The sequence below is a fragment of the Schistocerca piceifrons genome, chromosome 6, assembly GCF_021461385.2.
Source record: "Schistocerca piceifrons isolate TAMUIC-IGC-003096 chromosome 6, iqSchPice1.1, whole genome shotgun sequence".
Lineage (NCBI taxonomy): Eukaryota > Metazoa > Arthropoda > Insecta > Orthoptera > Acrididae > Schistocerca > Schistocerca piceifrons.
The window spans coordinates 402,253,049-402,397,227 of NC_060143.1; the positions used below are offsets into that span (position 1 = coordinate 402,253,049).

At 42.4% G+C, this 144,179-nt stretch overlaps 1 protein-coding gene across 1 annotated transcript; it reads right to left on the minus strand.

Moving 5' to 3' along the window:
- Positions 1-26,559: 26,559 nt before the first annotated feature.
- On the minus strand, positions 26,560-94,613 carry LOC124803349 (neural cell adhesion molecule 1-B-like). The gene is made up of 8 exons (XM_047264534.1): positions 94,459-94,613; positions 91,759-92,004; positions 70,951-71,087; positions 63,948-64,079; positions 60,568-60,714; positions 53,770-53,951; positions 36,401-36,674; positions 26,560-30,129 (listed from the first exon to the last, which is right to left on the minus strand). Exons 1-8 carry the CDS (start codon positions 94,611-94,613, stop codon positions 29,882-29,884), a joined length of 1,521 nt encoding a protein of 506 aa, XP_047120490.1. The 3' UTR covers positions 26,560-29,881.
- Positions 94,614-144,179: the final 49,566 nt, after the last annotated feature.

Below are 144,179 nucleotides of genomic sequence, written 5' to 3' on the forward strand. Positions count from 1 at the left end.
GCTATTTCCGTAAGGGCCTCCATCACCCGCCCAACATTGGAGCAACCAATCACTAATAAACCCCTCCCCTTGTGTGCCTGCTTGGACGTTGCTGAAGGAGCGACCACATGTCCATTCACAGCCACATGGCCAGCCTCCACATTGACCCTCCGCTTCATGCTACGTGAACGCCGTTGAACCTGGCACTCCCCTTGAGGAGTGGGTGGCTCAACCACACCCATACCTGTGAAGATGTCTTGGCAGCAGGGACCATGGGTGAAGCATGTAACACCTGTGGTGTGCCATGCAATGCACCAGACTCCAAGGCAGCAGCCTGAAGACGGCTGACTGTGGCCATCAGCATGTTTAGTTGTTCGCGAACAGTGGCCAGCTCCTCCTGCGCCAGTACACAGCAGTCACACATCCTATCTATCCTAAGAAATCAACAATTTACTGTAGAGAGTTAAGTAATCAACTTTTAACTAGACTGCCAGTTCACTAAATGTGGCTGATAGCTGACTAAACTGTGGTTACTAGACACTTCTTGTTGGAAACAATGAAAATAAGGATGAACACAAAATCTATGGAACACTATTACTAGTAGTAGAAAATTAAAGCTTCCTCAAAGCAAAATCACACAGAAAAAGAAGTGACAAGTAAGAAAAACACAGTTAATACTTAAATTTACGTAGCTTGCTGCACAGGAGATGTGAAGCAGATGGCAGTTAGGAGATTCGCCAAAAGTCAGTGTGTTTTGTGCGATATCCTGATCATCTGTTTATGGCCCATTCTTCTTTGATGGAAACATGGTCAACAGTTACAAAACTGGTTGTTTCGGAGGCTGCGTGAAGACAACTTCAATTTTCAGCAAGACAGGGCACACCCTGCTTGGGGTCACCAAGTGCATCAGTATCTTAATGAAACTCTACTGAACCGTTGGATTGGTCATCAAGGAGCTGGCGACTTAGCGTGTCTCAGCTGGGCTCCATGGTCACCGGATTTGACACCCTCTGACTTCTTCCTGTGGGGGTTTCGCTAAAGACAATGTTTATGTACCACCACTCCCACAGAACCTGGAAGAGTTGAAGAACCAGACCTGTACTGCCATAACATCAGTGACAAAGGACATGCTCGCCCAAGTATGGGAAGAATTTAAGTATTGATGTGATATTGTTCATGTCGCTGATGGAGGACATATTGAACATTAGTAATCTGCACTTGAGAGGTTCCTAAATATGTGTGTAAAGTTTCATATTCATATGTCTTAAAGTTGAATAAATATATGCATTTGAAATATGTATATTCTTTTTGAAACACCTTGTATGTTTTCAACTTTATGACATACGAATATGAAACTTTACACACATATTTACAAACCTCTCAAGTTCAGATTACAGATATTCAATACGTCCTCCATCAGTGACATGAACAATATCAAATTGATACTCAAATTCATCCCACACTCAGGCAAGCATGTCCTTTGTCACTGATGTTACAGCAGTATGGATCCAGTTCTTCAACTTTTCCAGGTTCTGTGGGAGTGGTGGTACATAAACATTGTCTTTAATGAAACCCAACAGGAAGAAGTCAGAGAGTATCAAATTCAGCGACCACAGAGACCAGCTGTGACATGCTAAGTCACCAGCTCCTTGATGATCAATCCAGCGGTTTGGTAGAGCTTCATTCAGATGTTCACAAACTTGGCAACTCCATTGAGGGGGTGCTCCATCTTGTTGTTGTAGGCAATCGTAACTCCCGACTGGCAGGATGAGTTGATTTTGAAGGACTATGTTGGAAAGCAGTTTGAATTCATACAACATATTCTTCATGAACATGAGGGTGGCCAGGATTTTCCTTTACACACACATACTGTATCTAGAGACTGTCGATACCATCTGCGAGTGTTCCACCCATTCGGAGGATCAGTTTGCTACCTCAACCTGACACGTCTTTGCACTGTAATCACAGATTGCACTTCGCACTGCGGAGTAGCCATTTTAAATATAAGATGGTTACCAAGCAAAACAGAAGACAACTGACATCTAGCGGATATTAATACAAACTAGACCATGTATTTGTTTCTCCAATAGCTGAGCCAAGGTGCAGCAATCAATAGTTTGGACAAAATAATACTTTGTAATTTCTATATTCTTTTTGAAACACCCTGTATAACATGGCTGCTTTCATATGTGGTCATTATTGTTATTGGATCGGAAACACCTGTGACTGGGCTGTGGTAGGAGATGGTAGGTGGGTATATGGGACAGGACTTGCACTTGGGTCAACCACAAGAGAATGATCCATGGGGTGCAAGACTGGTAGTAGTATTTGAATAGGGATGGACAAGGATGTTCTGTAGATCAAGTGGGAGATGGAACACTATTTTGATGGATGTGGATAGGAATTTCATCCATTCCCCTCCTGGTTGCTTCACTTTATTTGTCAAGTAGTGTACGTCAGTCATTGTGGGAGACCCCAGGATGACTGATGATTCTGTGGTCTCTCACATAGATTATCATATAACCACTGGAAAAGGCCTTGGGGGCTAAGACTGTTGTTAAAAATAAAATATAAAAATGAAACTGGCACTGTTGTTTTATTCCAAATCAGTATTACAGTTGCTGAACATGCATCACTGGACAAGAAACTTTGACCTATGTTAAATACTTAGCTAGCATACATTCTTTCAATCCCTTAACCTATGGAGCTAGCTGACCCAGAAACTTTTACTACTGTGGTGGGAATTGTCTTCATGTGTATTTTGTCAATGGTAATGCATTCACTGAGCTGTTTGTTCTAACCTAAGAAACTGTAACTTATTGCTCGAACAGTACATACACCTAAAAGGCAGAGTACAATACACTTAACAATATACAAGTGGCCAGCAGAGCCTTGCGTTCCGCCCTGTGTCATAATTAGTGCCAACAGGGGCTACAGCTGGCAGTCCATGCAACTGCCGTCATATTAACAGGCCAGGCAGTCTCTAATGGCTGAATCAAGCACAAACTTCATGTATGAACTACAAAAAGGCGCACACACAAAATTGGCAACTACATCACTCATCTTCCTTTGCGAAGAGATGAGCACTTGCTCTTGTCCATTTCTTCTGTGGTCGACATAGGGTGTCACTCCAGGCCCCTGTAAGAGGCCATTTTCATGTCCAACTCCAACCCCAGGGAAGGAGGTTGCAGCGAAGGTGGCAAAACAGCCAGTGCCAGTTGCAATGGAGCCGGTGATGGAAGCGTTGACTGTGGCAGTGTAGGAGCCAGGGTCCTGCCATGGCACCCAACAGCTGAAGAGGGCATACAGCAGAGGAGACAGTTGTGAAGATATCAGCAGTGGCGGCGGAGAAGCTGAGCGCACCGGCCACAACTTCGCAGATGGCTGGGTAGATGGAGAATGTGGGGGCAGCAAAGGTGCATCTGGTGCATAGCCACCAGCACAAGGTTGTCAACATGTTGTGACGCCCTCCCCTCAGCTGTGTGGATGATGCAGAGATGTCGGCCACGGGTACTCTAGATTACTGCCGGCACCCACTTTGGCTGGTGGCCAAATCAATGACCCAAACAGCTGTGCCAGGCCTTGTGGCACGGGTGCCAGCAGATGGCCTAGTGTCATCTGAAGCACATACAGCAGAGTCCGGATCTGAAGATGGTGCAGTGACTCTGCTGGACTCGTATCACCATCAGGGGTGAACCTATAGGAACTGGGGAACTGGTCAAGACCTACTTCCAGCAATACATCCAGAATGGATTTTTTCAACTGAGTTGTTTGTACTACTTGTTCTGCTCTGCTGTTTAGTTGAGGGTGGAAAGGAGTAGCCATGAAGGTGAACACCACATTGCACAAAAATCTTCAGATTCCTGAGTTATGGACTGGGGACCGTTACTTGCAAATAATGTATGTGGGAGAACTTCCATTGCAGAAATTTTTGAAAAAGCTGTAATTGTTGCCACCACAGAAATAGATAGACAATGCAACACCTACAGAAATTCAGAACAAGCATCAGTTACAGCAAGCCAGGAGAAATTCATAAAAGGTCCTTTAAAATCTACATGATTTCATTCCCAAGACTGCTGAGGATTCTGCCACAGTGACCAAGAAACAGAGGGAGCCTCCTGATGGGTGGCACACAATGGTCAAGCTGCAACAACTCACACTATTTCCCCATCAGTGCCTGGCCAAAGATAATCTCGTAATGCAAAAAAATTACTCAAAGGATCAAAAGCATGGCCTGGAGCTTTGTCCGGCCATCCATTTTGCACAAAAGAAACAACTTTACTTAAAATGTCATCTGCAGCTACAATTTTAGTGTTGGCAATAGGGGAACCATTGACAGTATGTTGAGCTTCCATGTCTAAATGAAAACAAAGAAATTCCTCTTTATCAAACTCTGGATCTGGACCAATTGGCAAATGTGACAAGGCATCAGCATTTGCATGTTGTGCCGTAGGTTGAAAATGTATCTGATAATTGTGACAGGAAAAGAGTCCATCACTGTAAGCAATGTTTGGCTTTGTATGACAGGGGATGCCGGGACACCAGTGGTTTGTGGTCTGTGTTAAGGTGAAACTTAGACCATATAGAAAAACATAGAAATTTTTTTAGAACATACATAGTCACCAAAGCCTCTTTCTGTATCTGTGAATAATGATGTTGTGCTGGATTTAAGAATTTAGAGTTATAAGCAACAGGGCATTCAGACACACACCTATGAGGGAGGATGTCGCCCTGACCAAATGGTGCTGGCCCAACTGAAGAGTGACCAAACAGGGGACCAACTGCAGCATAGATCCTAACAACTTGAATACCTGGTCACAACCTGGGGATAAGTGGAAAGGAACACCTTTACGTAATATGTATGGAGTGGTTGTGCCACAGTAGCAGTGTCTGGTATGAATTTGTGGTTTGTCAAGTTCCATAGGACCAAATTGAGGAGCAAATCTCCAAGGTCATGGAACATGTCAGTACATGAAATTACAACATAAAAAGTAATAACAGATAAAAATAAATGTTCATGAACCTGAAAAAAGTCAGTCCATAAGTTTAACTAAACACTACCAGCAATACAATAACAATCAGCTTAATTTTTCAAGGAACTCCTTGACAGAATAGAAGGAGTGACCCTTGAGGAAACTCTTCAGTTTTGATTTGAAAGCGCGTGGATTACTGCTAAGATTTTTAAATTCGAGCGGCAGCTTATTGAAAATTGATGCAGCAGTATAAGGAAGTCCAATCCAAATACAGGTTTGATTTCTGCTGAGTATTAACTGAGTGAAAGGTGCTTATTCCTGGGAATAAACTAATATTGGTGACAAGAAACGACAAGAAGGAATATACATATTTAGATGTCAGTGTCAAAATACCCAGACTCGTGAACAGAGGTCGACAAGAGGTTCGTGAACTCACACCACTTATTGCCCGAACTGCCCATTTCTGAGCCAAAAACATCCTTGTAGAATGGGAAGAGTTATCCCAAAATCTAATACCATACAACATAAGCAAATGAAAATAAGCAAAGTAGACTAATTTTCATGTCGAAGTATCACCCTCTTCTGATAGCATTCGAATGGTAAAAATGGCAGTATTAAGTCTTTGAACAAGATCCTGAACGTGAGCTTTCCACAACAGCTTACTATCTATCTGAACACCTAGAAATCTGAACTGTTGAGTTTCACTAATCATATGCCCATTCTGTGAAATTAATATGTCAGATTTTGTTGAAATGTGTGTTAGAAACCGTAAAAAACTGAGTCTTACTGTGATTTAACATTAGTTTATTTTTTACAAGCCATGAACTGTGGTCATGTACTGCACTATTTGAAACTGAGCCAATGTTGCACACAACATCTTTTACTACCAAGCTAGTGTCATCAGCAAACAGAAATATTTTAGAGTTACCTGTAATACTAGAGGGCATATCATTTTTATAAACAAGGAACAGGAGTGGCCCCAACACTGATCCCTGGGGCACCCCCCCCCCCCCCCCCCCCCACTTGACAGTACCCCACTCAGATCCCACATCACAGCCATTATCAACATTGTGAATAATGACCTTTTGCTGCCTGTTCTTAAAGTAAGAGGTGAACCAATTGAGAGCTACTCCCCGTATTCTGTAATGGTCCAACTTCTGGAGCAATGTTTTGTGATCAACACAATCAAATGCCTTAGTTAAATAAAAAAATACGCCAAGCGTTCAAAACGTTTTGTTTAGCCCATCCAGTACCTCACAGAGAAAAGAGAATATAGCATTTTCAGTTGTTAAATACCGAACTGTTCATTTGATAGGAAATCGTATGATATAAAATGATCAATTATCATTACATACACAACCTTTCCAATAACTTTTGCAAACACTGATGGCATAGAAACAGGTCTAAAATTATCTACATTATCCCTTTCTCCTCTTTTATGAAGCGGCTTTCCTACTGAGTACTTTTATCGCTCAGGAAACTGACCGTTCCTAATGTAAAAATTACAAATATGGCTAAACACAGGGCTAACATGTGCAACACAGTACTTTAGTATTCTGCTAGACACTCCATCATAACCATGAGAGTCCGTAGTCTTCAGTGATTTAATTATTGTCTCAATATCCCTCTTGTCTGTATCACAGAGGAGTATTTCAGACATCAGTCCCGGAAAGGCATTTGCCAAGAAAGTTACTTGATTTCTTGTAGGAAATAAATTTTTATTTAATTCAGCCGCAATGCTCAGAAAATGATTGTTAAATACTGCACATATATCTGATTTATCAGTAACAGAAATATTTTTACTGCAATCTGACTTTACATCGTCGACCTTGTGCTGCTGACCAGACACTTCCTTCTCAACTGACCATATGGTTTTAATTTTATCCCGTGAATTAGCTATTCTGTTTGCATGCCACATACTCTTTGCCTTCCTAATAACATTTTTAAGCACCTTACAATAGTGTTTGTAATGGGCTACTGTAGCTTGATTGTGACTACTTCTAACATTTTGATATAATTCCCGCTTTGTTCTACATGATATCCTTATCCCACTAGTCAGCCACCCGGGCTGCCCATTACTGCTAGTACCCTGTTTAGAATGTTCTAATGGAAAGCAACTCTCAAAGAGCATGAGAAATGTGTTAAGGAAAGCATTGTATTTATCATCTATGTTATTGGCACTATAACCATCCTGCCATTCTTGTTCCTTGACAAGTTTTAAAAAAACTCTCTATTGCTCTTCGATTAACTTCCCTACATAGTTTGTAATTAAATGTGACATTGATTTGAGTACAAAAGGCTTTTAGTTTTAAAATTTGTGCATCATGGTCTGAAAGGCCATTTACACTTTTACTAACAGAATGTCCATCTAGTAATGAAGAACGAATAAAAATATTGTCTATGGCTGTGCTACTGTTCCCCTGCACCCTAGTTGGAAAAAAACACAGTTTGCATCAGTTCATAGGAATGTAGGAGATCTACCAACATCCTTTTTCTTGCACTATCATGTACAAAATTAATATTGAAGTCATCACATATTACTAGTTTCTGGTACTTCCTGCAAAGTGAATCAAGAACCCTCTCTAGCTTGAGCAGAAATGCTCTGAAATCAGAGTTAGGGGACCTATAAACAACAACAATTAGAAGTTTAGTTTCACTAAATTCAACTAACGTTGCACAACATTCAAATATCTGTTCAGTGCAGTGTCGTGATACGTCTGTGGACTCAAATTGAATACTGTTTTTTACATACAGAGCCACTCCCCCACCCTCCAAGGACCTCCTTGAGAAACAGCCTGCTAATCTGTAGCCTGGTAAAGGAAGCCTCTGAATTGTCAAATTATTTAAGTGGTGCTCTGATATGCCAATAATTTCATAGTCAACATCTATTAGCAGTTCACTAACTTTATCTCTAACACCTCTCATATTTTGATGAAATACGCTAATTCCTTCTCTACTTGGAAACATTACATCCTCTGAAGGTGAGCCCTTAGTTAGAGGGACTTCCTTTAAGCAGGTATACTTATCAGCTGACTTCAATCTAAAAAAGGTGCAGCTTAACACCAACTACTACAGGAATTTTTCCATTAGTGACATCACCACCACCATCCACTACACTGTCACCTACAAGCTTAGCCAGCCTCCCCTTCCCACACTTATTGATGTGCAGGCCATACCTAGTGAAACCCGATCTATTGATAGACCCAACTGGCACCACTGAGATGTGCCCCATGCCCTCTGCCATCAGTGCCCTCCCCAGCCCCACGTTAACACGCCTAACAGCCACATTAAGGTGAGGCCGATCATGACACTGAAAAAGTTGCATGAAATGTGTGGTGTCAACGCCAGACACCACACTTGCTAGGTGGTAGCTTTAAATCGGCTGCGGTCCATTAGTACATGTTGGACCCGTGTGTCGCCACTTTCAGTGATAGCAGACCGAGCGCCACCACACGGCAGGTCTAGAGAGACGTACTAGCACTCGCCCCAGTTGTACGGACGACGTAGCTAGCGATGCACACTGACGAAGCCTCGCTCATTTGCAGAGCAGATAGTTAGAATAGCCTTCAGCTAAGTCAGTGGCTACGACCTAGCAAGGCGCCATTAGCAGTATATTGTCTGAAACTATAGAGTGTCATGTACCAAGGATGGATTAAAGTTAAGTATTCCAGAAGCTACATACTTTTCTTTATAGCATTCATTACGTATCCTGTTACAGACCTATCTCTTGCCTGCGTGAACTAAATGCGTGCCTTTCGGCTACTTCTGTGGCGTGGCTGTCTTGCTACGCCACAACAAAAAGCACATTAGTGCCACCAGTTTGAGTACCTATCTTAACCAAGGCACCACCTACATCATATTCCCCGCCCATATCGAGACTGTTCCCTGCTCCACCCACTATCACTACCTGATCCTCCTTTGTGAAGTTCTTACATAACTCCCCTATGCTTTCAGTCATCTGAGCCAACCCTGCCGTAGGCTTCACAGTGCTGGTGACCTGGTACTCACTCCCCAACACTTCCTGCAACTGCTGACCCACACCTCTACTGTGGGAACTACCTAGCAGCAGAACCTTATTTCTGCTAGACTTTGCAACTAACCTAGGCCTCCTAATTGCTGAGGACTTTTGCAAGTTCCCTACATCTACAGCTACACGAGGCTCCTCTCCACTCAACTCTGACAGTTGCTCATATCTATTGCACGTATGCAAAGTAAAACTGAATACCTCCTCTTCCTAGCTGCCTTCTTACCAACTGCCAGTTCCCATTACCCACCACCCTTCACCCTGCTCAACCTATCTAGTTCCTCTTTTGTGCATTGTAACTGCACCTGAAGAGCACAGATCTTACACTCCTGCTCCTCTATCAACTTATTTCTACTACAGATTCTGCATTCCCAGGAGAGGATCCCACTAAAATGACCACTGGCTTCCCCACTGCATCGCCCCCCCCCCACCCCCCTATGAAAACACTTTGAACAAATCCCACACCGTAACCCACTACTCACAAACCTATGACAGAGCCCACAGTTCTCACTCATGGTAAAATTTTACAGTTCCTGAAAAAAACTATACGTCTACATTACCAAAGTTCAGTTACACCAGTAGAATTATTTAAGAACTAACAATACTGATCTCGAAATTCTCTGCCTACTAAGAAAGCAACTACCTGTATTAATACTACTATACCACAGCTAATACCAATACCAACAAAACTTCACAAAATTGTTAGCTAAAACCAAAAAATTCAAACAGACACTGTAACACTAAGCGAAGTTAAAACACTGAATGAAAATTTTACTGAAGTATTTCACTAGAAGCAATAATAAACGTCAGTTGAAAACTAAAGCATGAAATTTACTAAATGACTTCAACGCACAGAAAATTCTAAAAAAAACAGCAAGCGAACAATTTCAAAAGTTTATTAAGTTGTTATTTCACCACAAATGGCACACAACAGTGCTGAAATCTATTAAATTTAATAATTGTTTACAGAGCACAAATAAGTTTGTCAGTACTTAGCTTTATAAGTGCACAGCTGCAGTGCACACCGCAAAATGTAAACACACTATTTTGCCTAAAAATGGCTGTAAGTCCCTGATGGACAAGGAGTGTGGCAATATGACTAGCATCAGTATGCTGCCAAAATGGTTTAATGCCAGCACATGACACTTCAAAACCCAAAAATATGAACAATGGTTGAAAAAACTGTGTCTTGTCCAAATTGCACTGGAGAAAACAGAGAGGAAAATTTGGCACAGAGAGCATCTATTTGTTGATAAGAAACTTGATCAGAAACCAAATGCACTTCATCTTTGATGGAGAATCCAAACAATTTAAAAACATCAGAACCACACAGATTTTCAGTATAAACATTGTCCACAACTAAGATCGTTAATGAATGAACCACAGCCTTTTAAAGTCACAGGTGCAGAAAACTGTCCAACAGTGGAGTTTGGTGTTTTTTCTATAATTCACCAGCCTGCATGACACTGGAGTCAGAGAAGGAGGGTGCAAATCCATCTAAGTCTGAGAATTCACTGATGTTGCTGCTGCACCTCTGTCCACCTGCATTCTCAATGGTTTGTTAAACACATACACTTCATTGTATAAATTGCTTTGAGGCATTGTCATTGCTGACACGCTGTTCACAATCATGTTTGTTTCATCCTCAATCAGGTTTGGAAAGGAATTATATACAGATGCAAGGTGTGCTTTCTTATGGCACCTATTATACATTGCCCAACACTTGGTACGCATGGTCTATTTATTTTGAATGAAGTAGTATGGGTGTGGAGGCAGCAGAGCAGGAAGCTGGTGTTGTTGTGATGCAGACTGTTGTTGTCGTGAAGGACAATTACGTATACAATGCTGAGACGTCTGCTGGACTGCTGCATAGTGCCTATGTTCCCTTGTGACCTGACTGAAGGTGAGGAGGGATGAGAGGAACTGAATTCTGAAACTTCAGATCAGGCTTCTATCTGACTACCTACAGCCTGTGAAATTTCAAAAGTCTGAATTAGGTTCAGTGCTTCCATAAGCATAGGATTTTCACATTGTAGCCCTAACTCTCAAACTTCCTTACTATGAGCAAAATGTATGATTGTGTCAGAAACTATTTGATATGTATGGGGTTCCTTATGAACATTTGTCACAAAATTACAGAGACTGCTAAGTCAATTAATTCTGCTGCCTATTCCTTGTGTGCCGCTTTTATCAGAGGTAAAGCTCCACATGATCAAGTATTCTAACTCTTGAACACTGTAATGTATTTCTTTAACAATACACACCCACATGGAAGGCAAGGTAGAATGAAATTAACAGTACACAACTGGCCATCAGAGCCCTGCACTCCAGCCTATATAGTTGTTAGTTAGCCCCAACAAGGAGGCACAGCCAGTAGACCCACACAGACTTCGGTCGTGAACTATGAAGTGGCACACACACCCAAAATTGGTCTTTACAGCACTGTTAATAGAAGATTACCTGAATTCCCATTTTCAAATGATGGAAAATCCAGGATGAAATGCAACAATATTATGAAAAGGAAAGCTGCTACTCACCATAAAGCAGATATGGTGAGTCGCAGACAGTCACAACAAAAAGACTGCCACAAATAAGCTCTCAGCCAACAAGGCGTTCGTCAAAAATAGATGACAGACACACAAACACACTCATGCAAAGGCAATTCACACCCACATGGCTGCAGTTCCCGGCAACTGAAGCCACATTTTTACAAAATGATGTATTTGACGCAAGGTAAAATGTGGTCATGTACCATGAGCTACAGTTGAAAATAAATTGACAATTAATTTATTATGAACAGAATTTATTCAACATAAATACACGGGTACTAAACGCAACATCCAAATAAACACATAAAATAGCACTATATCTGTTGTAAACAATTAGGCCTCAAAGTGCATGTTGACTAACAGTAAAAAAACAGAAGTTAATTTACTGTTTGAAGCCTCTGTAGCACTTCAGTTTTGCTAATCTCTGTTGATATATTATTAATGTCTGTTAGAAAGTTGAATCCATTTCTGATTAATTTATGTTGTAGCCATGAAAGTGAAGAGGGAATCTCAGTTCCCCATGCCTTCCTGATGCTGGTCCTGAAAGTAATCTGACAACATGTTCTTGCAAAATTTCACCATCATCTACACTACTAAAAACCATGAAAAAGTTCCATTTACTGTTCCCTTTCATAGAAATTTCACAGTTGGGTCTCCACATTTTACAGAAACAGTCCTTCCCACAAAAGGTGTTTTTTTTTTTTTTTTTTTTTTTTTTTTTTTTTTTTTTTTTTTTTTTTTTTTTTTTTTTTTTTTTTTACCAAAGCCCATTCTCCAGAATGTAGTGCTTCTTTGTATGTCTGGGCCTACATCAAATGAAATATCATCTTCTTGATTTTCATTGTACTGCCTTTGCAAAGAGAAGTCATTCAGACTCTTATCACTGTTACTATTCTCACATAAATCACTTGTACTAGAGTCACTGTCTAATAAACAGTCATCTATAATTTTCTTCTTAATTTTCATTCCTTCTGCATTTGACTTAAATAGTTTCCTTTAGTTAGATGATGACCCCATCTTTTTTTCTTCGTATGTGGAACTCTGTGTTTCTATTGCCTGCTTTTCAGGTGTGTCAGACAACACTCTTGATGCACCATAGTGTCATTTCCCTTCTGAATGCCCTCTGTTTCATGGAAGAACTTTTGGTACAGCCTTAGTAACTCTATAGGGGATGACTGTAGTTTTGTTAGTTGTTGACTATAAATACCACTTCGTTCTGCTGCCAGTTTATGGTTTCCAGATGCAGCCTCTGTATTCAAAGTAGGCTGCAGTCTGTCAGTCACATACGGTGTGAGGAATTCATCATCTTGGAATGTGTTCCCATTTATGGACCATATCTCAGTTGCTTAAAATCTAGATTTACCATGCTCAAGATACAATACAACCAACTGGCACAAGGTAAATTTTCCTCCCACTAAAATAAATGGTTTACATAACCTACAATAGCAATATTGCAGGAATATCACAGCATGGTTATTACAATATATATCTATCATAAATACTAACAATTTAACTTTCCATTTATTGTTACATACATAGCTATATTAATATTGAATTAAGAACAACAAAAAAAACTTACTTTTAGGTGACAAAATCATGATATTTGTAGGATTAACAGGGGATATTGAATGTAAACAGAGAAGGGCAGCACAAATGGTCACAGGTTTGTTTAATCCATGGGAGAGGTCACAGAGATACTGAAGGAACTGAACTAGAAGACTCTTGAAGACAGATGTACACTATCCCGAGAAAGTCTATTAACAAAATTTCAAGAACACTTTTTAAATGATAACGCTAGGAATACACAACAACCTTCTGCGCATTGCTCACATATGGATTGTGAGGATGTGCTTAGAATAATTACTGCAGGCATTCAAACAATCATTCTTCCCACACTCCATGGAACAAGAAGAAACACTACCATGGGATGATCCCTCTACCATGCATCTCATAGTGGTAGGCAGAGTATTGATGTAGATGTAGAACGAGAAATTGAAACTGTTGCTCCTTGTTCCTGTAACAGCTGCTGTCTACACTCATATTTGTCTAGGAAACCTTTGTGTGAGAAAGAATAATGTTGGAGAGTAAAGACCAGAGATATAAGATTGGCTCAATGTGCATGCCTGCTCAAGGTATAAGCCTCCCCCGTAAGTGCAAAATCTTCACAAAGGGCTCAGCCAACTCTAGTGGCAAAAGCTATTAGAGAGGCATTGTGCATCACTGTGTAGTTTACAGTTAAAATTCCAAAAAATATATCCCTAGAAGAATCAACCAATCTATCTGTAGAGTGCTCCTATGTATATTTCACAAAAAAACAGTGAAGGTAAAATTAGAGAGGTTTGAGGTCACAAGAAGACCTATCAACAGATGTTCTACCCCCTCACCATTCGTGACTGGAACAGGAAAGTGGGAGGTCCACAATGTTACAAAAAAAGTACCCTATACGATAAATGATATGGTGATGAGTGGAGCATAGACCCAGTCAAAAGTGGAGTTTTACTAAAATACTATAGGAATATGCAACATAAACATTAACTTCTGAATGTAGAAGAGCATGAATTAATTACATAGAAAAATGGATTGTCGTTTTAAAAACAGTAGTAGTAATGCAAAACATGCCTGAGAGTCAAAAGGAGAGGAACCAAATTGTATATAAAAGAAACATTGGTATGCTGAAGGAATGGTTGAGGTAGGTGACATCTGCAGCTGTTGTTGTGTAAGGTACATAGAGTAGGTAGCCTCAGAAAAGGCAGGGATGCAGACAATCCAACTGCTTAAGTTAATATCAGTTGGCTGTGTGGATTATTGCTGGCAAGCAACTCATACAAAGAAGATGCAGACTTATGACAGGATTCCAGACTGTAATTAAGTACCACCACAATGTGCTCTGTTATCACAAGTCTTTAAAAATGTTGAAGTAGTCAGGTATTCTTGTTATTATTTTTTGGAGTAGCATAGATTTCAATTTCTTTCAGTACATAAAGTAAGAATAATTTTTGTTCATTATGTAAAATTCTTTAAATCAAATCTACCATTCATTATGGTATGACCAATGGTAATGATGTGTTCACCATTTGCAGTCTTAGTACTATGTTTATACAAATTTTGCTTGCATTGTACAATAAAATTTCTGTCTGTTTGGCCAGTGTACACTATTGTACGACTAGCACATTTTAGTTTATACACTCCAGAATTTGAAAATTTATCATTTGCATCACATGATATATTATGCTTCAACTTGTTAAGAACCTACTTTTATCTTGCGTTTGCAAAACTGTTTGGCTATTCAGCCCACTGATATGAACATAAGCCAGTAGCTCCTAGAACAGTTAAAATTGATGGACTATGTGCACTACTGTTCATTCTCCAAATACTCTGTATACCTTGTACATTGACAGCATAGTCACCTTCTCAATATAACTGTCATTCCTTTGGACATGAGGCATGATCAAAAAATTCTGGAACTTTGTCCACAAAATTTTTCTGCACTTACCTTTTACTTATTGTGCATGGCCTCCCTTGAAATACTCTTCTCCACAATTGATACATTGCTTCCAATGCTGTTTCCACCTCTGGAAGCAATCTTGGTATGCCTTTTACTGGATTACACAAAGCACCATCTGCGAATTTTCCTTTATCTCATCTACTGTTGCAGATCTTTGTCCTTTCAACATCTCAACGTCATAGCCGTACACCCACTTCTCATCACCAGTTATGATTCTGTTAAGGAACATCTCATTCTCACTTGTGTAATCCAGAAGGTCTTCACATATTGTGAGGCGAAGGTCTTTCTGGTCTTGACTCATGAACCATGGGACCAACTTGGCAGCAACATGATTCATTCCAAGATGCTCTGTCAGGATTTCATAACATGACCCAATTGAAATGTTACATTCTTCTGCAGTATCTTGGACAGTTAGTCTGCAATTGACATGCACAATTTCATTGGCATTCCTGACACGAGCGATATTGGTAGACATCAAATGGCGTCTTGAATGAGGGTAATCCTTAACCTTTGCCTGGCCATTTTTAAACCATGTAAACCATTTGTAACACCAAGTATGGCCTAAGCAATCGCCACCATAGGCTTCCTGCATCATTTGGTGTGTCTCTGTAAAGTTTTTTTGAGTTTCATGCAAAATTTAATGCAGACACATTGGTCCTCTAACTCTGCCATCTTGAAACTTGCAAACTGTGTGACACAATGTTCTGCTCAATACAGCACTGAGCAGTTACTAACAGACATACAACAATTAAACTTTGGGCAGTTACACATTAAACCAATGGATGTGTAGGGATGCCAATTGTATTTTGATCCATCATACCATTTGCACGAAATTACGAATGTTCTGGAATTTTTGGAACAGACCTTATATAGCTTCATTCTTATTCTTTGTGTTCTTAGACTATTTAACATTACTATTATTACTGGGAAATATCTCTTGGTTTTTATCCATGGCTAACTCATATTTTTTATGACCAGAAGCTAAGATTTATCTCACATAATTTTACTAACATGATTGTTATACACAATTTTCAAATGTATAAGTATCGCTTTTGACTATACTTTCAAGCATTTAATTATGTTCAGCAGTTCTTTGCTTACTAAATGCCTGTCACTGCCCCTTCCACCAGTACCAATAATGTCAATGTATATAATGTTAACCATTATACACATTCTATTGTTATCAATTCAATTAATGACTATGCATTTTTTGTGTCATTCACTGACAGTGCAGCATGTTTCAAAAAGAATGACCTGGTTTCAAAACTTTGTATTCATTGATAAAAAGATACTATAAACATGGGATGAATTGCAAAATACTCACAAAATCTTTATGTTTTACCTATGCTAATGCTTTACGTGTCCACCAGCAGAGCATGAACAACATCTAGATGATACCTAAATTCATCATAAACTTTATGCAATGTATCTGCTTTTACAGAACTTATGGCAGCTGTTACTCTATTCTTCACTTCTTCTATGTAACAAGATAAAGGGGAGAAGAATACACTTTTCTTCACATTTCCCCACAAGAAAAAATCGCATGGGGTCATGTCTGGCGATCTTGGAAGCCAGGAATGCAGGGCAGTGTCTCAGGGTCCTATGCTCCCTATCCTGCATTGAAGCAGAGTGTCATTGAGAAACTGATGTATGTTGTTGTGCTGGTCTGATGGATCTCCACCCTGTTGGAAAACGAAATCATCAGAGTCCTCCTGAAGTTACGGAAAAAGCACTTCTCCAGCTTTTGAAGATAGTTCTATGCCGGATAGGGTGCATGGGACCCCAGACACTGTCCTGCATTGTGAAAGAAAGTGTGTTCATCTGGCCTTTACCTCATGACACAGAAGAAGTGAAGAACTGAATAACTTCTGTAAAAGCAGACACACTGTGTAAAGTTTATGTTGAATTTAGCTATCATCTGGATGTTGTTTGTGCTGCTACTAGTTGACACATGGAGCATTTGTAATAGCATAGTTAAAACTTAAAGCTTTTGTGAATATGTTGCATTTCATCCCATGTTTATGGGATTATTTTATCAATAAACATGGAATTTTAAAATCAGGTCATTCCTTTTGAAACATCTTGTATAATGAACTTGTTTGTTTTTCTGTTTGTATGGAAAACAGGTTGACGTTCATATTTCACAAATTCTGGAATCTCAATATTTTTATTTTTCATTTTTGTTTCTTATTTTCTTCTATTGGATCTGATAATAGCTGGGATACCGAAACCAGTTATCTGCTCAAATAAATCAAAATGAATAAGACTTATTTCACAATTTACATAGCTGTAGAAGCTTATGGCTAAAATTATAGTGTTATTTGCAGTTTGGTTGCTCATTGACTCATTTAGGGGAATACATAATAATAATTATTTCACCCTTCCAGAAAACGATAACGTATTGCAGTACATCATAGCAGTAGTGGGTCACTGAGACTCTAACCCCATTCTTATTATGTTTCTGTAAAACAATGTTTTGATCCTCAAATGAATTCTCAGCTTTGATGATTGCTACCATGTCAGAGTATTCAAGTTGTGCTTATGTTTGCTGGATGGTTGATATGCCGATAACAACTTAATGACCGTTGGAAGACAGTTGATTCATAGTAATTATAAAAGAGTGAACCAGCTAATTTTATTCATCAACCAACCTTTGCAGACCTTTAGCTGTGCTGTTGGAAATGACAGGAATGTTATCCAACAAGTAGTTTCAAGAACTTGTTGTTGTTGTTGTGGTCTTCAGTCCAGAGACTGGTTTGATGCAGCTCTCCATGCTACTCTATCCTGCACAAGGGTCTTCATCTCCCAGTACCTACTGCAACCTACATCATTCTGAATCTGTTTAGTGTATTCATCTCTTGGTCTCCCTCAAGATCTTAATTGCCTGAAACACAGATTTGCCAAAAGCTTTGATGTTATTTAGGAGGGAGCAGAAGGGATCTATACAACAGTAAATTTGACACTGATTGTTAAAGATGGTGGGAAAACAATCAGAACTGTTGATGTACCAAAACATGTAATGTGGGAGCAAGTGTTGAATTTACAAATATTAAAAAAATGTGATTGGAAGTTCATGTGGAATGTCATTTGTGGCAGTAAGCTGGGAAAATGTAGCCATTAGGGTATATATATATGTGCATATGTATGTGTGCTCTACAGCTCTCATTCTTGTGTATAAGGCTTTTGGTGATTCAGAACCTCTACAACATTTTAAGATCATAGAATGTTACCCAACAGTTAGATTTTAAGTGCTGTTATTCCTGTTTGCACTACACAAATCTGTAGAAGCACTCTTCTACATAACTGTTCTGGAGAACCTGTAAATTTTATTCATGTGCTCATAGGAAACTAACCGGTGGTTTTTGTTGTCTACTATAGTTTCATACATAAATCCAATACCATTAAAGTAATACTAATACATTACAATGAACTTTTGTCTACAATGCCTCCTATTCTGTAGAATTGCCCTTGTGTTGTTCAATGTTTTGTGGAAATATATGAATGATTTGTTTAGCAGCATCAAATTTTAAACAGACTGCTCAAGGATTTGTGACAAACACTGGATTCTATTCTATTTACATTTAATCCCAGTCACTCTTGGCATTCTTCTGAAATGTTAAGAGTACGGATGTGATGCAATGTAATTAGCTTTTGTGTCTAATCATATTGACATACTTCTGGAGCTCCAGAAAAAAGCTTGATCAACTTCTAATCAATGATGAACTCCTCTGAGGCATCTGAAGCAGACTGGAGTCTCATCTCACATTGTTCATCTGTAAGCATTATTGTCATTAGTGTTCAGATATATTGTTATGCAAAGTGACTATCACATTTACTGTTGCAGTTTACAGAGGAAAATTATTCTGACAGTTCTTACGTATGATATTTGTTTATTGAAGCTGACACAGTATTGAGCTAAGTTACAAATGTTTATGTGGAAATGATTAAAAAAAATTAACGGATTAAAACCAGTGCAAATGTAGAAACTTGGTTGAAAGAAGAGAAGAAACTTTTAGAGTCATGTAGGTAGCTACCAAAGTCAGATAAATATCAACCTCAGCTGAAGCATTCATCTTAAACAGGAATAACACTTAATTCTGTGCAGCCATTAAAATGCAACAGTTATAGGTTAGGTGTCCACTCCAGTACCTGCATTGGCTATGGCAGTCCTGGAAACATTGCCATAGTTGTCATGAGAGGCCCCTGTCAAACTGGAATTCCTGCATGACATTGTGATTTGCATATTCAGGTCATGTAAATTTCCATTGTCTTGAAATGAAGCGGAACTTCAAAAGTGCAATAGATCTTCATGGCAGATCCCATCAGATAGCTGCACACATTAGAACTCCCTATATGGGATTCAGTGAGGTGTGTGCCAGCCCCAGATCGAAGCTGTCCAGTGGATTAACAGTGATGGCCGGTGTGCAGCCAGCCAAGAAGTGTTTTTTTAGACAGTTTCATCCCATTAGGTGAATACTAGGTTGGTACCCATGTTCCATCTCAGTTACATGACTCACAAACATTTAAAAAATGTTCACACAGAGAGAGGGGGCACACAGATTCCATCTGTGAGGGGGGGGGGGGGGGGGGGGGAGGTGATAGGAAGGGCATCAGGCCACCCTCTACCACTAACATTGCCAAATCCAGATTAACATGCTCACCCTGTGTGCATGGGACAAAGCCAGGAAAAAAAAGGCAACCAACACTGTAGCTTCAATAGTCTCCTTGGGAGTCCCATGATTAATAGTGAAAACTGATACAGTTGGAAGTAACTCTCATCCTGCACTTTTCACAGTGGCATGCACTGAAAATGGTTGTTATTCAGGTTTTCGACAGGTGGTCACAATAATGTGACTGGATAGTACAGTAACAAGAACATTCTCATGAACATGAATGTGAAAACAATTCATTGGCAAAATAATTTCAAATGTATGATTATGAATGGTCACTGAATTCAGTATGATGTACTAGAGAGTACAAATGTGTTTGAAATGTAAATGTTTTGATTAAGTCTGCACTTAATTGGGCTCATGTTTCACTAATCTCCTGTGGTTGTGGATTTACAGAATTTCCCAAGGATGTTTCAAAGAATTTGTAATTCACCATTGAGATGTGTGCAGTATTGTATCCAAGTCCTAGTACAATGTGTGGAACATCTGCTTTAACGGGTATGAATGTTCTGTAAATTGTGACATGTAACCTGGTGAAACCATAGTGTGTCTCTTGTTAAGGTAAGCCATGGCTTAAATTTGAATCCTGTTAGATGAGGACTTAATCAAAAGGTTACATTTCAAAAATGTTTGGACTAACTAGAACATATGTCACACTGAAGTCAGTTGTGGTTAGTAAATACACATTCACAACTATCTAGCCGGTGTCTAGTGAGTGGACCGAAGTTTTTGCTTCTGTCATCATATTTTTTCAACCATGTCAGTTTCTGCTGCTAATTATTACATAACCAGTACTTGTATTTATTAACATGCATACATATATTGTAATATATCACACCTTCCCAGACTGCGAAATAACTCTTTCTGTCTCATGGTTTCACATAATTTTTCACCTTTTTTTTTTGTCAAGAAATCTTTATTATTGATTAGGTGCTCCTTCGAGCAGTTTTATCTCTGCAGTTGTCTCATTTTAGCTGTTTTCAAATAAACAAAGAAAGGCAAATGTAATTGGTCCACTCTGAGGAGTTGTGAAGCTGAAAGGATGCAAAGTGAGGTGCGCTGACATATTTATGAAGGAAATGCTAAAATAAGTGGCGAGTCTCAAAACACATTGTCATGGGGTATATTATTGATTAAAGCATTTTGAAGTTTATTGAGAAGAAGAAAAAGAGAGTACTGACACAAAGCAGCCACAGGATTTCTTCCATCAGCATCAGCAGCAAAATAATTATATGAGAATATACATACATACATGAGAATATACTAATGAGGAAGTATTGAATAGGATTGGGGAGAAGAGAAGTTTGTGGCACAACTTGACCAGAGGAAGGGATCGGTTGGTAGGACATGTTCTGAGGCATCAAAGGATCACCAATTTAGTATTGGAGGGCAGCGTGGAGGGTAAAAATCGTAGAGGGAGACCAAGAGATGAATACACTAAGCAGATTCAGAAGGATGTAGGTTGCAGTAGGTACTGGGAGATGAAAAAGCTTGCACAGGATAGAGTAGCATGGAGAGCTGCATCAAACCAGTCTCAGGACTGAAGACCACAACAACAACATACATACAGATGCCATGTCATTTATATATTAACTTTAGAAAGTTTTTGTTGTATTGCAATGAGCTTCAGTGACTTTTTCAGGTTAAAAGTCAGAACCCTCATACTAAATATATTTAGTTTAGGAAAAATGGTTAGGACGTTGTTAACAAGTATAGCTAGAACCCCAAGAGCGGTCATTTTGTCTGCTGTATTGATTATTGTATCAAAATGTCTTACAACGTCTACTTCTTCCTCTGGTTGAGATTAAATCTGTTAACAATCAGTCTCTAAACAACAATAATACGCACAATAATGAAACTCTTTTAATTTACTTATGTCCATTGCTTGTCTTTGCATCTCCAGGCAAATTGTCATTCATTAGCTTGTAGCAACATAGTTATCATGGCTTGTAGATCTCCGTCGCTTACTGATGCAGAATTGTTCGCTTTCTTATATGATATTCCAGATGATAAGTCTGAAGCAGAATGTGACCTGGATGCAGAAGACTTAACAGAAGATGTGGATGAAGATTACTGTCATCCAAATGATCACTCTGGAAGCAGTGATTCAGATTATGCTGAAAATGTAGTTGTTCAGCCAGGTTAATAATAATTATGAAATGCATTATTTACATTTCAAAATTCAACTTTCATGTAAAATTCAGGATTTAGATGACAATTACTCTGAATAGACACTTATAACTTGAATTTTTCTATTGTTCTATTACAGCAGCAGAAAATGTATCACATAAGAGAAGATATCAGAAGGGACAGATCAACATATGCCTCCCAGGACCACAAAATATGTTGCTGGGTACTGATGGCATTACGGAGTGGACTGTAGCAGAGTTTGGAAAGACCACATCTGGCAGATTGGCAAGTCGTAACATCATGACAGAAAATCCAAGACCTACACTATATTCAATGCAGCATGTTTCTGATGCCAGTGTAGTGAGCACATGATGTCTGTTTATTGATGAATAAATACTGAAAGGCATAAAACACTGTACAAAATGGAGGCAAAATATGTACTATGAAATGAATTGTGGACTGTAAGTTTGTGCTCATGGTGTTCTTGGAGCCAATCGTACTAAAGTTGATGATGAACTCTGGTCTAAAAAGTGGGGCCCACCTATCTTCAGTGATACTATGGGGAGAAACTGCTTTCAAGAAATTCTAAGATTTTAGAGCTTTGGCATTAGAAACTAAAGATCAGATTGTTTGAAGACAGATAAATTTGCTTTAGTATCAAAAGTTTGGAGCAAATTTATTGAAAATTCCTATTCGACCTATATTCTTGGTGAAAACCTGACTGATAATGAACAGCTTTTTCCAAGCAAAAGAAGGTGTCAATTCTTACAGTATATGCCAAACAAACCAGATAAATTTGGTATAAAATTTTGGCTTCTTGTCAACATTGACTCAAGGTTTCTGTGCAATGGGTTCCCTTATTTAGGAAAAGACTACCACTGATCATGTTACCAGACTCATCCTGAAAGTGTAGTAATGAAGTTGATAGAGCCTGTTGGAACAATTAGACGATCAAGAAGAGGAATACTTAATGCTGTGAAGGCAATGAAGGATAATATTTACGACTCAGATCTCTTGACTCAGATCTCCTCAAACATTCCAGTGGCACTCTTATTGTATATCAAGGCATATGAAACAAGAATGTGCTTTTGTATAGCACTTTGCATTCAGAAGTTGAACTTTAAGCTGAAAATGCCAGAAACAATAGATTTCTACAAAAATACAAAATATGGTGTTGATTTGGTGGATCAAATGGCAAGAAAATACACTATTCGAGCTGGTACTCGTAGATGGCCAGTTCATGTATTTTATAATATTCTTGACTTGGCAGCTATCAATTCATGGATCATTTCAAGAAAGTAACAGGGATGAAGATCACTCATAAAAATTATATCCTGAAGCTAGCAGAGGAGCTTCATATGGGGTATATGGACTCGAAAATTAGCTTGGCATGAACAGAAGCTGAATCTGGAAACTCTGCGGAAGGAAATAAAATGAGGAGACAATGTCAAATGAAGAAGTGTAGGAATAAGACAAGTTACATCCGTAAATAGTGCAAATGGCAAGTGTATGGTTCTTGTTCAAAGGACATAACTAAGCTCGTTATTCGCACGAAGTAATGGCCGCTATTGACAGGGGATCTCAAGTCGATTCCGTATTTCTAGATTTCCGGAAAGCTCATGACACCACTCCTCACAAGCGACTTCTAATCAAGCTGTAGGCCTATGGGGTATCATCTCAGTTGTGCGACTGGATTCGTGAATCCTGTCGGGAAGGTTGCAGTTCGTAGTAATAGACAGCAAATCATCGAGTAAAACTGAAGTGATATCAGGTGTTCCCCAGGGAAGTGTCCTGGGACCTCTGCTGTTCCTGGTCTATATAAATGACCTGGGTGACAATCTGAGCAGTTCTCTTAGGTTGTTCGCAGATGATGCTGTAATTTACCGTCTAGTAAGGTCATCCGAAGACCAGTATCAGTTGCAAAGTGATTTAGAAAAGATTGCTGTATGGTGTGGCAGGTGGCAGTTGACGCTAAATAATGAAAAGTTTGAGGTGATCCACATGAGTTCCAAAAGAAATCCATTGGAATTCGATTACTCGATAAATAGTACAATTCTCAAGGCTGTGAATTGAACGAAGTACCTGGGTGTTAAAATTACGAACAACTTCAGTTGGAAAGACCACATAGATAATATTGTGGGGAAGGCAAGCCAAAGGTTGCATTTCATTGGCAGGACACTTAGAAGATGCAACAAGTCCACTAAAGAGACAGCTTACACTACACTCGTTTGTCCTCTGTTAGAGTATTGCTGTGCGGTGTGGGATCCTTACCAGGTGGGACTGACGGAGGACATCGAAAGGGTGCAAAAAAGGGCAGCTCGTTTTGTATTATCACGTAATAGGGGAGAGAGTGTGGCAGATATGATACACGAATTGGGATGGAAGTCATTAAAGCAAAGACGTTTTTCGTCACGGCGAGATTTATTTACGAAATTTCAGTGACCAACTTTCTCTTCCGAATGCGAAAATATTTTGTTGAGCCCAACCTACATAGGTAGGAATGATCATCAAAATAAAATAAGAGAAATCAGAACTTGAACAGAAAGGTTTAGGTGTTCGTTTTCCCCGCGCGCTGTTCGGGAGTGGGATGGTAGAGAGATAGTATGATTGTGGTTCGATGAACCCTCTGTCAAGCACTTAAATGTGAATTGCAGAGTAGTCATGTAGATGTAGATGTAGTTCCTGCTACTAAAGATGTGTAATTCACATCAGTGAGTGCAAATAAACTGAAGAAAAAGTCAGGCAGTATTTTACAAATACGTTGCAGTATGTGGATTTCGCAACAGATTTCATGACTATAAGTGAACCACAAAAAATATTACAATAATTAGTTTTATAATAATGAGTATACAATAAATGTGTCAGCTTCTTTACTAAAACAATTTGCAATAAAAACTGTGTTTGTTAATTAGATAAAATGTGTCTAAAAATTCATTCTTGTTTGTAATAAATGGAAAAAAATATTAAATTCAAGAGAAATTATTCAATTATTCTTATTTTAACTTTATAAAGATAAATTCCACTTTTGAATTGGCAGTTTTAGGTATACAATATGTTCTGGTAGTTCTAGTGTTGATGTATTATAGATGTATGTCCATGGTGTACATCTGCTGTCATTGATTGCCATTGTAATATCAAATGGTAAATAAATAATAAATAATACGTGTCCGAATATTCTGGGACATAGAGCGAGTCCTTCACTCTGCTGCAGTGTGTGCATCGTTTTGAAACTCTCTGGTGAGTGAAAGCGGTATACTCAACTGTGGCTCAAACCTGAAATCTTGCTTTAATTGAAAATACTGTTACCAACTGAGCAATGCAGGCATGACTCATGACCCACCTTCACAGCTTCACTTCTTTCAGTACTTTCCAAATTTCACAGAAACTCTCCTGCATGCCTTATCAAACTAACAAACTCTCCGGGAAGAAAGGGTTTTTTTCAGAATGAATTTTTCCCCTTTGAAGCAGAAAATTGTGTACCAGACGAGGACTAGAACTTACTTGAAATCATGCCTTCCACAGCAAATGCTCTTACTGAGTGGATTCAAGTCCTGGTGTGGCACACAGTTGTAATCTGCTAGAGACTTTCATTCTGTGACCTACCATATCAACCACTGGTGCAACTATTGGCCAGGGCTGAGAATGCAAATGGATGTAGTGATGATACAGGAGCAACAAATTAAGCAAAATTAAGCATCATTGCTAATAAAACTACAATACAGGGATTTAGAAACATTTTCCAGTGGGAGAAGAAATTTTTCAGTACATATAGACAGTCTGTCATATGGCAGCTGAAATACGTTTAACATTGCCAGTGCATGGAGCACAGCAATTTTTCCCTCGATGATGTGAAACCGTATTGCAGTGCAAACTTGATTGCCCCTGTAACTTTGTATCAGCTATTTATACTCAATTGTTCCATCTGGTATGGTACAGAGACATGTAAGATTCTTGCAGGGAGTAGTTGTCCTGGGACTGACAGAAATCTTTGGCACTGCATCTTGTCATTCTGTGAATATGCCTTTCTAATCTCACAAGAAGGTGTCTGGATGTGACAGAGTAGTTAGAGGGAGATAATCTAGACAGTAAGTCAGGTCTTCAAAACTTAACACTTGGTGAATGACTGTGTGATTGGACAAGGGAAATACGAAAATTCATGTATACAGTCTCCTTCCATACATCAGACAAACAACAAGTGTTAAAAATGAGCATGGTTCAGACTTTATGTAAAAGAACTTCAATTAGTTGAATCTTATTAACTTGCTTTAGACATACAAGATGGCAAGTTTTTCAGAAAGTGTTGAATAAATAACATTGTTATTGGACACTTAAAGTCATTGGCATCAAGATAATGATGGAAGACTATTTTCTTTAGTTATTGTGAAGTTGAAAGGCAGTTTAATGTGGATCTTCTTCAAATATCATATTTCAAATAAATAATTCCACAAAATTGGATGTAATTTGAGAAAGTTGCAGCAAGATATTTGTTCATTATTTCATTGGTTGGTACACAATAATAATAAAAATAATTATAGGAAGTTGTGAAAAAGATTCAGATTTTATGTTTTTATACTGATTTTATGGCCACATGTCCAACCATTCACCATTCACAGGATAAAATTAAAGAAAGTGCTTATGATTCAACAACAGAGATTACAGCATACTTGGAAAGCAATTGGGGTGGGGGTGGGGGGGGGCTTTTATAATATTAGAATAATCAGTCACTTGCTATTATCCAAACATATTTATTCATAAATGGACATTAAACAATAAGGCAAAGAAGGACTGCAGATTTTTTACAATATTTACAGTTAAAAAATAAAGAGTTATTCTTATATATTTTACAAATTCAACAGTAATGGAATGATCATGGAAGAAATAATTCCTCAGATTTTTGTTAAACTGTTTGCTACATACGTTTTAAGATTACTTAAGATAGTTATAAATACTTAAAACTTTTTGACTGAATAAAGCAATGTGTTGAAAATTGTGAGCAATTGCACAACCTGTCATCTAGGAATTTTTACACTTCCCTGTGATATAGAGAACATTAGTACATGTTTCAGTTCTATGAATACCAGAATACCAGTTTATTTATAACAATATATATTCTTAAAATTAAATTTTTTGGAAGAACTGTGAACATATAAAGTTTATGAATTCGATGAAATGCTCAAAAATGCTGTGAATATACAGTATTATTTTTAAATGCTATTGATTTAGACACAAGTAAAACAGTACTGATGAAAACAGATTTCAGAAAAGAAAACACAACCTGATATAAAATTTGCTGTTTGTTATTTTGTTCAGAGACATAACTGACTGTATCTATATTATTTCGAGACACAGAAAATATAAATGCTAAATGTGTTTTGTGAGAGAAGATGCTTATCTGTTTCAAAATTTACCATCTTTTCAGATTTGTGAATGAATTAATGTACTGTAATTTAGAACTTTTTTAGTATTTACTTCATTTCTCTATGATCACAGATAGTACAATAGCATAAGAACTGTTTAATTTCTGACATCATCCTTCCTTTTTGTATGATGGAAAACAGTTGTTAACTAAACAACAAATATTGAGTGGATGCTCTTTGCCATGTAAATGCAGCAGACAGTTGACTCTGACTTGATAATAAATTAAGTATTATATTCATTTATATATAATCTATATACACCATTTAACAATAATAATAGGCAATCACTGCAACATCAATGTTATTTTTCCATAAAATGTGAGACAAACTGAAACTATCTTTTAGTGCCCTTTTGGTGTGTTAAGTATAACACACAAGATGATATATTTGCTTTCCATATGGCATTACTCACACATAAAATTTCTGATCAGAACAAACATGGACACTGTAAACTGCAGAAATTTTAATGTACATCCATTTGCCTCTAGCTCACCTGTTGAATCAGGTATATCATTTCACTCATTTAAAATATACATCAAAGCAGATAGTATATGCAAGCATATGCACAGGAACACATTCAACATTTCTTAATATCTACATAACTTTCCCTGTGCTTATATAGTTAAACTAGTTTCACATGGTCTGACAAAGGTGATTCTCCAATTTTGTTCATACTTATATGAGTTGAGGTTCAGTGCCTGGATGTCAGTTTCCTAAAGAAGTATGGCACAATTCCAATAAAAAAAAAAAAACCTCACAAAATTACCTTTCAAGATTAGAAGATTTCTGAGTGCTGTTAAATACAAAATACTTGTAATGTGTTAACAAATTCTTCAGTAGGGAAAGAAAACACAATGTATAGTTGGACTGTAATCGTGAAGCCACTATCTTCCTATTAGCATAATACTTTTTTACTGCTTTACAATTTCATATTTGTTATCATACAGAAATGTTAATAAACAAATATTGATTTACAAATTTTTAATAAAGTAACATTTTTCTATTAATTACTTGTCATATCTTTTTAATTACTAATCATGTGAAAATAAACTAAAATTTGATACAGATCTGCTTTCTTTTTAAATGAAAAAAATGTATCCATTAAAAACACTGTTCATCCCTTAGAAATTAAAAAAAAAATTTGATCTTTCTCATTTTTGTGCCAGATTTTAATTTATTCTGAATGCTCACATTTTCATGCAAATGGTAATTAAAAAGAAACAAAATGTTGCTTTTATTGAAATTTATGATTCAGTATTTGTTAATTATCATTTCCCTTTGTTAATAGGTATGGAATTTTTAAGAAGTAAAAGAAAAGTTTGATGCTACTCAGATTTGAACCAGCAATATTTTGATTACAATCTGTTTTGCAGCATGTTGAGTTACAGACAAATTTGTTAAGTATAAATTTTTGGTACTTAACGAGTTCTGGAATCTTCTAATCTTTAAAGGTGCCATGACCTTTTTTTTCAGTTTTTCTTGTGAAGTGTGTTTTAGTGCTTTAGGAAATTGATGTCTGATCTCTGATCTTCAAATCTTGTAAATATGAATAAACTCTGGGAGCGCCACAGTGTAAGGTCCATTTGGGAGTATGAATCAGATTATAAATAAATTCAGAGACTTAACTTATTAAAAGAATGGAAAATGTTCCCCCTATCTCAGAGATCTATTTCTGCTTCTCTGGATACATCAAGGTAAGTTTCATAATATAAGAAAACTGAAATGTTACAGACATTTACAGTGAATAATAATGTATATCTTGTCTAATCACAGCACAAATACTTAAAGATAGCATCAATCAAAACTTCAGAATCAAACACTAAATTTTATAGACAAACAAAATGTATTTGAATGTCTAATTTAAATATGAGTTTACTTACAAGCAGTACCTTTGGTAAATAAATTCTTCTTTAATTAATTTTTACAGACAAAATTTTATGGTACAAAATAAATGAAGAAGTGTTAGTCCCTCTCATTTAATTTTTTTTCAAATAACATCATAAATTTCTTTCTTCAACAAATTATTTGCATTTGGCACATGTTAAACCGTAGCTAAAGCAAGACACAAGATGAAATTAAGTGCATTTCCACTTTCATCATTATAGAGAACTGATGTCAATAAAATAATTGAGTACAGAACCTCAATGAAGAGCACAATTTGCACAATTAAAGAAAAAGAATGAAGTCACACTAGGAGAAAAATGTGTGATTTTTTCCTCATAAGAGTGTAAATCTATGAAAAATTCTTGATTTTAGTGCAGTCTTTTATTTGCTGCAGTGGTCAGTTTTATACCATAACTTCACAATTTTAATTTTCATTTTAGAACTATCCAACATCACAATTTTAGCTGCCTTTTTAAAATAAATAAGAGAAAGAGATAGATCATTATTTAAATCCTAAGGAAATTAAAGTGTAGAGCTGAGTTTTTTACTAGTGAAACCAATTACCGCTACAAAAACTGAAACACTGCCATCATTGAGTTTCAGGAATTAATCATCAAATATTATTCAACAGTGAAACTCTGCAGTACAGAAACATCTTTATCTTTACCAGCTTACTTCCCTATTTCAACATTATAGTGCCACACTCGAATTTTTTTCTCACATATCACATATGAACACCTGGGGGAATGTTCACAGCTGAATAAAAATGTTCATAAATATGCCAACTCTGGAAAGAAAGTGACAAAGCACCAGGAGATATGAGGAGATGTCCACTAAATGCATACTTCGTGCAGAACTTGATGAAAGCAGAGTTTTTCTGGAGACTGTTGTTACAGAATGCTCTTTGGTGTAGTCGCTCAGACCTGCTTCATTTCTGGCAGCCAACCTTACAGTATACTTTGTATCCTGCATGAGTCCCTCTATTTTGTATGGTGGAGCTAAGAACAAAAAGTGATTTAGAAGATGTTCAAATAAATATCAATTCAGTTTTTTAAAAAAACAGTTAATACTTAACAACTAAGGCAAAACTCATTTCTGAACATTTAATTTGATTCTTTTGTGTCTAAAATATTTCTTTTTGCAGTGAGTACATATTTAATGTTGGCTTTGACTTATGACACAGGATATATCATCCAGTTTTCTATTATTCTGTGGATAACAATGTCTCACAGAAGGAACTGTCGCTAATCACCAGCATTCAGATCATTGCATGTCATTTCGGCAGGATCCATTTATTATTCTGTAAGTAATTAATTTGCTAGGAGTTTTGGGATTCTGCTGCTTAGTGATGCATTACTGGAACACTGGGTAGTATTATTTTTACATTTGTGTGCACTCCTGACATTCTGATTATGTTTTAACATGAATATTTATGTCACACTCCATGGCACTCAGTACTGTTGCCCGGTGTCATCATGGCAAATATAACTAATGTTGATATAGTAACTAAGCTAGAAAGTTGCATTTTTGAATTTTTGTGTTAGTTTATTGCTACTGATAACTTATCAAATACTGTTGAAGACTACTAACACAAACAATGCTACATGTAACCTAACAGATTGCTCTATATCATGCATTCCAAATTATAATTTCACAATATATTACTAAAAACACAGTGATTCTGTAGTAATGGTAATTTCTGCCTATCTATTTTGCCTTTTCTTTTAGTAACAATAATCAAACTGAATATTTAGCATGCTGCAGTGGCAACTGATGCAGTGTCAGCCCACTGCTCCTCATTGTTTGATACAAAGAGAAAATGACACCTAAAATCCACTAGTCTAGAAACACATAGGTTTATGAAGTGATTTTTTGTGTGTGTGTGTGTGTGTGTGTGTGTGTGTGTGTGTGTGTGTGTTGTGTGTGTGTGTGTGTGTTGCAACTGATGCTCACCCATAATAATCTGTAAGACTGTAGAACTATGGAGTATTTCCACGTGTTCTTTGATAACAATTGTTTTAGTTAACATTATTTCATTGTAAAAAATTCAATACTCAAAGTGACAAATATTATAGTCAAGCTAACAACAAAAATAGTTTGTTAAGCAACCAGGTGTTGCAAATGCATAATGAGTCAGCACTCCATGAAACTTAATTACATCAGTTGAGAAGGAGGTAAGCAAAATGTACTTTCTTCAAACATCATTACACCAAAGTTGATCTGAGGTACAAAGCATTGTGACATCCCAGAATTTTCATTGGTCCATGAGACTCAATTTACACAAGAAAGCCTGCACAATTATCATAACTCTCATATATAGTCAGATAATAACCCATGTGTAACACTTACATGAAGTCATCACAGACAATTTTCAGTAAACATTTGGATCTGTAGTGTGGGCAACTACTTACTTGGGCCCTACTTGTTGCCTCCTTGATTCAGGTAGCCAGTTTACAGACTGCTTTTACAAGAGCACCTGCTAAAATTATTGGATGGGGTATCCCATTGTATCAGAAGGAGAGTGCGATTACAGAATGATGTCACTGTGACAGACCTTGAAAAACCAGTATGTGCAGTGTAAACTTCTACTTTCAGTCCTCTGTACTCAGAGGATGAATTAGTTGTGAGAATTCTTGCAGTGGCCGCACACGTACAGAACACACAGCACACTTTCCATCAAACACAGGACACCCAACTTTGTTGATCCAAGCTGTGCAATGAAGTTAATGGTGCTCATTTTCAACTTTTATTGTAACATTTGTAAGAACAATAAAGGACTGAAGAACATTTAACATTATTTCATTCTCAGTCACATCCAGTGACCTCCTCAAAGCTCCTAACACACTCCAATGCTCTTATGCCTGGCTTACTGTTACTCATATTTGTATGTATCAAATTGAGTAGGGACTCCAATCCTATGGCTGTGGACATCCATGAACCATTTTATGTTTGCTACCATTGTACACCACAATTAATAGAAGGTTTTGAATAGTATAGTAAGTAAAGTTCAGCCACAGGTATGCATCATTGAAGAGTGTACACACAGAGTTTTACCATGCTGGCTGCAAGTAGTAGTGCAATCATATTGACTAGCCTTGTTTCAAGACACAATGGCAAAAACGTGGTAATTTACTGTTACTACACTGTTCCTCTATATTATTCAGGTAAGAAAGCAGTATTGTTAGGCAAGTTATACATGCTTCTCAGAATAATAGTGAAGTGTGGATTGTATTGCTCCTTTTCCATTCATCTACCTAATTAAACAGGAAAGGAAAGGAATGGAGAACAATGAAAAGCAAATGGAAGAGAGAAATAGAAAATGGAATCTTCTGGTTTTCAAAGAAGGAATTCCCTTATTGCTTGAATTTTCTCTGTAGAAAAGTGTGGGTGGGGCAAATAAAAGTGACCCAGATGAGTGGATATGATTGGGTGTGAATTTGTGGCAGCAATGACACGGGAGGAAAAGACCTACAGTTACTTCCAACAGGATGAAGCAGTTGCTCCTGCCCATACGACTGACCAAACCTTGGAGCACATTTACACAACCTTCATTCCTGACAGATTTGCTAGCAGAGTCAGTCTGATCACGCTCCAAGCTGACCACTCAGGGCACCTCATTTGTTAGTGGGTGATTAATTTGTGTGGGGAACTCTCAAGTCTAATGAGCATTACAACAAGTATCATAGTCTTCAAGAACTGCAGCAGAACATTTCAGATGAGTCTGCAACAATTCCAGCAATCCGGCTTCAGTTCGCCTTCAGCAATTTGCTGACCAGGGTGCCAAGAGATGAATGGTGGTCACTTTCAACATCTGCTGTTGTCAGGTTAGTACTGTATTTCCTTTTCTGTGCTGTATTTCTTTGTTGCCTGGAACTCTGTTTTCTGGGCCACTTGTATTTGCCACACCCCTTATATTTTCTCAAGCTGCAAAAGTAATTTTTGTGATAGCTATTAACAAATCAAAACATGTAAAAAGACGTGGCATGAGGAAGTATAAATCACGAAACTTGAGGGCATATCTGTGTGAACTCGTATCTACTTGAACACTTACTACTCTTGTCCAGGTATATTAGTAAGAGTCTTAAGTGATGGTATTATGTCTTTCTTAAGAATAAGAATGTGTTGCACTAGTTAATAAGTAAGAGCTTATGTAGCACAGGTGTATAACCAGAATGTAATAAAAGAAACAACTTTACTTAAAACATGATCTGGAATCAATAATAATGTCTGCAGATTGTCCTTCAAACAGTACAGTGGAAATCCATGATCATGGACTCCTTAATTGTCATTGGTTTGTTTGGGGAGATCAGGGCAGACCATTCTGAGTTCCAGACTTGCAGCGACTGATGCCATACCCATTTTCTGGCCAGCTTGGCCAACCACTCAGTTCATTAATTCCCCAGAATTCCTACATGACCAAAGTTCCAAACGAAAAGGTGTGGGTGTCCAGCTTGATGGAGGTGAAACAAGATTCCGTACAGCTGTTACCAGTGAACGAGGAGAGTAGCACTGATCTTTAGCCTGAAGGCTGCTAAGGGAGTCACTACGGATTAGGAGACTCTTGCAGTGCAAGAATGAATATGGCTAAGGGCTAGTTTGATGGACATCAATTCAGCAGTGAAGTCAATGCAGCCATTTCTCAGAGAGTGGAGTTCCCTGCACCGTGCATGTGTGTGTCCAAAGCCTGTTCATATGTTAACTGTTGAGCTATTGGCGTATATCACTTCTGAACCCAGATGCCTGTCAAGCTAGCCAAGAATAGATTTTGCATCTCTTCCTAGCTACAGAAGCCAGAGAAGGATGAGGTACGTCCAGGTGGGGGATGGCGACCGGTCTCTCTGGCAGGTGGGGAGCCATTGCTCTTGGAGTGAGTGCTGTGGGAGTACCAGAAGAGCCAGCAACCACCTGGGAGCAGGCATTAGTGGTGGCTTTGAGGCGTACCAGAGGAAAGCAGCACTGACACAGAAAGTGATGATGATGTGGCTGTAATGTAATACTGTGCCGTTTGTATGGGGTTCAGATGTTTATACTTTTTTCTGGGCACTTGATGTGTGAGGTTGTCCAGGGTCTAATACACCTGTATTTCCTTCTCAAGCTTAAAAACAGAGAAATCTGGAGAGTAGGGAGAATGGAGCTCACCACAGTTTACACAGAGGAAGGGAGGGATATAGAGAATGTTAATTTGCAATGGATGTTCACAATCTCTGCAGACAGGGGTAGCTGTGCAATGAGAAAACTTATGTCTGAACTTCATACACTTGAAGCATCTCACAAAAGGAGAAACATAGGGTTTCATGTCACACTGATAGATTCTCACTTTGACCTTCTCAGGCAATGTACGAATATCACCCTCAAAAGCCAAGATGAAGGCCGTGGTAGCAACTCTATTTTCTCTTGGTCCCCTATGGACACAATGGATGAAGTGCACACCCCATCACTCCAAGTTGGCATGTAGCTCATCGTCAAATTGTAAAAGAAAATCATGATAAGAATGATGCCCTGGACCACATTGAAACTCTTGTGGGGAGTGACAGTCACAGGAATATCATCCAACTTTTCACAAGAGAGCAGCACCTGTGAATGTCAGAGATAACGTTTTAATCAGGAGGAAATTGCTCTTCATCTTAGAGATGGCTGCAACTTCCCTGTATTTGTCTTCAATGTGTCAGACAAAAACTGATGGCTTTGTAGCCAAATGAGTGTCTCCATCAGTCCTGGTATGGACCAGGCATTAAGGGAAGTGCTTTGCTCCTTGTCATCTAGTCCTCTGTTCCTCCCACAGTATGGCCATGGAAGGGAAAGTGTTGGGATTTTGTTTTGTTGCATCATAAAAGGTCTTTCCATTCAAAGAGGGCATGAGACCACCAGTGGGAGAAAGTTTAAGTTGCTTCATGTGCGAACTATCTGCCATTGTATCACCAACTACCAACTCCGAGTGGGGGCTCTCCTGATGGGTGCCACCCAGCCTCAGCAATGGTTACCTGTCCAGTAATCCATTGCTGGGAGTCCCCATGCCCCAGTAATGGCACATACTTGATGGGGGTACATGCGGGGTGTGCAGCGCAGGCACCAACATTGCGATCCCTGTGTGGCCGGGGGACTATATACACTATGACTCCACCCCTCCCCCCTATCGTCACGGGTTGGCTACCGTGGTGAGTTTTGGGCATACTACGACAACACAAAGCAAGGGTGCTGGAGTGGAAGGGCACAGAGGTGGAGCATACACCACAGTGGGCGACCTTCCAGCACGACACACATGTCTGTAAAATTTGGAGAAGATGGCAGGTCAAATCCAGTAAGGAGTCGCTTTAATTGTTAATGGAAGGTGAAGATAGCACTGGGAGTGAAAATGGAAATCAAGACCAAAATGATGAACCAAGTCTAAGCAGCATCTGCAGCAAAAGGACCATCTGACAAAAAGTCGGAGGAGGTTGAAATGTAGGTTTTCAGCACAGAAGAGGAAGTAGTGCTGCAAAGGCTGGTGCCCCATGGTAGTGAAGCATGTGCTCACCAAAGAATGGAGGGCTTGAGGAATGGGAAGATTCACTGGATACTTAATGATAGTAATAAGCAAATGGGCAGCTACAAAATATGTGTTGCTGAGAAAGTGCAGAAGATCACAATTTGCATGTATTTCTGATTTTGTAAAATGGTTATGGCATTTTTTTATGTTGACACTATTCTCTGTGTCTGCATTCAGTCATGTATGGTAAGAAGTAAGAAAGACATTGTTGAGATTTCATTGATGACTATTGAGCCATTAAATCCTCATGGCGGATAATTAATAATGATAATTATAAAATAATCGAACATTGGAAAATCCAGGATGGAATGTAACAATACCAGAGAAGGAAAGTTGCTACTCACCATATAGCAGAGATGCTGAGTCACGATAGGCACAATAAAAAGATTCACACACTCATAGCTTTCGGTCATTAAGGCCTTTGTCAGCAGTAGACACACACACACATACACACACACACACACACACACTTGCAACTTGCACACACATCTGCGGTCTCAGGGAGCTGAAACGACACAGTGTAGTTTCAGCTCTCTGAGACTGCAGATGTGTGCTATGAGTTTGTGAATCTTTTTCCTGTGCCTGTCATGACTCAGCATCTCCGCTATATGGTGAGTAGCAACTTTCCTTCTCTGGTATAATTATAAAAAAAGACATTTTATCCAAAGGCAAAGTCCTAAACAATAACAGATATAATTGGGGTTTATCTCACTTATTGAGAAAGAATACAAGTTGATGATTACCTTCCAATTCCACAACATTAGCATTATTCCAGTTTGCCAAAGCTCCTTGCTGCACTAGAATGTACTCAACACGGTATGAAAGTATCTTCAAATCCCCAGCATCTGGTGCAGTAATATCCAAAACAATGGTATCATCAGTATGTTCCTTAATGCTAAATGTTGGAACTTCTGGCTTATTTCCTTGCTTTAGGCGGATTGTTTGTTCCCGGCTACCGAAATTATTTGTAGCAATGCATTTGTATTCACCAAAGGAACTTGCATTGTGTATCACCAACTGCAAAGGAAAGAAATAAAAATTAGTAAGTTTTTGTGGATTATGTCTGTGAAAATTACACACTTGTATAAAAAAGTAGCTTATTTCTCATAAGTCATTCCATACTTCTCTACATCATAAACAATGCAGAAATATACGTATTCTGCTATAGATGCGAGACATTTCAAAACACAAATCTGTGCCCATGATCTTCCCCCTCCTCCATCACCACCACCATACAGATCCAGATGGAAAATTATTAAATGTAATAGTGTAACTTTATGTCTGTACAAAGGAGTGAGGAACTTTGCTTAAAGGTCTGTACTGCAAGGATGCTTCAAATCTCTCTACAACATCACCTCAACATTACAGTACTACATCAACTCATAGGTAGCTGGTACTACTATTCATATATTCTTATTTTAATCTTAAATCCATTTGGACTCAAAACTTAAGTGGATTAGCTATGTTAACACTGTGTAAAGTTAATTCAATAATGGCCTGTTTCTTAGCCAGTTGTCTAAAATGATGCCCACCAACAATTATGTGACAGTCTGTATCTATATGCATAGAAATATGGGGATTTGCTGCAGATGTACACCGTAACAGAGTACTGCTGCCATAAGAAAGAAGGTTAAGGATTATACATCAAATGGGATGTAAAGATTCTTGCTTTGAAGTTTTCATTCAACAGATATACTTCACCATCTAATCCTTGTACCTTAAATTAATTACATTTTTTTTTGTTTCTGAGAAAGCTGTGATTAAATCTAGTAATATGTATGACCACAACACCAAGTCCAAACACAACTATCTTAGATACATGATTAAATTAAAAATGATATACCAGAGCCCATACATTAGTGGCCTCACATGAGTGCAATAATCGTCCATAGTCCCTGAAAACTAATAACAAAACAGCTCAAAAAAATTTGGAAGGTGTCTGTACACACTTAATGAATTATGAAGCAGTAACATTAAGAGCACACTGATTTATTTCATCACAGTGCACAACGGAGATAGATATAAGGTGTTTCAAGTGATTTTTTTCCTCTCTCTCTAATCAACAAGATCATTTTATAAAACATGGAGTTTATGCGTAGTGTGTGGTAAACTAAAGATTCTTGTTGTACTAATATGTGTAAACATGATAATGTATTTTGATAAACATTGTTTGATTGTTGTAATTACTACCCATAACCTATATGTATTTGGTGTTTGCAAAGGCCATAATCTTCATGACTAAATACAAAAATTTAAATAAATAAATAAATTTATGTGTAATGAGTCAAGTTATGTATCAACAGGAAGAAGCAGTCATTGCTGGCTGCTTCTGTAAAGTATACTGACAACACCTAAATCTTGTGGTAAACATTTTACATTATTAATCACTGAAATTGCTTACAGACTGCTCCTTTTTTATTTACAAGCGAGAGTATGGTTTATATCAGTGGAAAAACAGGTACTTTGAGAATAGCAGTACTCTTCCCCTTACATTACTTGATTACTGTTTTCATCCACTACTGTGTACTAAGCATTTTTACTGGTTTCAGGAGCCACTGTCAGCTGTCTGTACAGTGCTAAAGTTAATATCTGTTTAACACTTACGGCACGGTGCCCGTACACCATACGGGCGCGGCTGCCCTGACATTGGCGACGGCGCCCGTATACCGTATGGGCGAGCCTTTATTTGGCTCCGTAAGCGCGTTTAGCGCATCTCCAAAGCAGTTTCATCAACTAATGTGGACGTATTTCATTCTTCTTCCGCAAGAGGCAAGCACTTATTGGCTATCTCATCCTGGGAGCGGCTGTGAGCACTGCAAAGTCGAAGTTATCTGCAGTTCATTTACAGGTGTTTACGATCGCGAAAATATCGCGCAGCGAGTTGACGGAGGCAGAGATCTTAGATATTCTTTATAGAGATGAAGGATCTGAAGTTGATGATTCTGACAAAGAGGATTCGTACTCTCCAGACGAAAGTATAAGTGACGATTCAGGTATGTATATGTCTCAAATGTTCATAAACTGAAGAGCCCGTTTGCCCGAAGAACTTTGAGTGGTGGTAAAAGCTGTTTTTCCACTTGTTTATAGTGTCAACTGTCAACAGTTTTATTTTGTATAAAGAGAACACTAGGTAGAATGTATTACTAGTAGACTTTATTCACAGAGTGGGGAAGAAATTGGCTGAGAGGGGCGGAAATATTTTTCAGCAACAAGCCGCTTCATCCTCACAAATTGAGAGGACATTTGCAAGGCACTTTGCAGAGAAGGTCCCACCCACTGCAAACAAGGTGAATACTACTAGGTACTGCAAAGTATGTTCAGATAGGGAGAAGAAAGAGACGGGTAAGCGCATCAGGAAGGAAGTAGATGGTGGTGCAAGGACTGTGGCGTTGGCCTTTGCGTCCCACAGTGTTTCCGGGATTTTCACACGAAGGCTAACTACACCTGAACTATTAAAATACTCTAGTTTACAGGTACCGGCAGTTAGACAGTGAAGTGATATTTTGTTTTAAATTTAGATACAGTGATAATGGCGTTACTCAGGAGAGAGGTCATGTAAAACTTTTTTATCCACGATATTTTTGTGTTTTCTTTTTTTAATTATTACACCCATTTGTATTTTATATTGTACAGTAAACTCACTATCATGTAAAGCTCTTACCTTTTCTTTTTAAATGATGCAAGAACCATATTCCTATCATTTTCCTGTTCTTTGCTATCTAATTTCAAACATTCATTAAATATGCCAGTTCACAGCCAAGTGCCGGGTGTAAAGAGGGCAGCGTTGAAAGTGTTAATATGAATGTAAGTGATAACTGTAATTTACATCCTGAAGTCCAAATATTCTGATAATTGATAAATGGAGTGGTTGAAAAGGTACTCCTTTATTTTTTAACATCTGGGAATTTCCAATTTCCTGCTTGATGTCTGCTAGCAGTTTGTTCTAGATTATTTTCAGCTGAATATAAAATTTCATCCTAAACCCTAGATGAGGACAACAGTCACTTTACTTCCAATACTGTGATTGTGACTTTCACATTTCATTATAAATTTGCTTTTATAATTAACCACAAATATCATTAAGGAATAAATGTAGTGGTCCCTATACCTAAGAATCTCTAAAAGATGCAAGATGTTGGGTAATAAGACATTCCATGTCAAGTGATCAACACTGAAAGATATTCCCAGTTTGACTACCTTATGTACTTATTAAATTTGTACAGAATGTATCTAACGGACCTACACAAGCTTCTACCAAGTTTTACCTAAACATCTGTAACTTAATGTAAAAAGCCATTTTCAAAAGGGTCACTTTCTGTGGAACTGGAAGCACACAATAAAATCTTAAGGTTTAGCAAACCATTGTTCCTTACCTAATAGAGGTAGGATTCTGAAACTTGCTACCATGACACAATTTTTTGTCCACAACCCAGGAATAACGCAAATGTAGGTCAGAAAACAAATATACATGACACAATCACCCTTCAGACTTGTCTAAAAATTCTGTTGCAACTTATGTTACCCATATTTTAACAAGGATTACACAGCAAATGAAATACCATAGAACCAAGATAATTTGTAAGTGAATTGTCTTCATATTAGAAATTACTGAATTACAAACTTCCCTAGAAATATATTTGATATGCTGTCAGATTCTAAAGTTACTAAATTGTTATATAAATCAAATATTGCTTATATTTGATGCCAGGTATCTTAAAATTTACTGTTCACACTATTGAAAAGAGTAATTTAAGCCTATCAGTATAAGGTGTACCAGATGTAGAGCCGATATATGACATAATATATAGGGTGTATCATAATCAATGGTGTAGCTGTATACAGTTGAAAGTACACAATACTAGAAGCAAAAAAGTCTCAGTAAACATAGGGTCAAAACTGCATACCTTAAGAGCTACGAGCAATTATTCATCTTCGATGCTGCGAAACAAGTCTCTTCTACTGCAAGTTCTTTGCTTTCCATATTTTGGGAATTGGTAGGACCAAAACAAGAAAAAAAGTCCAGTAAGCATGTGCTCTAAAATGCATTCCTTAAGAGCTATGAGCACTTGTTCATCTTTGCTACTTTGAAATACATCTCTTCTAATGATCAAGTGCTCGTAACTTTTAAAATGTGTGTTTTAGTGCTCATGTTTGCTTGACATTTTTTTCTTATTTTGGTCCATACTACCACTTCCTAAAATATGGAAAGCAAGGAACTTGCAGTAGAAGAGATTTGTTTCACATTATCGAAGATGAAAAATTGCTCGTAGCTCTTAAGGTATACATTTTTGACCCTATGTTTACTGAGACCTTTCTGCTTCTAGTATCATGCACTTTCAACTGTATTTGTTTACACCATTAATTATGGTACACTCTGCATTTTGAAATTGCTGGCTTTGGTAAGGAAAATTCTGGTGAAGTGTAAATACTTTAGAAAGGAGAGAACTCACCAAATAGTAGAAATATTGAGTTGTCAACGGGCACACTAGAAAACTTACTAACTTTTTGAATCACTCAAAAAAACAAATTATATATATATATATATATATATATATATATATATATATATATATATATATATATAAAAAATAGAGGGAAACATTCCACATAGGAAAAATATATCTAAAAACAAAGATGATGTGACTTACCAAATGAAAGTGCTGGCAGGTCGACAGACACACAAACAAACACAAACATACACACAAAATTCAAGCTTTCGCAACAAACTGTTGCCTCATCAGGAAAGAGGGAAGGAGAGGGAAAGACGAAAGGATGTGGGTTTTAAGGGAGAGGGTAAGGAGTCATTCCAATCCCGGGAGCGGAAAGACTTACCTTAGCGGGAAAAAAGGACGGGTATACACTCGCACACACACACATATCCATCCACACATATACAGACACAAGCAGACATCTGCTCCCAGGATTGGAATGACTTCTTACCCTCTCCCTTAAACCCCACATCCTTTCGTCTTTCCCTCTCCTTCCCTCTTTCCCGATGAGGCAACAGTTTGTTGCGAAAGCTTGAATTTTGTGTGTATGTTTGTGTTTGTTTGTGTGTCTGTCGACCTGCCAGCACTTTCATTTGGTAAGTCAAATCATCTTTGTTTTTATATATATATATATATATATATATATATATATATATATATATGAAAACTTGCTAACATTCTAAATCTTAATTGAAACCTCTATTTTCATCTTTTTGTTATTTCAGTTACTGTGGAAAAAATTTGCTTCCATTTGTAAATTAATGTACACAAGCAACACACTAACCAAGCTGGAGTTCAGTAACATCATCATACACTAAGGGCAGGGCAGTGGGAAGGGGCAGCAGGGGAGAGGAATCCACTATGAAGTAATTATCCAAATGGAACTGAAATCAGTAGATATGGTGTACATGTACAGACAAAAAAGTGATTAGAGTTTCAGAAATATTGGATGACTTATTCAAGTGAAAGAACTCCACAAATGGAGCAAGTAAATAACCCAGTGGTTCACCTCGGGACCATATGCAAAAAGTTATTCAGCTTGACACTGATGAACAGAGTTGTTGGATGTCCCCCTGAGGGGTATAAAGCCAAACTCTGACCAATTGGTGCAGTAGATCATCAAAATCCTGAGATTGTTGTAGGGTCATGCCCATAATGCTCCAAAAATTCTCAATTGGGGAGAGATCCAGTGACCTTACTGGCCAAGGTACGGTTTGGCAAGCCCAAAGACAAGTAGTAGAAACTTTTTCCGTGTGCGAGTGGGCGTTATGTTATGGGACTGTAAGCCCAGGAACGATTACCATGAAGGGCAACAAAACAGGGTGTACAGTATCATCAATCTATCACTGTGCAGCAAGGATGCTGCATATGACAGCTGAAGGAGTCCTGTTGTGAAAAGAAATGGCACACCAGACCATAACTCCTCCTTGTACCGTATGCCTGGCAACAGTGAGGTTTGTCTCCCGCCTGTGTCTGGACACACCTTCAGCCTGGAATCTCATTGACTGGAGTAGAGTTGTCTTCAGTTATGAGTCCCGCTTCAAACTGAGTCTCGATGACCAGTGAAGATGGATCTGGAGATGGTGGAATACCTACCTGACTGTCGCCAATCATACAGCGTGACAAACAGGAGTGATGTTCTGGGGTGCAATTTCTTTTAATAGCAGGACCAATTTAGTTGTCATCCATAGCACTTTTACTGCACAATAGTATGCTAATGATATTCTATGCCCCCTTTTGTTGCCTTCACGGCAAGCCCTGCTGGGCTTACATTTCAGCAAGATAATGCCCACCCACACATAGTGAGAGTTTCTACTGCCTGTTTCTGCTGAGAGTTTCTTCATGTCTGACACACCCTGCCTTGGGCAGGGAGGTTGCCAGATCTCTCCCCAACTGAGAACATTTGAAGCATTTTGGGCAGGGCCCTCCAAGCAGAATGTATTTGTTTGTTGCTTTAGCATGCCAGTAAACTCGGTCACATAGTATACTTCACCCAGTTAATGAAAATCAAAGCCAATTACAGGAGATGGTAGTGATCCCTTGCTCCCAAACTGTAAATCCATTTTTGAAGAGTGTTTCCTGAGGAAAGTTTGCTTTTTTAATTATTTGTTTTGTGGCAAAAGGGAATTCAGTACCACATAAATATTCTCTTTAATACTCAAATAAATAACTCACTATTAAAATCTGGCATGTTTACCAGCCTGTACAGGCTAGCTTGTGCAACTAAATGTTTAACTGTACTTCCAAATCCATCACATGGTGATTTGTATGGCTAGTTTGAGAAAATTCCATTCTGCTTCAACATTAAAACCCCCTTCACAAAAAAATTAAGACAGTTCTTAAAATGTTTGCATGGGGCAGCAGAACCATCATCAAAATATTGAATATCCTTCTTCCATGTTGGTGCACTTAAGTAACTTGATCAGTTGATCCAAAAAGACATGTGCTGCAACTGTATCATGTCATCAATCACTGATTCATTATGCAATTTCTGATTCATTAGGTAATCACTGATTCATTACCTATGTAGTAAATGACAAATGGGTGCAATGTTACAGTGAAACATGCAGCTGTAAAACTGTTTGACAGTCTACCCATCGAAATAAAATGTCTTACGTAGAGCAGAAGTGTTCCCAAATGTAAATTCAAGACTTTCCTCCTTAGTAACTCTTATATAGTTTAGGAATTCTTGAACAGAAACAATTAGTTATTTTTACAGAAAAACCTATAAATAGCCAGTATGTATTCAAATAAATATATTTTTATTTCCTGTGTATTCAACAACGACTATCTGTACAACCAACTCACCCAACTTGAAATCTGCTTTAGTTATTTGGAAAGCTTACTTTTATTCTTCACCAATAATGCTGTCACAATTGGAAGACACTTTCATCAACCAACAATCAATTGGAAAAATTACAGCTTTGTGACTAGTGGGCATGACAAGACATACTGCAAAATATTACTAAATACCTTCTCTGAAAACTATATAGAAGAAATTGTTTGGAAGCCCAGTCATGATGGATACATAAAGGCTCTAATAGCAACAAATAGAATTACTTCTACATCTGTACTCCACAGTATAGTAAAACAGAGTCACTTGCCCCTTTTCCTGTTCCAGTTGTCTCTGACGAAGAGCAACTGCTGATAATCATGTCCACATAGAAGTGTATCAGTGACCATGAGGCGGTTGCAGCAACAATGATTGCTAAAGTACAAAGGACAACCAAAACATGTAGAAAGATTTAACTGTTAAGTAAACTGCAAATATGTAAAGAAGCAGTAGTGTTGTACCTCAGTATGGAACTCAAAACATTTATATCTGGAGAGAAACAGGTAGAAGATCTGTGGCTTAGGTTTAGAAGAATACTGGATCACATACTTGGTAGATATGGACCTAGTGGAACAGTTGACGATAATAGGGACCCTCCACAGATACAGTCACTGTAAACAACTTCTAAAGAAAGACTGATTACTACATAATCAGTAAAAAAAGGACTACAGCTAGGGAGATGCTGAATGTAGCACATTTGACTGGCAAAAAAGCAATGCATGAAGCCTTCAATGACTGCTATAGCAGGTTGTTATCAAAAGATCTCTCACAAAACCCAAAGAAATTCTGGTCATATGTAAAGGCAGTCAGTGGTCCAAAGTTAGTGTCCAGACACTCATGGATGAGACAGGGTACTGAAGGTGTGGGTAACGAAGAAAAGACCGAAACATTAAACTCTGTTCTCAGATATTTGGTAGTATTGCCCCAATTTAATTCTCACACCACTCCAAAGATGAGTGTTGGAGATATTAATATCAGTTAAGTCAAGAAACAGCTGAAATCACTAAAATTGATCAAAGCTCCAAGGCCAATGGAATCCCTCCTGCATCCATCAGAGCATATATTTTCAGCCCATACTTATTTGGTTTGCTAGGGATTTACTATTTGAAGAAACACTTGCCCCTGAAAGCTTCCAGTTTTTGATCAATAGTACAGTACTCTACAACAGAATAAGCATTTTTAAAATTTTCCACAAAGGAAGAAAACACCTCATGTATGGGGACTAAATTATCTACTTTCTTCCTTTCCTCTCTGGTACCCTTGTTGTCAAACCTCAAGCAATACAACAGGAACCTAAATCGTTTTTCAGTTATTATCAGATGACATAACTCAATTCCCATTTTATTGGCTGCTCATATATCTTGAGAGTTAGTATGGTTATCTTTTCTTGCAGCACATTTACTTCAGATATGTCTGTCAGTTGAGCAGAAAAGGAATAATTTTTCTGTACTTCAGAAATCTTTTTATTTGTGTGATCAACAATACTAGAAAGCAATTCATCATTGAAAAATAATTCCCAACATTCCATTGGTGTTCTGACATTCTCAGCATTTCCTTTCACTCCTGGTAAATGAGTAACAATGTTTTCTCGTCGAGTAAGAACATTTTTGGGGGACACACTAATGACCATTTTGTGAATTTGCTTCTTCCTAGAAAACATTCGCCAAAATGATCATCACTGTCACTCTCACTGGAGTCCGCATCTTGCTCAGTGTTCGAATCTTCTTCTCTTGTTTCCACATCTCTGTAAATATCAAACTCATAATTCGATTCATCATTTCCTCAAACAACAATTGGAGTACAATTTCCCTATCATGTTCATTTTCCAAATTGTAGGTCTTCTGTGAACTCATTTTGGATCTGAAGGTAAACTGCTGTTACTAACAAGTATTAAAAACTACTACATTAAATAAAAAATTTAGTATATACCTTCAGTAACAGCAAAGGTCGCATGATGTCTGGTGGACTCCAACAATGCAGCTCCGGAAACAATCTCTTCCCTTCAACACTGTATGGCGACTAATGCGATTTGATGACCTGAATACTTCGGTATTTAGTTAACTGAAAGGTAAATGGTACCACACGTCTGCAAGTGTATCGGTTGAACAACAGTAAGTGAACGAAGTGCAGCTGGTGTTTGTAAGATGCTGCATGACCACTCCAGGGTTAAAACTCTTGTTGCTACTCTCAGTTCATTTCATTTGCACCACCTACTATCACAGTACACTGGTTTTGTGACACACAGTTACTGTTTTTATGGTCCTTCAGTGTATCCTGTAATCCTGCTCCAGGTTCACCACCCTTGTCACATTGAGGTCTTGTTGGTAACAAAGAATTTCTCCTATTCCTCTGCCATGGCTGTCAGGAAGCAACACTATAGTAACACTTTTTGGCAATCCTATATTTACGTTGTTGCACTGCTTGTTTACATTCATTTCCTTCAGTTGGTTTCTGAAGCTGTATTTTGATGTAATGAACACATTGTGTGTTTATTTGCTGCCACTACAGATGAAAATGATTTATCTGCAACTGCCAGCCTCTTTCATTTCAAGTTAACTGTCTAAGGGTACATACTGAAAACGGTTTCTTAAGTGTAACTGGAATCTGTCTGAATTAAGTTTGAGTTTTGCATATTCCTTTGGTTTGTTGTAGGTTTGAGAATTTCCAAGTTCTTTTTGTGATGGTGTAGATAGATATTTCACTGTATTTTCCAGCAGCTTAATGTGTTCGTTTGCATCTTTCAGGTCTTACTGCAATGCTACTAGCACTTTTTGTTCACAGTTAGAACAGCACATTTCAATTGCATTCACACAGCCATTGCACATTTTTTCACATGCACACGATATGTTTTCATGATCCACTTTCGAGAAACAATGTGTATGATATCACTGATGCCTCACTAAGCATATTCTAACACCAATTAGTATGATTTTATTGCATAATATGCAATTTAAGGACACTAAGTACTTGCTACTTACTGAGCAATTTTCTATTATGTCTACACATGTTGCCATCTTGCACTTGACAGAGCAGGTTATATGAGCTGCAACGTGTCCATGTTAGCTGAATCATTTATTGACAAGAGAAGGTAGCACATTTTTCTGAGCTTCTATGCAACTATCTACGTGCAGTTTCCAGTTTAGTGTACTACTGATGGTTAGTCCAAGAAATTTGGTTCCTGCCCACTGATGGTTTCATCTTTGCCAGTATGTATGTCTCCATTCAGGGGGGTAACATTCTACCTTGTGTGAAAGTTCATGATTACAGTTTTCTGAATGTTTATTAGCAGACTGTTTGCCGCAAACCAAAATTTTATGTGATAGGTAGTTTCATTGACTGTTTCTTGAAGCCTATCTTCTCTGCTGGAAATTACAATAATTGTATCATCAGCATACAGAAAAGAATAAGCATTAGGGATGTTTTCTGGGAGGTTGTTGATGAACAATGTGTAAAGGACTGGGCCAAGAATAGACCCCTGTGGGACACCACAAGTTATTTAGGGTATCTGACCTGCAGTAGGTAGAATCCTTGGGATTTGTTTTCTTTCACTAACACAGCTACTGAAGAAATTGTAGGCAGTACCTCTGATTCCAAATTTATCAAGTATTGTGAGGAGCAGTTTATGTTTGACCATGTCAAATGCTTTAGATTGGTCAAGGAACACAACAACAGGCTGTTTATGATCAATTAGACTTGAGCACTTCTCTAAGAGCTCATACAGTGCATTCATGGCTGACCTATTTTCTTGAAAACCATATTGAGAAGATATTATAACGTTGTTGGAGAGCCATCGACAGACATAGAAGTAATTTCAGGTGTGTCCCAAGGAAGTGCCTTGGGATCCTTTCTGTATGTGTTATTTGTTAATGGCCTTGCAGACAACATTAATAGCAATGTCAGCCTTTTCACAGTTGCTGCAATTATCAGTAATGAAGTACTGTCTGAACAAAGCTGCACAATATACAGTTGCATCTTGATAAAATTTCAAAGTGGTGCAAAGACTGGAAAAATGCTTTAAATGGTCACAAATATAAAACTGTGTTCTTCACAAATAAAATAGGGGCCTATGACTATAATATCAACCAGTCATTGTTGCAATTGGCCAAATCTTACAAATACCTGGGTGGAGCGCTTTGTAGGGATATGGAAGACAACGATCAAATAGAAACAGGTGGCAGACTACAATTCAGTAGCAGAATACCAAGGAAATGGAATCAATCTACAAAATACATTGCTTACAAATCACTCAAATCAGGAACAATGGCTTGTCAAATTTATGGATTTTATGGAGATAGTGGAATGTGTGGAAATAGTTCTAACACCTAAAGTAAGTTTCAGATGGATATAAAACTTGGCAAATGTGCATGCAGTTCCATTAGAGACAATTAATAGGGTCATTTTGTACAAATTTTAATAAACTTGAACGTAATCAAACGGGAAGCCAAGTCACTTGAGAAGACAACACTATACTAACACTTTTTGGTAACCCTTTATTTACGTTGTTACACTGATTGTTTACCTACATACATACTTTTAACAGCTTCAACTGCAGCTCAAAAGCAGTAAGAAAAGTACAAAGTGGGCAGAATTGAACTTTTGATTCACTTATCCTGATACTGGTAGCAACTAAATTTGTAATCTGCCTGGATGCTTAGGAGTTTAACCCACAGAGTTTAATTTAATGTTTGTCTGTTGATCTTGCCTCTTGTACCTTGTAAGCCTTTTTTATTTATTTTAAATTGCATAACATGAGACTTTGTAAGACTGAAATTTAAGTTATTTGCTGTGCTCCAGTCTTAAGCCTGTTTGATTATTAACCTGACCAATTGTGATATGAAAATTTTTGGGCCTTTTAAGAGCATAATTGTACCATCAGTAGTCATCAAAATTTTAGAAGAACATTCCAACATCCTTGATAAACTATGTAAGTAGAACAAGAATGAAACTGGTCCAAGTATTGAACTTTTGCAGGACTTCATAAGTATTTAGTTTTATTCCCGTACTATCATTTGCTTGTGTGACCGATGAACAATAACTCAACAAATAACACAAAATCAGCAGTTTTTACCAGCATTATGCAAAATTGGCAGTTTTTACAAAGAGTTATGACGTGGCATTTTTGTCATTTCCTTGCAAAAATTTTATATATCTAAAGTTAGCAATTTGTTAGTGTTTAATAACTGATACTGGACCTAGATCTTTTTATGAAGGCTGAGGAATATATATGGCCTTAAAATTAGTGTGCACTTCTTGTAAAAACAATTGCTACCTGTAGCTCATCCACATTTTCCTAAACAAATTCTCAGGAAGGTGTGTTGAGTGGAGGAAGCTAGCTCCAACCTCTGGCTCCCTGTGCATGAGCTGCCAATGAGGAAAGAGGCAGTCAAGGGGGAGTGAGCTGTGCTTTCATCATGCAGTGCTGACACTACAAAAGTGATTACTGGTTTGGCATGGGGCAGCTCTTCAATTACAGGTACACTATTTTCAGATTTCCAGTGTTGGCAGTGGTCAGGCACAGAATCTTAGTGGTCTGAGGTTGATTGACTTCTGACAATCCAGAGCTGGAAAGCCCAGATTCAGGACATTGTGAGCAGATAGTGGATGTGACATCAGCTGGTAACAGCTTTATCTGCCAACATCATATTTCCTGACTTTTCTATACAACAGATTCTAGCAAAAATGATGTGTTCTGGAACATGGTGCATCAATTAAGCTGCATATTTTGATAGTATGCAATAATAAATACAAAAATGATCAAAAATGATGCTTTAGCTTTCCAAGGACTTCAATTTTTACTGTGCATCTTTTGTTTGCTACTGTCAAACAGTCAGATGTTCAAGCTGTTGCTGTCGGAATTTACAAAGGATTGTAGTATGCTCTCTGTACTTACCACCATAAGAAGCATCAGCATGTCTTATGAAGGTTGGCAGTCCAGGTTGTGGCAGATGATTAGTGCATGTTACTTTCAATAACTGTCATCCTTGTAATGATCCTATTGCCAGCAAGGTCATCTTTATTGTCTATGGTGTAGCCTTTGGTGCAGGGTGTCACTAAGTTTAAAACATGTTTCCTGAAACAACCCAGCACAGAGGTCTGCTCTGCACTAGCAGTTTCAGTTCCTTCACATGTGTCCTGAATCTGTTTACATACCACTGCAGTCTGAGAGCTGTCTTAGTAGTGAGGTTTGTCTTTGTCTTTCCACTTATTCCTCCACTGATCTGGGGCACCTGAACTTCTCTTGCCCAAGCAAATTGGACAATGTTGTCCCCACACAACATTTCTTACACCACACTGATTTACGAAGTAGGTAATTGTGCTGTTTCATCTACTTTTTTGTAATAGCTTTTTTATTCTTAAATGGAATCTGTGTGACTTCATGAACAGTATTAGGGAAAGAAAGTACACTGGGGTACAGGTTACTTCTTTTTTCAGGATTTGTAGAAACTAATAACTGTGAAAAGATGAACGAAGAATGCGGGAAATAAAAGAAAGAGCTGAGAAAGATCATCGGCCATTATTGGTTATGAGAATCTGAAGTTGTCCATAGTGTCATCTGATAATAATTGTGCAATTTTGGTTAATAATAAAAGTTACATTTAAATTTTTAAAATGTTTCTAAAGATAATTTAAATATTTCTTTGATATCAAGTAGTAACTTTGACCTTCAGTATTATGAAAGGATAGATTGCTAGTCATAATATAGAGGAGACACTGAGTCACAGACAGGGACAATGAAAAAACTGATGTACATTTAAGCTGTCAGTCAAAAAACTTCATCCACAATAGAGAACAATGCACATTCACCAAGCACAAATCATACAAACAAGACCACTGTCTCTGACTGTTTGGCCAGACTACGGACTTAAACTGAGCCTGATAGGAGCAGCCATCTGGTGTGGCTGGTGAGAATATGGAGGAAGCATAGACTAGGAGGGATAGCAGGGTAGAGCTGAGACATGATGTACTGAGGCTTGTGTGAGCATGCAGGGGTGTGATGGGGACGGGACCGGGCTGCTAGATGCAGTCAGGAGGATTTGGGGGAGGAGAGGGCAGTGAGAAGAAAAGGAGAGAAGTGGTGAAAGGAAAGAAAAGAGTGGTGGGTCTGTTGGTGGTATAGAAGATTGTGTTATGCTGGAGTGAGAGTAGGGAAGGGGATAGGTAGTTGGAGGACAAGGGCTAGCAATTGTTGAGGCTAGGAGGTTATGGGAACATAGTATATATTTAAAGGGAGAGTTTCCATCTGCAAAGCTGGTATTGGTAGGAAGGATTCAGATAGGGCAGATTATAAAGCTGTCATTTAAGTGAAGCAAATTGTGTTGGGCACCTTGTTCAGCAACTGGGTGCTCCACTTGTATCATGGCTACTATTTGTCAGTGGCTATTCATGCAAACAGACAGCTTGTTCATTGTAGAAAGCAGCAAGGTGGTGGCAGCTTAGTTTGTACATCACGTGGCTGCTTTCACAGGGAGCCCTGCCTGTGATGGTATTGGAGATGTCTGTGACTGGACTGGAGTTGTTGGTGGTGGGAGGATGCATGGAACAGGTCTAACACCCAGGTCTATTGCAAAATATGGGACATGGGACTAGGTATTGGGAGCAGGGATAGAGTAGGGATGGACAGGCTTATTCCATAGGTTTGCTGGGTAGTGAAACACCACTGCAAAGGATAGTGGGTAGGATATCCCTCAGCTCAGGGCTTGATGAGAGGTAGTTGAAACCCTGTGGAGAATATGGTTTAGTTGCTGCTGTCCTCCACCTACCTGTCCCCTTCCCTGCCCCCACTCTGGCATTACACAGCCTTCTGTTTCACCAATGCAGCAGTTAGCATCTTTTTCTACTCCTCTCTTTTTCTATCCCCCTCCCTCTCTTTCTCAAAATCTCCTCACTACACCTAACAGCCATACCCTGTCCCCACAATGTCCCTGCATGCACCACATCCCTGCATGCTATCTCCCTCCCCATACTATGCCTCCTCCTTAACCCCATCCTCACATCAGATCGCTGCTGTGCAGTTGAGCCTGCAGTCTGGCCACAGTGACCTGAGACAGTGGTCATGTGTGTGTGAATTGTGCTTGTATGAAAGTGTTTGTATGCTATCTGTTTTGGTAGTAGGTCATTTGGACATAAGCTTAAAATGTATAGCAGTCTTTTCGTTGGGCCTGTCTGTGATTCCATTTATCCTCTATACGGTGAGTAGCAATCCATTCTTTTCATAATATTGTTGTTATTTCATCCTGGAATTTCCATTGCTTAACTTTCGTCTTCAGCATGAAGTGTATTGTCCTGATAGTATTATTGTTAAAATACACTCCTGGAAATTGAAATAAGAACACCGTGAATTCATTGTCCCAGGAAGGGGAAACTTTATTGACACATTCCTGGGGTCAGATACATCACATGATCACACTGACAGAACCACAGGCACATAGACACAGGCAACGGAGCATGCACAATGTCGGCACTAGTACAGTGTATATACACCTTTCGCAGCAATGCAGGCTGCTATTCTCCCATGGAGACGATCGTAGAGATGCTGGATGTAGTCCTGTGGAACGGCTTGCCATGCCATTTCCACCTGGCGCCTCAGTTGGACCAGCGTTCGTGCTGGACATGCAGACCGCGTGAGACGACGCTTCATCCAGTCCCAAACATGCTCAATGGGGGACAGATCCGGAGATCTTGCTGGCCAGGGTAGTTGACTTACACCTTCTAGAGCACGTTGGGTGGCACGGGATACATGCGGACGTGCATTGTCCTGTTGGAACAGCTAGTTCCCTTGCCGGTCTAGGAATGGTAGAACGATGGGTTCGATGACGGTTTGGATGTACCGTGCACTATTCAGTGTCCCCTCGACGATCACCAGTGGTGAACGGCCAGTGTAGGAGATCGCTCCCCACACCATGATGCCGGGTGTTGGCCCTGTGTGCCTCGGTCGTATGCAGTCCTGATTGTGGCGCTCACCTGCACGGCGCCAAACACGCATACGACCATCATTGGCACCAAGGCAGAAGCGACTCTCATCGCTGAAGACGACACGTCTCCATTCATCCCTCCATTCACGCCTGTCGCGACACCACAGGCGGCGGGCTGCACGATGTTGGGGCGTGAGCGGAAGACGGCCTAACGGTGTGCGGGACCGTAGCCCAGCTTCATGGAGACGGTTGCGAATGGTCCTCGCCGATACCCCAGGAGCAACAGTGTCCCTAATTTGCTGGGAAGTGGCGGTGCGGTCCCCTACGGCACTGCGTAGGATCCTACAGTCTTGGCGTGCATCCGTGCGTCGCTGCGGTCCGGTCCCAGGTCGACGGGCACGTGCACCTTCCACCGACCACTGGCGACAACATCGATGTACTGTGGAGACCTCACGCCCCACGTGTTGAGCAATTCGGCGGTACGTCCACCCGGCCTCCCGCATGCCCACTATCCGCCCTCGCTCAAAGTCCGTCAACTGCACATACGGTTCACGTCCACGCTGTCGCGGCATGCTACCAGTATTAAAGACTGCGATGGAGCTCCGTATGCCACGGCAAACTGGCTGACACTGACGGCGGCGGTGCACAAATGCTGCGCAGCTAGCGCCATTCGACGGCCAACACCGCGGTTCCTGGTGTGTCCACTGTGCCGTGCGTGTGATCATTGCTTGTACAGCCCTCTCGCAGTGTCCGGAGCAAGTATGGTGGGTCTGACACACCGGTGTCAATGTGTTCTTTTTTCCATTTCCAGGAGTGTATTTTTTTTATAGAAGCACATCTGAACGTGAACACCAGAAAAATAAAACAGTGTTCATTACCTGCAGTACACTTGTGTCATTATCACTGATTATAGTTATGTTTTCATCTTCATTGATTGTGACATCATCTTTCATCCATCTGAACACAGGGGGAGGTTCAGCTACAACCTCACATGTCAGATTTTTTGTTCCATTGATGAAACCGTATGCTGTATCTTTCTTATTCTTTTCTTTTGGTTCATCTAATGAAAAGGAAAAATAACATTAGAAATTACATGTATTGAAACATATGTTTGTTCATGAGCTAACTGTAAAGTATGAAATTACTTACACAAAACGTCATAAATCTCGGTAGGGTTTTATCCTCCTTCTATCTGATTAATGCAGCTAATTTCCTAGAATATCTTATTTTATATCTTTACATTATTTCATGCTGCATGGGATAGGCGACATTCAAAATTACGTAATGGCTGACAAAATTTGAAGAGTTATGGATTTTTTAAATTGCAGTATTGTAGTAATTTAATGAAAATAATTAACTTTAAAGTCTGACAATTATTTCTGAATCACCGAATGCAATTACAATTTATCTGCCACTGAGAGACACTATTCCTCTTATTAGCGATATGCCTCATGAAGTCTTAAAAGACAAATGGAAATCAGAAGTAAAGGTTTAAAACTGGTAAAAAGTTTAAAACTGTTAAAACAGACATGTTAACTGTATTTAATTAAACTTTGTCAAAACAGAGTACAAAGCAACATAGAGAAGTACACTTTGAATCTAGTTTCCAGAAATAGTGGTTCATTTTGACCAGGTTTAAGATAAAATGAAAAATGGGAAAATTGTAAGGAAGAGTTGAATGTACTGGGGTCATTGTTGGGTGCCAATCTCAGTCTGAAGGCCAATGACATAATTGATAAGATGACAACAACTTATTATTGCACTTATATGCATGTCTGAAAGAACAGACACTGTTGTTCATTCAAGTTGTAATTTGAAATTTCTTCACTGACTACAAAATCTTTGAGATCAGCTGTGTTAGGTATAGTTCTACTACCCAATAGTGACAAATGAAAATTTGTTGACTCTCACCCAGATTTCCTGCTAATCAGGGGTGGTCACCTTAAAAACTTCTGTGCACGCTCCCCAAACCAACCCAAACTTCCAAATGTGACACTATCTAAATCATTATATCGTAATCCACGAAATTCAACAGCTGATGCTCCCAACATTCCTTGGATTCCTGCAACAAGGAGAATGAGACAACAAGGAACTGAGACCAACAATGTTATCATCTTATGCCCACTGAGGCAGTGTCTCATTCTCCATGTTGCAGGAATCCAAGTACTATGACAAATGTTAGGTGTAGAATTTAGTGGACTGCAATATAAGAGTGTAAACAATGTGATGACATATGGACATTTTGGTTCGTCCAGGGAACATACAGGGATTGAACCCTGGTCTGGCACACATTTTTGTATGTGGCGATTGCGTAGTGGACTTATACATGGTACAGCTGATGTCAAAGCATTGACAGTCAGTGAATCAACATATCAAACAAATATACTTTAATTACTGGCTAAAATTTTTACTGCCCCCCACATATTTAGATGATTGATAAATTCAAAGCAGAATGCATAAAATAAGTACAAGAAGGTCTTGTGTTGAATGGGAATTGTACAATATACATGACAAGGGCAATAGCAAAAGTAGGTAACACAGAGCTTCCATCAACTTCCTCACTTTTATTAGAAACATTGTGATATTTAGACAGATTATGAATATTAAGAAGTGTGTGAATGTGAGTACTCTTGCAGTGACTTTTACATGAATGAAATATATCTTAGTACTTGTGAGGGTAAGAACACTGTGGTAGAAGAATGCACAAATAAAATTTTAGGGCATCGCATCATTGGGGAGTCAAAGATAGAGTGGTGAGACAGGTATTATGATTCAGAGCAGGGTTCTGTGTTGGTGTGCAAGTATATTCACACACATCCATCAGACATGGAGTGAGAAATTGGGAGTCCCTAAAATTCAAAAGAAATTTAAAATCTTACCTGATTGATCACTCGCTCTTCAAATTATCTAATTATATAGGTTCAGAGATTGAAGATAAATATAAGTATGACAAGTTGTAAAATCCATTGTAAGGATGCCTTTATTATTAGAAATGTAGATAACTGTTGTTCAATGCAAAATATCTGTTTGACCATGTAGATGTTAAACTAGCTGTAGAAGATAAAGAGCTGGTATTTGTTACAAGTGAAAAATGAGCTTTTTCTATCTCGTTGTTGTTGTTGTGGTCTTCAGTCCTAAGACTGGTTTGATGCAGCTCTCCATGCTACTCTATCCTGTGCAAGCTTTTTCATCTCCCAGTACCTACTGCAACCTACATCCTTCTGAATCTGCTTAGTGTATTCATCTCTTGGTCTCCCTCTACGATTTTTACCCTCCACGCTGCCCTCCAATACTAAATTGGTGATCCCTTGATGCCTCAGAACATGTCCTACCAACCGATCCCTTCTTCTGGTCAAGTTGTGCCACAAACTTCTCTTCTCCCCAATCCTATTCAATACTTCCTCATTAGTTATGTGATCTACCCATCTAATCTTCAGCATTCTTCTGTAGCACCACATTTCAAAAGCTTCTATTCTCTTCTTGTCCAAACTATTTATCGTCCATGTTTCACTTCCATACATGGCTACACTCCATACGAATACTTTCAGAAATGACTTCCTGACACTTAAATCAATACTGGATGTTAACAAATTTCTCTTCTTCAGAAACGCTTTCCTTGCCATTGCCAGCCTACATTTTATATCCTCTCTACTTCGACCATTATCAGTTATTTTGCTCCCCAAATAGCAAAACTCCTTTACTACTTTAAGTGCCTCATTTCCTAATCTAATTCCCTCAGCATCACCCGACTTAATTAGGCTACATTCCATTATCCTTGTTTTGCTTTTGTTGATGTTCATCTTATATCCTCCTTTCAAGACACTGTCCATTCCATTCAACTGCTCTTCCAAGTCCTTTGCTGTCTCGGGCAGAATTACAATGTCATCGGCGAACCTCAAAGTTTTTATTTCTTCTCCATGAATTTTAATACCTACTCCGAATTTTTCTTTTGTTTCCTTTACTGCTTGCTCAATATACAGATTGAATAACATCGGGGAGAGGCTACAACCCTGTCTCACTCCCTTCCCAACCACTGCTTCCCTTTCATGTCCCTCGACTCTTATAACTGCCATCTGGTTTCTGTACAAATTGTAAATAGCCTTTCGCTCCCTGTATTTTACCCCTGCCACCTTTAGAATTTGAAAGAGAGTATTCCAGTCAACATTGTCAAAAGCTTTCTCTAAGTCTACAAATGCTAGAAACGTAGGTTTGCCTTTCCTTAATCTTTCTTCTAAGATAAGTCTTAAGGTCAGTATTGCCTCACGTGTTCCAGTGTTTCTACGGAATCCAAACTGATCTTCCCCGAGGTTGGCTTCTACTAGTTTTTCCATTCGTCTGTAAAGAATTCGTGTTAGTATTTTGCAGCTGTGACTTATTAAGCTGATAGTTCGGTAATTTTCACATCTGTCAACACCTGCTTTCTTTGGGATTGGAATTATTATATTCTTCTTGAAGTCTGAGGGTATTTCGCCTGTCTCATACATCTTCCTCACCAGATGGTAGAGTTTTGTCAGGACTGGCTCTCCCACGGCCGTCAGTAGTTCCAATGGAATATTGTCTACTCCGGGGGCTTTGTTTCGACTCAGGTCTTTCAGTGCTCTGTCAAACTCTTCACGCAGTATCATATCTCCCATTTCATCTTCATCTACATCCTCTTCCATTTCCATAATATTGTCCTCAAGTACATCGCCCTTGTATAGACCCTCTATATACTCCTTCCACCTTTCTGCTTTCCCTTCTTTGCTTAGAACTGGGTTTCCATCTGAGCTCTTGATATTCATACAAGTCGTTCTCTTATCTCCAAAGGTCTCTTTAATTTTCCTGTAGGCGGTATCTATCTTACCCCTAGTGAGATAGGCCTCTACATCCTTACATTTGTCCTCTAGCCATCCCTGCTTAGCCATTTTGCACTTCCTGTCGATCTCATTTTTGAGACGTTTGTATTCCTTTTTGCCTGTTTCACTTACTGCATTTTTATATTTTCTCCTTTCATCAATTAAATTCAATATTTCTTCTGTTACCCAAGGATTTCTACTAGCCCTCGTCTTTTTACCTACTTGATCCTCTGCTGCCTTCACTACTTCATCCCTCAAAGCTACCCATTCTTCTTCTACTGTATTTATTTCCCCCATTCCTGTCAATTGCTCCCTTATGCTCTCCCTGAATCTCTGTACCACCTCTGGTTCTTTCAGTTTATCCAGGTCCCATCTCCTTAAATTCCCACCTTTTTGCAGTTTCTTCAGTTTTAATCTACAGGTCATAACCAATAGATTGTGGTCAGAGTCCACATCTGCCCCTGGAAATGTCTTACAATTTAGAACCTGGTTCCTAAATCTCTGTCTTACCATTATATAATCTATCTGATACCTTTTAGTATCTCCAGGGTTCTTCCATGTATACAACCTTCTTTCATGATTCTTAAACCAAGTGTTAGTTATGATTATGTTGTGCTCTGTGCAAAATTCTACCAGGCGGCTTCCTCTTTCATTTCTGTCCCCCAATCCATATTCACCTACTATGTTTCCTTCTCTCCCTTTTCCTACACTCGAATTCCAGTCACCCATGACTATTAAATTTTCGTCTCCCTTCACAATCTGAATAATTTCTTTTATTTCATCATACATTTCTTCAATGTCTTCGTCATCTGCAGAGCTAGTTGGCATATAAACTTGTACTACTGTAGTAGGTGTGGGCTTCGTATCTATCTTGGCCACAATAATGCGTTCACTATGCTGTTTGTAGTAGCTTACCCGCATTCCTATTTTCCTATTCATTATTAAACCTACTCCTGCATTACCCCTATTTGATTTTGTGTTTATAACCCTGTAGTCACCTGACCAGAAGTCTTGTTCCTCCTGCCACCGAACTTCACTAATTCCCACAATATCTAACTTCAACCTATCCATTTCCCTTTTTAAATTTTCTAACCTACCTGCCCGATTAAGGGATCTGACATTCCACGCTCCGATCCGTAGAACGCCAGTTTTCTTTCTCCTGATAACGACATCCTCTTGAGTAGTCCCCGCCCGGAGATCCGAATGGGGGACTATTTTACCTCCGGAATATTTTACCCAAGAGGACGCCATCATCATGTAATCATACAGTAAAGCTGCATGCCCTCGGGAAAAATTACGGCTGTAGTTTCCCCTTGCTTTCAGCCGTTCGCAGTACCGGCACGGCAAGGCCGTTTCGGTTATTGTTACAAGGCCAGATCAGTCAATCATCCAGACTGTTGCCCTTGCAACTACTGAAAAGGCTGCTGCCCCTCTTCAGGAACCACACGTTTGTCTGGCCTCTCAACAGATACCCCTCCGTTGTGGTTGCACCTACGGTACGGCTATCTGTATCGCTGAGGCACGCAAGCCTCCCCACCAACGGCAAGGTCCATGGTTCATCTATCTCATAATTATTTAATCGGAATAAGCACAAATTAGTTTACAGAAGTTTGATAGTAGTTTGACTTGTGCTGCATTCTTGAAGGTTCTCCATCAATATAGCATCTACATAACACAATGAATGCATGACTCAAAGAACCGTAACAATGTTTTCTAACTTGCAAGACAGCCTATGCCCAGTCTTGATGGAATGTGAAGCTGCAGTGTATTCAATAATATAAGTTTATTAATGGGTGCCGTGCTAAAACAGTAATGTATCTTTTGTTTTAGGTGATCATGTAGGCAAGATGGATACTTATGTATGATGATGGTTGAGTCAGTGCTAGAAATGAGAACAGCTGTAACTTTGTTACTTTATTAGTTGAGCAACTGTTCTGCAGCACATGGACCAAATTTGAGAAAATACAAATAGCACTGTTTTAATCAGAATGATGCATACAGAAGTAAAGTAGTAATCAGAAATAAAGAAAACATTAGAGAGTTTCACAGAAACAATGTACAAATATGAAGTTTGGGAAGAGGAGTGTAATTACAGTAAAATATTGAATTCTCAGATTTGTCACAGGCATAGACAATAAACAGCACATAATTAGAACAGAAATCACAGCTGCTGTTTCCACAGGTACACAGAAGTGACATCTGAAATCAAGAGGTGGAAAGACAGAGTCATCTTCTATCCATAGCACTGAAACATGGAACATTTTTTGGTGATGTGGAGGAGATTGAGGAGATGATAAAGACAAATATAAACAACTTAGCTAATATTGGCAAAAAAGTGCTCATGAGCAAATAGTTTGTGGACATAATATATTCATGTGGAAAAACTGCAAAAGTGATTGAACTTAGTGCTTTCTGGTGAGAATTGTGCCACTCTTTGGCACTGTAGCTCACAGACAACCATTTGGATAAAACTGCTTATTTACCAAATAGAGGTTCTGTTATAGTTGGAATATTAGCATAAAAATTAAGTGAAAATGCTGAGCTTATCATTCTCTTTAGGGCTTTGCCATTTAATACTAGCAACATACTTTTGGAGAGTACTACTTACTTCTATAGTTTAAAATTTCAGTACAAACAATTTAATGTCTGTATTACAGAAAGTTTTATAATTTTACTCTTATTTATAAGCCACATTTAAAGACAAAACATTACTTTCATTTTTTTGTTTGTGTAGCAATTCAACTTGGAAGAAAATTGCAGGGTTAAAAAAATGAAAGAAAGAAAAAGATGGTCATGTGGACCATCACATACACACATACACACACAAGAATATATACTTACGAAGAACTTTGACAAAAATTGTCTTTTGCTGCATGTTTGAGATATGTGGTGAGAGTTGGAAAGCTTGACACTGATAATAGCCACGGTCATCCAGTGTAACATTACTAATGAACAGTCCATCTCCTCCAACTTCATATCTTGGGATACCTGTAAAGAAAAATATCCTCATAAAATTGTGTCTTCAATTCAAAAAATTAATAACATCTAACCTGTGAGACATAAAAAAATTTAAAAATGAATACAGATTTTTACATTGAGGCAGGAGACAGGAAATGGCTCCAAATATAGGCTGAAAAGTGTGTCTCATTTCATTCATATTTTCACTGAGTGGTGTAAGTACATTACAGGCTATACTACTATGTCATATGACTGCAACTATACTGTGCACCTGAATCTATTGCTGGAATATTGTACCTTCCCACAAACTTTCCTGTAATTCACAGCTGCTGTTGTCACTACGCTGCAGTTGACATGAGCTTAGAAACTAAACTGGATGAGAAGAAAGAAAGTGCCAAGTTTATCTTGCTATTAATATCATGTTTCTTAAAGATGGAGCACAAGGTCGTATTCCATGTAGGGGAAATCGTTACATGGACATGTGCCTTGGATTTATGTCTGACATATTTAGTGCTTGCTTATTTTTTGAATGCTGCAGAAGTGAATTTAAAATAAATGTTGGTGGAAAGATCTGAACCATGTTTGGAGAAATGCCTCTCAGGATGTGTAATAATTAACAACTCAGACTGCCTGTGTACTGCTTTACAGGTAAAGGAAACATCAATGCTGTAGTGTTGCAATTAACTACCTGATAATACACCTCTTCTATTTGAGCCACAACACATAATTTAATTCATAAAGTGGTAAATCCAATTAATACACTATTACAATATATGTAAATAATTATCTATAGAATAAAAATCCACTTCAGTTCCCAGTAATTTTTTAATATATTGCACAACCAGTTTTGAAGCATAGAGCTTTATCTTCAGGTGTCACCAAATAATTATGGGGAACATAAATGTGTGGCAATTAGGCCAGTCAGTCATTGGGGCAGGGGGGGGGGGGGGGGATGAGGGTCACACTCTTGTCAAAGTAATACATGGAAACATGGAAGTGCAGGGCCAGCAACCACAGTGCCTGCATGGGCATCATGACACAAAATGGTGTAGTATGGCAGTATGGTGGACTAGCAGCCAATTTTAGCATCAGAATGTTTGTTTCAGTGTAAAACATTTAAGTCATTAATTTAAATACTCACAGCACTGTGTATGGACATTCTGGATGTTTGGTTTGTTAAAAACATTAAAGAAATTTAATTTAATGTAGAGAATTTACTATAACTATCTGGAAACTGAATAATATGAAAAAAATATATATATTATCTATGGGTATTGCACAGTTCTATTTGGATCATTTAGTTGTCTGATCCATGGATTATTTTTGTGATAGCATGCTGCAATCTACATCTGTATATATATGTTTTATACAAACTACTGTGATGTGCATATCTGAGGGTACTTCTTACTGCACCGTGATGTAGAATATGGCAATTGATTCAAGATTCCAATAGACCATGGATATGAGTGATTATATTCACATTAAACATCTTGCAAGTTTATATTTGTTATTATAACTTATATGTGAGAACATGAGAGGGAAGAAAGGAGAAAAATATATAGATGTGTGATTTTAATGGAATATTTCCAATGAACAAAATGAGTTAGGATTGGCTGAAACTGTTGTATATAATTTCCTAAAACTTGTTCTAAATTCCACTGATTATAAGGAAGTAAACTGTGGATTGTTTTTAGACTTATCTAAGGCATTTAATGTTATTGATCATAAAATATTGCTTGACAACTATACTGCTATATGGAGTCTGTGGCACTGATCGTATGTGGTTTAAATCATACATATGTGATAGATACCAGAAAGTTGAAATAGTTCATCAAGGAAAATCCTACTTTTCTGAATGCAATAAAGTTACTCATGGAGTGCCCCAAGAATTGGTGTTGGGACCCCTGTTGTCCTTGACATTACTGAAAACAATCTGATGCAGGACTGTTTGCTGATGATACTAGTCTCTTTGTTAAAGCTCAGAACGTGGCTGACTTACACAAAAAATAGAAATAACAACTGAACAAAGCAATTAAATTATTTAGGGATGAGAGTCTAGCTGTTAATGAGACGAAACCATTATTAAAAAATTTCAGGCATACATCAAATAAAGTAAACCCTAATACAATAGTGAAGTCAGGCAAACAGAAAATGCTACAAACTTCAGAAATTTAGTTTTTGGGAATTTAGTTAAATGAGCAACTTGAATTGGATAAATGTGTAGAATGGCTCAATAAAAAAATAAGTAAATGCTGTTACATATTTAGAATGCTGAAAAAGTCATGCAGTGAAGTAGAAAAACACTCCTTTATTATTCAAAAACGAGCAATAAGGTTTATAAAAGGGGTTGTACCTAGGGAGTGGAGGAGAAGGAGATTAATGTTTAACATCCCATTGACAACAAGGTCATTAGAGATGGAGCACAAGCTCAGATTAGGGAAGTATGGGGAAGGAAATCGTCTGAGCCATTTCAAAGGAAATATCCTGGCATTTGCCTGAAACGATTCAGGGAAATCATGGAAAACCTAAGTCAGGATGGCTGGACATGGGTTTGAACCATCATTCTCCCGAATGTGAGTCCAGTGTGCTAACCACTGCGCCACCTCGCTCGGTCCTAGAGAGTCCTGTACAGAAATATTCACAGAACCGAAAATTATGACTCTTATATCTATATATATATTAATGAAAGTATATGCTTTCTGAAGTCCAATCCCTAGTTCTTTTCTTTGAACAGTGACTACCTTGATTATGAAACTAGACAAAGAACTGACAATCATGCAGAAGTACATAAGAAACCCAATGTCAGAAAAGTGTTATATATCATCCCAAAATTCTTTTTGGTACCATTCCCTTAAGAATTAAAGAGATATCAAAGCTGCAGGTTTTTAAAAATGAGCTTAAGAAAATGCTTAAGTGAAAGCTTTTACAATGTTGATGAGTACATGAATTTTATGAATTCGAGGACAACTGTAACTTAAGCTAAATGTAGCCATGTGTCACCAGATATACTGGATATAATGTAAACTTAGAATTTGTTTGGTGTATGTATTTGATTATCTGTAGGCTCTGTATCTGTGTGATTTGTTTCTGTTTATGTATTTAATTATCTGTATGATTTGTATACAGACACTATATTTAAGTTTTTTGTATCAACATATGACAAGTCTTATACCATCATATATTATAAAATGGATGATCAATAAATACACAATATCAAACATATATTTGGAGCAAAAGTTCCAAATGTATGTACAGTATCTTACCATCTACTGAAGTTCCATTAACCTCCCACTTGATAGTTGGTTCAGGATCTCCTTGAACTTCACATTTTACCAAGGCATTTGATTTCTCTTTCACTTCTTGAATCTCTGGTGTGTCTTCAAAATGTATGGGTGCTGAAAGAAAATTGCTCTTGTACTCTCATTTGTACCACTAGTGAAGCAATCTTTTTAATAGCCTGCTTTATAGATAATACTGTAAAGAGCTTACAGGAAAAAAATAAATCATCTGCTTTGTATTTTGAGTAATGTGCTCCCATGATGTACATAAATAATTTGCATGGTTTATTTCACTTGCATAAAAAAAACAATTAAAAGAAGTGTGAGAGCTAATGCGCTGTGGCTCATACATAAAAATGTTCCCAAAAGATGTGTTAAAGGATGATTAGCATTATATGGGCTTACAAATCTTATTATTTGAGTTACACTGTTTAGACAACTGACAATTTTCCAAGGTTTCCCCTGGTATTCAAGGTCCAGTCTCTTTAATATTAGATAAACCAGGTTTTATCATTTCAAATGAAGCATCATAGACATTTGTAGTGCTTGCACTTACAACAGGAGTTGAGGTGCCCAATCCAGGATGACTGAGGCCAGTGTCGAATGTGTTACACAAAATGTTCCCATGAGAGTACATTGTTGGTTGACTGTTTTGAAAATAAATTATGAACTGTAACAAACTTGTTACGAATGGTTGCAAGTTTTTAACATGAACAACAAATAATAATAGCTAAAACATAAGAGCCAATGAAAATAAAATGCTTTCATAATGGTGCTAGATATTTGCAAGCATTTATCTCCAGGACCATTGAGGTAGAGCATATGTCTATACAACTTTTCAGTTTCAAATGATGGATCATTCTGGTCATCTCCTGGAATATCAACATCTCCTGCTGGCACCTAGGGAAGTGTCCATTTTGCTACTGTAGTCTGCAGCTTCTTGTATAAAATACAAGGGTTGAAGAAAAAGAAATTCCTCCACCTTTGTAAATTTGGTTTGGATGGGAATAATTTAATAAATCAAACTCAGAAATAGTCCTTAGAATGTTATGTTTAATTACTAATATTCAGTTTTCCACTTAATCACCACCCAATGGGATACATTTCCGCCAACGATGAATAAGTTTTCTGAAGTCGTCGAGGAAGGAGTTGACACTGTTTCTGCAACCACAGCCTCACAGTTCTGTCAGCGTCTTCATCAGAAGCATAATGATGTCCCTGCAGATTGTATTTCACTATTGGGAACAGATGGAAGTCAGTTGGTGCTAAATCTGGACAGTATGGAGGATGCTGTGTGGTGGTGATTCAGTCTCTGAAGTTCTGCTGTGGTGGCATGTGGAGTGTGTGGTTTGGCATTGTCATGCTGCAGGAAAACATTTCCCTTTTCCTTTTGGACCCTTGTTAGCCATCGTTTCAGAGTTTGCAGCGTTGTGATGTAACACTCTGAATTTATTGTTGTTCCACCATCACAGAAATCAACATGGATAACACCATCTGCGTCCCAGAACACTGTGGCCATGATTTTTCCAGCTGAGGGCTGTATCTTGAATTTCCTTTTCTGGGGCAAGTCTTTGCGTCAATATTCCACAGACTGACGTTTCGACTCCAGGCATAATGGCGTACCCACATTTCATCTCCTGTCACAGTTAAATGGAGAAATGCATCACCACGTGGGAGGAGTTCCTGGCAAATTTCAAGTCTGTGCACTTTCATTTCAGGACTCAGTGTCTGGGGTACCCATCATGCACAGATCTTCCAATAGCCAAGCAAAGCAATAATGTGAGCCACACATTATTGTGAAATGCCAATTGTGCTTGCAGTTTCTCTGTGAGTGATGCGACGATCATCCTGAATCAATCTGTCAACATTTTGCTTGTGAAACTCGGTGGTTGCTGTCACAGGCTGTCCAATTCTTTGTTTGTTATGCAGGTCAGATGTTCCCACGTCAACATCATTAAAATTACTTGCCCAATGACATGCAGTACTCACATCAACACAATCAGCATAAACTGCTTTCATTCTATGATGAATCTCCTTTGGGTGACACCTTCTGCTGTCAAGAACTCAATGAGTGCACATTGCTTAAGTCACATTGACTGACTGTCTGCACAGGGTTCCATACTTAACACTGTAACAACACAACTGTTCAGTGCTAAGGCTTCCTTCCAACTAGAGCTGTAGAGAAGAGGCTACGGAACAAGCCAGTACCTACTGCATACCAATGCTGCCAACTATTGAAGGGTTACGAAGGTGGAGGCATTACTTTTCAGTCAACCCTCATACATTGCTAGAACCCTCACATTCTGTAGCAGAAGGGGAGCAGATATTGACCATGTTGTCAAATGAAGCTGATTGTTCACTAATAGTATGGTTGGACAGGTTGCTATTCACAAATAGAGGAGATTCAAAATTGCAGAAGGGGACAGTGAAAAAGACTGCTAAAATATTTAGCCTTTGGACAAGGTCCTTTTACCAAAGGGGAAAACACATATATTCACACAAGCAAAACTCACACACATGTGACCGCTGTCTCTGGGCAATGGAGCCCAACAGCAGTCATGACAGCAATCTGTTGGGGTGAGTGGTGGGATAAGGAGGAGGCATTGGGCAGAGAGGGGAAAGGATTGCACTGCACCTGACAGCCCTGTTCTGTCCCCAACAAGTCCTTGCATGCTGCCACAACGTTAATATTTTCTCCCATTCCACTACAGAGTGTGAGAGTTCTAGCAGTGTGCTTCACATGACAAGCTGCAGCCCAAGTAATAACATGGGTACGTCAAGTATGAGCCAGGAGGAAATGTTGATATTTCAGGAGGTGACAGGAATGATCCATCATCTGAAGCTGAAAAGTTTGCATGGACATATGCTCTATCTCAAATGGTCCTGCAGATAAGTGCTTGCAAATACCTAGCACCATTACGAAAAGAATTTATTTTCTTTAACTTTTATATTTTAGTTATTATTTTGTGGTTGTACTACAAACTTGTAACAGTTCATAACAAGTTTGTTACAATTCACAATTTATTTTCTAAGAAAATTTATTTTCAAAGGAGATGACTACCAACTTCAATGCCCTTTGTTACTTGCAGGGGAATATTTTGTGTAATATGACTTAACACATACAATACTGACCCTAGGCCTTCTGGACTGGGCAGCTGAACAACTGTTTTTAACATGGTTTTGGAAACTCACTGCTTTGTAGCTGTGAATGCAATAAATGTGTACAATGTTTGATTGGAAGTTGTGAAACCTACTTTGTCTAATGGTAGCAATCATATTATGATTTATTAAAAGTAACAGTCATACAAAATATTTTACAAAATCACACTTTTACTCTGAAGAGAAATCTTGTACACCCTGTTCTTACACAGAATTTGACTGAGTGCATACAAAGAGATACATCACAATTTGGATACCACCAGGATGTTTATTTCGGCACATTTTTCTCTTCTGCCTCTTACTGACCTCTGTTTGCTGTTTTAGTCAAGTTCATTTTATCACGAATTTCAATGACTATGGCTGCCCATGTTATAAGGGGGATATTGAATGTATATGAAGGTGTTCAGCATGAGTGGTCACAGGTGTGTTTAATCCATTGGAGAGTGTCACAGAGATACTGAAGGGACTGAACTGGCAGACTCCTGAAGACAGATGTAAACTATCCCAAGAAAGTCTATTAACAAAATTTCAAGAACTGGTTTTAAATGATGACCTTGGAATACATGAGCTCCATTTTTTTTCAACCTTCGGTCACAGTATAGAAGCTACGCGAGCAGCTAAAAGTGGACATGTTCTGTAGGCTACTGCGCAATTCTCGCATTACACACTCCACCATTGCCGACCTCAAGGCATCAGTCTGTGTTGCACTGCAGCCATGTAAACATGGCTGCCATCATTGTTGCTCCCACCAAATGTGAATTACAAAGTGTAATTCGGTTTCTGCAAGCAGAAGGGAGTAGTGGCACAGAAATTCATCGGAGAATGAGCCGAGTGTACGGTGATAACTTCATGACTGATGTTGTGCGTGAATGGTGCCAAAAGTTTAAAGATGGCCAAAACGATGTACATGATGATGGTGGCCAAGGACGCAAGTCTGTCATTACAGCTGACCTTGTTGAACGTGTTGACAGAATGGTTAGAAAAAATCGTAGGTTCACCATAACTGTTATGTCTGTGGAAATTCCAGAAGTTTCAAGAAGTGTCATACACTCTATCATTACTGAACATTTAGGCTACAAAAAAACTTTGAGCTCGTTGGGTTCCAGAAATGTTGATGGACAACCACAAAAGTCACCGAATGGCGTCAGCTTTGAATTTCCTTGACTGTTATCACGATGAAGGAGAGAACTTTCTGAAATCAATTGTTACTGGAGTTGAAACTTGGATCCAATATGACACACAAGAAACAAAACATCACAACAATGGATGCATCAAAATTCACCAAACAAACTACAAAAATTCAAACAAACATTCAACAACAGAAAGGTTATGGCTATCATGTTTTGGGACCAAAAAGGTGTGTTGTTTGTAGAGTTTATGCAGCCCGGAACCACTATCAATGCAGATGCTTATTGTGAAACTTTACAATGTTTGCGGAGAGCCATTAAAAACAAATGAAGAGGAATGCTGACTTCAGGAATCATGTTGATCCGTAACAACACTTGTCCACACACTGCTGGCACAACCCAACAGCTCCTTGAACATTTTCAATGGGACATTATCGATCATCCACCGTACAGTCTTGACATGGTGCCGAGCAACTTTCACCTTTCCCTGAAGATGTGGCTAGGAGGGCAGCAATTTCAAACCAATGAAGATCTTCAAAACAACGTCAATGCTCATTTGAAATCATTGGCAGCAACATTTTTTGAAGAGGGTATTGCAAAGTTTATCCACAAGTACGATAAATGTCTCAATCTTTTTGGTGATTATGTTGAATAAGTGTACAAAACTTTTCATAATAAAATAATTGTTTTTTATAAACTTGTCTTTCATTTATAGCCTACCGGAGGTTGAAAAAGAAAAAAGAATAGCCCTCATACTACAGTCCCCTAGATATCACATGCATAGGGACCGCGAGGACTTGAATTAAGATTAGAATAATTACTGCATCATAGAGGAATTCAAACAATCATTCTTCCTGTAAGCCACACATCAATGGAACGGGAAGAAAGCCTAATAATTGGTACAATGGGAGGTACCCTCTCTCTTGCCTCTCACTGTGATTTGTGAAGTGTAGATGTAGAAAGTTGTATGTGACCATACCAAGAAGTGCCTTCCATACAGCCTAGCCACCCATGGTCATCACATCTGCAGTGACAATCAGTCCCTCTGCAAATAATCAAGGGTCTCACTGGGGCCTTCACAGGTTGGAATTATTCTCTCAACTTTGTCCAGGAGCAGGTCTCCTCTACCTTGTCTCTTCAGTCACCTACTGCTTCCCACATACCTAACATTTACCTACAAAGGAGTACTCATCTTGTGACTCAGTACCACCCAGAACTGGAGTAACTGAGTGACATTCTCTGTCAGAGTGTTGACTACCTCTTGCTGTGCCCTGAAATGAAGAATATATCCCCACAATCTGCCCTGCCCATCCCACAGTGGTATTCTGCCACTCACTGAACCTATGCAGTATCCTCGTCCACCCCTACTCTACCCCTGTTCCCAACCCATTGCCTCATGGCTGATTTTCCTTAAATAAAGCTGGTTGCAAAACCTGCTCCATTAATCCTTCACCACTTTCTACTCCAGTCCACTCACAAGTATCTCCTATCCCTTCAAAGACAGGGCTACCTGTGAAAGCTGCCCTGTGATCTACATATTAAGTTGCAACCACTGTGCCAAGTTGTATGTGGACATAACAACTAACAGACTGTCTGTCAGCATGAATGCCCACCAACAAACTGTGGCTAAGGAACAGCTACAACACTACATGCTGCCTAACATGATGTGCTTCACTTTAATGACTACCCCACAACCTGTGCCATCCACATATCCCCTGCTTTCCTTGCTCTCTTTCCAGCACCAGACATTCCTTGTATCCCACCAACATTATCATTAGACTTTTCCCATTCTGTACTTCTTACCCCCTCCCCCCCCCTCCATTCTCCCCCCGCCCCTCTGTGTAGCCTCCAACGCTGCACTTAAGAAGCCCTATCCTGTCCCTACTACATTCCTGCACGCTCCCACAAGCAACACAGCATTTTCGCCCACCTCTGCCCTGTCATCCCTTACCCTCTTCGCCTCATGTCTCCACCTTACACCCACTACTGACACAAAGAGACTGCTGTACATGGAAATGCGGCTGCAGTTTGGTTCCAGTGCGTGGAGACTGGTCATGTGTATGTGAGAGTTGTGCATGTGTGAATGTGTGTGTGTTTCCTATTTTGGAAGAAAGACCTTTTTCCACACTGGCATAAGAGGTTAGTAATTTGCTTGATGCATTCTCTTGTTTTCAGAGTGCCCCCACTATACTGACACATTCATGTTCTAAATCCCAGTAACTGCGATTTTTTGTTATTTATTTTTTTTTTTTTTTCAAGCAAAGTGTAATACAGTTATCAGCCATATATTGGTGTGAACACCAGAGCTTTACCTCGAATGGAGGAAAGAAAGCTCACCCTGTTAGCTGTGGGGAAGCAATTACTTGTTAACGATGAGCCATAACTCAAGTACTGTTTCACATCTCTTTAAATACAACATGCATTTATAAATATGAAGAGTCATGTAAAGGATCAGAATTTTTTAAAAAATAATTGAGGTTTGCCAGCAAATAGGAGTGTGTTGTCAACAGGGAGAAATTGTTAGATGGGAAAATAACATCAGGCATACTACAAGGAGTGTTATGGGGCATTCACTGTTGATGATATGTGCTTGGTGATTTTGGACAACAGGAACAAAATTCAGGATACAGTCCCTGACAGAATAAGGAACAAATAAGGTTAGTAAACATATTGCTAGAAATGTAAAAGGCTTGGTCACATACTGTAGACAAACAGCTCGAAGTGTAAGGAACGTTCTTGTCCCTGTATGCGAGAGACACATGTGTATTTTCCTTTGTCCTTCTTCTCAATTCTGGAGAACACAAGTGACAGTGTCTCCTTTCCACCTTCAACATGTACCCTGAAATTAAAAATATGGCAATATAGACATTTTACAAACGTTAACTGAATACTAAGAACATACAGCTGTTTCTGAATTAAAATTAACTTGATGTGGCGCCAGCCTACCTTTTACCTAGTAGAGAGCTTGCATTCTGGTACAGGAATATTTGCACAAATTTTTGATGGGAGAAGAAATTGGGAGGGGATTTGCTGCTCTAATGATAATCAGAGGTGCTCACTAATGTTGAAATTGAGGGTATGGAGATTATGAGAGGTACTGAGGTATATTCACATAAGGGAGGTTTGGGTAAGAGTTTGCAATTAAGTAAAAAAGTGTGGATACATACTGAATATTTTATTGTGATCCAACTATTTATACACCAATGTACCATTTAAGCTCTTCCATATTAATCATTGTAAAAGTAAATAGACATAACAAAATTAAGAGTAAACATATGCTAATTTCATACTTTTATTCACACAATGGATAAGAGTAAGCATATAGTCATTCAAGAGTTCACACCTGAAATTCTTCACCAATAGTCACAAAGTTAACATCCTACATCTTCATCCACACTGTCTTCATGCCACCATTCATATATTAATCACAGTGTATCCAGTCATCCTCAAAATCAGATATACACTTTAAGCAAATGCATTGTTTTTGCAGGATCAGTTTTCTGAGGAGCTGTGAGCAATTCCCTTATTTAGGAACAACATTTATTTTTACTCTAGAATATCCTGTTTTCTTTTTGCCTTTTCCCTTTGGTATTCCTTCTCTTAATTATCTTCCTGTTTCCGTCCAACGATGTTCTTCCCGCTGATTAGAGAAGTTTCCCAATTTTTGGCCTGTCTGCTTCTTTCTGTCAGCTGACAACAGTTTTTGCTGCATACATGTCAGAAATGGATGTGTGCTCTCAGACTGATTTCTAGCACTCAAGCAGAGGTTCCTAGTCAGTCTTGTTGTTTTTCTCAGTGATCTAAACTACAGTTTTCTTTCTTGCCTTATATGAGATGGAGAAAAATCCTCCAGAAAATAGTAATTAAGATATTTAGGACATATTCTTGCTGCTTTAATGTTGTTGCTCTCTCCTCTACTGTTACTGTCTGGCAGCAGGCACTTTTAAATAAACCACCACACTGCTGAGTACTGTTCCATGAAAGTTCAGGAGGTGACAAATATGTCAATAGAGCACACTGCATGACAGACAGCTACTGCCACATGGACAGTTATTTATAACAGTTGTGGCAAAAGTCATTTCAACTATTTTTTTTCTTTCAGATACCAGTTGGCTGGAAAATGGGGCACATTCAAATGAAAAGATGAGATGGGAGCTACATGTGTGGACTCTGAAGAACATGTGGACATTGTGCCTCACATATTTATGGCAGCTGTATACAGGACAGTACTGGTTTCATGGTGCAAAATGTTTAGAGCACAGCACACATACATATAACACGATAAAACTGATCTCAAAGTATTCTATTCCAATGTTCACGACATGCTGCAAACAGTGTGGGAGGTGCTGAATACCGTCTGCATTGCTATTTGACTTATCATGTTTGAATCAGGTCATCTGTGGCTGCACAGCACTGGCAACATCCTCTCATGTCACAAACCACCTACCACATAGTGTTTCCTTCACTTTCATTTCAGATCAAAATCACAGGATGAAGAGCAAGGAGAGTGCAGCAGGTGCTCCTATTTTTCTCCTCCACACATTGCAATTGCTGCTGTGCAAACCTGTCTTTATGTGACTTTTATTGTTGTGTAGTATGATTGCACTTTTTGTGAGATCCAGATGTTTTTCCTGAACATCATGTCATACCTGTTACAACAGGAAGTCATTGTAATACTGACATGTGGAATGAGGTAGCACAGAATAATGCCCCTGATGTCATAGGTGACAATCATGATAAATTTCACCTGGTGATCCAATATGTCAGCACTCCACAGATTGACATTTGAGTTCCAGTTCATGTGCAATGGCCCAGAATTCATCAATGGTGATTATTCATGACAGGAAGTGGCTGCTGTACATTGCTACCAGTGTGTTAGGTGATTGGAACATATTACATATCACATCTACCATTGAATTTCTGTCTGGTCATGTGGTACACATCACCAAGCAATTTTTCACAGTTGCAGCCCTGTTTGCAATAACCATGGATGGGGCATTGTACCCACCATGCTACAGTTCACTGTGACATTCTGTTGCCTTTCTCCCTTGGAGAATGGCTATTTTGATATATACGTGCACCTCAACATGTATTACAACCATCTTGCACGATGCTTGCCACGCAGCTGATTTCACAGCACTCTCTGAGCTACTACCAGCAAACACAGAGCCATCTTTTGTAGTGAATACACATCATGCCTGCATAGCTTCCATGTGAAAATAGCAGTTTGTTATCCATCCAAATACCTGGAAAAAAAAAAAAAAGATTGCGATGGCTTTTGCCCAAAACCTCATATTTATCCATCACAGAGCATTCTACATGTTGCCAATAGTCATCATAACTGTAATCTGCATGAAATAAGAGATACTATCATGATATATACACATGCATACAATACATATCTACATGATAAGACATCAATGTTAACAATATATTAATACAAATGAGCTGTAAGTAACGTGAACTACAAATGGATAGTACAGTACACTGGTAGACAATGCACATATTCAAACTATGAGAAAATCAACACAGAGAAAACATATCAATAATATTATCAATTGGAGAGACAGCAGGTGTAACAGAGAAAATTACTGTATCACATGTTTTAAATTCTTCTGTAGTGTACAAAGCTTTGGGCTTGACCCATCTTTATTTAGTGTTCCTGAAGACATTCAGTGATGCAAATCATTATTCCTATTGAGATAACTGTTTTCTTGTTTTTAAGTCTTATAACTATGATTTCAATTGTCTGCCTGTGATTTGGATCATGGTTTTGTATAGACCTTCACTGTTTGTGCTTCTGCAGGTTAATCTTGGCAGTCACCAAACAACTTAGTATGTAAGTGGATGTAATAGTTTGTATTTCTAATTTTAAAAGTATGTTCCTCAGGGTTTGTGATTTCTTAGTTGGGATATGCTTTCAGAACTGAGGAATTGCCTCATAACAGCAATCTATTGGTCAGGTGGCTATAAAAAATAATAATAAGAGTTAAGCAACGACTTGTCATTTATGCAAGTTGTAAATTTGGTTAGCAATAGTACATATATATAGTGTTTGTAATTTTCTGAAGGAGTTTAGTTATCATTCTCATTACTGTACAGAGTAAAACAAATATTTACAGTTTTAGAATGAGTAATTTGCACTTGTCTCCAAAGGATATTTTATGTATTTTGAAGAGTTCTTCACTTTTCTTGCTTTAGGTGTTCCGAACCTCTTCTAGAAAAAGCAAATTAGTGTCATCTGCCTAGAATATGGATTGACAAGGCACAGAACTGGGTAAGCCACTTACTTAGTTTATAAACATCACAGTCCTAAGTATGGGATGTAATGGAACTCCTCTTGTGACACTTAGAACCTTTGAACTGTTGTTTTGGAACAGAGGCCATTCTTTGTCTTTACAGCTGTAGGAGGAAAGTGTTTTAATGGACTTCTATGGGTCATTCTCCTCTGTCTGTGAAAATAGTTCATTGTCACTATCTGGAATGTGGTATGTGGTCTTTATCATACTTGTTAAAGTATACCCTCTTATTTCTCTTAATTTGCCTTCCTTCTCTTGGTTTACAACTTCTTCTGCATACAACTTTAACAACAGTGACGACAAACTGCAGCTTTGTGGCAAGGGGGGAGAGTGGGTGTGTATTTTACACAAAGTCTCTCAAAACGACACTGAATACCGATATGAGTTGCTGAATGGAGTTATAAAACTGACACAAGAAAAGCATCTCTACACACTTTTCTACACTGTTAGAGGGGAATTTGATTATTAGTCATCCTGCACGGCAGCTGTAATGTTTTATCCAGGAAAAGCAGTTTCTCCCACCATGAGTGCTGCTCACTTTCCATTTTACAGAAAGTCTATAACCCCTCCCTTCACATTTCCTGTCCAATTCTCTCATGTGAGTAGACTAAATAATTCCACTGAGCTTGTCTTTATGCAGTGGAGTTACTTTTAGTTTATTAAATGAGTACTTATTTGCAGTTGTTAAATGACCTTTTTCATAAAAAGTGTTCCTATAAACAGTGGCTGAGAAGTGGTTAATGTGTAAGTGTGATGTTGTCAGTAACCCATGCAGTGTTGGTGGGAAAGAAAGGGACTGAACTGATAAATGTGGCATCTTGCTGCTGTCTGTTGTTGACAACATATTGCAAAGCTGTGTAGCCAAGATGTAGACACTTGGTGGTGAATTAAAGAATGGCCAGAAAGATATTGCACTTCTCTCACCATTAATTGTGTTACTATTAGATTGCATGATTCTCTCCTTTTGCTGGCACGTGTAGAGTGGGCTGCACTGCACTGATGGTACCACTTACCATACTTACACAGTATATCCAGCACGATGTGTATCAGTAAGCCTGATGGAATAAGACTGACCGTGTTCAAGTCTAGAACAGTGATCTGCTGTAATGCATTGCTTGACTTACGGTGAAATTTTTGAAATTCTATAAGATCTAGGTGATCTATTCCTGTTACAGAGGGAACCAATTTATGCCTCTTCAGATGTTGGTAATTCTGAGGGTGGGACATTTGATATGACTCTTGCTGTGAAAAATACTCCAGTCATTGATAGTGGAGACAATGTAATCAACATTGTCAAATACATTTTGCCTGTCTGTTGTACTTGGGACAGGCTCTGCAATGTGGTACACTTTTGACAGCTCTGGCTGTGAAGCTTTTTTACGTAATAACTCATTTAACAACTGCAAACAAACTGCACTAAATCAACTGCAAAGAATGTCATTACATGAACACTAAGGGTAGAGGATCTATTCCATCTACTCACATGAGAGAATTGGGCAGGAAATGTTGGAGAGTATAGCCTGTCTAAACAGAAAAGCAAGCAGCAGTCATGTTGGAGGAAGCTGTTTTTCCCAGAAGAACATTACAGCTGCCATACAGGATCAGTGTTGGGGCCACTCTTGTTCCTTATTTATATAAATGATATGCCGTTTAGTATTATGGGTAACTCTAAAATATTTCTATTTACTGATGACACTAGTTGGTAGTAAAGGGTGTTGTGTGCAACATTGGCTTGATTTCAGATAGTGCAGTACGTGACCTAAGTTCATGACTTGTAGAAAATAAATTAACACTAAATCACAGTAAGACTCAGTTTTTACAGTTTCTAACATTCAATTCAAGAAAACCTGACGTTTTAATTTCACAGAATGGGCATATGATTAGTGAAACTGAACAGTTCAAATTTCTAGGTGTTCAGATAGTAAGCTGTCGTGGAAAGTCCATGTTCAGGATCTTGTTCAAAGATTTAATGCTGCCATTTTAGTATTCGAATGGTATCAGAAGTGAGAGATCATTTGACAAGAAACTTAGTCTACTTTCTTATTTACATTCGCTTATGTCGTATGGTATTGTATTTTGGGGTAAGTCTTCCCATTCTAAAAGGATATTTTTGGCTCAGAAACGGTTCGGGCAACAGGTGGTGTAAGTTCACGAACCTCTTGATGATCCCTGTTCAGGAATCTGGGTATTTTGACATTGGCCTCTCAATATATATATTCTTTACTGTAATTTCTTGTTAACAATGTTAGCTTATTTCCAAGAATAAGCTGCTTTAACTTGGTTAATACTCAGCAGAAATCAAACCTGCATTTGGATCGGACTTCCTTAACTCTTGTGCAGAAAGGTGTGCAGTATACTGCTGCATCCATTTTCAATAAGCTGCCACTCGAATTTGAAAATCTGAGCAGTAATCCAAACCCTCAGACCACTATTAATCCTTTCGTACGGTTATCCTGCACTGAGGTGTGGTGCACACATTTAATATTTGTTATTGACCCACTTTATTTAAAACTGAACATAAATTTTATACTACTGAAACATTATTTTTAATACTGTGTATTTTTTCCACTCCTTGCAACTATTAGTCCCTGAGAAAAAAACGAAGGAACTTTTTTGTAGGAAGTTCAGTGCAGTTCAGTTTTCTACTGTAAAACATTTTGGATAGGAGGCTCTGTTTTCGAGATGTTCCAGAGCAACGTAAAAATGCGACCTTTAAATGCCCCCTCACCACCCACGTTCACCCAATAGCGGTCAGGATTTTTATTTGTTGTTCATCACACTTTATCCTACCACTGTAGAAAAATTTTCTCTGATTTTCCTTCGTAGACTGAACTTTTAGGCGCAAAAACCTCTAGTCGTCTATATGCAGCTGTTGAATAATAAACACAGACTGTCCCACACGTAACTCTCCACATCATTAGGTCGTTGTCAGACTTGCAGAAAACATGCGGTCAGCCTCCCTACACCTCCCATTGGTCACAGTCTGCACCGTATCAAGAGTATGACGATTTCATCAGCTGAATTAAACGTTTGTGGCTTGTAGACGGATATATACAGTCCAGTCATACTAAAGTGATTACCTACCAAAAGCATGAACAACCACTTTTTGCAGCACTGCCCACTGCAAGATGTGCAGGAAGAGATCAGTTTGGCTCTGGAAGGCACTGACAGGGATGTGGGGCCATGCTGACCCCAGCGTCATGGCCATCTGTGCCAGGTTTCTCGGTTCAGAATACTTGGCACCAACAGCCAACTCGAGGTGATCACATAGATGTTTGATTGGGTTTAAATCCAAGGAGTTTTGTGGTCAGGGGAGTACGGTAAACTCATCCTGGCGCTTCTCATACCACGCACGTACACGCAAGCTGCGTTGCATTTTCCTGCTGGTAGATGCGATCGTGCTGAGGAAAAAGAAATTGCATGTAGGGGTGGACATGGTCACTAAGGACAGACGCTTACTAGTGTTGATCCAGTGTGCCTTCCAGTATGACGAGATCATCCAGGGAATGCCACGAAAACATTACCCAGACCGTGGTACTCGCCCCCCCCCCCCCCCCCCCCTCATTTGTTTTCAGACGACAGACGTTTCACGCCTTCAGCACCAATGGCCATCTGTCCAATGGAGCATAATACGTGATTCGTCTGAAAAGGCATCAGTCGCCACTCAATGGGCATCCAGTTTGGGTATTGGCGTTCAAACTGCATCCTTTGTCGCTGATGAAGAGCATTCAGCATGAGGGCGTGCACCAGGCGCTTGCTGTGGAGACTCATACACAGCAAAATTCGCTAAACGGTAGTTGAAGAGACACGGTTGGTAGCCCCTTGGTTCATTTGGGCACTCAGTCACGCAACATGTCTATTCGGCTGTACACGTCTCTGCAGCCATCTTTCACTCCTGTTCCCTGTGGCTCATAGTGCACTACAGTTGTCTTGTCGCCAGTTTTGGATAGTACCGTTTCGCAGTGCACCACCATGCACGCGAACAGTATAAAAAACTTAGACTTTTCGGAAATGTTTTAACCCTTTGCACAAATGGAAGAGATAACCCACTTTTGGACTTCATATAAATCGCTCCGTTTCCGCATTATGAGTGCAATGTTTTCCGCGTCCCTCATGACACACTGTACAGGGTGAAAAATGGTTCAAATGGCTTTGAGCACTATGCGAATTAAGTTCTGAGGTCATCAGTTGCCTAGAACTTAGAACTAATTAAACCTAACGAACCTAAGGACATCACACACATCCATGCCCGAGGCAGGATTCGAACCTGCGACCGTAGCGGTCGCTCGGTTCCCGGCTGTAGCGCCTAGAACCGCACGGCCACTCCGGCCGGCTGTACAGGGTGAGTCACTAACTATTGCCACATGGAAAAAAATGGTTCAAAGGGCTCTGAGCACTATGGGACTTAACATCTGAGGTCATCAGTCCCCTAGAACTTAGAACTACTTATACCTAAGTAACCTAAGGACATCACACACAACCATGCCCGAGGCAGGATTCGAAACTGCGACTGTAGCGGTCCCGCGGTTCCAGACTGAAGCATCTAAAACCGTTTGGTCACAGCGGCCGGCTTGCCACGAGGAATAACTCCGAAAGTATGATAGGACCTGAAAAGTTTGTGGGACAGAAGTTGCATGGGACAACGGGGGCCATAATATGACTGGTTTTTTGTTGCTAAGTGGGGTCGCGTCAGAGATATGGTCAACTTAGTTTTTCTTTTTCTAAATGGAATACCACAGTTAGGTACTTCTTTTCTGATTGCGGCTATCGGGACGAATCCAATGATGTGTAACAGTAAGGTCTTTGAAGGTCAACGAAGGTCAAAAAGGTGGCATGAACGTCCATTTACAGAAGGTGTTCAAAGTGATGACATTGGTGTCAATGCAGTACTGCAATCTTCTTATCATGGATTGAGTGGTATTCCTTATGACTTCGGCACTTATTGAAGCATATGTTGTGACAATTCTCTCTTGCGTATTGTGCAAATTGTAAATATTCCCCGAATACGGCGTACCCATCTAATGTGCCATTGACATGTAAACACCATTAGACGGTTTCGATGTACAACACTAATAGGAACGGTAAGACTAGTATCGTCGAATCAAGCAAATGTGAATGATGTATTCCTTCGAAGAAAAGTCGATATGCTTCTCGTTTACGGAGAATGCCAACGAAATTCAGTGAGAACTAGAGACTTATACGCTGAAAGATATCCTCAACGAACCTACCCTACTCGTCGTAAATTTAAATATTTGTTTGATAAATTGAGAACAAGTGGATCTTTAATGCATCGTGAACATATCCGGCAAAGGAAAGTTACTAACGATGAATCGGAAATTGGTACTCTTGCCGCTGTGGTTCGGGATGCGTCAAATTGCAAGGGATTCTGGCATGAGCCAGAGTAGTATTGTTCGTGTTCTATATCGCCATAAATATCATCCTTACTGTATCAGTCCCCACCAAGAATTAACTGGTATGGATTGTATGCGTCGCATTGAATTCTGCCGATGGGCTCAACTTCAGATTCAGAGGGATGACGCATGTATTAATTTGTTTTTATTTACTGACAAGGCTACATTCATGAACCACGGAAATGTTAATTTGCTTAACATGCATTATTGGGCAACTGAAAATCCCTGTTGGCTGCACCAACCGTGGTCAGTGAATGTATGGTGTGGCATTCTGCAGGACAGAATTCTAGGCCCCTATTTCATCGAAGGAAATCTTAATGGTAGGAAGTACACCAGATTCCTGCAAGAAACATTAGGTCTGTTGTTGGAAGAAATACCTTTAGGAACAAGGAACAGAATGTGGTATTAATGTGATGGGTGTCCGGCACATTTCTCTCTGATGGTTAGAAATGAGTTGCAGAGACAGTTCCCAAATCATTGGATTGGACGCAGAGGAGATATGTCGTGGCTGGCTCGTTCGTCAGACTTACGCCTCTGAATTTTTTCTTGTGGGGATTCGTAAAAGACATTGTTCATAAATACGTTCCAACTACACTATAAGATATGTGAGAGAGAATTGTCAGAGCATGTGCTTCGATAAGTGCCAATGTGATAAGGAATACCACCCAATCCATGATAAGAAGATTGCAGCACTGCATGGATACCAGTGGTCCTCACTTCGAGCACCTTCTGTAAATGGACGTTCATGACACCTTTGTGACCTTCGTTGACCTCCAAAGACCTGTTATACATTACTCAATTCGTCTCGATAGCCCCTATCAGAAAATAAGTACCAAAATATAGCACCCCACTTACAAAAACAAAACAAAAAAATGTTTCAAATGGCTCTGAGTACTGTGGGACGTAACATCTGAGTTCATAAGTCCCCTAGAACTTAGAACTACTTAAACCTAACTATCCTAAACACATCACACACATTCATGCCCGAGGCAGGATTCGAACCTGCGACCGTAGCGGTCGCGCGTTTCCAGACTGAAACTCCTAGAACCGCTCGGCCACATCGGGCGGCCTACAAAAACAAAGCTGACCTTCATATATCTGAAGCGACCCCCACGTAGCAACAAAAAACCAACAACGTCATACTATGTCCCCCCCACACACACACACCATTGTGCTGTGCAACTTTCGTTCCACAAACTTTTCTGCTCCTGCCATACTTTCGGAGTTATTCTTGGTGGCAATAGTGACTCACCCTGGTATATTCTGCCCACTACTAGTGCTAACTCCTGACGGCTGTACCGTTCCTTGACATCATTTTCCGCCGAAAAACTACAGGGTGTTTCAACCACAATGTTTTATCAAAATATCACCCATAGGGACAGATATCTGCACGCTACCAGCTACCACCTACCATCATCCAGTATAGAAACATTCTGTTTTTAGGACTTTTGGTGCATCGAACGGAAGCCGTTTCAGACGCTAGAGACCAGCCGTGGAAACTGAGTCTCTTATGGGAAGTGTTAAAAGAAAACGGCTCCAAAACCGCCAAATTTCTCAAACCATCTCGCCGAAGACTTGTAAGATAAAGGAATACGCAGGTGTTTCTGCATTTCTGCTTCTCAGTAACAGGAAAGATACACCTGCTCCGAAAAAGGCTTAAAAGCAGTTCAGTCTTCAGGTCTCCAACAAACAACTCTTGGAAGGTGATGTAGGCCCCAGATCGCCAGGGACATACAAAAGACCGTGTAGTTGTAGACAGTTTTATGCCGGAGAGACTGTGCACACTTTTAAGCAGCGTCGTATAGAACAGCAACAATAAGCTCACGACAGTCGCCACTTGACAGCGGCCGAAGGCGATTCGGCCGAAAGCTTATGGTGTTTTAACCGCTCACGCATCTGGAAGCTCGAGAAAATTTTACTCATATTTACAGTCTGACAGTTTTCACATTTATCAACAGGTGCGTTGATTAGTTATGTGATGATAACGTCTTTCTGGATATATGGTTGTAAGTAACGCACTTCACAAATTTTTGACACCGACTGAAATAACTTTCTATTTTTTACACCTCCTATAGATTTCATTAACTCCGAAGGTATATCCTCGACCATTCCTTACTTGTTTGAGCTCAAATCACTCGGTGCTTTGTCAAACACTGACCGCGTTACTGGACCATCTGTTTCTTCTACGTCAGTGAAAGGCTTACGCTTCGCATAAACAAGGGAAGCAGTAATTTTATTGATATCTAGCATGCGTTATAAACATCGCATTTTTACAATTACGTGATTGCTCTGAAGTTTCTATAGAAAAACAAACTTGGTTTGCATTCATAAAAGGTTTCATCTCATCGCATGACTTGGCAGAAAAGCACGTGTAATGCATCATTTCATCAAATACTGGCGAGGATTGCTGTGATGTGTAGATGAAATATGTTTTGATGCAGTCTGCTCGGAGCTCAAAATAAAACTAAGGGGATACGAAATCCTGTAAACTTTTAATACAATCCTTTGTTTGAAAGCTACCTGCAGAATTCTCATGGACGCTGGAAGAACAATTTTTTCCTGGAAATTTATTTGCAATCCCAAATTTTCCTTTGACATTTCTTTTCGTGCGTTTTATGAAAAGATCTATAAATACAATTTATTGAGCATTATTTCGGTTTATTTGCAATGTGAGTGGCGTAAAAACTGAAAATAAAGAAAAAGCTTCCGCACAGAGGTTTCCCCTCAAGATGTGCAGATCACCGTCAGTAATCTTCCCGCTGTTCCAGCCGCTGCCTAGGAACTAAGCTAATATAAGCGGCACATACCTCGAACAACACGCGTCAAAACTGCATTTTTTTTTCTAAACACTTCCATCTGGAATTCTCACTTCATTCGCTTTTATTTCTGGTGAAGTTCTGCATATACCATAAATCTGGACACAATTGATGATAATGTGCTGGCGCCGTCCCCTTGTTGGATAACATCGTGATGCAGAAACAAGCATTCTGACGGGTGCCAGTGGGTGTGCAAGCTGTATGAAAAAAGGTGCCACATGCTCCTACAGGAAGTTTAAAAATGGTTCAAATGGCTCTGAGCACTATGGGACTTAACATCTGTGGTCATCAGTCCCCTAGAACTTGGAACTATTTAAACCTAACTAACCCAGGGACATCACACACATCCATGCCCGAGGCAGGAGGCAGGATTCGAACCTGTGACCGCAGCAGTCGCGCGGTTCCGGACTGAGCGTCTAGAACCGCTAGACCACCGCGGCCGGCCTACAGGAGGTAGTACTGGCCAAAAGTTGGAGAAAAGTTCATATAATTACACACCTGGAAACCAATACAAGTTGAGATATGACCATTTTACTTTTGACGAGGAATGTGTAGGTTCTGTGGTGCATGCAGGCTTTAATACACACGTTTACGGAGACGCTAGTCGTCGAGTAAGTGATGATGATGTTTGGTTTGAGGTGCAATCAACTCTGCGGTCATCTGCGCCTGTGCAGACTCCCAATTTTTAGACTCTCCAACTTTTCTATACAGTCCAATCTAGCCACAGTCACCTGACCCCGTGATCCAGATGCAGCAGCCGTCCTCGAGCAACTGAAGCATGAGGATCATTTCAGTATCAATGTATGAGCAAGAACTATTGGTGGCAGACCCGTAGATCCATGCTCAAATTAATAGGTGCTGTGGATCACTGATTTAAAAAAAATGGTTCAAATGGCTCTAAGCACTATGGGACTTAACATCTGTGGTCATCAGTCCCCTAGACTTAGAACTACTTAAACCTAACTAACCTAAGGACATCACACACATCCATGCCCGAGGCAGGATTCGAACCTGCGACCATAGCAGCAGCGCTGTTCCGGACTGAAGCGCCTAGAACCGCTCGGCTACAGCGGCCGGCACTGATTTCTGCGTGATGAATTACTAATGCTATTTAAAAACGTTACCCTTCCAAAAAGACAACGAGTATTGTCTCTACGCGCTGGATCACCGATCATTTTCTGGGATAGTGTGATAGTGCCTATCCGCTACGTATCATGGACGATGGATTGGTCAAGGAGACCCAGTAGCATAGTCTGCCCGTTCATAGGACCGGTATCCATTAGATTTCTGGCTGTGGGTTATTTAAAGGCATTGATTTGCGCACAAACCGTCGACAATGTGCAGACTTTACATGATCGTGTGACCAACGCAATAGTGATGCAATCCAAAATTTGAAAGAGCGAGTGATTCACTGTGAAGAACGGCTGACTGATGTGTCAGAAAGCGTGATAGTCCACGCAGGATACGGTGGCCTAACGTGCGGTGACCAATTTTCGTCCAAAGCGTTTGGCGAGTTCATTAGCTTGTTCAGAAGGGGAGGCCAACACTGTCCGCCAACTTTCGGCCAGGCGGCGATGACACAATTGAGGCGGACGCCCTGCAATCTTTCTCGAACGATTTTACAGAAACTTTTGGAAAAAAATTCATTGTTCTTTTACTTGTAGCTTTATATGTCATGTTCATTACCATGTTCCCGTAGTTTCGTTTATGGTCGTAGCTACTGTAATATTTACGTGGAAGCAAGACACTGCGCGAAATTCGGAAAAGTGTGCAATGAAAAATAGGGGTCAATATGATTTTGCGTCTGGTGCATATTTCGTATTAAATTTAGCTAACATGTTGCATTTTTAAACGTAGGTTTCCGCGGCCATTGTCACAGTCAATAAAGTTTTTCTGGGTTTGTGACCGCATTGTCAATATGTAACACTACGGACGTTTTGGTCACTGTGGCAAGTGACCTTCTTCAGGATGTTTTTGTTTACAAAAAAGGTCATTGTCTACAAAAAGCGGTCATTTGGAACAGTGGCCGAAACATCGGTAGTTTTAAATATTGACAATGCGGTCATAAACGCAGAAAAATTTTGCTGTCTGTTGTATTTTTCTTTAGACCCGGGTGGAAGTCTCCATCTGTCAATAATCTCGAGAAAACTGATCTGACGTAGCACACTAATTTGCGGTTGCGTCGCGCCAGCGATAAAACCAGAGTCAGATATCCGCAACATTCCTCATATTTCATAAATGGTCTGAGATACTGAAATGAGACTTTGGCAAATGATAGACGAGAGTATTTTGCCGTATGGTTATTATGCAACACGTCATTATCTACCGTGTTATTCCACTAACTAAGCCTTTTTTGATGAAAAACTGTAATTTTTAAGGGCCATCGATGGCTGGTGAAATGAGTAATGCTATAGATTTTGAAACAATCTAAGTGAAGACATTACACGTTTATTTTGCACTGAGGATGTGCTTTTTCACAATATACTGATCTTTCTTTTCCTCAGCTTCTCACTAAATAAGTTTAATAAAACTATGTTTCAGAATTCTCTCGTAATTGCTTCTGCACAACATGTTAGTGAGGTGAGATTGTGTAAACTCCGCTGTGTTTCGGCAGAACAACAAAATTTTAACATACACTCCTGGAAATGGAAAAAAGAACACATTGACACCGGTGTGTCAGACCCACCATACTTGCTCCGGACACTGCGAGAGGGCTGTACAAGCAATGATTACACGCACGGCACAGCGGACACACCAGGAACCGCGGTGTTGGCCGTCGAATGGCGCTAGCTGCGCAGCATTTGTGCACCGCCGCCGTCAGTGTCAGCCAGTTTGCCGTGGCATACGGAGCTCCATCGCAGTCTTTAACACTGGTAGCATGCCGCGACAGCGTGGACGTGAACCGTATGTGCAGTTGACGGACTTTGAGCGAGGGCGTATAGTGGGCATGCGGGAGGCCGGGTGGACGTACCGCCGAATTGCTCAACACGTGGGGCGTGAGGTCTCCACAGTACATCGATGTTGTCGCCAGTGGTCGGCGGAAGGTGCACGTGCCCGTCGACCTGGGACCGGACCGCAGCGACGCACGGATGCACGCCAAGACCGTAGGATCCTACGCAGTGCCGTAGGGGACCGCACCGCCACTTCCCAGCAAATTAGGGACACTGTTGCTCCTGGGGTATCGGCGAGGACCATTCGCAACCGTCTCCATGAAGCTGGGCTACGGTCCCGCACACCGTTAGGCCGTCTTCCGCTCACGCCCCAACATCGTGCAGCCCGCCTCCAGTGGTGTCGCGACAGGCGTGAATGGAGGGACGAATGGAGACGTGTCGTCTTCAGCGATGAGAGTCGCTTCTGCCTTGGTGCCAATGATGGTCGTATGCGTGTTTGGCGCCGTGCAGGTGAGTGCCACAATCAGGACTGCATACGACCGAGGCACACAGGGCCAATACCCGGCATCATGGTGTGGGGAGCGATCTCCTACACTGGCCGTACACCACTGGTGATCGTCGAGGGGACACTGAATAGTGCACGGTACATCCAAACCGTCATCGAACCCATCGTTCTACCATTCCTAGACCGGCAAGGGAACGTGCTGTTCCAACAGGACAATGCACGTCCGCATGTATCCCGTGCCACCCAACGTGCTCTATAAGGTGTAAGTCAACTACCCTGGCCAGCAAGATCTCCGGATCTGTCCCCCATTGAGCATGTTTGGGACTGGATGAAGCGTCGTCTCACGCGGTCTGCACGTCCAGCACGAACGCTGGTCCAACTGAGGCGCCAGGTGGAAATGGCATGCAAGCCGTTCCACAGGACTACATCCAGCATCTCTACGATCGTCTCCATGGGAGAATAGCAGCCTGTATTGCTGCGAAAGGTGGATATGCACTGTACTAGTGCCGACATTGTGCATGCTCTGTTGCCTGTGTCTATGTGCCTGTGGTTCTGTCAGTGTGATCATGTGATGTATCTGACCCCAGGAATGTGTCAATAAAGTTTCCCCTTCCTGGGACAATGAATTCACGGTGTTCTTATTTCAATTTCCAGGAGTGTAGCAACAAGAGAAATGTGTAGGCCTTACTCAAAATTTGCTACTCGCGACACTTCTCTGGTTAACAAGTCAGGCGAAAATAAATTGCTGCATTTTCGGCAGAATTCTTTTTAGATGGTAACCGAAGCAGAGGTGACAGATCTTTTTGATGGTCACCATGAAAATGTGTGCGTGGAGGGTCCCCGCTTAATATGTACAAAAAATATGAGCGTAGGCTTCAGTTTAGATTGGCTCTTCCCTACCAGCGCTTGGCATTTGGCCGCGGTGGCCGTGTGGTTCTAGCGCTGCAGTCCGGAGCCGCGGGGCTGCTACGGTCGCAGGTTCGAATCCTGCCTCGGGCATGGATGTGTGTGATGTCCATAGGTTTGTTAGGTTTAAGTAGTTCTAAGTTCTAGGGGACTGATGACCTAGGATGTTGAGTCCTATAGTGCTCAGAGCCATTTGAACCATTTTTGCTTGGCATTTCCACTACAGCGCCTGCCCACAGCCCCCACCACTACCATTCTCCCCACGTGTGCCCTGGTGTCTGTGCATCTATCGGTCACGGAATTCTCCGCGGACTTAACCACATGCAGCATTCCCCGTAGTGTCTACTTCTACATAGCAGACAGATGCCGATGGGGAGTCAGACTGGCCCACATCTCAACCAGTTCTGGTTTCTGAACATAAATCATTGCCGAATCCCCACAATGTTTCACTGTTGGGATTTAACCTCGGCTAGAAATTCTGAACAGTGTGAAGCAAGAGGCATCCGTATAGCCACGCGGGACTAGCCGATCGGTCTCAGGCGCTCCAGTCATGGACTGTGCGGCTGGTCCCGGCGGAGGTTCGAGTCCTCCCTTGGGCTTGGGTGTGTGTGTTTGTCCTTAGGATAATTTAGGTTAAGTAGTGTGTAAGCTTAGGGACTGATGACCTTAGCAGTTAAGTCCCTTAAAGGGCGCTGATGACCTCTACGTTGAGCGCCCATAGGCCCCAACACATACACTAAGTCCCTTAAGATTTCACACACATTTCAACATTTTTTTTGAGACATCCATGTAAATGACTTTCTTCTATTATTACATAGTCCAAGCCGTACGGCTTCGCACCACGTTTTCTGGTTAGGCTCAAATGGCTCTGAGCACTATCTGACTTAACATCTGAGGTCATCAGTCCCCTAGAACTTAGAACTACTTAAACATAACTAAACTAAGGACATCACACACATCCATGCCCGAAGCAGGATTCGAACCTGCGACGTAGCGGTCGCGCGGTTCCAGACTGAAGCGCCTAGAACCGCACGGCCACACCAGCCGGCTTTATGTTTAGGCATTTGAATCACTGATGAGTAGTTTTGGAATTCTCGCTCTGCTGTTCCCTGCTTATGGAGCTCCCTTCATGGTGTTCTGGAGCTGACAGGGTTTGCGAGTGTGACATTCAAATCTGCAGAGACTTGTGCAGCTGTCATCCTTTAGTTTTCATTACAATACTCTTCAAAGACCGTCTGTCACGATCAATTAACACATACTTTTGTGCGCGTTTGACTTAGTGGATGATGTTTTTCCCCTTTCCTTGTATGTGACCTAAATCTTCAATATGGTGTTTCTTGAAACAGTAAACACTTTGGCTTCCTTGTTTCCGAAAACATCCACCATACGAGCGTCAACAATTTGCCCATGTTCGAATTTACTTATCTCCGACATAATGCACTCTGAACTATACAGAACACAGTTCTGACCACGACTAACGTTTGCAACATATTGAAGATACTACAAAGGTGCCATTGGTGGTCAAATACAACAGCCCCACCATGCGCGCTTGGCTAGCATCTGTATTTATGTTCAAGTATACAGTTCTAATGGTGTTTCCATATTTTTGTCCAACCGCTCTTTTAGCAACAAACTCTCATTACTTCGACGTCATAATTTGCAAAATATAGAAATCAGAAGTAGGCCCTCAGCAGTAACATTACTCACTTAGCGCTATGTTTTTCAATGCTATGTGAGCCTGTAAAGAGGGGAAAGGGTGTTTTTTCAGTCGTTTCCAGCTTCGGGAATCAGGACTGTTTTTCCTTCTGAAAATATATCACGGTTGCTGCACCATGGCCATAGAATGGGAGGATCTATATTTGAGAACGGCTGCTATTTTTTTCTTTGTGGAAGCTCTTTCCTCTTCTGTCTTGCCTCATTCAACTCACTGTGGTTTTATATATTTGTCATTGTGCCAACTTTTGGGGGTCGGCTGAACTGTTATATTATTCTGAAATATCGTGAACAACAATATCGCCAGTAAATCTTGTTATTGATTACCGGTTTCGACAGATCTGTGCTGTCATCGTGGGGTCTTGTAACACAGAAGTTCATGAGCCGTGTAGTATTTATTGTTGGCAACACATACAGTCATGTCAAGAATGGGCGATTTTATCTGGCTGCAGTATTCTCTGCAGTCAGCTAGGCCGCGATAAACCAAATTAAATGTGTTCTGTGTCCAACATAGCTTGTAATTTCTTACATTCCTTGTCACTTTTGGAGTTCAAAGTTTTGATTGTCCGAAAGTTACCTGAGAAAGTTGGAAACGAATATATTTTGTCTGATAAAAAGTATCTGAATACCTATCATAGGACAACAGTGTGGGGTGTGTAGACCCTTATCCTGCATGACGGAATGAACTCTGCTGGCAACACTTGTAGCTAGGTGTATGAATGCTTGTGGGGGAACTTCTGTCCATTCTTTCTCACCAGCCGAAATCAGAGAAGGTAGAGATCTTTCACTCTCGGGTCTGGAGCAAAGACGGCATGTCCCATTGGGTTCAGGTCGAAAGTCTGGGCAGACCAGTCCATGTCTGCAGCTCGTGGTCTAGTGGCTAGCGTTGTTGCCTCTGGATCAAGGGGTCCCGGGTTCGATTCATGGCCGGTTTGTGGGTTTTCTCTGCCTGGGGACTGGATGTTTGTGTTGTCCTCATCATTTCATCATCATCATTCGTGACAGTGGCTGGATCTGACTGTGAAAAAAAGTGGCCTGTGTAAAAATGGGGTCTTTGTACAGGGGCTGATGACTGCACAGTTGAGCGCCCCACAAACCAAACATCATCATCATCATCATCATCATCATCACAGATCAGTCCATTTCGGGAATGGTATTGTCCAGAAGCCATCGTCTCACAGATGATGTTTTATGACAGTGTACGTTGACATGATGGTACAAACAACCATCGTCTCCATACTGTTTGTCTACTCTACGCAGTACACAGTGCTGATAATGTGTTGATATCATTCCACATTTAGTGTATTTGTAAGCGCAATAAGGGACCTCACCCTAACCAAGATAACAACTGCATACTGTAACATCAGCTCCTCAATACATCACTGTCGGCTCTACATATGGTGGCAGGCGACGCTCTTCAGGCAATCACAAAACCAAACCGCTCCCTCCGACTGCGACCGGGTACAGTGTGATTCATCACTCCAAATGTCCCCCCCCCCCCCCCCCCCCCCCCATAGCTGAGTTCTCAGCATAACGGATTGCCGACCTACGATTCGATTCCCGGCTGGGTCGGGGATTTTCTCCGCTCAGGGACCGGATGTTGTGCTATCATCATCATCATTTCATCCCCATCCGGCGCGCAGGTCACCCAATGTGGCGTCGAATGTAATAAGACCTCCACCAAGGCGGCCGGATCTGCCTCGCAAGGGGCCTTCCGGCCAATGACGCCAAACGCTCATTTCCATCACCCCAGATCACGTTTCCTGTCATCCACTGTCCAGTGCTCTCGCTCTTTACACAACCTCAAGCGTCGCCTAGCATTGACTGCAGAAATATAAAACTTTTGGGGAACTACTCGACCACTGTACCCTTTTCTTTTCAACTCCCTACGCACTGTCCGAGAGCTAGACGGATTGCTGCTAGCACTTTGGAACCTATAAGTTGCTCCTTCCGCTGACTTTACGTGATTTTGTACAACAACGTCTGCAGTGCTTTACGGCCCCTTTCTGCCAATACATGAAGTTGCCTGAGCTTGGTTTAGCTGCGGTCATTCCTTCATGTTTCCAATTCACAATCACATCACCTACCGCATAGCTAGGCAACTTTAGAAGGGTTGAAACATCCCTGACTGATTTGTTACTCAGATGACACCAGTCCACGTTGAAAGTCCCGGAGCTCTCCTGACAGACCCATTCTACTGCTAATGCTCCTCACCAGACAACACAACACTCTCTCGTGATATCTAGTAATTAATTCCGTGTTATGGTTGGTTCAAATGGCTCTGAGCACTATGGGACTCTGCTTCTGAGGTCATCAGTCCCCTAGAACTCAGAACTACTTAAACCTAACTAATCTAAGGACATCACACGCACCCATGCCCGAGGCAGGATTCGAACTTGCGCCCGTAGCGGCCGCGCGGTTCCAGACTGTAGCGCCTAGAACCGCTCGGCCAACCCGACCGGCTATTCCGTGTTATACAGGGGTTTCTGGATGCTTACGATCAGGCAGTGTAAGTAAAATGTAAACGCTGTTGTTAAGATGACCTCCCTTAACTCCCCGCTCCACCCGCACCCTCCTCCCCCAACCACACGCCACTTGGATACGCGCCTAAATAAAGTACATCCTTTCCGTAACTCTGTTACGCCCTCACGTTGACCCAATTTACAGCTCTGACTCCTTACAACCGATTGCCACATCTAGGCCACCTCAGTGCCGTCAGCGGTGGAGATCACGTGACTGATTGATACCGGTTTTACTCCATGTACACTCCATAGTGGCCAGTATTACCTTTCAAGCGGGTGATCAATATTTTTCTCCGGTGAGCTTAGTTTATAAACATAGCAGCAAGAGCTGTAAGTTAGGGTTAGGGGAATGAATTTGCATCACAAGTGCGAGGCAGTGTTCGAATACAAAAGGGGGGCTGAGCTTATCTGCAAGAACGAAACTGCGGCCAGGGAGGAACGACTCACCTTCCCTTCTCGTAGATGCGGCCCTTGTCGGGCCCCAGCCAGCTCATCTGCTCGCCGCCGCGGCTGACACACGTAACCACGTATGACTCGTCGACGAACCGCACAACTGGCTCGCTCTTGTGCGGCGACAGATGGAAGTCGGACGTGTCGTCAGCTGCCGTCCCTGGAACACGGCAAAACCCAGTCACAACGTGTTGCAGCTGAATCAACACTGACGGGCACTCCCACAACACATCAGACCCACAGCTGATAGAAAATAAACACCTGATTTTTGCCTGGCAGTCTTGATAGCTTTCTTGTGAGTTGTAAATACTTACATCCTTTTTTTTTTGGTCATCAGTCTACTGAATGGTTTGATGCGGCCCGCCACGAATTGCTTTCCTGTGCTGACCTCTTACATCCTAAGAAAAAAATAAACGTCGCACCACGAAGGAATTATCCGAACTGAACGGAAATCTGTAGATGTGAGGTATATGTACAGATAAACAAATGATTACAATTTCAGGAAAATTGGATGATTTATTAAAGAGAACGATTCACAAATTGAGCAAGGTGTTGGTTCACCTCTGGTTCTCATGCTAGCAGTTATTCGCCTTGGCATTCGTTAATAGAATTGTTGGATGTCCTCCAGAGAGGTATCGTGCTAAATTCTGTCCAACTAATGCGTTACATCGTCAAGATCTCGGAATGGTTGGAGAGCCATACCCATAATGCTCCACACGTTCACGACTGGAGAGAGATCCGGTGACCTAGCTTGCCAAGGTAGGTTTTGACGAGCACAAAGACAAGTAGTGGAAACTCTCGACGGGTACTGGAGGGCATTATCTTGCTGAAATATACCTCCAGGATGGCTTGCCATTAAGAGCAACAAAACGGGGTGTAGAATATCGTCGACGTACCACTGTACTGTAAAGGTGCCGCGGATGGGGACCAAAGGGGTCCTGCTACGAAAATAAATGGTGCCCCTGAACATCAACCGCGGTTGTCAGCCCGCATGGTGAAAGACAGTCAGGTTGGTATCCCATTGCAGTCCGGGGCCTCTCAAGACGCATCTTCACTGGTCGTCGGGGCTGAATTTAAAGCGGGATTATCACTGAAGACAGTTATATTCCAGTTAGTGAGATTCCAAGCCACATGTAAAATAACCTGCTATTCCATTTGTCATGCACTAAAAATACACTACTGGCCATTAAAACTGCTACACCAAGAAGAAATGCAGATGAGAAACGGGTATTGATTGAACAAATATATTACACTAGAACTGACATGTGATTACATTTTCACGTAATTTGGGTGCATAGATCCAGGAACAGCTGCCCATGCTGCTTCAACACGATACCACAGTTCATCAAGAGTAGTGACTGGCGTATTGTGAAGAGCCGGTTGCCCGGCCACCATTGACCAGACGTTTTCAATTGGTGAGAGATCTGGAGAATGTGCTGGCCAGGGCAGCAGTCGAACATTTTCTGTATCCAGAAAGGCCCGTACAGGACCTGCAACATGCGGTCGTGCATTATCCTGCTGAAATGTAGGGTTTCGCAGGGATAGAGCCACGGGACGTAACACATCTGAAATGTAATGTCCACTGTTCAAAGTGCCGTCAATGCGAACAAGAGGTGACCAAGACGTGTAACCAATGGCCCCCCATACCATCACACCGGGTGATACTCCAGTATGGGGATGACGACTACACGCTTCCAATGTGCGTTCACCGCGATGTCGCCAAACACGGTTGCGTCCATCACGATGCTGTAGACAGAACCTGGATTCATCCTAAAAAATGACGTTTTGCCATTCGTGCACCCAGGTTCGTCGTTGAGTACACCATAGCAGGCGCTCCTGTCTGTGATGCAGCGTCAAGGGTAACCGCGGCCATGGTCTCCGAGCTGACAGTCCATGCTGCTGCAAACGTTGTCGAACTGTTCGTGCAGATGGTTGTTGTCTTGCAAATGTCCTCATCTGTCGACTCAGGGATCGAGACGTGGCTGCGCGATCCGTTACAGCGATGCGGATAAGATGCCTATCATCTCGACTGCTAGTGATACGAGGCCGTTGGGATCCAGCACCCACCGATTCCATATTCTGCTAACAGTCATTGGATCTCGACCAACGCGAGCAGCAATGTCGCGATACGATAAACCGCATTGGCGATAGGCTACAAGCCGACCTTTATCAAAGTCGGAAACGTGATGGTACGTATTTATCCTCCATACACGAGGCATCACAACAACGTTTCACCAGGCAACGCCGGTCAACTGTTGTTTGCGTATGCAAAATCGTTTGGAAACTTTCTCTTGTGAGCACGTTGTAGGTGTCGTCACCGGCGCCAACCTTGTGTGAATGCTCTGAAAAGCTAATCATTTGCATATCACAGCATCTTCTTCCTGTCGGTTAAATTTCGCGTCTGTAGCACTTCGTCTTCGTGGTGTAGCAATTTTAATGACCAGTGCAGAGTATACGCGCAGATGCGATACTTTAGTGGACGTGCGAAGAACGCCAGGAAAGACAGCGCAAGAGTGGCGGTAGCGGCTCCGCCAATGGTGAGGGTCCAATCCGCTGATGGAGACCTTTCTGGACGGCGTCCACGGCGCTCTGCCCCACTGGCAGCGACGCGCTGCTGGCGGCACTCCATCAGGCCGGCGTTTGGCTTTCATACATATTAGATTAGCTGGATGGTCGCCAGGCCGTGTCGCGGATTACTCGACATCCGGGCGGCCTGCGCTGTGCAAACGTCCCGCCAGCCCGTCTGGCGCCGCCGCTGCTCTCGAGGTCTCTCTCACCACCAGTGCGTCCTGCTGTTTCATTTGCTGCACCCCCTGTTCCGTGTCATCCAATCCACTCGCCAGAGACCTCATGCTCTTAAACAGTGCAGTAGGTTACGTCTCTGGGCAAAAAGAGTGAAACGGTTTCGGGTTCCTGGGCAGACCAGACACGTTTTAAGCACTGTAATACCGCCGTCTTAATATTGCCTCTTTAAATTGCATGGATACCAAACTTTCTTCTCGCAGTATTTGAGAATGAGAGCACTAAGTGACTTGCAACAAACTTTACACATCATCTGATACGTTCGCGAAACTTTTTCTGGCTGACAACTGCCGCAAAATGATGAAAGGAAACAAGTTTATAGCTTACTACATTTTCGCTGTTTTTGCAGTGAAATAGCCTCATGAACTATGACGTTGCTACTAACTATATTCGCGACATATTTTGTAGACAGTATTCGCATATATCAGCAAAATTATATTATTATACATAGTTCACAAGATATGTCCTCAAATACCTAGATACGCGGAAAAGTGCTGCATTATGCACGATGTTTTAACTTATTACTTATCTACTACTAACTCTATTCACAACACATTTCGCAGACGGTAGCCACATGTACCAAAGGATGTAGTTCCGAAACACATATTTAGGAAATACGACGTCATAATCATTTAGCTGCGTGAAAATGAAATTGTAGGGCGAAATTTGCAAGACATTCAGGTGAAACATGTGTACAAATACGTGTGAAATGTCACATATATGTAAAATAGGGTGGAGTAGGAGTTGGAGTAAGAGAGGGTCGAAGAGATGGAATTAAAAGAAGAAGACATGGACAGAGGTGGGAGGAGCAAGAGGACAAGATGGGGAGGAGCAGATGCGCAGAGAGAGAGGTAGGAGGAGATGGTGGTGATCTGGTCTGCGTGAGAAATCTGGAGAACGTGCTGACTAGGGTAACACTAGAACAGCGCATCAAGGTATGTCAGAACAACAGAGGCAATATATAGTGTCGCGTTATGTTGTTGCAGTAATATAACGGCAACCTTGAAGATGTAATACAACCACCGGCCTGTCAGGAATGTAACTATGTAACTGTTGTTGTCCCACATGTTGGACATCTATGGCGATGGCGGATATAATTGGGTAACTTTCGTTCCCCCCAGATTCCCGACGAATGGTCCATCGTGATTCAGTGCCCAAAACTGCAACTCGTCATTTCTAAAAACGACATTGTGTCACTCTATGTTCAGCGTTGTCGTTTGGGGTGACATCGTCGGCGCGTCTCCCTCTGCTGCCGTCTCAAGGGGACCCACGGAAATGGTCGCCATGCTGACAGTCCGTGGTTGATGCAGACGTCGTCGTATTGTCCGCGTGGACGTCTTGATGCACAAGAGCCCATTTTCTGACACCAGGTACATGGTTATGTAGTACGATCCTGCACGCCTGGGCGAACATACGGGGGGGGGGGGGGGGGACAAAAATATGGAAACAAAATTACGTGCTCTAACTACGTGAAGACCTTCTTTCGGTCTCTTGGAACATTCACTAAATAAATAGGGAGTCACGTCATATGCGAATAACCGTTACCACATTTTCTTTTTATCGAAAGGAGTGTGCTCAAGGCGGGTTACGAGAAACATTCCATATCCTTAATTTTAAAGTAAATCGGCCATGCTCTCAATGGCATTGATGATATTAGATGCCGAAACCATTCATATCAGACTACTCGGTAAGGAAACCATTGAATATCCTAATGTAAAACCACTCGCAAGGTGTCCATGAACATCGCCTGAGTATTTCTTCTCATTGCGTATAAAACTACAACAGAAAATCTGTAAACTATGGTGAAATGTCTACGTTTGTACCTTCACATCACTAGTAGTGTTATCGGCTGTAGCGGATGGTACTTTCTTTGCTTCCCGTGTTACTTTCATTTCCCACCTCCCTGTTCCATTCACGAATGGTGGTGGTGGTGGTGGGGGGGGGGGGTGTTGATTAACTGCTGATAAGTTTCCAAATAAGATCGAATCTTTCTAATTTCGCCTTCGTGATCTTTTCGCAAAATATGCCTAGGAAGAAACAATGTATTGTTGTGCTCTAGTAGCAACGTATACTGTTCGAATTTCAACAGTAAACCACTTCGTGATGCACGTAGCGTTTGCCAATGTAGATGGGTCAGATTCTCGGTCAAACTTTCAAGCTTACAGTGAAGAAACGCGATGCTCTTCTTTGGAATTTTATCTATTTCATTTATCAGTCGTACCCGGTAACGGTCTCAGATCGATGGTCAGTACTAAAGTACCGGTTGAACAAGAGCTTTGTTAGCTACATCCTGCGTGGGGAGCTACGCTTGCTGAGGATTCTTCCAGTGAATCTCAGTCTGGCAGCTGCCTTTCATACAGTTAGTTTTATGCAATTTTTCCACTTTAAATCTCTTCGAACGCATACTCCCAGATATTTAATGGGCGTGACTGCTTGCAGTGATTGTTCAAAAATTGTGTAACCATACTACACCGAATCTTTCCACCTATTTATCCTCAACCGTTGCATTTGTTTACGTTGCGGTACAACTGTCAATCACTGCACCAGACGTCGATCCTGTGCATGTCGTCTCACATTTATATATAATTTTCTAGGGTTGAGACTTCTCAGTTTACAACAGCATTATCTGCGAGCAGTTGGTAAAGCTTCTTACAATATCTGCAGTTATTTATAAATATTGTCTGCCATAATGGACGCATTGTTTTTGTATTAAAGAAAGGGACACTGCTCTAGACTTAACAATCATCTACATCCACAACGCTAGTAAGGGATGCCGCTGCTGCTAGAATTACAGCAACGGCCCTGTTTCAGGAGAGTCTACAATAACAGCACAGTGTTTGGCATGTTAGGAATGACGCCCTGATTTTAGAGATTCGCACGTGGTCGGTGTCAGAGCTCTTTTGCCGCTGCAAGTATTCACGGCACGTTGCGCGGTGTCGAAATTACTCCATATAAAGGACAAAGGATTCGTGTTTCTCGAAAATTACTGTCTGAATTCCGACTACCAATCTGGGTCGCTTGCATACCGCACCTTTTTGTTCGTAGAAGCGAAATTAATTAATTTTTTAAGTGTCAACCAGTGTTTATATTACGTAACTGAGCACGAGTAGCATAGCACTTTGTACTATAGTGTGTTTCTCAAGTAGTGTCCATGAAATCCTAATGGTAAATTAACAACCGATGCTTTATCACAGACTGATGCCTCACCCCGGTGTTTTAGACAGCTCTGAACACTCTCTGTGCGAAAACATTTCTCATTACAAGTATAAATAAAATGTGGGAACAGACAAGATACTGAAACACACACAACACATTTTATACAATTAGAAGTCGTTTGGAGCACATAAACGTCTCCCCTCTCGAAATAGGAAATTTATGGTTATTTAATTTCTTTACCTAATAGTTGTTTCTCTTTGCTCTATTAGTGGCGGTCTGCCAGTGGAGTATCTACCGTTATACTGCTACTGAAAAAGTAATTTTACAGGCAAAGACAACTACTTGCGACATGAAACAATTATTTTACGATATGCATGGTTTTGCGATCTATCAGGAAGGTTGTGATGAGGGTACCTTTAAAAGTTGGTTTTTTTTTAAGGAGACAGGAATGAAAAGAACATGATATAAAGAATGTTTGGGATGTGTGTGGGGGATACAGCTAATATACTTAGCCGATAAAAGTCGTGGGGTACCTCCTAATATCGTGTCGGACCTCATTTTGCCCGGCGTATCACAGCAGCTCCTTGCGGCATGGTCTCAACAAGTCGTTAGAAGTCCAGTGCAGGAACACTGAGCCATGCTGACTCTATAGCCGTCCATAATTGTGATAGTGTTGCTGGTGCAGAATTCTGTGCACGAACTGATCTCTCGATTATGTTGCATAAATGTTAGATGGGATTCATGTCGGACGATCTGGGTGGATAATTCATTCGCTCGGTTCGTTCTTCAATCCGGTCGCGATCAACTGTGGCCGAGTGACGCGGTGCATTGCCATTCATAAGAATTACATCGTTGTTTGGGAACGTGACGCCCATGAATGGCTGCAAAGGGTCTCCAAGTAGCAGAACATAACCATTTCCGGTCAATGATCGATTCAGTTGCACCAGAGGATCAAGTCCATTCCATGTACACAAAGCCCAAACCATGGGACCACCATCAGCTTCCACAGTGCCTTGTTGACAACTTGAGTCCATGGCTTCGTAGGGTCCGCGCCATACCAGAATCCTACCATCGGCTATTAATAACTGAAATCGGGACTCATTTGACCAGGCTACGGGTTTCCAGTCGTCTAGGGCCAAACCAATAAGGTAAAGAGCCCAGGAGAAATGCTGCAGGCAATGATATTCTGTTAGCAAAGGTATTCGCGTCGCTCGTCTGCTGCCATAGCCTATTAACGGCACATTTTGCCGAATTGTTCCTAACGGATGCGTTCATCGTACGTCCCACATTGATTTCTGCGGCTATTTCACCCAGTTTTGCTTGTCTGTTAGCACTGAGAACTCTACGCAAATGCCGTTGCTCTCGTTCGTTAAGTGAAGGCTGTCGGCCACTGCGTTGTGCGTGGTGAGAGGTAACACTTGAAATTTGGTATTCTCGGCACACTCTTGACACTTTGGATCTCGGCATGTTGAAGTCCCTAACGAGTTCCGAAATGGAATGTCGCATGCTTCTGACAACAACTATCCTTCTGCGTTCAGAGTCTGTTAATTTCCATCGTGTGGCCACAATTAGTCGGAAACCTTTTCACAAGAATCACCTCACTACAAGTGATATCTCCGCCAATGCACCGCCCTTTTGTACCTTGAGTATGCGATACTACCGCCATGTGTACATGTGTACATCGCTATGACATGACTTTTATCACATCAGTGTCGGTAGTACATAGGTGTCGGAAGGTTTGGTGTATTCTAGTAGTTTGTATGGTTGAAGATGGGTTGATACATTCTTACGGAAAGGGGAAGGTGTGAAAAGCTACAGTTGATAGAATGATGGGAAGATTTTAGGGGTAAGTTCCGGGTCGGGAAAGGGGGGGGGGGCGGACGGCTATTGAAATAGATGTGGTGGGCTAATGAAGGCGCACCAGCAGGTCAGAATTTTTAAGAATGTGGGATACGAAGGGGAGACTGGATTCAAGTTTATTGGAGATCTGGTATTGGTGAAGATGTTGCTAATGTTTAAAATGTGCAGGTGTGCGAAATTTGGTTCAAATGGCTCTGAGCACTATGGGACTTAACATCTGACGTCATCAGTTCCCTAGAACTTAGAACTACTTGAACCTAACTAACCTAAGGGCATCACACACATCCATGCCCGAGGCAGGATTCGAACTTGCGACCGTAGCGGTCGCGCGGTTCCAGACCGAAGCACCTAGAACCACTCGGCCACACCGGCCGGCGGTGGGAAATTTATTAACCTGTGTAGGGTGATAGTGGGAGCAGATAGAAATCCTAAGCAAGATAGAGTTATTCAATGATTTGAAGGAAGTAGTAAAATCTGGCCTTTGCAAGGTTTTCATGGACCAGTACAAGACAGACTAAGGTCTTGTGTAAGTGAATAATGGTCTTGACATCGTTAAGGCCTCCTATTCAGTCTGTAATAGTTTCAGTCTACTGCGGCCTTTCTTTAGGATAAATGGTTGGTAGCGCCTCCAAACATTTATCACTGTTATTTTATTGATTTAGTGAAATCATGACTGAAAAAATCAATTTACAGGCGGAAGACTATTAGCAACATGAAACAGTAATCTTGGAATGCATGTCATGATGATATGTATGTTTCTACAATCTGTCAGAAAGACTGCAGTGATGATTCGGTGTAAATGTAGGGAGTTTGTAGGGAGATAAGAGTAAAGACAATATGACATAAAAAGAATCTGGAATGTGGATGGGGGAAGTACCTCATAGACAGAACTGGGCGTGGAAGGTTAGTGGAATTAGAGTGGTAGAAGGTGCACTGATGCTTCCTACGGGTATGGTCAGGTGTGCAAAGATACTGTTACAAGAAAACACTAGGGATGATTTCATGATCGAAGTATTGGGAAGCGGTGGAGGGCGGATGGGAAGGTGAATGGATTCCAAAAAGCTTTATAAAGCCAAGCTCGCATAAATATTTCTTTGTTTAAAACAGCCGGTTTCGACATAGTTTACTGTCATCTTCAGCTCTTAAAAAAACTTTTTATTTTGAAACTCTTTCATTTTAAGTTGATCCTGACACTGAGTTGTCATGTGGTTAAAAAACAGCCCATCGTAAAAAGTTTAACTAAAATATTTACGGCAAACCTTTTAGAATGTGCTGCTTTTTTTTTATCCACATGACATCTTTGCGTAAGGTCTAACTTAAAATAAACTCGTTTCATAACAAAAAGAGTGTTTAAGGCCTGAAGATGAGAGCACAGAAACCGATTGTTTTAAATAAAGAATATTTATGCGATCTTGGCTTTATAATGTTTTCAGCAAGTAAAACAGATCGCTCCTTCTGTCTTCTCATAATCAGAAAATACAACCATAAAACATCGATAACTTGAAGTGAATCTCGCATTTTTTTCACACGGCTTCTTGAAAGCCATGGATGAAGCTACTCACGATATATGCCCACTCCCTCCCAGACAGCAGTCAAGCGCGTCACCTAACTAAGGTAAGAGGAATCTTATTCTTTGTGAGACGGGACCAAGCAGTCGTGACAAAAAATAAAAACACCTACAGCCAACCTTATGATTTAATTTTATTTTGTCGCTACCAGTTTCAACGCTTCATTGCGTCATCTTCAGGCTGTTTTTGATGCGGCACGGGTTGATGTAATCCCCATGCATAACCCAACAGTTGCCAGCATTACTGCCGGCCGGGTTGACCGAGTGGTTCTAGGCGCTGCAGTCTGGAACTACGCGACCGCTACGGTCGCAGGTTCGAATCCTGCCACGGGCATGGATGTGTGTGATGTCCTTAGGTTAGTTAGGTTTAAGTAGTTCTAAGTTCTAGGGGACTGATGACCTCAAAAGTTAAGTCCCATAGTGCTCAGAGCCAGCATTACTGGATAAAGGATGGACATACAAAAACTTAAGTTAGCAGTGGTGGATCATCTGAGCACCTGGAACCACACTATCTTAGTGCTCCAAAGCGACTAGTATTGATCTTTCAAGCAGGTGATCAGTATTTTGTCTGGTGAGCTTAGTACTACATTCTCACATTTTTATCCATCTCCCTCTATTCCCCATTACAATGCCACGTGGTCTACGAGAGGTATGTGAGGTCTGGAATTCGGTCAGACATCGCCGAGTGGTGCGAAAGATTGGACGACAGCAGAAGCAGTCAGGGTATTACATCATAGCCACGAGATTTGGCGGAGTGGTGGTGGTCTGACTGTTTGACTCAGGGGGTTATGTGGACGGATAGCCACGTACTTCATCTCTGGGGCCTGGATAAACGACTCTGTACCTCAGCACAGCTGACGGCGTGAGAGAAAAAGCAGTTAACTAAGAGGGGAGGAGGGAGGGAGAGAGGAGGAGGATGATGGAGGGGTAGAGGAGGAGGAGGAGGAGGAAGAGGGGGAAGAAGAAGGAGGCGGATTTTTCCGGGGCGCTGCTGTTGTGGCAGGCGCCAGTGCCGTGGCAGTCCCAAGTCATCAATAACGGCGGGGCCTTCTTGCGGCCGCCGGTCCACGGCGTCGCCCTGCCGGACCATACATCAGCGTCACGGCGGCCGCCCTCAATGGACTGTATTTACGGGCGCCGCATGTAGAGCACGCAGCCCGACATCTATCTCGGCCGGCGAAGGGATCGGCTCGGCGCAGCGCGGCTCCATTAATTCGGATAGCCTGTCTCCTAGGGCCGCCGGTCTATAAGAGGTCGGGGGGGGGGGGGAGGGTGGCTGGCCCCTGACGATGCCCTCTCTGCCTGTTAATGCTGCGTGTTGTCCTTACATCACTATAGGTGACTGGTCGATTCGAATGAGCATGATTCAGCTTCAGTGGAAGTTGCTGAAGATCATCGACACTACTTCATTTTATTACACTACTGGCCATTAAAATTGCTACACCAAGAAGAAATGCAGATGATAAACGGGTATTCACTGGACAAATACATTATACTGGAATTGACATATGATTACATATTCACGCAATTTGGATGCGTACATCCTGACGAATCAGTACCCAGATCAATCACTTCGCCGCGCGACAGCTACGGTCGCAGGTTCGAAACCTGCCTCGGGCATGGATGTGTGTGATGTCCTTAGGTTAGTTAGGTTTAAGCAGTTCTAAGTTCTAGGGAACTGATGACCACAGATGTTAAGTCCCATAGTGCTCAGAGCCATTTGAACCATTCAACCACTTCGGGTCGTAATAACGGCCTTGATACGCCTGGGTATTGAGTCAAATAGAGCTTGGATGGCGTGTACAGGAACAGCTGCCCATGCAGCTTCAACACGACACCATAGTTCATCAAGAGTAGTGACTGGCGCATTGTGACGAGCCAGTTGCTCGGCCACCATTGACCAGAAGTTTTCAATTGGTGAGAGATCTGGAGAATGTGCTGACCAGGGCAGCAGTCGAACATTTTCTGTATGCAGAAAGACCCGTACAGGACCTGCAACATGCGGTTGTGCATTATCCTGCTGAAATGTAGGGTTTCGCACGGATCGAATGAAAGGTAGAGCCACGGCTCGTAACACATCTAAAATGTAACGTCCACTGTTCAAAGTGCCGTCAGTGCGAACAAGAGGTGACCGAGACGTGTAAACAATGGCACCCCATACCATCACTCAGGGTGATAAGCCAGTATGGCGATGACGAATACCCGCTTCCAATGTGCGTTCACCGCGATGTAGCCAAACACGGATGCTACCATCATGATGCTGTAAACAGAACCTGGATTCATCCGAAAAAATGACGTTTTGCCATCCGTGCACCCAGGTTCATCGTAGAGTACACCATCGCAGGCGCTCCTGTCTGTGATGCAGCGTCAAGGGTAACCGCAGCCATGGTCTCCGAGCTGATAGTCCATGCTGCTGCAAACGTCGTCGAACTGTTCGTGCAGATGGTTGTTGTCTTGCAAACGTCCCCATCTGTTGACTCAGGGATGGAGACTTGGCTGCACGATCTGTTACAGCCATACGGATAAGATGCCTGTCATCTCGACTGCTAGTGATACGAGGCCGTTGGACCCAGCACGGCGTTCCGTATTACCCTCCTGAACCCAACGATTCCATATTCTTCTAACAGTCATTGGATCTCGACCAACGCGAGCAGCAATGTCGCGATACGATAAACCGCAATCGCGATAGACCGCAATCCGACCTTTATCAATGTCGGAAACGTGATGGTACGCATTTCTCCTCCTTACACGAGGTATCACAACAACGTTTCACCAGGCAAAGCCGGTAAACTGCAGTTTGTGTATGAGAAATCGGTTGGAAACATTCCTCATGTCACGACGTTGTAGGTGTCGCCACCGGCGCCAACCTTGTGTGAATGCTCTGAAAAGCTAATCATTTGCATGTCACAGCATCGTCTTCCTGTCGGTTAAATTTCGTGTCTGTAGCACGTCATCTTCGTAGTGTAGCAGTTTTAATGGCCAGTAGTGTACAAAGCCGTCTGCACGGTATGTATGGCCACCCGTATTTCAGCCGCGTGGTCTAGGCTGCAAAGTTGCAGTGCGTCCAAGCTCGATGCGCTTCATTCAATGACCACCCCGCTCACAGTGCATTATATCGTAGCTATGTAACATATTTCCTTAGCCACGTAGCCACATGGAAGGACCACAAATCCGTTGGGTCACATTCTGTGAGTGCAGGCTCGCGTGGAGGCGAATGAGGAATTTTCAGGCCGAGTGAAGCTGAGCCGCGTGGAAAACACGTGGAGGCATGAGAAATTGTCAAGTGCTTGCAGTGGTGTGGTTGCCATTCTGCTCCCAGAGCCTCAAAAGAAAAGTTCGATACGAGTCGTTGACTTTGGACAGTGACATAATGTTAATGGCTCATGTCAAGTTACTTTTTCGTACGTATGTTCACATTTTTGTTGTTATTTGGCGCAGCCAACGAATATAGAGGCAAAAAAACCTGTTGTGGTGACAGCTTTATAGCTTAGGCCAAGGTATACAGGGTGATCCATTGATTGTGACCGGGCCAAATATCTCACGAAATAAGCATCAAACGAAAAAACTACAAAGAACGAAACTCGTCTAACTTGAAGGGGGAAACCAGATGGCGCTGTGGTTGGCCCGCTAGATGGCGCTGCCATAGGTCAAACTGATATCAACTGCGTATTTTTTTAAATAGGAACCCCAATTTTTTATTACATATTCGTGTAGTACGTAAAGAAATATGAATATTTTACTTGGCCCACTTTCTTCGCTTTATGATAGATGGCTCTGTAATAGTCTCAAACCTATAAATACTTGGTATCACGTAACATTCTGCCAGTGCGGACGGTATTAGCTTCGTGACACATTACCCGTCTTAAAATGGACCGTTTACCAATTTCGGAAAAGGCCGATGTAATGTTGATGTATAGCTATTGTGATCAAACTGCCCAACGGGCGTGTCCTATGTATGATGCTCGGTATCCTGGACGACATCGTCCAAGTGTCCGGACCGTTCGCCGGATAGTTACGTTATTTAAGGAAACAGGACGTGTTTAGCCACACGTGAAACGTCAACCACGACCTGTAACAAATGATGATGCCCAAGTAGATGTTTTAGCTGCTGTCGCGGCTAATCCGCACATCAGTAGCAGACAAACTGCGCGAGAATCGGGAATCTCAAAAACGTCGGTGCTGAGAATGCTACATCAACATCGATTGTTTCTATGCACCAGGAATTGCGTGGCGACGACTTTGAACGTCGTGTACAGTTCTGCCACTGGGCACAACAGAAATTACGGGACGATGACAGATTTTTTGCACGCGTTCTACTTAGTGACGAAGCATCATTCACCAACAGCGGTAACGTAAACCGGCATAATATGCACTACTGGGCAACGGAAAATCCACAATGGCTGCGACAAGTGGAACTTCAGCGTCCTTGGCGGGTTAATGTATGGAGCGGCATTATGGAAGGAAGGATAATTGGTCTCCATTTTATCGATGGCAATCTAAATGGTGCAATGTATGCTGATTTCCTACTTAACGTTCTACCGATGTTAGTACAAGATGTTTCACTACATGACAGAATGGCGATATACTTCCAACATGATGGATGTCCGCACATAGCTCGCGTGCGGTTGAAGCGGTATTGAATAGCATATTTCATGACATGTGGATTGGTCGTCGAAGAACCATACCATTGCCCGCACGTTCACCGGATCTGACGTCTCGGGATTTCTTTCTGTGGGGAAAGTTGAAGGATATTTGCCATCGTGATCCACCGACAACGGCTGACAACATGCGTCAGCGCATTGTCAATGCATGTGCGAACATTACGGAAGGTGAACTACTCGCTGTTGATAGGAATGTCGTTACACGTATTGCCAAATGCACTGAGGTTGACGGACATCATTTTGAGCATTTATGTGGTATTTACAGGTAATCACGCTGTAGCAGCATGCGTTCTCAGAAATGATAAGTTCGAAAAGGTACATGTATCACATTGGAACAGCCGAAATAAAATGTTCAAACGTACGTACGTTCTGTATTTTAATTTAAAAAATCTGCCTGTTACGAACTGTTCGTCTAAAATTGTCAGCCATATGTTTGTGACTATTACAGCGCCATTTATCACATAGCGAAAAAAGTGGTCCAACTAAAATATTCATATTTATTTACGTACTACACGAATATGTAATAAAAATGGGGGTTCATATTTTAAAAAAAACCGCACTTGATATCCGTTTGACCTATGGCAGCGCCGTCTAGCGGGCCAACCATAGCCCCATCTGGTTTCCCCCTTCAAGCTAGACAACTTTCGTTCTTTGTAGTTTTTTTCGTTTGACGCTTATTTCGTGAGATATTTGGCCCGGTCACGATCAATGGACCAACCTGCAGATTAGGTTGGAAGGTAACAGTTAGGTTTTGAGTTGCCGAAGCCAATGAATGCGATATTAAAAAACCTCGTTGTGGTCAGAAATCGGTATGCACTGAGCTTTTGAAAAAATTGCCACTAACATCATGTTGCACTCGCCATATTGTTTACAAAGTTTGTCGCGGGTTTCCTGCGTGACTGGTCAAAGCCAACGATTCGTATTGAACATTCGTCTATGTATCCTGCTGAGAAGAGGTGGTGCAATGATGAAGACATTAGACTTCCAGGCAAAAGCAATGGTGTTCGAGTCTTTTTCCTATCATATATGTTTAGCGTCCTGTCATATTAATGATACCACTCGTCAACAGCCTGAGTAATCACGTTTTGCAAGACGTGCAAGAAAAGCGTCAATGAGGTCTCTGAAGGTACCGGACAGGGACGTGGAGCCTTGACAACTCCAGTGCCATAATCAGCTGTGCTGGGTTTCTTGGTTGAGGATCCACGGCGCGAACAGCCCAATCGAGGTGGCCACACAGATTCTATAGTCCAGGTTTCTCTTGGTTATCATATACTATTTGAGGCGAAAGTCAGTATTGTTGTTTCGAAAATGACACTGCTCATTATTTACTCGTCATTGCCCATTAAAAATGTAAATGTCATGTGACTAGGGCCTCCCCTCGGGTAGACCGTTCGCCGGGTGCAAGTCTTTCGGTCATTCGGTCACACTTGACCAAATGATTCAGCCTTACATTATTTTCCTCGAAGGCCACCTGACCTGACTGTTTGTGATTATTTCTTGTGGGAGCTTATAAAAAACTTCGTTACCAAGGACAATGAATGAACTGAGATATTGCATAACAGCAGCTGTGGAAGCTGTAACTTAATACCTGCTCAATGCAGTATGGAAAGAATTTGAATACCGCATTGACGTATGCCGTGCATCTCAAGGGGAACAAATTGAACACACATGAAAAGGTATGAAAAATCTTTTTGAGTTTCCCGTTCATCAAAAAACAAAATTCGTTGTATATGTTTATTAGTTTCATAAGTATAGATGTGACAAATCGGATGATCCTTTTTTTATGTACATCCTGTATTTCTTATGCCTTTAGCTTTCTATTCTTATTGTTATTAATGGTTTGTCAAAAGTATTCCTGATATTCATACTGCTTCGTCTCTTTCTTCCAAAGGTCTCTTTAATTTTCTTATGGGCAGTATCTGTCTTACCCTACTCATGCATGCTTCTACAACCTTGTGTTCGTGCATTTTCTGTCATTCTCATTCTTTAGATGCAATCGTATGTGAAGAGGAAGTGAGGGAGTAGCAGGAGACGTAAAACTACCAAGCTGTCGGGGGAAATATTTGTGCCTGGGAGCACACGATGTTTTTTGGTCGACACTTCACTCTAGGGAAAGATTTTAGAATCACTGCATACTCGAGACCACCATAAACAGTTTCGGCCATTTCCTACAGTTTTTGATACTGTTAGATATGTAAATTTTCACGTTCTACACATTTAAGTGCTGGGCATTACATTAAAGGTATTTAGAATATGTTGTTATTTCCTGAGGTACAGAATTTTGTGGGGGGTACAATATTACATATTCTTTAGAACTATCTACATAACATGTCGACAGTTAAGCCATATTTCCCCGCTTGTGCACCATCGTGTACCTTGAAACATCAGATCTTTTACCATGGGACATGTGATACTGTGAAACGAACTAAGTTTCTTTAATATATTAATAGCTTTACCCATCTTGAAAGTGGAAATTTGTGTTCGTTTCCAGTACCTCGTTTTTCAAAATGTATTTGAGTTGCAACTGGGTGTAGATAATACTTCTGCTTTTTTTATTTCACTCCATGACTTTTGATGTGTAGGAGAATAATAATGTAGCAGATAAACGATTAAGTACAAGACAAGATTTTATCGATTGCGACATTTTCTAATTTCAGTAGAATACTAATTGTTCATAGGTACGTGACCACATTGTATCTTGGAACATACATGGCCCAGTCACATTAATATTACCAACGTCTGTGTCCTACGTCAACGTGCCATAACCACTCACAGACAGCAGGTGGCAGCACTAGCAATGGAGGGTATGCAAAGCATATCGGGAGAACGTGGTAAACAGACGAGTCTTGGTGATAATGTGAAAACGGAAAGATTTATCCGAATTCGGGTCAAGTTTGTTTGCGTGACGCCGTGGTTCAAGTATACCGTGCATGGCACAATGGCACTATCCAAAACTGGCACCGAGCAACTGCGGTGCACCACAGGGAAGAATGACAACTGTGGAAATGAGTACGGGTGCCTCAATGTGCAACTGTTGAACAACTGACTGTCCAGATGAAAGAACGGGCTACCAACTGTCTCCCCTCAACGACCGTTCAGTGAATGTTTCTCGTTATGGGCCTCCTGATTCGTGCACCTGTGCTGACTACTGTTCATCGGCGACGAAGGCCGGAATGTACACCCCAATGCCGCAACTGGACATCCACTGAGCGCGTATGGGTGGCCTTGTCAGATGAATCACGTTTCATGTTCCGTCAGACAGATGGTTGCTGGCAGGTACAGCGTGAAACTTGTGTAAGCAAACACCCTGCAACAATCTTCAGAAAGATCCAAGCCGGAGGGCATTCACTAGGTGATCTCGTCATTCTGGAAGGTACTGTGGATCAAGACAAGTATGAATCCATCTCAGGGGTCATGTCCACCCCTACACGAAGTTTGTTTCCCTCGGGCGATGGCATCTACCAGCAGGGCAATGCAACCTGGCACCCAGCTTGCAGTGCGCGTGTGTGGTTCAAAGAGCATCAGAACGAGTTTACAGTACTCCCCTGGCCACTGAACTCTCCGTATTTAAACCTAACTGAAAATCTGTGGGACCACCTCGATTGGTTCGCGCCTCAACCAAGAAACCAAGCATAATTGATCACGACACTGGCGTGGCTTCACATCCCTCTTGGTACCTTCCAGACATTCACTGACTCTCTTCCTGCATGTCTCGCAGCCGTCTTCACTGCAAAATTTGGTTATTCAGGGTTCTGACTGGTGGTCACGTTAATGTGACTGGACACTGTACGTCCACATTCGAAAAAATCTTAATTCTCCTAAGTAATTTTTATAATTTCAGAAAATGACTATAATGCTTAAAAAGTGAATGCCATCATTTAGAAAAGGAATACGAAAATATATTAAATTTCAATTGAGGAATTGGATAGATACGAAAGTCTGTAAAGTTTACCAAGGCACAAGATTTTTCCGTACTGCGGGATGCCATGGTTTCATCAGACTGCGAAGCTGGTAGTGGTTTGGTGCGTGAACGGTGGGAATGAACGAATGCGCTTTACTATGAGCGGGAGAATTTTTGTAGCAGAGTGAGCATTTACACAGAGGGACCCAGACAGGTTGGCGCCGATAAAAACCCCTGACCGCTATAGTGGACGACCAGAAGCAGCCTTGACCGAAAAATTCAGTGTTACGCCAAACTCAGCGAAGAGCCTTGAGCCAAAGTGAAACATGAAAAAATTATTAACAGACATTAGGCTAAGGCTTTCTGTTCAAAAATGGCTCTGAGCACTATGACGCTGTCTGTGTTTGTAGCCTGTTAAGTTAGGAATGTTTTTGCTACACTGTCTCCAGTCACAATGCTATATTTTCCTGTTTTAGTCCAATGCGTTTCGAAGGAAGAACTGCATTTTAATGGACTGCTGTGACGATGGTGACGTAAGATATGCTACATTTTACAACCTAAAAGTCAGTGAAAGAAAATGGAGGATACGAAAGGGTGCTTTATCAGCAAGTGAATTTGATTGGGGCAGGATTTCCAGGAAACGACCAAGGTATTCTGCTGCATCGATAGCGAAGCATTTGTGAAAATTGTGGCGACGGAAACAGCAGATAAATTATTTTGACTATTGCACAGGACGAGGTGAATGCTATCGCCGGCGATCTGAGTGACAAATGGTTCTGTTTATGAACATTTACATGTTAAGCCTGTCCTACAGTGATATCTGCATACATATTAGTCTTTAGCACGGTTACTGCGAGCTGGCAGCCTCCGAGACGTTAAAGGCAAACGACACTGTACAAAACATGCAGTATCGTCTCTTCAAGCTTCATAACAGAGTTTAAGTCCTGAGATACCAATGATGAAGCACCTACCCTTGCTGTATTTCCCCATGTACACTCCTGGAAATGGAAAAAAGAACACATTGACACCGGTGTGTCAGACCCACCATACTTGCTCCGGACACTGCGAGAGGGCTGTACAAGCAATGATCACACGCACGGCACAGCGGACACACCAGGAACCGCGGTGTCGGCCGTCGAATGGCGCTAGCTGCGCAGCATTTGTGCACCGCCGCCGTCAGTGTCAGCCAGTTTGCCGTGGCGTACGGAGCTCCATCGCAGTCTTTAACACTGGTAGCATGCCGCGACAGCGTGGACGTGAACCGTATGTGCAGTTGACGGACTTTGAGCGAGGGCGTATAGTGGGCATGCGGGAGGCCGGGTGGACGTACCGCCGAATTGCTCAACACGTGGGGCGTGAGGTCTCCACAGTACATCGATGTTGTCGCCAGTGGTCGGCGGAAGGTGCACGTGCCCGTCGACCTGGGACCGGACCGCAGCGACGCACGGATGCACGCCAAGACCGTAGGATCCTACGCAGTGCCGTAGGGGACCGCACCGCCACTTCCCAGCAAATTAGGGACACTGTTGCTCCTGGGGTATCGGCGAGGACCATTCGCAACCGTCTCCATGAAGCTGGGCTACGGTCCCGCACACCGTTAGGCCGTCTTCCGCTCACGCCCCAACATCGTGCAGCCCGCCTCCAGTGGTGTCGCGACAGGCGTGAATGGAGGGACGAATGGAGACGTGTCGTCTTCAGCGATGAGAGTCGCTTCTGCCTTGGTGCCAATGATGGTCGTATGCGTGTTTGGCGCCGTGCAGGTGAGCGCCACAATCAGGAGTACATACGACCGAGGCACACAGGGCCAACACCCGGCATCATGGTGTGGGGAGCGATCTCCTACACTGGCCGTACACCACTGGTGATCGTCGAGGGGACACTGAATAGTGCACGGTACATCCAAACCGTCATCGAACCCATCGTCTACCATTCCTAGACCGGCAAGGGAACTTACTGTTCCAACAGGACAATGCACATCCGCATGTATCCCGTGCCACCCAACGTGCTCTAGAAGGTGTAAGTCAACTACCCTGGCCAGCAAGATCTCCGGATCTGTCCCCCATTGAGCATGTTTGGGACTGGATGAAGCGTCGTCTCACGCGGTCTGCACGTCCAGCACGAACGCTGGTCCAACTGAGGCGCCAGGTGGAAATGGCATGGCAAGCCGTTCCACAGGACTACATCCAGCATCTCTACGATCGTCTCCATGGGAGAATAGCAGCCTGCATTGCTGCGAAAGGTGGATATACACTGTACTAGTGCCGACATTGTGCATGCTCTGTTGCCTGTGTCTATGTGCCTGTGGTTCTGTCAGTGTGATCATGTGATGTATCTGACCCCAGGAATGTGTCAATAAAGTTTCCCCTTCCTGGGACAATGAATTCACGGTGTTCTTATTTCAATTTCCAGGAGTGTATATCTATACTTGCAAAGTCACCTGATGACGTTTGGTGCATGGCACTTCATGTACCACAGCCACCATCTGTCCCTTCTCTATTCCAGTCGTGTATGCTACTTAAGCTGAATGACTGACGATAAAGATCCACTGAACTAGAATCTCACCATACTTGCAACGGTCCTTCAGAAATTAAGTTTCCCAATTATTTAAAGTAAACGTCAGCCCGAAACATAGTGCATGCACGCCAGAGCTGTGATATACGACACCTGGACAAGTTTCGACAGTTGTCAGTCATGCTGCAGCAGTGAGTGAAAATGGTGGCTCTTATTACTTCTCTGTCCAACTAGAGATTCGGTCGTTGATAAAGTTTCTTAATGCTGAGGACATAGTGCTCACTGATTTTCGTCATCAGTTATACCAAGTGTATGGGCTGAAGGTCATGAGAAAATATGTAGTGCATCGGTGGTATGGGCCATTTTCCGACACTCGTCAAAGTGTTCATTCTGAAGAGGGCCTTGGGTGACTGTCTCTCATCAGTAAGAATGCAACACCGATTCTGGATAAAATGTGACCATGAACTTCCGTCCCCCCTGCCGTATCCCATCCACTTCCCCCAGTACCCTCCGCTCCATCCCCTCCCCTCCTCGCCACTCATCCCATTCCTAAGCCATGCTCATTCTCTTCCCTAGGCCACGCCCTCTTCTTGGAAATATGCCAGTCACACATAATCAAAGCGAAACACGTATTTAACCCACCCAATAACAGCTTTTCTTCCAATGTGAGACCAGTTTGTTGATGCCATCGCTGAAGAGTGTTTGACTTTATTGACAGAGCCGAAACCTCATCTCTGGTTCTCCGCCTTATCACCTTCAAAGTGAAGTCCTCGAAGGTGCTTTTAAAGTTCTGGAAACAGTTGAAAATCGAATGGGGCCAAGTCAGTACTGTATGCACGATAATCGATGACAGTAAACCCAAAGCAACTACAACTCCCGAGCGGGTCGCATTAAAGTACACTACTGTCTTGCTACCACAAGAAGAAATGCAGATAATAAAAGGGTATTCATTGGACAAATATATTGTACTAGAACTAACATGTAATTACATTTTCATGCAATTTGGGTGCATAGACCCTGAGAAACCAGTACCAAGAACAACCACCTCTGGCCGTAATGACGGCCTTGATACGGCTGGGCATTGAGTCAAACAGAGCTTGGATGGCATGTACAGGTACAGCTGTCCATGCAGTTTCAACACGATACCACAGTTCATCAAGAGTAGTTACAGGCGTATTGTGACGAGCCAGTTTCTCGGCCACCATTGACCAGACGTTTTCCATTGGTGAGAGATCTGGAGAATGTGCTGGCCAGGGCAGCAGTCGAACGTTTTCTGTATCCAGAAAGGCCCGTACAGGACCTGCAACATGCGGTCGTGGATTATCCTGCTGAAATGTAGCGTTTCCCAGCGATCAAATGAAGATTAGAGCCACGGGTGGTAACACATCTGAAATGTAACGTCCACTGTTCAAAGTGCCGTCAATGCGAACAAGAAGTGACAGAGACGTGTAACCAATGGCACCCCATACCATCGCGCCGGGTGATACGCCAGTATGGCGATGACGAATACACGCTTCCAATGTGCGTTCACGGCGATGTCGCCAAACACGGATGCGACCATCATGATTCTGTAAACAGAACCTGGATTCATCCGAAAAAATGACGTTTTGCCATTCGTGCACCCAGATTCATCGTTGTGTACACCATCGCAGGCGCTCCTTTCTGTGACGCAGCGTCAAGGGTAACCGCAGCCATAGTCTCTGAGCTGATAGACCATGCTGCTGCGAACGTCGTCGAACTGTTCGTGCAGATGGTTGTTGTCTTGCAAACGTCCCCATCTGTTGACTCAGTGATCGAGACGTGGCTGCACGATCCGTTACAGCCATGCGGTTATGATGCCTGTCATCTCGACTGCTAGTGATACGAGGCCATTGGGATCCAGCACGGCGTTCCGTATTAGCCTACTGAACCCACCGATTCCATATTCTGCTAACAGTCATTGGATCTCGACCAACGCGAGCAGCAATGTCGCGATACGATAAACCGCAATCGCGGTAGGCTACAATCCGACCTTTATCAAAGTCGGAAACGTGATGGTACGCATTTCTCCTCCTTACACGAGGCATCACAACAACGTTTCACCAGGCAACGCCGGTCAACTGCTGTTTGTGTATGAGAAATCGTTTGGAAACTTTCCTCATGTCAGCACGTTGTAGGTGTCGTCACCGGCGCCAACCTTGTGTGAATGATCTGAAAAGCTAATCATTTGCATATCACAACATCTTCTTCCTGTCGGTTAAATTTCGTGTCTGTAGCACCTCATCTTCGTGGCGTAGCAATTGTAATGGCCAATAGTGTAATTGACTGGAAACTGGCAGCTTAGTGCGTCAAGTTCATATTCAAATAAAGGCAGTTGTGGCCGTACGGTTCTAGGCGCTTCAGTCTGGACCTGCGTGACCGCAACGTTCGCAGGTTCGAATCCTGCCTCGGGCATGGATGTGTGTGATGTCCTTAGGTTAGTTAGGTTTAAGTAGTTCTAAGTTCTGGAGGACTGATGACCATAGATGTTAAGTCCCATAGTGCTCAGAGCCATTTGAACCATTTTTGAAGAGTACTGAATAAAATGTATAAAGGATCTCTTCGCCTATTTATGCGGAGTACGTTGCATTTATTTGCCTCCATCTTCGCATTCTATGTTCTTGTGCCCTCTTTGACTTTGAATACTTGTGCAGCTATTTTTATTAGATCGATGCGCAAGTTCGTAGCGTTTTTGTTTTGCATGTTGGTATTCCGGTTTCTACGAGCTTATTTATCGACTATCAGTTTTTATTTACAGTTCACTGTTGCTATTTGAGTTTAGACATAGTCATTTTTCTTTTGGAGGTAGTGAGTGGAGCTGTGGATGCTATAAAATGGAGTGCCAGGTGGAGAAAAATGAGCATTTCAGACGTACTCTTCTGTTTGAGTCAATTGGTGGGGTTACAGCAGTGTAGGCAGCCAGGAATATCTGTGCCGTGTATGGGGATAGTGTCATCGGACAGAGAGCGGCAAGAAAATGGTTTTCTCGTTTTGAGGAGGATCGTTTTCACGTTAGTGACTCTCACTTTCAGGGAGACCTTCGGTGTTTGATGATCGTTTAAACGTATTAATGCACAATGACCCACGTCATTGTCCTCGATAACTGGCATATGTGATGAACTGTAATGAATCCACCATCGTGCGACATTTGCATGCAATGGGTAAGGTTCAAAAATCGTGTTAGTGGGTACAGCGTGTTCTAACCTAAGTCTCAAAAATCAACAGGAGGCCATATGTGCATCTCAATTTGCCCGCCATCAATTGGCTCGTGAACACAACCGAACATTTCTATCCTCTATTCATACTAATAACGAGAAATGGTGTCTTTATGCTAGCATAAGGAAAGGAGACACATGTTTGGGCGCAAAGAAGGCAGCAACTCCCCGTACAAAGAAGTGCACGCATCCATAAATGATAGTACACTACTGGATATTAAAATTGCTACACAACGAAGATGATGTGCTACAGACGCGAAAGTTAACCGACAGGAAGAAGATGTTGTGATATGCAAATGATTAGCTTTTCAGAGCATTCACACAAGGTTGGTGCCGGAAGCGACACCTACAACGTGTTGACATGAGGAAAGTAACCAACCGATTTCTCATACACAAACAGCTGTTGACTGGCGTTGACTGGTGAAACGTTGTTGTGATGCCTAATGTAAGGAGGAGAAATGCGTACCATCACGTTTCCGACTTTGATAAAGGTCGGATTGTAGCCTATCGCGATTGCGGTTTATCGTGTCGCAACATTGCTACTCGCGTTGCTCAAGCTCCAATGACTGTTAGCAGAATATGGAATCGGTAGGTTCAGGAGGGTAAAACGGAACGCCGTGCTGGATCCCAACGGCCTCGTATCACTAGCAGTCGATATGACAGGCATGTTATCCGCATGACTGTAACGGATCGTGCAGCCACATCTCGATTCCTGAGTCAACATATGGGCACGTTTGCAAGACAACAACCATCTGCACGAACAGTTGGACGACGTTTGCAGCAGGACTATCAGCTCTGAGACAATGGCTGCGGTTCCCTTGACGCTGCATCACGGACAGGAGCGCCTGCGATGGTGTACTAAACGAGGAACTTGGGTGGACGAATGGCAAAATGTCATTTTTTCGGATGAATCCAGGTTCTGTTTACAGCATCATGATAGTCGCATCCGTGTTTGGCGACATCGCGGTGAACGGACATTGGAAGCGCGTATTCGTCATCGCCATAGTGGCGTATCACCCGGCGTGATGGTATGGGGTGCCACTCGTTACACGTCTTGGTCACCTCTTGTCCGCATTAACGGCACTTTGAACAGTGGACATTACATTTCAGATGTATTACGACCCGTGGCTCTGCCCTTCATTCGATCCCTCCGAAACCCTACATTTCAGCAGGATAATGCACGACCGCATGTTGTAGGTCCTGTACGGGCCTTTCTGGATACAGAAAATGTTCGACTGCTGCCCTGATCAGCACATTCTCCAGATCTCTCACCGACTGAAAAAGTCTTGTCATTGGTGACCGAGCAACTGGCTCGTCACGATACGCCAGTCACTACTCTTGATGAACTGTGGTATCGTGCTGAAGCTGCATGGGCAGCTGTATCTGTACACGCCATCCAAGCTCTGTTTGACTCAATGCTCAGGCGTATCAAGGCCGTCATTACGGCCAGAGGTGGTTGTTCTGGGTACTGATTTCTCAGGATCTATGCACCCAAATTGCGTGAAAATGTAATCACACGTCCGTTCTAGTATAATATATTTTTGTTCTGGGTACTGATTTCTCAGGATCTATGCGCCCAAATTGCGTGAAAATGTAATCACACGTCCGTTCTAGTATAATATATTTGTCCAATGAATACCCGTTTATCATCTACATTTCTTCTTGGTGTAGCAATTGTAATGTCAGTATTGTATTACGCATCTGACGGGACAGCGACGGTGTGGTATACTACGAATGGCTTCCCCGAGATGTAACCATCACTGCTGTCACTGACTGTCAACTACTGAGATGTCTTGGAGACGAAATCCATGAACAACGACCAGGAAGAGTGTCTGAACTGACGCTATTCCACAATAGCGCCTGCCCGCTTTCTGCCTGACTGACAATAAACGCTGTAGGAGGATTTGGGCTGTGAAGTCTTTCCGCATCCATGTTATTCACCTGATCTTGCACCCTCAGATTTTCACTTCGCTCTTTATCGAACAATCTTCAAGGAACTTCCTTTCCGGATGAAAATGCACTGCGAACATTGCTTGACGAGTTCTTTGCCTCAAAATCACCTGATTTCTATACTCGCAGCGTTGACAAGCTGATGTAAACAGTGAAGATGAATATATTATTGATGAGTAAATTCTCTTTTCTGTTGAGTTTATTAAACTTATGGAGAAACACTACGAACTTATTCACCAACCTAACTGTTTCGACTTGTGAGGATTACGAAAGCTAAGCCTAGTACGGTGCTTAATACCACAGAAGTGTGACGGCATGGATAGATTACGTTTCATTGTTGCTCACAGACTTTAGAACATAAGTTTTTTATTGGTACCGGTAGTGTTGGAGTGGGTGATTGTGTTGTGTGCGTGAGCACAGGCGTGCGCGCGCGCGCGCGCCTGTGTGTGTATAAAGTCTGTGTGAGAGCGTGTTTTCAGAGAGAGGCTCTGTAATGAGGCAAGCCCGGGCCGGTCGCGTTTTTGCTGGCCGGAATCCACGCGCGTAGTGAGGTGGAAACGGGAGCCGTTGGTGATCACACGCGTCATTTGCCGCGCTACACACAGGGACGCCGGCGGGCGAGTGAATTTTGGACGTCGTTCGAACGCAGCAAGCGCTCTGCCCTCGCATTTTCCGTCTGTTCTCTGGCAGCTTTATTCGGCAGACAGACAGACAAAGACATGATGGCGGTGGTCCGCGCAAGGGCGGCACAAAGGACGGCGAGAACCCACAATGAAGGCGACGTTGTCGGAGAATTTTTCAGTAGGAACGAGGGAGGTGGTCTGACGCAGGATCACAAAGAAGTGATTAGCTGTTGATTTAGGTACGGAATACACAGCGGCAGTATGTGATGCAGTCTCATAAGGGGATCGCGCTTACTCGTCATAACCGATTTTATCCATATTTATAGCATATGCAGAGCTTGGCCAGAAACGAAAGTGAGAGGACTGGGATCTCCAGATGACTAAGAGTTTATAAATAAATAGCATTTCTGGTGCGCGTCGGACGACGCATCAGCCATTGCAGATGACGTGCTGTTCGTTGCAAGTGGTACTCTAGAAGAATTATAGAAGCCAAAAATAATACGCCTCTCCGCGTACCTTAGGGCTGGCGTCAAACTGTCAATAGCACCTCACAAAAAGAAATACCTGCTTCTGAAAGCGAACCTAGCAAGAATCCCTTAAATAAAATTAAATGACGTAACAATTAGGAGACGTGCAGAAACGAGATTTCTAGCGGTATCTCTGGACAAACGTCGTAACTTTGCACGTCATATAGAGGAAGTGATAGAAAAGGTACTAACGTGAGGAATAAAATTATAACCATTTCCAGCAGGCAATTTCGACTTACCTTGGAAACAGAGCATATCACCAGTGTGCAGGATATTCGGAAATTCCTGTTACAAACTTATAGATCTCGTAGAGGAGAGAGTGTACATAATATTTTGGGTAAGAACCCATGTCCAGAAACGTAGCTTTTCCGTGCTACAGCCGTTTGAAACGTTTTTGCTACTTAGTTATGCAACAGGGTAGTCACGGAGAGGGGGGGGGGGGGGGAGGGCATGGTTATATCATATCGGCTAAAGTTATTTGACGTCTGTTCTACCTCTCTGATCTGGGTCGTGTATCATTCACGTGTCAATGAATGTTGGAGCAAAACTGATGAGTACACTTTTGCAGAATACACCGAATGACGAAGCCCACGGTAATGGAAGAGCTGCTCGTCGCCTTTATAAAGTTCGTTCTCCACAACATCCGATTCCATCGCATACTCTTATCGGCACAATTACGCGGCTGCTTCGAAAAAGGGTCACTGTCGGCACGAGTGCTCCAAGAAGACACCGCATATACGAACTGGAAGAGACCGTGCTTGAAGAGAACCCGTCACGAGCGATTTATTTGGCTGTTAGTGAATGCAACTGTAAAACAAGTGATGTACTGGGTCACCCATAATCGGTTACTTGCAAAACTGGTCGCTTTACCAACAAGTTTTCAAGTAGTTGTAGGAAGGTAATGGTACGTTTCCGGACGTGAGTTCCAACTCAAAATATTTTCTACTCACTCGCTTCTACAAGTCTTAGACGTTTGTAACAGGATTTCCGAACACGCTGTATATTATCATCAGTCGTACGAAGAGGTGCAAGCGTTTGGATTCATAGATTGCAGCTAGCGAAGCCAGTGTCATTAATGCAAAGAGATTAACGGGTACCTAATTGCACTACCCTGAATGATGCTTTGTTAGTAATTCTACACTCATGCTCATAAATTAAGGATAATTGAAGAATATGGAACCACACAGCGCGGCAATACACAAAACTGGCGCCAATAGCATAGAGACATAGGGAACACACGCGACACAGATCTGTAAGTCCACGGTATTGGTGATAAGTTGAGAAAACCGTCCTGAAACGCATATGCTACAGAACGGCACCGTTTCCTGCGCATGTACCCCGACATCAATATGGGATATGATCAGCATGCACACGTACACAGGCCGCACAACGGGTTGGCATAGTCTGGATCGGGCGGTCGAGTAGCTGCTGGTCAATAGCCTCCCGTTGTTGCACCAGTGCCTGTCGGAGCTCCTGAAGCGTCCTAGGGGTTTGAAGACGCGCAGCGATACGTCGACCGAGAGCATCCCAGACGTGCTTGATGAGGTTTAGGCCTGCAGAACAGGCAGGCCACTCCATTCGCCTGATATCTTCTGTTTCAAGGTACTTCTCCACGTAATCATCCATCAGGAAGAAGGTGGGACCCACTGCACTCCTGAAAAGGCGGACATACTGGTACAAAATGACGTCCCGATACACCTGACCTGTTACAGTTCATCTGTCAAAGACATGAAGGGGTGTACGTGCACCAGTCATAATCCCATCCCACACCATCCACCACGACCTCCATAGAGATCCCTTTCAAGGACATTAAGGGGTTGGTATCTGATTTCTGGTTCACGCCAGATGAAAACCCGGCGACAATACCTGGGCTCGTCCGTGAACATAACCTGGGACCACTGCTCCAATGACCATGTACTGTGTTCTTGACACCAGTCTTTACGAGCTCTCCTGTGACCAGGGGTCAGTGGAATGCACCTTGCAGGTCTCCGGGCTAATAAACCATGTCTGTTCAGTCGTCTGTAAACTCTGTTCTGGAGATAACTGTTCCAGTGGCTGCGGTAAAGTCCTGAGCGAGGCTACCTGCAGTACTCCGTGGCCGTCTGCAGGCACTAAATGGCGAGATATCGGTCTTCTTGTGGTGTCGTATACTGTGGACGTTCCGTATTGTAGCGCCAGGGCACGCTTCCTGTCTGCCGAAACCGTTGCCATAATCTTGAGATCACACTTTGTGGCACACGGAGGGCCCGTGCTACGACCTGCTGTGTTTGATCAACCTCTCCAGTCACCCTAGTATCCTACCTTTCATAACGTCATCAATATGTGTTCTTTGAGCCATTTTCAACACACAGTCACCATTAGCACGCGTGAAAACGTCTGCACACTTACTCGCTGCACCGTACTCTGACATGCACCAACACACCTCTGCGTATGTGGACTGCTGCCAGCGGCACCGTGCGACGACCGCTGGTCAAGTGCACCGCCTGGTCATACCCCGAGGCGATTTAAACCCGCAAACCGCCCACCAGAGCGTTGTTTCACCACGTATCAGCATTATCCTCAATTTATGAGCATGAGTGTAATTATACGCCCACTGGACTCGGAAATTAGGGAAAGGGACACTTTTACTAGATAAAGAAAGGCAATGAAATGGAAATACGAAGGATGGTTGGAAATGAGGCCAATACGAAAAAGTCATAAATTGTCGCGTATTACAGGTGTGGCAAAAAGAACGGGACACTTCAGGCGAAGACAACAGAACGTACGAATTTCTCCCTAATATCAGGGAGGGACTAAGAATGAGATTTCTTAGCCTATCGAGTGGATTGATATATACGTATCTATACCAAATGAAAAGATTTAAAAAAAAAAACAGCTGCGACTGCTACAGGGTGGGCTCACCAGAGCACACATTGTCGGACTGCGCGCTCTACGAAGATGCGGCAGGTAAAAGCCATCAGGCATTAAGGATGCTGGACCACAAAGCAGCACTAAGGAGCCAGTCAACGTGGCGCATCTTGGGGAATACTGTAGCCGCAGTATCCTGTAAGATCAAGGAAGACTTCACGGGACATTCAGCCACATGTCGGTATGTCGCGATCCTGGCTACACGACATACTCTGCAAATGGAGAGAATGCAAGTGGCAACAGCGACCACCGAATGAAATAGTTTCTCAAGAATTTGCATTGCGCTGGTGCAAATGTCGTGGAAGTGTGCACTCTAAGACGTAACAGTGGTTGGTGGAATGGCTTGTTATAGCGGAAGCACTGCTGACGTTCTGTCCGACGCCCAAGGAATCCAGCAGACATTGGCTCTTGACCGGGGCAGTATGAGTACGGATCCAGTAGCGCAAACAAACGTGTACAGACTAAAAGCATCAAAGTAAATGAAAGAGCATGATTTTGAAGTACTTGTGGTACACTACTGGCCATTACAATTGCTACACCACGAAGATGACGTGCTACAGACGGGAAATTTAACCGACAGGAAGAAGATGCTGTGATATCCAAATGATTAGCTTTCAGAGCATTCACACAAGGTTGTCGCCGGTGGCGACACCTACAACGTGCTGACATGAGGAAAGTTTCCAACCGATTTCTCATACATAAACAGCAATTGACAGGAGTTGCCTGGTGATACGTTGTTGTCTTTCCTCGTGTAAGGAGTAGAAATGCATACCATCACGTTTCCGACATTGATAAAGGTCGGATTGTAGCCTATCGCGATTTCGGTTTATCGTATCGCGACATTGCTGATCGCGTTGGTCGAGATCCAATGACTGTTAGCAGAATATGGAATCGGTGGCTTCAGGGGGGGTAATATGGAACGCCGTACTTCATCCCAACGGCCTCGTATTACTAGCAGTCGAGATGACAGGCATCTTATCCGCATGGCTGTAGCGGATCGTGCAGCCACGTCTCGATCCCCGAATCAACAGGTGGGGACGTTCGCAAGACAACAACCATCTACACGAACAGTTCGACGACGTTTGCAGCAGCATTGACTATCAGCTCGGGGACCATGGCTGCGGTTACCCATGACGCTGGATCACGGACAGAAGCGCCTGCGATGGTGTACTCAACGACGAACCTGGGTGCACGAATGGCAAAACGTCATTTTTGCGGATGAATCCAGGTTCTGCTTACAACGTCATGACGGTCGCATCCGTGTTTGGCGACATTGAACGCACACTGGAAGCGTGTATTCGTCATCGCCATATTGGCGTAACACCCGGCGTGATGGTATGGGGTGCCATTGGTTACACGTCTCGGTCACTCTTGTTCGCATTGACGGCACTTTGAACAGTGGACGTTACATTTCAGATGTGTTACGAGCCGTGGTTGTACCCTTCATTCTATCCATGGGAAACCCTACATTTCAGCAATATAATGAACGACCGCATGTTGCAGGTCCTGTACGGGCCTTTCTGTATACAGAAAATGTTCGACTGTTGCCCTGGCCAGGACATTCTCCAGATCTCTCACCAATTGAAAACGTCTGGTCAATGGTGGCCGAGCAACTGGCTCGTTACAATACGCCAGTGACTACTGTTGATGAACTGTGATATCGTGTTGAAACTGCATGGGCAGCCGTACCTGTACACGTCATCCAAGCTCTGTTTGGCTCAATGTTCAGGCGCATCAAGGCCATTATTATGGCCAGAGGTGGTTGTTCTGGGTACTGATTTCTTAGGATCTATGCACCCAAATAGCGTGAAAATGTTATCACACGTCAGTTCTAGTATAATATATTTGTTCAATGAATACCCGTTTATCATCTGCATTTCTTCTTGGTGTAGCAATTTTAATGGCCAGTAGTGTAATATTAGTAGTTGGGTAACTGGTTAAGGCTTTTTCTGTAGTTTTGTAGTAGTAGAAGCAATTAGAATATTAAAAAATTAAGTATCAGGAATTTATTATTATCCAAGAAAATGTTAGTTGCATTACCTAATTTAGCTTTTCAGATAATAGGCTGTGATGGTAAAAGAATAAATTATAATAAATAATAAAATAAATAATTAGTAATTTAAGTCGGCGTCGTTCTCAGGCAACCCTTTCATCAGCGGAAAGATTTAAAAACCATAATTGAGGGTCATTGGTTCGAGAACGTATGGGGAAACTTTATTTTTTGTTTTCAATATTTTTTACTTTACTTATATTGCAAATAAACCCAAATAATACGCAACATATTGCATCAGTTAATATTTTCATAAGAGGCTTGAAAAGGAAAGGCAAAGGAAAGTTTGGGCTTGCAAATAAATTTCCAAGATGGGATTGTACTTCAGCGTCCATGAGGCCTCTGCAAATATTTCAAGATGGTATTTAATTAAAGCGTCCAGGATTTCCTACTGTGTTAATTTCATCTTCACCTCGGAGAAGACTGCATCAAAATACATTCCATTGTATATCACCAGCTATCTTCGCCAGTATATGGTAAAATTTTCCGTTGTCAGAGATATGCTGCCAAATTGTGCGATGAGAGAGAACCGTTTATAAATGTAAACCAGTTTAGTTTTTCTATAGAAACTTTAAAACAATATTTAATTGTTAGAAAGCGGCATTTATAACGTGTGAAAGACGCTCAGAAGTTACTGACAGACCTGTTTTTGTGTTGACCCTAGCATGTATAAGTCATCTGCTGTAAAATAGTAAAAATATCTAGTTTTGTATACGGTTCTCGTGTAAGTATTAAATCCCTTCATGGTAATTTATTTGCAATCTCAAATTTCCTTTGCCTTTCCTTTTGATGTCTTTTACGAAAAATGAATAAATACAATATACTGAGCGTTATTTCTGTTTATTTTGAGTGTAATTGGCGTACAAACTGAATGTAATAAATAAAAGGTTTCTTCATGACTGGACCCCACAATCTTACTACTACAGTTTTGTAATCTTTCCAAGCCGGCCGAAGTGGCCGTGCGGTTAAAGGCGCTGCAGTCTGGAACCGCAAGATCGCTACGGTCGCAGGTTCGAATCCTGCCTCGGGCATGAATGTTTGTGATGTCCTTAGGTTAGTTAGGTTTAACTAGTTCTAAGTTCTAGGGGACTAATGACCTCAGTAGTTGAGTCCCATAGTGCTCAGAGCCATTTGAACCATTTGTAATCTTTCCGTAGCGCCAACCGCGGCATGGAAACCACGCCATCACAAATGGCTCATACCTCTCCCATCTCGCCCCAAAATTGCTACTTTTTCCTAAACGCTTGGCCACCTGGAGTTTCCACTTCCATCATTCATTTCTGGCCAAGACATGCAAATGGTCAATATTCTAGAGTATGACAGGAACGATCATTCGGAGCAAAAAAGTGTAGTAAACATAAGCTCTAAAATGGAAACCTTAAGAGCGTTGAGCACTTGTTCAGATTCGCTACTGCAAACTCTTTGCTTTCCATATTTTAAGAAGTGGCAGTTTGGAAAAAGAAGTCGTGTAAATATGTCCCGTAAAGTGTTCAAAAATGGTTCAAATGGCTCTGAGCACTATGGGACTTAACTTCTAAGGTCATCAGTCCCCTAGAACCTAGAACTACTTAAACCTAACATCCATGCCCGAGGCAGGATTCGAACCTGCGACCGTAGCGGTCACTCGGTTCGAAACTGTAGCCCCTAGAACCGCTCGGCCACCACGGCCGGCGCCATAAAGGGCATAACTTGACAGCTAAGGGTATTTGTTCATCTTCGCTAATGTGAACAGGTGCTTTTCTACTGAAGAACTGTTTATCTTACGAACTGCATCATAGATCTCATGTTTACTAGAAAATTTTTTCCTGTTTTGGTCCGATTACCCTCTCCGAAGACGTGGGAAGCAAAGTGCTTGCAGTAGAAGAGAAGTATTTCGCAGTATTGAAAATGAATAAGTGCCAACAGCTCTAAAGATATACTTTTTAGAGCCCTTGTTTATTGAGAATTTTTCCTTCTAGCATCGCGTAATTTCCACTGTGTGCGTTTACTCCATTAATATTATGATACACACTGTGTAAGTAGATGACAATTAAGTGCCTGTTGTAGGTATGTAATGAGTTCAAAGTATATTAGACTATTTGTCCAATAACTACTCCGTTTCTTTCCATGAAGTGGTTGAGAGTGATCTTCGTGAAAAGTCGTCTGTCAGTGCAGCAGCAGGCACAAGTGACATGTCGATATGAAACGTGGCGTCCAGTGATACTGCTACTCGTACAAGGATGATGGTGGGCCTTGCAGAGTCCTCGCACTACTTTACATCCAAGCATTATCAGGAAAACGCAACTGCGGGCTGTGTAGCTGATGTAAGACGTTGTCATCCCAGGACAGCCAGAGGTAAATGTACAACTGGTTCAGGAAATTTTCACTCATAACACCAAAAACTCGACACGTCAGGCAGACCATGAAAATGATCCATCGCGCTAAATGATCCGAAGTGTAATTAAAAAGGTGTTGGAATCTTGTTCATGGAAACAACGTCACCGCCCAGAAATGTCTGCGGAATATTGTCGCCAGGGATGGGGTAGGAGAAATTGTGCTAGTCTGTTTCGGGAACTTCCTCAAGTTGCTTTCAAGCATAAGTAGGAGTGGTGAAACTGTGTGTCTCGTGGAAGGAATTTTAAACCGGCATAATTCTCATTACTGGGCTAACGATTCTCCACATGCCTTCATCGATACTTAGCTTTCCGCCATCACAGCAGACGTAAGGTTCTACGTGTACACTATCTCTCCCCCTCCCCCCCTCTCCTTCCTTCTGCATTTTAATAACTCAGTTCTGGCGCATTAGCCCACAAGTCTTCCGAGTTTGTTTGTACTTGTGCCAAACTTTCTGGGGTTGTATCTTTTCTACCGTTAGCGTAATTCCTGAAACGAGACATTATAACGAATCTTTACACTTCACAGATCTTTCGGTGAGCAAGATAATTTATTTTTTTGTAATGGAAATACGTACTTTTCAAATCCGAATTAGCCAACTCGTGAAAAAGGAATGATCATCACACAATGTACAGGGTTGTTATAATCAAACTTTCGCTACTTAAGAGCGCCGTCCCAAAAAATGAGAGTGATCGCAGTACAATGAAACTTTTTAGAAACATTTGTAAGAATATGGGGAAGAGAAATAACGAATAAATCATTGAAAGAAACACATTTTAATTTCTCCATGAGAGGGCAATATTTTTCAAGTGCACACCATGTTTACGTTCAAGGTTACAGGCTACAAATGTCGCTCGATGTGACGACCATCGGCAAGCACGACAGCCTGGGACCGCACTAGAGATTCATCTACTGCTGCCCGAAACAATAATTGTTCGCAGCCTCTTTCGAACGGTGTTCCATGGAATATTCAGGTGTCATGAAACATCTCGTGCATGGTTTGAAGACCACTCATTGCCTCCAGCATTCTCAGCCATGGCGACAATAACATCAACAAGTTGTGGCGGAATTGGCCAGCTGTATCTCCCAGGAGCAATTCCCAAATCGAAGTTAATTAGAACTTCCGAATCATGTTTTTCAACTCCGGTGCGGAATGAGGACGCCTCCTTATCACTCTAATGCGTCGATATCCACGAAGAGCAGATGCACTATGGGTATTATTTTGATAAAAGAGCTTTATGAGTGAAGCTAATACTAACAACGCACAGACTGAACGCCATTCCTATAAAGTTGGGTACCCTTACGGCAAATATCTTTCCGTCTGCATTGGCTGAGGAAGCGAAAGTTCAACTATGACCACACTGTATCGCAATATCAGTACTATTGTAATTACATTGACTACCATTGTCGTCATTTCGAGCAGTGACTTTTCCAGCACACTGTCATTCTGCTATGCATTTCACACAATGGTCTGCGTATTACTAGCCGACTTCTTCCTGTCTTCTGGGGTAACGCATTGTGTGTATGAATGTGTGTTTATACGCGTGTGCAATGCGCAAGGATTCAAAATAAAATTGGTCTATAGCACATGCTTCATCGATAAATGGTATCAGGTAAGTTAAGAAAGCATTCACAAAACCATATCAGCCGTTGTACCATTGTTGCTCTGTTATCATTTTCTGAAATGTCTCACTTGCGGAGTGGGACACTCATAGGAAAACTCAAGGTTTATAGAATCGATGGCTTTACACTCAACTGGTTTGAATCGCACTTAAGAAACAGAATGCAAAACATTGTGCTGAATTATTCGAACAGTGTTGCAACAGTAGAGAATTTTAATGACTGTTGAGAAATCACAAAGGGAGTCGCACAGGAGTCAATTTTGGGTATACTCCTCCTCCTTATATGTATGAATGACCTTCCGCTTAACATTCAACAAGCAGAATTGGTACTCTTTTCAGACGATACTAGTGTTACAATACATTCCTTTAGAGAGACAGCTACAGAAGAGAATGATAATGATGTTTCTCAAAGAACTGTTAAGTGGTCCTCTCAAAAAGGACTCTGCCGAAATTTTTAGAAAACACTCTATTTTCAGTTGAGTACAACAAACAGTCACGCCAGCAACTGATGTATCACGTCAACAGGAGGCAAAAAATAGAGTAGAAAGCCCCAAATTTTTGGGTGTACAATGCTGATGAAAACGTGAAATGGAAGAAACATGTTACTGAGCTTCTCAAACAACTATGTTGAGCTACTTTCCCTCTTCGTGTAATTACTAATCTTGGAAACAAACGAATCAATCTCCTGACATATTTTGCATGTACTTCCGTTCAACAATGTCTTATGGAATAACTTATTAGGGTAGCGCACCATGTAGAAAGTACCGATTGCACAAAAGCGAGCAATAGGAGTAATATGTGGTGTCCACCTGTGTTCTTATGTAAATACCTTTTGAGAGTTAGGCAATTTAACTGCACCGTCACAGGACGTATGTTCGCTAGTAAAATTCCTCGTAAATAATCTATCGCAATTTAAAAAGAATAGTGATATCCATATCTACAATATTAGAGGGAAAAAGACCTTTGTTAACCATTATTTTCGTATCAGATGTTAAGAAAAGAATTTAATATGCAGCAACAAGAATTTTTGATCATTAGCCCACTAACATAAAATGTCTGAGAGATAGCAAAACACCTAAAATCATTTCTTCTGGACAACTCCTTCTATTCCATGGACGAATTATTATTTAAAAACTGCTAGCCCGAAGAAAAAACATGTTTTTACGTGTAGTTGTATGAGAAGGACTAACAAATAATGTGTTTATTAATGTTAACACTAATCATGTAAGCATATCCTGTAAAAATGACTCGTTCCACATTTCGACAAAAGAATCGTTCAAATGATCTGTGGAACATGTTGTTAACGGATGAAGGATCACTATCCTTCCTCTTTGTCGTTTTCAGTCCATCTATATTCCTTTATAAACGGCACCTTCTTTTGAAGATGTTCCATTTTCATTGTGTGTATAGCAATTATTTCGTCAGCCTTGTATAGAAGTATACTACGAGTGATTATGCCGAAAAACGTAACTCTCTCCTTTATTTATTGGTCGTCTCCTTAGCAGACGGCGCTTGGTGCTCCGTAGTTTCCTCGACGCTTATTCGCGATGGTGCCGCTTTTTCTGTCACGATCTACTTACAACTGCACGCGGACAGTACATAAGGCACGTTGTGTAGATTGACTGCCTCACGTGCCACCAAGAAACTACATTAGTTATTTTTTGCAACTGTTTCAGATCGTCCACTTTGCCATGACGTCAGCGGCGAGTACGTATGAAGACGATCCTTCGGTGCTTCTTAGAGATACAGCGCCAGCTTTAAGGTACGTGGCACACATAATTGCCAGAAAATTACACCGCCAAGAAGCAAAGATCAGAAAATGTTCCGGTTCTTCACACCGACTGCCAATTACGGTTCTTTGTCTGTCTTGTGACTCGCTTTGTCCGGTTCGCCACCTTCTCTTGTAGCAAACCTTTCATCTCAAGATAGCCAATGTTCCCAGTTATTCGTCGTATATACTACAGTATTTGCCTTCCGTTGTATTTGCTCTCCACAGCTGTTTCTTAGTGCAGTTGAAGACATTCTCTAACGCCTTAACACGAATCTAATACGCAGGGTGGTCAGAAACAGTCTGAAAACCTTGTAAGGGTGTTGGAGAGCAGGTTGGTATTCGGTATCCTATAACCGAAGAAGAGAGCTATATAAAAATGACTCGGGACGGTAGTAAGGATCGAACCCAAGTCAAGGGCTGAGCAGTCTCGTTCACTATCATCTGCGGTATGAGGACAACTGAGACTAATTGTATCTGGCGGGCTGCTTGAAACTGTCCGCGCAACGGCATGATTGGCTAACCTCTATGCTAATTAACTCGGAAATGGCGCAATGTTTAGAATTTTTTACTTGAGAATTTTTTCTTAACACAACCTACCCTCCAGCACCCTTAGAATTGTTATTTTTACCATATTCCGAAATTAGTTGATGAATCACTCTTAAGTCTAAGGTTTTGCGCGGTAAATTTTATTCATTGGACACTTAGTTTGGTGCGTTTTACGTCATACAGTACTGCATGTTAAATGCAACTAGCAGATATTTTATTCCCTTGAAAGCGAAGCCATTTCTCTCTCTTTTCTCAAATAAATGGTTTTACTAACTGGAGGTAAACTCTCTCAGCGAAATATTGTCTGTAATGCTGAATTTGTCGATAGCGTATAGTCAATTTAGTTCGTATATTCTTTATGACATAGCAATCACTTTACGTTTGCAGTAATGCATTTATTTTTAGAATGAATTTGAGCAAAAGAATTTGTAGATTACTTACGTATCTGCGAAACCGTCTCTGTGTGGGGCAATGTTTCACTGTGTGCCACAGTCCTACGGAGTGTATTCTGGTATTTTGTTCTGTCCAGAGGGTGAAACTTGATAGTACGACTCAATTTAAAATTTACCGTGAACTGTAATAGTGTGTAGACAGTTTAGCGACAGCCAGTCATGGGCGTTCGCAGAAATTTGTACAAGCTGGGAAGAGGGGAGGAGACTCTAGAACTGTTCTGATATAAATCAGTTGATCAGTTTCAAGACGTGTCAGGTCACAAGGACTTAATTTTATAGATAACACAAAAAACCTATTATATCCCAGGGAATAGACGACTATCCACCTATTTGTAGAACTGTATGAGAAATCTGTAGTGAGTAAAAAGCTCTTTATTTCAGATTCCAGAGGGTTAGGGGAGAAGCGCCCCTTGTTATCCCCTGCTCCCTTTTGCACGGGTATGCAGCTTCAGCTGTCAACTGAGGTCAACTGAGTGCGCGTTGTGGACCGGGGGCGGGGGGGGGGGGGGGGGGGGGAGAGGAGGTCACTCTTGATGTACCACAGATGCGTAGGATTTTAGAAATAATAACAATAAACATAATGAAATGTTTCAACATAATATGATAAATAACTTACTTCAGTAGTTAGTACAGTGCTGCCATCTGGGAGCACCTCGCGGGGCTTCCCGCATCCGGAGAGCGATCCCGGACCTGGATCTTATCATCAATTTGAGGCTGTGGACACAGTCAGGCACCAACTTGGGCATGCTCCCGGATACCCTCGCCACTGTCTTATACACTACTGGCCATTAAAATTGCTACACCACGGAGATGACATGCTACAGACGCGAAATTTAACCGACAGGAAGAAGATGCTGTGATACGCAAATGATTAGGTTTTCAGAGCATTCACACAAGGTAGGCGCCGGTGGCGACACCTACAACGTGCTGACATGAGGAAAGTTACCAACCGAGTTCTCATACGTAAACAGCAGTTGACCGGCGTTGCCTGGTGAAACGTAGTTGTGATGCCTCGTGTAAGGAGGAGAAATGCGTACCATCACGTTTCCGACTTTGATAAAGGTAGGATTGTAGCTTATCGCGATTGCTGTTTATCGTATTCCGACATTGCTGCTCGCGTTGGTCGAGATCTAATGACTGTTAGCAGAATATAGAATCGGTGGGTTCAGGAGGGTAAAACGGAACGCCGTGCTGGATCCCAACGGCCTCGTATCACTAACAGTCGAGATGACAGGCATCTTATCCGTATGACTGTAACGGATCGTGCAGCCACGTCTCGATCCCTGAGTCAACATATGGGGACGTTTGCAAGACAACAATATCTGCACGAACAGTTCGACGGCGTTTGCAGCAGCATGGACTATCAGCTCGGGGACCATGGCTGCGGTTACCCTTGACGCTTCATCACGGACAGGAGCGCCTGCGATGGTGTACTCAACGACGAACCTTTTTTTCGGATGAATTCAGGTTCTGTCTACAGTATCATGATGGTCGCAAGGGTGTTGGGCGTTATTGCGGTGAACGCGCATTGGAAGTGTGTATTCGTCGTCCCCGTACTGGCGTATCACCCGGCGTGTTGGTATGGGGTGCCATTGGTTACACGTCTCGGTCATCTCTTCTTCACACTGACGGCACTTTGAACAGTGGACGTTACATTTCAGATGTGTTACGAGCCATGGCTCTACCCTTCATTCGATCCCTGCGAAACCCCACATTTCAGCAGGATAATGCACGACCGCATGTTGCAGGTCCTGTACGGGCCTTTCTGGATACAGAAAATGTTCGACTGTTGCCCTGGCCAGCACATTCTCCAGATCTCTCACCAACTGAAAACGTCTGGTCAATGGTGGCCGAGCAACTGGCTCGTCACAATTAGCCAGTCACTACTCTTGATGAACTGTAGTGTCGTGTTGAAGCTGCATGGGCAGCTGTACCTGTACACGCCATCCAAGGTCTGTTTAACTCAATGCCCAGGCGTATCAAGGCCAGGCCGGCCGAAGTGGCCGTGCGGTTAAAGGCGCTGCAGTCTGGAACCGCAAGACCGCTACGGTCGCAGGTTCGAATCCTGCCTCGGGCATGGATGTTTGTGATGCCCTTACGTCAGTTACGTTTAACTAGTTCTAAGTTCTAGGGGACTAATGACCTCAGCAGTTGAGTCCCATAGTACTCAGAGCCATTTGAACCATCGTATGAAGGCCATTATTACGGCCAGAGGTGGTTGTTCTGGGTACTGATTTCTCAGGATGTATGCACCCAAATTGCGTGAAAATGTAATCACACGTCAGTTCTAGTATAATATATTTGTCCAATGAATGCCTGTTTATCGTCTGAATGTCTTGTTGGCGTAGCGATTTTAATTGCCCGTAGTGTTGTATTTTATAGAGGCCTCTATAAAATACTATACGGCAGTGGCGAGGGCATCCGGGAGCGGCCACTGTCGGCTCCACGGAGGGGGGGGGGGGGGGGGCGGGGGGAGATTCACAAGACCACGTCGCGCCCTAAGCGGCAGAGCCGCCCACTAAGCGGCAGCAGTCGCTCCAGTGACCACTGAAGTGGCGTCTGTGGGAGTTCGTACTCTCCCAGGCCTTCCGGCGGTCCCACGCGCATTGTTTGCGGGGTCTTCTGGATTGCACTGTGCTGCAGCCACCACTTGACATCCCCGGCTTGCACAACTTCTGATCCGTCCTCTTCCAGCAGCAGGCGCCGTCCACCGCTGACGACATTAGTGACCGCCTCCTCCTGCACCCCCAGCCTTTCGACTTCGAATGCCTGTGGAGGTAGCCGAAGAGGTCGCTGCTTCCCTGCCCCCAGGAGCTCTGCGCTGGCTCCAGAAGGCCTAACTCCCGCCGAGCTACGCCGCCTGCTGCGGGATGTGGTGCTCAACATCATGAATCTCCTCATTCTCGCGCGAGAACTCCCTGGTCGCCTCATCCTTGTCCGAACCACCTTATTTCCAAACACGGCTGCACCAGTATCCCCCGCTGACTTTTGCCCCATTAACATATGCTCGATGCTGCCGAGGACCTTCTGGCCTCACCCCTGGTGCGTCTGCATGCTGTAAAGGAACGGCAGCGGGCATTCATCCTTCGGGATGAGATGCTGGAAAACACCTTCATCTTAGATTAAGCTCTCGTCGACGCTGTCTGCTCCCGCAGTTCTGTGTTTGTTACGTCTCTCGATGTGTCTAAGGCGTTCGACACGCTAGATGCTCCGTGCCGGAAGGGCAATGCCTCTCGAGCGAATTTGCCGATTACGTTGAGGGCTGCTACAGGGACAGCACGACGGTGGTAACGGGCGGTGGCCGCGTGAGCGCGGCCCTGCAGCCGTCAAGGGATGTTCGTCAAGGGGACTCTCTCTCCCCATCATTTTCAACATGGCCATAGACACTAAGCTTCACAGTTTGCCTTCCCACATAGGATCCCGGATTTTAGGTCGCAGAGTCAACGCTGTGGCCTTCGTTGATGATGTCCTGCTGCTCGCATCGACGAAAAGGGGCCTGCAGTCCGTCACCAACGCAGCCACCGCAGCCCTCGCCCATCTGGGGCAGCTTATCAATGCGCGGAAGTGTTTCAGCCTTGCCTTAGAAGTGTGGGTGAGACCTTCCGCTACCTGGGTCTGCAGTTCTCCTCTTGTGGTCGGTGCCTGTTCCATCCTCGCCGCCATCTGCAGGAACAGCTGAACATCATCACCCGCGCTCCCCTGAAGCCTCAACAGCGCCTCTAAGCCCTCGTGCACGTGCTGCTGCCGGGCCTCTGTCACGGGCTGGCCCTCAGTCACACCCGGATCGGTGCCCTCAACAGCGCGGACATTGAGGTGCACGCAGCCGACAGGAGATGATACCGCCTCCCTGCCGACACGCCCTTGGGCTACTATGCTCCTGTGGGCCATGGAGGACTGGGGATTCCATCAGCCCGCTGGATGGGTCCCACTCTCCGGCGGTCACGACTCATCACGGTGCAGAAGATAGTTCCAGCTGTGGATGAGGCAGGCCTGAGCGAGGTGCAGCGCGACGTCGCGGCGCTCGAGCAGCTCTTGACGTGGTAAAGCCATCTCCTCAAGACATCAGAGCGGGTTGGCGAGATGTGGGCGGCTCGCCTACACGTCGCCTTCGATGGTGCGGCTCTCCCCGAGTCTGCAGCCATCCGGAAGCAGCTCTAGTGGGACGCCGACACCAGTCGTCTCCTACCCGAGCGCGATACACCAAGCCATCTGCACCCGCATAAACGCCTCGCCTTCCAAGGCGCTGCGCAGTAGCGGGCGGGTGACAGACAACCGATACCGCGGGGCTGCACAGCTGTCGAGAGCGCCAACTATGTCATCCACTCTTGAGGATAATCGCACGGATCCCACGTGAAAAGTCACGACGCTCGTGAAGTACCTCGCGCTTGGACGTGCGCAAAGGGTCTTCGACGACTCGGAGGAGACCCACCTTTGTACACCAGAAGGACTCCGCAAGCCTGACATCGTGGTCAAAGACGGGCAAGCCCGCATAGTCGACGCCTAGAGAGTCGGCGACCATCTTCGGCTTGACTGGTACCACAAGGAGAAGGTGGTGACGTACAACTGTTCATGTGGCGTAGCAGATGTCTGCTTTTCATAGGTCACGTTGAATTAGAGGGGACATGGTCCCCACAGTCTGCGAATGACCTGTTGAAGCTGGGTTTCAAGGTGTGGGATCTCGCTATCATCTCCTCCGAGGCCCTGTCTTTATGCTGCGGATCAGTCAGGATCTTCGAGAGGATGACGGCACAGCGCCAGATGACCAGGTTTGACGTTGGGTAGAGTGCTGGTCTTCTCTTCCTGACTGCTGATGGCTTTCGCTGGGGCAATACCGCTCTTTATTCCGCCTTTTCTTCCCTTGTTGTAATTTATTCTTTGTATTTATTCTTTTTTTTTATAATATGTGAGGTGTGCGCTACATGTAAGCTCCCAGTGCGGTGGGGATACAGGCGCATTACAGAACACCTATGTGCTAACTTGTATAATTATGCATCTCATGTATTATTCCCCATTGGAATAAAGACGACTGCACTCGCCCAACAATTTTCTCGCACGTGTGAACTTTCTGAGGGCTGACGCGGGGGACGCTCTGTCGGAATCGTAAACGTGACACAGCCGGCAGGGTGCAGTTGGGATGTTGCAGGCTAGGCGTCCTTGGCGGGTAATCCGGCGTAATTTGCCGGCGGGAGGCGTGTCGGGCCCGTATTTAAGTAGCGACTCCCGCTAATGAGTTTCTCTCTCTGTGGCCTCGCCTGGGTTGCCAAGAGCAAGGCGTGAGAAAGGGTGAAGGGGTGGATGCAGACGTCACGCCGCTGAGGCGAGTTGAACGCCGTTCTCAGAGTCCTGCTTTGCATTGGCAGCCTGCCGAACCGATTAGCTTCAGGGCTCCTAAACTACGATTTTGCGCTAACTTCGCCCTTTGACGCAGTGTTTGTAAATATCTGTTCACTCTACGGTTGCAGAGAGTTTCACATCGCCTTATCGGTGCAGTCCAAAGTTCCGATCTACACACATCAAAAAAAGTTTTGCATCGCCTCGGTTCCGAGAGTTCAGGAACCTGTTCAGAAAATTGGAATGGAGATCGACATAAACATCATTTCCGCCCTTTTTATTGCTCATGAAAACCACACATTGCATGTTGTACCACCATACAGCGAGACCCTCAGAGGTGGTGGTCCAGATTGCTGTACACACCGGTACCTCTAATACCCAGTAGCACGTCCTCTTGGACTGATGCATGCCTATATTCGTCGTGGCATACTATCCATAAGTTCATCAAGGCACTGTTGCTCCAGATTGTCCCACTCCTCAACGCCGATTCCGCGTAGATCCCTCAGAGTGGTGGGTGTGTCACGTCGTCCATAGACAGCCTTTTTCAATCTACCCCAGGCATGTTCAATAGGGTTCATGTCTGGAAAACACGCTGGCCACTCTAATCGAGCGTTGTCGTTATCCTTAAGGAAGACATTCACAACATGTGCACGATGGGGGCGCGAATTGTTGTCCATGAAGACGAATGCCTCGCCAGTATGCTGAAGATATGGTTGCACTATCGGTCAGAGGATGCCATTCCCGTACCGTACAGCCGTAACGGTGCCTTCCTTGACTACCAGCGGCGTACGTCGGCCCCACAAAATCCCACGCTACCTTCGTCTTGCTGCACTCGCTGGATAGTTTGTGTAAGGCGTTTAGCCTGACCGGGTTGCCTCCAAACACGTCTCCGACGATTGTCTGGTTGAACGCATATGCGACACTCATCGGTGAAGAGAACGTCATGTCAATCCTGAGCGGTCCATTCGGCATGTTGTTGGGCCCATCTGTATCGCATTGCGTGGTGTCGTGTTTACAAAGATGGACCTAGCCATGGACGTCGGGAGTGAAGTTGCGCATCATAAAGCCTATTGCGCACAGTTTGAGTCGTAACACGACGTCCTGTGGCAGCACAAAAAGTATTATTCAACATGGTAGCGTAGCTGCCTGGGGTCCTCCGAGACATAATCCGTACGTAGCCGTCATCTACTGTAGTAGTAGCCCTTGGCGGTCTGAGGAAGGCATGTCATAGACAGTTTCTGTCTCTCTGTATCTCCTCTATGTCCGAACAACATCGCTTTGGTTCACTCCGAGACGCCTGGACACTTCCCTTGTTGAGAGCCCTTCCTGGCACAAAGTGACAATGCGGCCGCGGTCGAACCGCGGTATTCACCGTCTAGGCATGGCTGAACTACAGACAACACGAGCCATGTACCTCCTTCCTGGTGGAATACCTGGAACTGATCGGCTATCGGACACCTTCCGTCTGGTAGGCGCTGCTCATGCATGTTTGTCTAGGCCTTTGGGCGGGTATAGTGAACAGTCAAAGGAACTGTGTCTGTGATACAGTATCCACAGTCAACGTCTGTCTTCAGGAGTTCTGGGAACCGGGGTGATGCAAAACATTTTTGATTTTTTTGTTATGGTTTTAGGGCGCAAAACTGCTACGGTCATTAGCGCCCGGTCTGTGACTTAGGAAAAGGTAAAAAACGAAACTGGAAACCAGCAGAAATGGGAACGAAACTCAAAAAATTGGAGAAACTAAAAATAGAAGGAAAGCTTAAAAAACCACTATAGAAGGGGATTGGTTGTCCCCAAAAAGAGCTTCAAATGACTGACGTCATCTCACTGGCACTAATAAACTCGAGAACGCGATCGGCTGAGCGCGTGTCATCTGCTAAAATGGAAGATATATCAGGCGACAGCTGTAGGCGGACGCGTAACGGAGTAAAATAGGGGCACTCAAGTAAAAGGTGTCTTACCGTCCACAGCTGAGAGCAGCAGGGACAGAGTGGGGGAGGATCACCACTTAAAAGATGTCGATGGCTAAAAAGACAGTGCCCTATCCGGAGTCTAGTTAAAATTACCTCCTCCCGACGACGCGTTCGGGAGGAAGAGGTCCAAGCACAGGGAAGAGCTTTCACGTCCCGCAATTTATTATTGGGAAGTGTCGACCAATGTGCGTGCCATAAAAAAGCAACACGACGACATAAAACACTCCGTAGATCGGCGAAGGGAATCGTGTGAATAGCTGGCTGAAGAAGAGAAACTGCAGCCTTGGTCGCTATATCGGCCGCCTCATTTCCACAGATACCAACGTGTCCTAGGATCCAGAGGAACGCCACAGAGACACCCCCCAAGTGGAGCAAGTGGAGGCAGTCCTGAATCCGGTGGACCAGAGGGTGGACACGGTACAGAGCTTGGAGACTGAGGAGAGAGCTGAGAGAATCTGAACAGGTAACATACTGTATCCGCTGGTGGCGACGGATGTATTGGACAGCCTGGAGAACAGCGTAAAGCTCCGCACTACAAACCGAACACTGGTCGGGAAGCCGAACTCGATTTGGGACGTCGCCAACAATATAGGCACTCCCTACACCTAACGATGTTTTCGAGCCATCAGTGTAAATAAATGTGGCTTCCTTCATTTGTGCACATAGAGCAGCAAATATCCGACGATAAACAAGTAAAGGGGTACCATCCTTGGGAAATTGAAAAAATTCATGGAGCAGGCAGGTCCGGGGACGGAGCCAAGGCGGTGCTGTACCCCAAGTTGTCAAGAAGGTTTTAGGAAAGTTGAAGGAAAGAGAATGGAGCAGTTGACGGAAGCGGACTCCCGGTGGTAGTAGGGAGGAAGGGCGGCCTCATACCCTAAATCCAAGGAGGCGTTCAAAAAAAATGTCATGGGCCGGATTAGCAGGCATGGAAGACAGATGGCTAGCATAACGACTCAGAAGGACAGCTCGCCGATTGGACAGCGGAGGTTCAGCAGTCACAGCATAAAAGGCTTTCCACAGGGCTGGTGTAAAAAGCTCCAGACACTAATCGTAATCCACGGTGGTGGATGAGTCGAGACGCCGAAGAATAGACGGCCGAGCAGAGGAGTAAACTATGCTTCCATAGTCCAATTTCGAGCGCACTAAGGCGCGATAGAGGCGGAGAAGGACCACTTGGTCTGCTCCCCAGAAGGTACCATTAGGACACGGCGGGTGCTGAGGGATCGCAGACAGCGAGCCGAAAGATAGGAAACGTGGGAGGACCAGCACAGTTTTCTGTCAAACATAAGACCCAAGAATTTAGCGACGTCCGAAAACGGAAGGTTGACAGGTCCTAGATGTAAGGAAGGCGGAAGAAACTCCGTACGACGCCAAAAATTAACACAAACGGTCTTACTGGGAAAAAAGCGGAAGCCTCTTGCGATGCTCCAAGAGTGGAGGCGATCGGGACATCCTTGAAGACGTCGTTCAAGAAGGCTGGCCCGTTGAGAGCTGTAGTAGATCGCAAAATCGTCCACAAAGAGGGAGCCCGAGACATCGGGAAGAAGACAATCCATAATTGGATTTATGGCAATGGCAAACAGTACAACACTTAGCACGGAGCCCTGGGGTACCCCGTTTTCTTGGGAGAAAGGACGGGAGAGAGTAGTGTTCACCCGCACTCTGAATGTGCGCTCTGCCATAAATTCGCGAAGAAAAAGGGGCAGCCGACCTCGAAAGCCCCAAGAGAACAGTGTGCGGAGGATGCCTGTCCTCCAACAGGTATCATATGCTCTCTCCAGATCAAAAAATATTGCTACTGTTTCGCGTTTCCGGAGAAAATTGTTCATAAAATAAGTGGAGAGAGCAACAAGATGGTCAACTGCAGAACGATGCTTTCGGAAACCGCATTGGGCAGGTGTTAAAAGACTGCGGGACTCCAGCCACTAAGCTAAACGGCAATTCACCATACGCTCCTAAACCTTACATACATTACTCGTGAGAGAAATGGGGCGACAGCTAGAGGAGAGATGTTTGTCCATTCCAGTTTTCGGAACAGGAACGACGATAGCTTCCCGCCATCGTCTGGAAAAGTACTGTCGGTCCAAATTCGATTATAAAGGTGAAGGAGGTAACGCAGACTATGTGTTGATAAATGCAGCAACATTTGGATGTGGATACTATCCGGTCCTGGGGCGGAGGAGCGAGAAGAAGAGAGTGCATGTTGGAGTTCCCGCATGGAGAAAACAGTATTATAGCTTTCGCGATTTTGTGCGGAGAAAGCAAGAGGTTGCACTTCCGCTGCACGTTTCTTCGGGAGAAACGCTGGCGGGTAATTTGAAGAGCTCGAAATCTCAGCAAAGTGTTGACCCAATGAGTTAGAAATTGCGACGGGGTCCACTAACGTATCATGCGCGACAGTGAGCCCAGAGACCGGGGAGGAGAAACGAGGCGCGCCAGATAACCGTCGAATCCGACTCCAAACTTCCGAGGAGGGAGTGAAGGTGTTAAATGAGCTAGTAAAGAAGTCCCTGCTTGCCTTCTTGCTATCGCGGATGACGCGACGGCATCGCGCACGGAACTGCTTATGGCGGATACAGTTGGCCAAAGTAGGATGGTGGCGGAAAACGCGAAGAGCACGTCGCCGCTCACGTATTGCGTCACGGCATGCCTCGTTCCACCAAGGAACTGGGTGGCGCCAGGGCAATTCGGAGGTGCGTGGTATTGAACGTTCCGCAGCTGTAAGAATAACGTCTGTAATATGTGTGACCTCATCGTCGACGCTAGGAAAGTGACGGTCATCGAATGTCGCTAGAGACGAAAAAAGTGTCCAATCGGCTTGGGCAAACTTCCAGCGTCGCGGGCGCATATATGGCGCATATATGGCAGTTGAGGCTTCAGTCACATGGAAAGTGGTCACTCGAGTGTGTATCATCAAGGGCGAACCATTCGAAGCGCCGAGCTAGTGGAACAGTACCGACCGAAAGGTCCAAATGAGAGAAATTTGTCATGGAGGCAGAAAAAAATGTAGGGTCCCCAGTGTTGAGGCAAACAAGATCCGCTTGGTGGAAGACGTCTATCAATAGTGAGCCACGCGGACAAGGATGTGAAGATCCCCAAAGTGGGTGGTGGGCATTGAAGTCCCCAACCAGCAAATAGGGGGGTGGAAGCTAACCAAGAAGATGAAGGAGATCAGCAAGTGCCATTGGTGTGGACGATGGAATGTATAGAGTACAAAGAGAGAAGGTGTATCCAGAAAGGGAAAGGCAGACAGCGACAGCTTGGAAGGAAGTGTTTAAGGGGATTGGGTGATAATGGAGAGTATCATGGAGAAGAATCATGAGTCCTCCATGTGCTGGAGTGCCTTCAACATAGGGGAGATCAAATCGGACGGACTGAAAATGTGGGAGAACAAAGCGGTCGTGGGGATGCAGCTTTGTTTCCTGAAGACAGAAGTTGACCGGCGAGTAGGATCGTAAGAGGATCGACAATTCATCCCGATTGGCTCGAATGCCGCGGATATTCCAGTGGATAATGGACATAGGGTGAACAGAAAATGGAGGAATGTGACCAAGGTTGCCGTCAACTCAACGACTGCTCAGAGCTTGCGACCGACAGCGTGGGACGGCATTCAGCCGAAGGCAGAAGATCCTGATCCATAGGTTGTTCAGGAGCAGCTCCTGCCACCAGCGATTGGCCAGTTGATCGGCCACCAGCACTGCGCCTCGGCGACACAGAAGAGGGCCGAGTGCGGCTACCACCAGGTGGTGCTGTAGATGAGACATGCCGTGGCGGAGAAGGAGAGGAACTGGGTTTCTTATTCGCCTTCTTGGAAACAGGATGTTTAGATGAAGGAGGAACCGATGGTTGTGAAGTTGGGGTACGTAAAAAATCTTCACGAGTATGCTCTTTTTTGGAAGTCTTGGTGTCTGTCTTTTTGGGCTCGAGATTTAGCAGAACCCGATGAAGGTTGAGCCATAGAGTGAGCAGGCGAAAGTGGGGAGGTTGAACGGGCGATCTTTGCGCTGGCCAATCTGACGACCGTGGCACTAAAGGTGAGATCACAAGTCTGCGTGGCCGCCTCCTTCGTTGGCCGAGGAGAGGCAAGGACAGTGCCGTATTTTCCTGTCTGAGGCACAGTGGGCTTTCGACTGGCGAATAATTTTCGAGCAGCAAAGGTCGACGCCTTTTCCTTGACCCTGATTTCCTGAATGAGCTTTTCGTCTTTAAAAATGGGGAAATCTTTAGAGGAAGCTGCGTGGTCACTCATACAGTTGATGCAATGAGGGGATGGAGGTGGACAAGCACCCTCATGGGCATCCTTGCGACACGTAACACATTTGGCCGGATTGGAACAGGACTGGCTGGTGTGATTGAACCGCTGACACCGATAGCAACGCGTAGGGTTTGGAATGTAAGGGCAAACGGAAATTATCTCATAGCCCGCTTTTATGTTCGATGGGAGTTGAACTTTGTCAAAATATCAAGAAGACTGTACGGGTTGGAATGATGTTCGTGTCAACCCTTTTCATGACTCTATGAACAGCCGTTATGCTCTGGTCAGACAGGTAGTGTTGAATTTCCTCGTCGGACAATCCGTCAAGGGAGCGTGTGTAAACGACCCCACGTGAAGAATTTAAAGTGCGGTGCGCTTCCACCCGGACAGGGAAGGTGTGTAGCAGTGAAGTATGCAGCAATTATTGTGCCTGGAGGGCAGTGACTGTTTCTAACAAGAAGGTGCAATTTCGTAATCTGGAACAAGACTTTACAGGACCTGCAATTGCATCAACACCTTTCTGAATAATGAAAGGGTTGACCGTGGAGAAGTCGTGACCTTCGTCAGACCGAGAAACGACGAGGAACAGTGGCAACGATGGAGGGACTGTCTGTGGCTGAGACCCACTGAACTTACACTTGTGGGCAGACATAGTGGAAGATGAGGAAACCATTGCGAAAGTATCCCCCATGATTACTGGCGTCTCTGATGGCGCGCTCCTCCCTGCTAGGGGCCCTCTCTGAGGGCACTCCCACCTTAGGTGATTGTTCACACCTCAGGTCACACCTCCCGACAAACGGATGGAGGGACCAATCGGCACTTTCGGAAGGTATCAGCTCGGGTAATCACCCCTCCCTGGGCCTGGCCATTACCAGGGGGTACGTACGTGTCCTACCAGTCTACCCGGGGCGGGGAATTACGCGTTACCCCGTCACCGGCTATGCATGGAAATGCATGGGTCGGCCTTCACACACGCACAGGGAGGAAAAAAGAGAAAGGAAAAAAACAAAGGGAAAGGAAAGAAGAGAGGTCTCAAACGCCGCAGTGGAGAAAAGGGCAAAGAGAAGAGGTAAGGAAAAGAGAATGACAAAGGAAGCACGAAGACTTGGAAGCAGAGAAAACAAAGAATGTGATACATTTTCGAGCGTCCGGTTCCGGACATAGGCACAAAATATACTCCCAGAGGGGGGGAGAAAGGGAAGGAAAGAGGCGGCGGTGAGGGGGGGGGACGAAGATGGGGGATGGGGAAGAATGCAGAAAGGGAAGGTATGCAGCCCGGAAAGGAAGGAAGGCCACATTAGCTCGGGGTCCCGTGCTCGCTACGCATGTATCCACAAAAGAGTTGTGGACCCCCTGGGGGGACTTTTTTTTTTTGATGTGTGCATAACCAAAAACCCTTCGCTGAGTGGTGTATGTAAGGTTCCTGGTTTAGTTTTGGTATTCAAGGAAAGTGATGTGAGCATTGTTATGGCACAGAATAGTAAGGTGTTGAAAATTAGAAAATTTTATTAAAATTCATTCACGTTGCTGCAAGCAATGTGCGGTCACGCATGAGGCAGAGACAGAACCAGGAAATAAGCGGTATGTAAAAAGTGGGTCAGGCTTGAGCATGTTACAACACAACACCGCTCCGAGAGACAGAATGAGCTCAGCTGAAAATAGCACCGGAAAGAAAACCAACGGAAACGTTAGATTTATATTCGATAGCTTGTAAGAGATGTCGAAAGAAACTGTATCTGTTTCATAAGAACGAGTATCAGAGAACCTACATAGCAGTTAAGAGCCTGTTAAGTGAATGTAGTAGAATAAGGACACATGCGGTCGTTACGAACCGAGTATCGCGTTCTAGGCTCACATTAACACCTTTTAAATACTCGAGCTCTCCAGCTCTCAAGAAATCGATCACTGAGATCGATGGCATTGACACTAATAGCACTGGGCTCCGTTACTACTATACTGTAGCGAGTCTATGTCATAGATACCCTAGAACAGTCTATGAACCAGTCGGAGATGTACCTGAGATGGCGGTCTTCGCTTGGCGAACTTCACACTGTTCGCTGCCTACCACTGCTGATGGAGAAGCTGCAGCATCACATCCCAGAGTGTTGACTGTACCGAACTTCAGCGAGGAACCTGGCAGGAGGCCTTCAAGGGGTCCACAACCCTGTTCAACACTTAGGCGTCGCCTGGTGCTGAAACCTACTTGATTCGTAGGAACAAGATCGACCGACCACACAATTTCCGACAACGCCACATCGCAGGTGGCTCATCAAGGATCAACATAGAATTCGGAGTGGGATCGAGCACACTCCAGCAGCTAGTACGAGACCATTCATGCTAGACC

Excerpts from the sequence above, each read along its gene's own strand:
- LOC124803349 (XM_047264534.1), bottom strand. The coding sequence starts at position 94,613 with ATGAGGTCTCTGGCGAGTGGATTGGATGACACGGAACAGGGGGTGCAG. Across the intron at positions 92,005-94,458 it reads GCAGGCCGCCCGGATGTCGA|CTGTGGGTCTGATGTGTTGT; the intron begins GTAATCCGCGAC and ends ATTTTCTATCAG. Across the intron at positions 60,715-63,947 it reads TAATGGAACTTCAGTAGATG|GTATCCCAAGATATGAAGTT; the intron begins GTAAGATACTGT and ends TTTTCTTTACAG.